Here is a 115,000-nt window from a genome sequence, read left to right as displayed (position 1 = left end):
TCTCAATGCGGCTAGGCTAATGTATTTTTCAATGTGGCAAGGCTAGGGTATACTAGCTGAACAAGCCAGTGGTTCACATGACCTCTTTCAGCTAAGCTACGCTAAGCTGAACATGGGACACGGACACAAAAACATGGATCTGTGCTAGAGCATTCATCTCCTATGTACCATGGATGTGCGTTAGCATCCCAGCTAGGACCACACTTGCTTGCAGTCTGAACCCAGTCCAAGGGACCCCCCTCCCCTCGGTGACCCCCCACATCCCCCCCAGTGACTCAAATGTGAGGAGCGATGAAGGTCTGTGGTTGACTCCGATTGTACGACTGATTGTGAACGCCAATCTTTTGGTTTTATGTGGAACCAGGGCGGGGTTGAGGGGGCCGGAGGGGGGTCGGTGGAACCGGTACCGGAGGGGAACCTGGTCCAGACCCCACACCCCCCGCCCTCCCCTCCCCGGTCCCGGCTGGTGGCACCGGGTGAGTCCGTGGTTTCAAGCCCCGCCCCTTTTTGCACAAAGCTTCACTGATGTTTTGTAAAGAACCTGTTTCTTTATTCCGTGTCTCCAGAAACTAAGAATAAACAGATGGTTACCAAACCTCCTGCTCTTCATTCCCCCCCCCCCTTCATCCTGCACCACCTCGGGCGGAGGTGACATCCCGTCGGCAGCTTTTCCAGCTCCTTCTTCCAGAAGGTCCAGGCGGAGGAGCCCCACCTCTTTGCCGACCTCTTTGTCGCAGGCTCCGCCTCCTCTTTGGTTGGGTTAACGTTCCGAGCTGGACTGACGTCCATATCTGATGTAGGCTGGTGATCCAACTGCAGCTGTCAACTGGGAAAGGGGCCGGGTCTTCAATGAATCCAGGCTGGAGAACATGGAGGGAGCAGGAGAACATGGAGAGAACCCAAATGGAGGAACATGAAGTGAACCCAAGCAGGAGAACATCGAGTGGACCCAAGTGGAGGAACTTGGAGAGAACCCAACCAGGAGAACATGAAGTGAACCCAAGCAGGAGAACATGTAGAGAACCCAAGTGGAAGAACGTGGAGGGAGCAGGAGAACATGGAGAGAACCCAGAGATGACCAAATGACCAAGTCCACTACCACTACCTAATGCAAAGTACAGCCAAGTATATATGTGTGTGTGTGTGTGTGTGTGTGTGTGTGTGTGTGTGTGTGTGTGTGTGTGTGTGTGTGTGTGTGTGTGTGTGTGTGAGACAATTCCCTGCTGTTCCAGGCCTCCGTGCTCATTGTTTACTTCCTGTCGGCCATTTTTGTAGTCTTTCGGCGCATGCGTGCGACTACAGTCACTGGACACAATCAAAGAGGAATCACACACAGATGTTTATTTTGGCGGTCACGTGATTAAGGGCACCCTGGAGCGTTTGACTTGGGAACCCGGGGTCGTCATAGCGACGGGCTGAACAGGCGAATGGGCGCGGCGTTCTTCCCGTCGTCGGTGTCGCACGGGTTGTAGAAGGGGAACAGCGGGACCAGCACGGTCCCCATGGTGAAGGTGTAGATGGGCGCCATGGTGACGGCGTTGTAGAAGGAGACCTCCTCCCGCTCGCAGTCCAGGAACACCCCGACCCGGACCAGGCGGACCGACACGGGCACCTGGGTGGGCTTGGGGTCGGTGCAAACCATGTAGGCGCCGCCCTTCAGCGCCAGGGTCCAGAGGCCGCCGGAGGTACCCGTCGCCGCCGTCTCCCCTCTGCAGACGTCGGCGCGCGCCACGCCCAGCCGCCACGCCGTCTTGCGCTCGACCTCCACCTCCCAGTAGTGGCGGCCCGAGGTGAAGCCCTGGAGGCCCAGGACGCAGTAGTAGTAGTGGAAACGGCGCGGGCCCGGCTCGCCGTCCGGCTTGTCCTTCTCCTCGTCGAACCACACCGACGTAAGGGTCGGCGACAGGGACAGGCTCGGGTGGGCCGTCTCGGGGTCGAAGGTCACGGGGGTGAGGTCTGCGAGCACAAACACATCGTCATCTCAGCAGGGTTCACGCCTCCAGAGAGGAGAGCGCCGCGTCGACGTACTCGGGTAGAGGCAGCTCTTCATATGCTTCCAGACCCGGTACTGGATCGGACCCACGAACTGACCCGAGCGGACCTCGGTGTCCACGTCCGCCGGGGGGGTGAAGACCACGTGAGACCTGCATGGAGGAGGAGGGGTGGGGTGATGGAGGACAGGAGGAGGTGAGGAGGAAGAGGAGGAGGGAGGTGGAGGTGAAGGTCCAGACTTGCCTTTTGACCAGATCTTGAATTTCCTGGAGGGAAAAAAGAAGAAGAAGAAGTTTAGGTTTTCAGGGTTTGAATGAACAGAACCACCAGAACTGGTCTGGATCCTCAGAGCAGGTCTGGATCACCATGACTGGTCCGGACCCTCGGAATCCTGTCTGGACCCCGAGGACCAGGGTGGAACCCCCCAGAACAGGTTTGGACCCTCAGGACTTGTCTGGATCCCCAGTACCGGTCCAGACTGCCAGAACTGGTCCGGGAATCCAGAATAAGTCAGGATCTCCAGGACCAGGCTGGGACCACCAGAGCTGGTCCACTCTTCCAGAACCAGTCTGGATCCACAGATATGGTCCAGACTCCTCAAACCAGTCCGGATCCCCAGGACTTGTCTAGACCCCCAGAACCAGTCTGGATTCACAACACTTTTCTGGACCGCCAGGTCCCCAGAACCAGTGCGGCCCTCCAGAACAGGTGTGGACCCTCTGAACCGATCTGGATCCCCGGAGCTGCTCTGAACTCCCATTGATAACTCCAGATCCGAAGAACAGGTCTGGACACCAAGGTTTTTTTCTGGACCCCCAGACCCAGTTGGGACCGTCGCCGAGGCGTGTTCTGACCCGCAGCAGCTGAGGACTGTCCTCCTCGGCCAGCTTGGCGTTGAGCACCCCGATGACCTTCTCCAGGTTCCTCCCCTGGTCCACCAGCTTCTTCTCGCGTTCCTTCAGCTGCCTCAGCTGCTTCTGCCTCTCCCGCCGCAGGCGCTCCACGTCCTTCAGCTCCTCCTCGTCCAGGAAGCGGTGCAGGTTCCGAAACTCGGCGCCGATCTCACGCTCCAGGACCTCGAACCTGTGCTGATGATGAGGACGGGGGTGGAAAGAGCTCAGAACGTCTGATAACCACCACTGGCGTTTCATCAGAGATAATCCATTGATTGATTGCTCTGATCAGAACCACAGTCTAGACGTAGTTCTAATGATGGACTGGTGGGTTAGAGCAGCCTGGTGCGCGTGTGTGTGTGTGTGTGTGTGTGTGTGTGTGTGCACCCGGAATCAATAATTCAGCAGCACCTCCACTTCCACGGCGTCGGCGCACGTCTCCCGCTCCGCCTCCCTGCACTCGTCCACCTCGTGCTTGATTCTTTTAATAGCCTGGATCAGCTTGTCCTGCAACACGGAGGGCAGGGTTGGAGAAGGAGAGCAGAGCAGAGGAGAAACATGACGGCGCCTGATGTCCCGCCGCGGGGGGGGGGGAGCGATCTGATTGGTTCTGGCAGACCCGGGCGGCGCTTTCACCTTCTGTTGCGGGAGGAGGCTCGGGCCGCGGAGGCTGTTGGCGTCTCGGCTTCGGTTGGGGTTCATTCCTGGAGGACGGAGAGCAAAAGGGCTCCTGACAGAAGTGCAGGGACGCTGACGGAGGGGAAAAGGGGGGGGGGGGGGTCGGGGTGGATGGAGGAGGGGCGTGGGTGGAGGCGGGGGTGGCGAGACAAGGGCACGAGCCGGCGGAGACACAATGACGTGGGTTCAGGAGGCAGGATGTGTGAACGCGGTGTGAGGGTGGAGCTGGGGAGTGGGTGGGGGAAATTTATGGCAGTAGATACAGAGGCGTCTATTTTGGTCGTCGAACACAAAAGGAATCTGCTGGGGGCTGATATTGTGTTTCAGGGGTTGGGATGGGGGGGGGGGTTGGCTTTGTGTTTTTTTTTTTTTTTTGTTGGTTTTTTTTTTGCAGACGTCAAAAACACCAGAGAAGCTTCCCCCATGTGGATAGGGGTCATGATGTTCGGGGTAAACTTTGCCCTCCGTCTCGTCTGAGGGCAGATCACTGTCACCGTCAAGCTCTTCCTCTGCTCCTTCCTCCTCTCCTCCCCGGATGCAGCCGAGCTGAAACGCGGCTCATCTATAATTCATTTCCCCGGAATCACGACACGATGCGGCAGGTGGGGTGCCATCCTGGACGCCGTGATGGCGGCCGACATTCCAGGGACACTGGGCATGTGTGGTGACCCCGGGGCTGCAGTAAACAAACATTCACTTTCATGGTGGTTTGGCTATTTGGTTTCAAAGCTATTTCACAATAATAATAATAATAATAACATTGATAACAATAATAATAATAATAATTGTAATAATCCTTGTCGAAATCTTCTTGTCTTGGCAACAGGACTTTAATTTCTTCCATGTCTTCTTCATGTCCAGTTGCAAGACAAGTATTCACAAGTATGATGGATGACTGAGAACCTCCACAGAAAAATAGAAATAATAATGAAAGTAATAAGAATAATCTTCCCCAGTAACAGCTGGGATCGGCTGCAGCAGTAGGATAAGGGGAAGATATTGGATGGATAATAGTAATTCATAATAATACTAATAATGATAAGAAGAAGAACAACAACATACAAGAATGACAACAACAACAATAACAATAATTGTATTTTTATAATTATTAGTATTATTATGACTAGAAGTAGGAGGAGTAGTACTGCCACCTACAATGAAGAGGTCTGAAAGGTTGCTAAATTATTTTTCTATTGTTGTTGTTTCTGTTGATAATAATGATAATAATAATAATAATAATAATAATAAGATGAAGAAGAAGAAAAAGAGGGAAAAAAAGTATCTTCCATCTAAATCGATCGATAAACAAGAACCTGATTTATTTATCTAATTCCGTAAACAATTTAAGTTTTTACATTCAAAATTATCGAAATTAAGCTGAAATCTCAAAACAAAGGGGCGGCGCCTCTGCTTATATAAACCAACGAAGAAGAAGAAGAAGAAGACGCGCGCCATGACGTAGCGATGATGCACCGGAAGTAAACAAAAGTATGTCGCACAGACAGAGCCAAGCCAGAGGTACGGAAGGGGTTTTAAATATATTTTGTTTATATATTATATATTTTTATTTCCGTATTTTGCAAATAATTTCCAAATACTTGAAAAAATAGAGACGTGAACGCGTTACGTCACGGGCTCGTGGGACCGGAAGCAACAGGAGCGCGCTAGCTTGCTGTTTTTAGCATAATCTCGGTTAGCATCCCGGTCCTGCACCGCAGCCCCGCAGCCCCAATACGGTTTAAACATCCCGGCGCGGGTGTTTGTGTCGTTCCAGAGATGAACGGGACGCCGGACGTGGATGTGGACTACAAAAGAAAGTATAAGAACCTCAAGCGGAAGCTCAAGTTTCTCGTTTACGTGAGTGAAAGCGGAATAGGTATTTGTTGTCATTACGCGACGTCACTTTACTCTGTAAGATGCTAGGTGTGAAGACTACATAATATTTCTTATACATATGTAGACATTCAGTCTTATACATTCTATATAATAGGTAGAATGGCTCAGATGTCTAAATATAAAAATGAATATAGACAGAGAGTGATAGTGATGACTTGAGTATACAGATGATGTTTTGTTTACAGAGCGTCCGCCATTTTGCTTCCGCCATCTTGGTCTCGCTATATTTACCCTGGATGCTGAAGACAGGTGGTTGTGATGATGATGATGATGATGATGATGATGGCGGTGGTGGTGGGTTAGTTTGTGATTGCGTGAACCCAGGGGTGGTGATGTGGTGGTGAGGGTGCTGGAACCCTGTCTGCTCTCCCTCCAGGAGCAGGAGTGTTTCCAGGAGGAACTCCGGCGAGCTCAGAGGAAACTGCTCAAAGTCTCAAGGGACAAAAGGTGAGATCCTCTCCCCCCCCCTTATCTTGTTTCCATGGAAACAGGCAGCAGGACCAACCGTTTACACCGGTGTCTTCCAGCTTCCTCCTGGACCGGCTGCTTCAGTACGAGAGGATCGATGACGACTCTTCAGGTGAGAAACACCCTCAAGCTTCCTGCAGGTTGATTTGATTTTTAGTTTTTTTTTTTAATCCCTTGTATTTAATTAGACAGGGTATTGATGAGATACTGAGCAAACGGGCAAAATATAACCAGCAGGGAATTTATTCAGGCAGCATTTCCTGATTCATTTTATTAAAGCTGAAAGACAGATAATTCAAACAGCATTTGAAGATCAGAGAGAAAAGGCCGCAGCACGTTATTCCATTTCGCATGACACCAAAACATGTTATCACGTGTCATGTCTCACCATGGCACACTACTCAATACCACGTCATGTCCTGTCTCATCACGTCCCGTTAGGTTTCGTCATGTCACATGACATTACTACTCACCACGCCACATCAAGACATACCATATCGTGTCACACCCAACACGTCATGTCACACCACCTCATGTTGTGCCACGTCAAATCATATTACACCATGTCACGCCATGTGGTGTGTCAGGTCATCCCTGAGCGTTCCCAGCGTCCCCCTAGCATTGACAAGGTCTCCCTGCGGTTCCCCAGATTCTGAGGCCACCGTGTCGTCGGACAACAGCGAAGCCGAAGGTCCGAGGGAACGGGAACGAGACGTCGTGAAGAAGTACGTCGTCATCGTCGCAGTAACGACTCCCGTCCGCCTCCGCACGCGAAGTCCGAGCCCGGCTGAGCGGAGGAGCCCCCTGTGCTCCGGGTTGTGAGGTTGTGTCTGGATCGTGTGTTGTCTCTGACCCGTCTCAGGAGGAGAAGCAGCCCGGGAGCCTGCCTCCCCTCCTCCTCCTCCCCGCACCTGGCCCTGCTGGCCCGTCCGGGCGTGTCCCCGCTGCCCTCGTCGGGGCCGTTCCTCAACGCGGTGAGTGGCTCCTCGGTGCCTGTCCGAAGCCCATGCCGCCGCAACGCGGACCTTTTTCTATCAGTTCAGCTTTTCCTCATTTTTATTCATCCGTTGTTTTGTTTTTTTTCCCTCCTTTGTTTTTCTGTTTCGCCCCATTTTCACCATCGTGGCATCTTCATCCTGCTGTGCCTGGGGCTGTGTGTGTGTGTGTGTGTGTGTGTGTGTGTGTGTGTGTGTGTGTGTGTGTGTGTGTGTGTGTGTGTGTGTGTGTGTGTGTGTGTGTGTGGTCACAATGTACACTGGTGCGTATGTGTGCGTATGTCTGTTGGCGCTGTGTGTCTGTGTGCGCGCGTGTTTGTGAATGTCTGTCTGTCTTTGTGTGTGTGTGTTTTCACTGTGAACACGTGTGTGTGTGCTTGGTCACTGGACACACTGGTGTGTGTATTTGTGTATGAATGCTTGTCTGTCTGTGTGTGTGTGTGTGTGTGTGTGTGGGGCAGATGCCCTTCCCCCCAGAGTATTTGGCTCCACCTGCTGAACGAGGGAAGAGAGAGAGAAAAACAAAGACGCCAAAAAACAAGAAAGAGGCTCCGGGGAAGGTGAGAGAGGAAAGGGTTAAGTGTGTGTGAGTGTGTGTGTGTGTGTGCGTGCGTGCGTGCACACGTGCCATGTAAACACCAGGGAGTTACGCACATGATTGGTAGCTGTGCCTTTTTCATCCTTACGCGGCGACAGATGACATCTGTTCATGTGGCGTGTGAGCTGAAGCTCCGCCTCCGGCTAGTTAGCTTAGCATGACAATGGTCCGAGGCCTTTTGGTGTCGCCAGGCAACATATCCAGAGCAAATCGGCGAACAGAAGCCCAGGGGACCTCCCCAGTCCTCCGCCCCGTTGACCACCCCTCCTTCTCCCCCGTCAGGTCGTCGCCCCGATGTCGGCCAACTACCCGTCAGCCCCCGGTGCCGCCAGCGCCGCCGCCACCTCGGCGTCTGGCGGCCCCTTCAGCTGGGTCCCTCGCCAGATGCTGAGCGGAGACGCGGCGGAGGAGGACGGGGACAGCGATGGGGACAGCGAGCGAGGGGACGAGGATCGGGGGGAGGCGGACGAGGCCGAGCTGGTCATCGACATCCCTAACGAGTGAACCGTATGTGTGTGTGTGTTAGTGTGTGTGTGAGATGCTGCCCTGCTCAGCGGCTCCTTGATAAAGAGCTCCCTCGTGTGGACGGTTCCTGAACTGCAGCATCACCCTCAGGATGCTGGGACTCCTCTTTGTCAACCCAGAAGATCAACCAGAACACTGCCTTCCTGGGAGGGCAGGCGTACCACAACAGTCAACCTATGTTCAGTGTCTAGAATATATCACCACAAATTGTGTGTGTGGGTGCAAGTGTGTGTGTGTGTGTGTGTGTGTGTGTGTGTGTGTGTGGTCCGTTTTCACGTTTTTATATGATATAAAAGTTATTTGCCACGGAATCCAACGCCCCTGTTTTCATTCCCCAGCGCTAAGAGACTGTGAAAGAGTTAAATGGGTGAGGAACTGAAAAGCCGCGCCCTAGACATCACACCCAGAAACTCATTCCACACACACACACACTCCTGAGGTGTGTTTTCAATGACTACAACAACCATCCATTTAGAGCACCTGAGAAAAAGCTGTGTGTGTGTGTGTGTGTGTGTGTGTGTGTGGGTTTGTCTGCAGGCTGCAGACCCTATTCCAGTGTCGTGTACTGACAGGCAGGTTTTATTTATTAAAGACTGCAGGAGTGGAGGTCAGAATTCCAGATGCACCGGATTCACGTGTCCCATCAGAAATCAGAAAGCCGTGATTTGTCTTTTGGGCGACAGCAGGTCAGAAGAAGAAGCTGCTGCAGGACCGGACCTACAAGTACCAGCTGCCTGAGGGGGGCGTGCCTGCACCCCCCCCCCCCCCCCCCCCCCCTCGCAGCACAGGCATTTAAAGGCGTAGCCCTCAAGAGAGAGAGAGAGTGAGAGGGGTGGAGGCTGTCCAGGAAATGAGGAGCTGAGATCGACTGCAGCAGGAGTGGAACGCGGTGGAGGACAGGAGGTCTGTGAGGCCGTTAGACCTCGGCCTTCATCCATGTGGAGCAGCTTCTGGTAACCCCGGCAGTGAGTGTGTATGTGTGTGTGTGAGTGAGGTGATCATGCTGCTTCCTGTGGCCCTGGGCCTGTTGGCCTCCCTGGCCCGGTGGTCCTGGGCCCTCAGTGACGGAGAACCCGGCTTTGGCCACTGCGGCCACTCCTTCTACGCCCAGACGCCCCCCCGCTGGGGGGACCCGGGGGGGTCGCTGCAGCCGGGTTGTCACCGGTCCCCTGGGGGGCCCGGGTTCGCCTCCCTCCGCAGGGCGGGCTGCGACACCGCCGTATACACCGCCTTCCACCTGGAGCCCGGGTGGAGCAAACCAACGGGGGGCACGGAGGTGAGAAGGGGAACCGACCAATAAGATTCATCGATATTTATACATCACAACTTCAAAAATGTCAGGGTATTCACCTTTCACCTTCCTATTGTTAGTGCTAGGTTGTTACTAGATTATTGTTTATTGTTGTTAATAGATTACTGATATTACTCGATGTTACAAGATTATTACTGTGATAAGAAAGATGTGCAGAACTGCGGTTACTATAGAGGGATAAAGTTGATGAGATGTACAATGCAATGAAGGGAAAGAGTATTGGAAACTAGACAGAGCAGAAGCCAGAATTTGTGAACAGCATTATGGTTTCATGCCTGGAAAGGGTACTTTAGATGCAGTATTTGCTTTGAGAATGCTGGTAGAGAAGAACAGAGAATGTCAGGGGGAGCTACAGTGTGCCTTTGTAGGCCGAGAAAAAGCATACGACTGGGCACAGAGAGAGGAGCTATGGTATTGTATGACGTCTGAAGTGGCAGAGAATTATGTTAGACTGGTGCAGGACATGTATGCTAGATGTTTGACAATGGTGAGGAGTGTTGTAGGTGTGATAGAGAGGTTCAAGGTGGAGGTGGGACTACATCAGGGAGCAGCTCTGAGCCTCTTCTTGTTTGCAGTGGTGATGGACAGGCTGACAGATGAGGTTAGACAGGAATCTCCATGGACCATGATGTTTGTAGATGACATTGTGATCTGTAGTGAGAGTAGGGAACGGGTGGCGGAACATCAAGAGAGGTGGAGGTATGCACTGGAAAGGAGAGAAATGAACGTTTGTCATAGCAAGACAGAATATATGTGTGTGAATGAGAGGAAACTGGGTGGAACAGAGTGGAGATCAAGTTGAAGTACTTAGGGTCAAAAGTCCACAGCGGTGGAGCGTGTGGAGAAGAGATGGGTTCAAGCAGGTTGGAAAGGGTGGAGAAAAGTATCAGCGGTACTATGTGATAGAAGACTCAGCCAGAATGAAAGGAAAGAGGTAAAAGAAGGTGGTGAGACCAGAGATGCTGTATGGTTTGGAGACTGTGGTGTTGAAGAGAAGGTGTTGAGGTTCTCTTTGGGAGTGACCGGGAAAGAGAGGAACAGGAATGAGTCTATCAGAGGAATAGCACATGTTAGATGTTTTGGGAAAAAGGTCAGAGAAGCCTGACTGTCACGTACAGAGGAGGGATAGTGAATATATTGGTAGAAGAATGCTGGGATTGGAGCAGGAAGTCAAGAGGAAGACCAAAGACGAGATTTATGGAAGGGGTGAAAAAGGACATGTAGATAGTTGGTGTGAGAGAAGGGGATCCAGAGAACAGGGTTAGATGGAAGAGGTTGATTCGCTAAGGTAGCAGCCCAAGGGAGAAGAAGAGGACGACTTTTAATAATAGTAGTAGTAAGTAGTAGTAGTGTTAAATGAGCCATGATTGTTGTCTCCTCCTGAGCTAAAGGATGGTGATGGAGGTTATCCCCACTTCTTGGATGTTCTTGAATCCGCCTTGTGATGTTTCCAGGCAGAAGAAGAAGAAGGAGCCACTCAGGTTGAAAGTCCCGCCCTCCTCCGAGCAGAAGCAGATCCATCACCCCCCGACTCTCCTCTTCATCGCTGGGACAGCAAGGTCTCCTCCCTGGTCCAGACCAGCGCCCTGCCCCAGTGCAGCGCCCTTGAGGGGGGGCTGTACGTCGTGATGGGGGCCGGCGGGCCGGGCGACGCCTGTCAGGAGGAGCCCCTGTGGGCCGCCCTGTGCTGCTCGGCCCCAGGGGGGGCCAGGGGTTTCAGCCTGGGCTTCATCGGCCAGGAGGAGGACCAGGAGAAGCAGGTGACCGTGGAGGAGCTGGAGGAGCGGCTGGGGTTGGAGCAGATGTTCGTCGAAGGCTGCAGGGCAGGGACGGCGGCGGACGCTCAAACCGCTGATGTCGCCGGAGGCGAGGAAACCCTGGCCGCGGTTGATTCTGAAGACGCAGAAGCAGCACCGGGCTTGGAGGAGGAGGAGGAGGAGGAGACGATTCGCGCCGATGATTCGCAGGAAGTCGCAGTGGCGTCGGAGAGCGGTGAGGAAGAGCAGGCCGGTGTGGCGTCGGAGAGCGAGATGGACGTGCAGGGAGGAAACACCAACTCCAGCAGCATCGTGGTCTACGTCCTCTCCACCGTGGCCTCCATCATGACGGCTCCACTGCGGCCAATCGTCTCCAGAGTCACCCAGCTGCCTGGACAGGTGGGTCACATGACTGGGTTTGGAGGCAGCTCTTAGACGGTGCCTCAGCTGGAGATCCTGGTGGTGTCAGACCACCTGGGCGGTGATCCTACCTGAACCCCCTCTCTGCCCTTGTTCCCCCAGGTGACCTACGTCCTTCAGCAGGACCTGGATGTTCTCACGGCTCTTCCAGGAGACACCGTGTCCGTGCTGCACCTGCTGATATCCGACCTCCTGTCCGGGGGGATGTCGGCGGTGGAGATGGCGGCGGGGGTCGGGGAGTCCTTCCTGTCTGGTGCCTACTACTGTGGCTCCTCCCTGACGGCGGCGCTGGTGGGCAGCTGCCACGCAGGGGTTGCCGGCATGGGGACGTTGGCAGGGGACACGGCGGGGCTGGTGGGGGACACCCTGGGGGGCGCCTGGGGGGTCACCAGGTTCTTCGGAGGGCGTCTGCTGGGGCAGAGCGAGGGATACGTGGGGACCGTGGCGACGGAGATGGGGTGGCAGGCCAAGGCAGTGGGCAGGGGTCTGGGGAGGCTGGCGTGGAGGAGCGGGAACGGCGTGGGCAACGTGTTCAGACTGGGAGGGGGGCTAGTGGCGGGGGCGGTGGACGTCCTGCTCAGTATGCTCGCGGATGAAAAGGAAGCACGTCAGTGAAATGGGAAATCCCAGGTCGACCTCGAACCACCCCTCGCAGGATGCTTCTGTCTGGATGAAACCAAAGCAGGAGACACCTGATGGATCTTCTGAAATGTTCTGTCATGTCTTTAAACCGGACTTGTGCATCTCTGAACGCCAGATTCCATGACAGCTGGTGCATTTTAGCTGGGAATCCCTGCACTGTATCAGGATATTGTTCGCCTCCATCTTGATTCTAATAAAGGTTTCTCTGCATGGCGGCTCTTTGTGCTGGGATGTATTTTGATGCCACCAAACGGCACGAGAAGAGTTTTTGCTTGTCCAAATCTACAATAGCTAGAGGGAAACAAAATGCAGTGGTGCTTTAACAGCCTTGCACACACAGATCGTGGCTCAACATGTGACACCAAACAGAGTATAACCCCTCCACAATGTTTTATTTATCATTTCTATTTACAGCAGTTCTTTTCTACAGAAGCACTTCTTCTCACACAGTTGAGATAAAAGAACCCTCACACACATTTTACAACTTCTATTACAGCATGTTGCAGTTAAAAGGTATGTTACATGTCTGAGCGTGTTGTCTATTTTTAAAAAAATATTTATAATAGTAAAACTAAAGGTAAAAATAAAAATAATAGTTGTTTTAATTATCTATTACTATTATACATGTGTTACTGATATTATTATTTTTTCTATTATTACTATCACCAATTATTGAAATATATAGAAAATTCAACATATTAGCATAACATGTGCTTCCGTATTGTTGTTTTGAGACTTCCGCTGTGCGGCGGAAGTTCCGCCTGAAAACCCGGAAGTGTTTATCCTTGCATCAGACGGCCGGTGAGCGGCGAGGACTCATGTGTTTCTAAGCGTCAGCGAGCGGCAGACGTCTCTCCCTGCCTCATACAAAGGTTTGTTCCGCGTCGAAGCGACCTTTCGAAGTAAAGAACCTGCACCTGTCGTACACGAACATTCAGGAAACGAGCGCAAATCCCCAAGTCGTCGTCGTCGTCGGAAGTTCTTTTTAGAGTTTAGCTAATGCTAGCTAGCTCCCACTCTTGGCAGCTGACATGCGTTATTAGTGAGAAACACCAACTTCTGGGCGCCCAACCGAACCCCAACAATGTTTTCACCCTTTAGGGTTTGAAAGGCTGTGCTTGTTTTGGGGTGTTTTGGTGTTTACTTCATTTTCGAATACAACAAGACACCCATGTTTCACAGGACACGCATACAGCAACACGTCACCCGTGGATGACGGGGAAGTTTGGCTCGACTCAGGGTCATTTAAAACCCCGACATTATTGTTAAACGTCCAAAATACTTATTTCTAAGGGCTAAATCGAATAATTTTCAGAAGCTGGTGAATTACTATTTGTTTTCTGCTGTTTCTGACAACGTTAAACGTCTTTCGGGGCCCCGGGTAAACATTTACAGGGGGACCCTTGTTCATCAGCATTCAATAACAAGGAATAAGAAATGCCAACATCCCAAAACAAAGTGCATGTTAGTATCAAAATAAGACCATAAGCATGAACTTGCAATTAAAAGTAGAACTCTAAATAAACAACAAAACAGCTCCCAAATCAGAGCAACTTTATTTATCCCAAAGGGGAAATTGTTCTCTTAAAAGGGTACAAGATTAAGATATATATATATATATATATATATACACACAATGAACGGTTATATGTACAAAAAATATATAGTTGATTGCAGGTAAGTTCACTGTGACCTGAAGATTTCAATCACGGTCCTGTTAGACCAGTAGGACCGGCTCCGCCGCAACCGACACCGTCTCTATCACTTTTGTTTTGTCTGGAATTTGAACTCTGCACTGGACATGCAGGTCAAGAACATAGTATCTGCAAATTATAATAAAGCCCCCTCCCTTCCAGGGATGGCCACGCTTTACGTGTCCCCCCACCCTGATGACTTCAGGAGCCTCCTGGTCCTCATTGCAGCACAGACATGCCCCTCCTTGCGCCTGAAGACCCTCTTCGAGGACCCTCCTCTGTCCACCGGCGCGCGTTCCAGACCGGCGCTGGTGCTCGGCGCCAGGCCGGACGACGTTCTGAGCGGGGCCGCCGCTGTGTCCTGGTTCCTGGCCAGCCGTGGGAAGAAGGTGGGCGCTGATGCCAAGCAGAAGAGCCAGGTGTGGCAGTGGCTGAGCTTTGCTGACAACGAGCTGACGCCCGTGTCCTGCGCCGTGGCCTTCCCTCTCCTGGGCATGATGGCGCTGGACAAGAAGGTGGGCCTGCAGAGAAGAAGCAGAGAAGAAACAGCTGCTCCGTGGATCTAATGTCCTGCCGTATTGTCGTCCCACAGCTGCAGCAGAGCTCCCGGGCGGAACTGCTGCGCGTCCTGAAGGTCCTGGACGGGATGCTGGAGCCCAGGACCTTCCTGGTGGGGGAGGGCATCACCCTGGCCGACATGGCCGTTGCCATCGCCGCCCTCCTACCTTTCAAATATGTGAGTGCCACCGATGTGCCACAACCGTCTGATCTTTGGCCACCATCTTCAACGTCGAAAGCACAGAACCCGTGAAACTGGTGGAATGCAGTAGTTTCAGTTGCCAGTTGATAAAAGTAATCAGCCAGGAATCATTTCCCGTCCAGGTACTTGAGCCCTCGGATCGGAAGGTTCTGACCAATTTGACCCGCTGGTTCACAACCTGCATCCACCAACCCGCGTTCCTGAAGGTTCTGGGGAAGGTCTCCTTGTGCGAGAAGATGGAACCCGTCGCTCCGAAAAATGAAGCCGCTCCGGATACCGCTCCGGACGCCGTACCTCCGACGGGGGACGCCGTCAACGGTGAGCAAGTCACTGCCTCTTTACTGTCGCTCCTTCTCAGCAGTTAAGGAATATTCCTCCTCAGAAAGTCTTTTTCCTGAAACTGAAAGGGTTCTGCTGCTCCCTAAACGGAAACAATCCCAGTTTAACCAGATTAAGAGCAAACCCAGATTAAGACTCTGCCATTTTTAACTGCATCTCCCCGTCAGCTGAAGGTGAATTAGGTCACAGCTGGAGACGATGGAATTAAGGCTTGTGTCTCTGCCTCGAGATCCGAGGTAACACCTGCTGAATGCCCCGGAATTAGCACTTGCAAGATTTAGCTGGAATAGGTAAATATGTGTCAATATTAGAATGAGCCCCTTTGGAGTTGGCAAAATATGAGCATGTTTTTATGGAATTGGTTCAATTTCAGCACGAGGTGCCTATGATTCTGTGAATATTAGCATTATTTAACAGAAATTAGGTAAATATTAGCATTATTTAAGTGGAATTAGGTAAATATTAGTATAATTTACCTGGAATTTTGTAAATATTAGCACAATTTAATTGGTATTATTTAAATATAAGCATGATTTACCTGGACTTAGGTCAGTATTAACATGATCTACCTGGGATTAGCAAAACTTTAGCTTTTTTTTTCCCGGAATTCAGTAAACATTAGCACAGTTTTCTGGGATCAGGTAAATATTAGCCAGAAGTTGACTGGAGCTAGCTGAGAGTTAGCATGGACCGCTCAAAATAAATTGAATGAGAGAAAAGTGTGAAGGGGTCTTAGTTCTCTGGTTCTTTTAGCAACATTCAAACACGACGTTCTCCATGTTCTGACCAGTGTTGTCGAGAGCGTTTGTTCAGTCTGAGTCTGAAAAAGGATTTCCTTTGTCTCCAAACGAGGCTGTATCTTCTCGCCCAATCAGAAGTCTTCCCAGCTTTAAGCCCCTCCCCCGAAAGCCAGGATTTTTTTTTTTTTTTAGGGTGGTGGCCGGGTAGACCAGTAACCATGTTGGTCCTTGTTCTCCATCTCTAGGCCCCCCCAAGACGGAGGCCCAGCTGAAGAAGGAGGCCAAGAAGCGCGAGAAGCTGGAGAAGTTCCAGCAGAAGAAGGCGATGGAGGCTCAGAAGAAGACGCAGCCTTCTGCAGAGGTACGCACACACACACACACACACACACACACACACACACACACCTGCACAAGGACCTACTTGGATTCTTCTCCTCCTCCAGAAAAAAGCCAAACCGGAGAAGAAGGAGCTGGGGGTGATCACCTACAACCAATCCACCCCCCCCGGCGAAAAGAAAGGTATATGCACACACACACACACACACTCTTCCCATCTGTTGTTGTGAAGTGTGTCTGTGTGTGTGTGATGCTAAAGTGAGGTTCTGCCCCTCCCTCAGACGTGGTCAGCCCCCTTCCAGACTCCTACAGCCCCCAGTACGTGGAGGCGGCCTGGTACCCCTGGTGGGAGGCTCAGGGCTTCTTCAAGCCGGAATACGGCGTGAGTCATCTCCACCTCCACGTCGGTCACGTGACCACGCCGCCACGCTAACCGTCTCCTCCCCCCTCCCCGCAGAGGAAGAGCATCAGCGAGCTCAACCCCCGCGGCATCTTCATGATGTGCATCCCCCCGCCCAACGTGACGGGGTCGCTCCACCTGGGCCACGCCCTCACCAACGCCATCCAGGACTGCCTGACGAGATGGTAGCAACCGTCTGCTTGCCGCAACACACACACACACAAACGCAAACGCCACCTAACGATTGCAACTTCCTGTCAGGCACAGAATGCGCGGCGAGACCACCCTGTGGAACCCGGGCTGCGACCACGCCGGCATCGCCACGCAGGTGGTGGTGGAGAAGAAGCTGATGAGGGAGCGCGGCGTGAGCCGCCACGACCTCGGCAGGGAAAACTTCATCCAGGAAGTGTGGAAGTGGAAGAACGAGTGAGGCACACACACACACACACACACACACACACACACACACACACACACACCCTAACAAGACAGCTGTTCAGCCTTCCTATTTTTGGGTGTAGATATGAACAATAGTAATCACACTGTGATAACCGGTTTTAGTCAAAACATTTTTTTTTTGTGTTGTTTTTGTTTTTTAAAGTTTATTTATTAAAGAAGAAAAAGAAGAAGTCGTCCTGGGAAGACAATCTTCTTCCTCTTTCGGCTTTTCCCGTCAGGGGTCGCCACAGCGAGTTAACTTTCTCCATCTAACCCTATTCTCTGTATCCTCCTCTCTCACACCAACTACCTTCATATCCTCTCTCACTACGTCCATAAATCTTCTCTTTGGTCTTCCTCCAGACCTCTTGCCTGGCAGCTCCAATTCCAGCATCTGTCTACCAATATATTCTCTATCCCTCCTCTGTATGTGACCGAACCATCTCAGTCTGGCTTCTTTAACCTTCTCTCCAAAACATCTAACATGTGCTGTTCCTCTGATAGACTCATTCCTGATCCTATCCATCCTGGTCACTCCCAAAGAGAACCTCAACATCTTCATCTCTGCAACCTCGAGTTCTGCCTGCTGTCTTTTGGTCATTGTAAAAGTTTCTAGTCCATACATCATCGCTGGTCTCACCACTGTCTTGTACACCTTTCCTTTTATTCTGGCCGATAGTCTTCTATCACATAGTACCCCTGACACTTTTCTCCACCCATTCCAACCTGCTTGGACCCGTCTCTTCACCTCTTTTCCACACTCTCCGTTGCTCTGGACTGTTGACCCTAAGTACCTGAAATCCTCCAGCTTCTTGATCTCCACTCCCTGTAGCCTCACCGCTCCACCCGAGTTCCCCTCATTCACACACATATATTCTGTCTTGCTGCGACTAACTTTCATTCCTCTCCTTTCCAGTGCATACCTCCACCTCTCTAGATGTTCCTCTACCTGTTTTCTGCTCTCACTACAGATCACAATGTCATCCGCAAACATCATGGTCCATGGGGATTCCTGTCTAACCTCATCTGTCAGCCTATCCATCACCATTGCGAACAAGAAGGGGCTCAGAGCTGATCCTTGATGGAGTCCCACCTCCACCTTGAACTTCTCTGTTACCCCGACAGCACACCGTACCAGTGTCTCACAGCTAGCATACATGTCCTGCACCAGTCTAACATACTTCTGTGCCACTCCAGACTTCCTCTTACAATACCAGAGCTCCTCTCTTGGCACCCTGTCATATGCTTTTTCTAGGTCTACAGAAACGCAATGCAACTCCCTCTGACCTTCCCTGTACTTTTCTATTAGCATTCTCAACGCAAATACTGCATCTGCAGTACTCTTCCTAGGCATGAAGCCATACTGCTGTTCACAAATGCTGACTTCTGCTCTCAGTCTAGTTTCCACTACTCTTTCCCATAACTTCATTGTATGGCTCATCAACTTCATCGCTCTATAGTTGCCACAATTCTGCACATCCCCTTTATTCTTAAAAATAGGCACCATCACACTTTGTCTCCATTCTTCAGGCATCTTCTCACTCTCTAAGATCCTGTTGAACAATCTAGTCAGAAAATCTACGGCTGCCTCTCCTAGACAATTTCACACCTCCATAGGTATACCATCAGGACCAACTGCTTTTCCACTCATCATCCTCTTCAATGCCTTCCTCACTTCATTTTTACTAATTTGTGCTCCTTTGTGGTCTACAATAGTCCCCTCTTCTACCCTTGCCTCTCTTTCATTTTCCACATTCATCAGCTCTTCAAAGTACTCTTTCCATCTTCCCATCACTCTTCTAGCATCTGTCAATACATTTCCCTCTCTGTCCTTTATCACCCGGACCTGTTATACATTCTTTCCATCTTTATCTCTCTGTTTCGCCAACCTGTATAGATCATTCTCACCCTCCTTACTATCCAACCGAGCATACAAGTCATCATAAGCCCTTTGTTTTGCCTTTGCTACCTCTATCTTTACCTTTTGCCGCATCTCCCTGAACTCCTGTCTGTTCTCTTCAGTCCTCTCAGTATCCCACGTCTTCTTTACTAACCTCTTTCTCTGTATACACTCCTGCACTTCCTCATTCCACCACCAAGTCTCCTTATCTACTTTCCTTACAGATGACACACCAAGTACTCTTCTACCTGTCTCCCTGATAACACTAGCTGTAGTTGTCCAATCATCTGGAAGCTCACCCTGACCACCCAGACCCTTTCTCAACTCCTTCCTGAAAACCATGCAACATTCCTCCCTTTTCAGCTTCCACCATTTTGTCCTCTGCTCTGCCTTTGTCCTCTTCATCTTCCTTGTCACCAGAGTCATCCTGTAAACCACCATCCTATGCTGTCTGGCTACACTCTCACCTATAACTACTTTGCAGACACTGATCTCTTTCAGGTTACCTCGTCTAGACAAGATGTAGTCTACCTGCGTGCTCCTACCTCCGCTCTTATAAGTTACCCTATGTTCCTGTTTTTTCTGGAAAAAAGTGTTCACTACAGCCATTTCCATCCTTTTTGCAAAATCTACCACCATCTGTCCCTCTGCATTCCTATCCTGGATACCAAATCTGCCCATCACTTCTTCATCCCCTCTATTGCCTTCACCAACATGTCCATTGAAGTCTGCACCAATGACCACTCTCTTATTTCTGGGAATATTCTGCATCACTTCATCTAACTCATTCCAGAACTTCTCCTTCTCTTCAGATTCACATCCCACCTGAGGGGCATAGCCGCTAACAACATTGAGCATCACACCTTCAATTTCCAATTTCAGACTCATAAGTCTATCTGACATTCTTTTCACCTCTAGGACGTTGCTTATGAACTCCTCCTTCAAGATAACTCCTCCATTTATCTTCTTGTCAGTACCATAATAGTACAACTTAAAGCCTGCTCCTAAGCTTCTAGCCTTACTACCTTTCCACCTGGTCTCCTGGACACACAGTATATCCACCTTCCTTCTCTGCATCATGTCCACCAACTCTCTACCTTTTCCTGTCATAGTCCCAACATTCAAAGTCCCTACTCTCAGTCCCAGGCTCTTTCCTTTCCTCCTCTCTCTCTGCTTCCGAACACGACCTCCTCCTCTTCTTCTTCTTCTTGTTCTCCGACCCACAGTAGCCCAATTTCCATTAGTACCCTGTAGGTCAGTACCCATCAGTACCAATGGCGGTCGTTGTTAACCCGGTCCGCGACCGATCCGGTATGGTATAGTTATAGTTGACTCGCATGTTTGTTTGGCAAAAGTTTTATGCCGGATGTCCTTCCTGACGCAACCCTCTGCATTTATCCGGGCTTGGGACCGGCACAGGGAGACACTGCTCCGAGCCTCCCAAGGCAGGCTTGGAGAGACACGGGCCAGTGTCGCCCTGAGGCTGCATTAGTCCTGGGAAGACAATACAAATATAAAACTGTACAACTTGACAATATGTATAAAATATACAAATAAGCAATAAAATATATATAAAATATACAAATAGTTTATTACAATACCATTATCGAGTGATAATGCTGTCATAACGACTTTGTGATGAATGACCACTTTGTCACTTTTTTTTTTTTTTTTTTTTTTAATCTGTCTTTTTGTGTATGTATATGCCTTTGCGTTGTATTAGACCAGCTAATAGCACAGTAATAACTAACTTATTAGTAATAAGTAACTGATAACTGTTTTATTAGTATATTGGTAATAACTGTTCTCAGGCCCAAGTAAAACTATATATTAGTAATCATGTTTTTAGTTAAAAAAAAAAATCAACTTAGGATGCTATTATGTTGTTATTATCCAGTAATAGAGCAGAGCTGAAGCTCCCCATGTGTCTTTGCAGGAAGGGAGATCGTATCTACAACCAGCTGAAGTGGCTGGGCTCGTCGCTGGACTGGGACCGAGCCTGCTTCACCATGGACCCCGTGAGTAGCCCGGCCGTGAGCTTCTCCCACGTTCCCCCTCCTCTTCGTCATCCTCGCCATCTCTCGCCTCGTCTCGCAGAAACTGTCCTACGCGGTGCAGGAGGCCTTCATCCGAATGCACGACGAGGGCGTGATCTACAGGAGCGATAAGCTGGTCAACTGGTCCTGCACCCTTAACTCGGCCATCTCTGACATCGAGGTAGGCTTCAACTCCACACAGGCATACAAGTGCTGTTCCATCTAGTGCTATTATGCGAACCTGGTTAGCATCACACCTGTATAACTCGATGGTAGAACGTCACAACGTTCTGGTAGTAGGACCTGGTTTTGCTTCGCGTGGTTGGTCTGGCATGATGTGCGTGAATGTTCTGACCTGGTTCGCAGGTGGACAAGAAGGAGCTGAACGGTAGGACGCTGCTGCCTGTCCCCGGCTACAAGGACAAGGTGGAGTTTGGAGTGTTGGTGACCTTCGCCTACAAGGTGGACGGGTCAGGTGGGTGAAGGTCCGCCGCCGGTTGATGGTCCCTCTCCCCTCCCGGAGGGTAAAGCTCTGAGTTGGTTCCTCCAGACGAGGAGGTCGTGGTGGCCACGACTCGTGTCGAGACCATGCTGGGTGACTCGGCGGTGGCGGTCCACCCAGAAGACTCCAGGTACAAGCACCTGAAGGGGAAGTTGGTGATCCACCCCTTCTGTGAGCGCAAGTTCCCCGTGGTGTTCGACGACTACGTGGACATGAGCTTCGGGACAGGTGAGCTGCTGCGTGCAAGGACGCTCCACGCCACGGCATCCCCTCAATTGACCTTTGACCCCCCCCCCCCCCCCACACACACACACACACACATCCCTATCCCTCCAGGCGCGGTGAAGATCACGCCGGCTCACGACCCCAATGACTATGAATTGGGCAGGAGACACCAGCTGGAATTCATCAACATCATGGACGAGAATGGCCTCCTCATCAATGTCCCCCCGCCCTTCCTGGTACGCCCGCACTCCCCAGCATCTGTGTGTGTGTGTGTGTGTGTGTGTGTGTGTGTGTGTGTGACGAGGATTCGCCCCCGCTCTGCAGGGAATGAAGCGATTCGAGGCGAGGACGGCTGTCCTTCAGGCGCTGAAGGACAAAGGACTCTTCAGAGATATTAAAGACCACCCCATGGTCATCCCCATCTGCAGGTGAGACCCCTCCCACTGACCCTCCACACACACACACACTCACACACACACCCATATTGTAACCCCCGGTGTGTGTGTGTGTTTCAGCCGCTCCAAGGATATCGTGGAGCCCATGCTGAAGCCCCAGTGGTACGTGAACTGCAAAGACATGGGCCGCGAGGCCGCCGCCGTCGTCCGAGAAGGACGTCTGAAGATCATCCCGGACCACCACCTCAAGACCTGGTTCAACTGGATGGACAACATCAAGTGCGTGCGTGTGTTTGGGATCTACATCGGAGGTCCTCCAGAGGTGTGACGTATCTCTGCGCCCCCCCAGGGACTGGTGCATCTCCCGGCAGCTGTGGTGGGGTCACCGCATCCCCGCCTACTTCGTCACCGTGGACGACCCCTCGGTGCCCCCGGGAAAGGTAGGTGACCTCCAGCTCCCGCCGTGTGTGCTGACCAGGTGCTCCATGATGTCGTCCTCTCGGCCTCCAGGACGTGGACGGGCATTACTGGGTGAGCGGGCGAACGGAGGCCGAGGCCAAGGAGAAGGCGGCTCGTCGCTTCAACGTCTCCGCGGACAAAGTGTCCCTCCGACAAGGTGACCGCCACGCTAATGGGCCAACCGGTTGATGGGCCAATCGCGCGGCTCGAAGCCTCAACGAGCATCTTGTCTTCCAGACGAGGATGTCCTGGACACGTGGTTCTCCTCCGGGATCTTCCCCTTCTCCATCTTCGGCTGGCCGCACGAGGTGACGCGCCGTCACGTGACCCCCGCGAGGGGTAGCTTGTTCCTGATTGGCTGATGTGTCGCGGCCTCACGTGTGTGTGTGTGTGTGTGTGTGCGTGCAGAGCGAGGACCTGAGCGTCTTCTACCCGGGGACCCTGCTGGAGACGGGCCACGACATCATCTTCTTCTGGGTGGCCCGGATGGTGATGATGGGCCTCAAGCTGACCGGGAAGCTTCCCTTCAAAGAGGCGAGGAGCCGCGGGCCGCCGTCGCCACGGAAACACATCGCTTTACATTACATTACATTACATTACATCTGGCAGACGCTTTTATCCAAAGCGACTTACAATAGAGGACATAAGGACTGCAAATCCATGGTAACCGCGCCGTCCTCCGTCCCTCAGGTGTACCTGCACGCCGTGGTGAGGGACGCCCACGGCAGAAAGATGAGCAAGTCCCTGGGGAACGTCATCGATCCCGTGGACGTCATCAAGGGGATCACCTTGGCGGTAAAGTTGGAGATCACTCATCACCGGCTGCGGACCTTCTGGTTGACCACCAGAGGGCGGTGAAGAACCTCCACTGGGGATCAGGTGGATCATGAGACCTTCTACTTTACCTCCGCAGGGTCTCCAAGCCCAGCTGATGGACAGCAACCTGGACCCCCGGGAGGTGGAGAAGGCCATGGAGGGCCAGAAGTCGGATTACCCCTGCGGCATCCCCGAGTGCGGCACCGACGCCCTGCGCTTCGCCCTGTGCGCCTACACCAGCCAGGGTGGGAGCCAGAGCCTCAGAATAGAGAACTAGAGCAGACAGAACCATCAGAAGGAGAACGAGCAATGTGTGTGTGTGTGTGTGTGTGTGTGTGTGTGTGTGTGTGTGTGTGTGTGTGTGTGTGTGTGTGTGTGTGTGTGTGTCGCCTAGGGAGGGACATCAACCTGGACGTGAACCGTATCCTCGGTTACCGCCACTTCTGCAACAAGCTGTGGAACGCCGTCCGGTTCGCCATCAAGGCGCTGGGCGACGCCTTCGTCCCGTCAGAGCGAGCCCAGGTGAGGCGGGTCAAAGGGGGCGGGGCTTATCACGACCTCGGACGTCCTAATGGTTTCCCTCTCCCTTCCCCCGAGCAGCTGAGCGGGGACGAGGGCGTGGCCGACCGCTGGATCCTGTCGCGTCTCTGCGCCGCCGTGGCCCAGTGCGACGCCGGCTTCAAGGCCTACGACTTCCCCGCCATCACCACCACCATCCACAGCTTCTGGCTCTACGAGCTGTGCGACGTCTACCTGGTGTGGAGCGCCGCCGCCGCCGCCGCCACACGGTCGCGCCCGCCGAGTGCCTTTTCAAGTGACCTTCGTTCTGTAACTTCGTTCCGCAGGAGAGCATCAAGCCGGTGCTGGCGGCCGCCGAGGAGACGGCGAGCAGCCGGAGCGCGGCGGCGGTCTGCAGGCAGACGCTCTACACCTGCCTGGACGCCGGGCTCCGCCTGCTCTCCCCCATCATGCCCTTCCTCACCGAGGAGCTCTACCAGAGGTTGCCACGACGACGGCCGCTGGAGGACCCCCCTAGCATCTGCGTGACTTCCTACCCCGAAGTGGAGGAGGTTTGTCAGAGTGCAGGTTGAGGGAATACTTTGTTGCCACGGTGATGTCATACTCCCGCGTACATATATGTGTGTGTGTGTGTGTGTGTGTGTGTGACCGAACAGTTCTGCTGGAGCAGCGTGCAGTTGGACCGGGACATGGAGTTCGTGATGACCATCGTCAAGACGATTCGCTCGCTGAGGGCCGACTACAGCCTGACCAAGATCAGAGCCGACTGTAAGACCCTCCCCCACACACACACACACATACACACACACTTATTTGATTCTCACATGATGTGTGTGTGTGGCCCAGGTTACCTGCAGTGTGTGGACGCCGCCACCAAAGCGCTGCTGCAGAGGTTCCAGTTGCTGCTCCAGACACTGTCCTCGTCCCAGACTGTGGTGCTGCTGTGCGGCGGCGAGCCTGCGCCCGCCGGCTGCGCCGTTGCCATCGCCTCCGACCGCTGCACTGTCTGCCTCATGCTCAAGGTGGCGCCCCCACACACACACACACACACACACACACAGGATAGTACATACTCCGAACTGCACAATACTTCTAGAAGGAAAGTCGCAACACTTTCCTGCTTCATGACAAGTAATCTCGAGTGAAATATTGAGATATTTACACAAAACTACAACCTTTTTTTTTCAAACTTTTAATTAAATACACACCGGTAACATCCACAAATACATACTGTAAATGCTTTTCCCCCCAAACAGAGCCTGTAACACAGCTGATGAAAAAGAATAATAATAAATAATGCAAGGAAAAGTCCATCCATCCCTCCTGCGCGCTAAAACCGTTTAAAGTCGTCTTCTTCGATGTCGTAATTGAACGGCCTCGGAATTTCATGTTCCGATGTGACGAGGGTAAATGTTTGGGCGGCGTGAAGCTCGTCAGCCCCCCCAAAAAAAAATCCATAAATGAGCCGCATCGTCGTTTAAGCCGCCGCGTTCGAAGCGTGTGAAAAAGTAGCGTCTTGTAGTCCGGAAAGTACAGTGCTCTATACTGAGTGGGCGGAGCTTATGGTGTTGCGGTCGTCCCAGGGGCTGATCGACGTGGAGAAGGAAATGGCCAAGCTGATGGCCAAGCGGGCCGACCTCGTGAAGCAGACGCTGAAGCTGAGGGAGAAGATGGAGAAGAACGACTACAAGGAGAAGGTGCCGGAGAGGGTGCAGGAGCAGGACGCCGAGAAGGTGAGGAGTGGCGGGACGGGGCGGGGCGGGTAACCCTCCGAAGGCTAACGGCTAACGGCGCCGCGGGGCTCTCGTTTCAGCTGCGACAGAATCAGGTGGAGCTGGAGAAGGTGGAGGCCGCCATGGACAACTTCAGGAAGATGATCTGACCCGCCCTCAAAAGCCCTTCACCCCCGTTTTGTGTTGGAATAAAGAGGCGGAGCAGCGCTCGGATCCACCGACCCTCTCGGGCCTGATTTTATTCAACGGAGGGGGAGGGAATGTCATCTGGTGGCGGGTGGAAAGGAAAAGGGCGAGCGAGGGAAGACGCCATCTTCACTAACGAAAAAACAGAAGTGCGCTTTTATTTATCTTTTTCCTCCAGAGGAGTATTCACAGTCTCCAGGGTGGGGGGAACTCGGAGGCCGGCAGGGGGGTGCAGTGGGTCGTTTCCAGGTTCCTCATGTATTTGCGGGCCTGAGGGAGGAGGGAAAGAGGCGGTGATTGACGGCGCCGGCGAGATGCTATAAACCCGTCCGGGAGCACAGGTGAGCCGTCGCCGTGGCAATGAGGTGTGTGCACGTGGGTGCGTGCGGGCTCACCAGGAATACGGCGAGCTGCCGGCGGCCCTCGGAGGTCATGTCCTCACCTGCGGGGAGGGGGAGGGGTCAGGCTGAGCTCGCTCGGCGTGCGCGGAGACCTGCCACGCGGCGGTTAGCTTACCGACGGTCCAGGGGAAGGACACCTGCCTGTCGGCCTGGTAAGACTGCAGGACGGACACACACCAGTCGTCGTCCACCTCATAGCGACTGTACACGGAGGCTGCACACACACACACACACACACACCTGGGTGAGTTGTCTCAACATGGTGACATGCCCTGGAGGCGACGTGCACACTGACCCTCCTGAATGTGGCTGGAAGCCCCCAGCCAGTCTTGGACCGCCTCGAATCCCTCCTTCGTCATCACCTGGGGGTACCTGCCGCCGTCACACACAATCAGCCGTCTTGACCCGAAAGTCCACGGCGGCGAAGAGAAGGAGCATGAACTGACCTGAACTGCAGGAGCTTCAGCAGGAGGTCGTTTCCCCTGTTGGACAGCACGTCCTCCGGACCCCTGGGGGGGAAATAGCGGGGTGGGGGTTGAGTGTGGCTAACCGCACCTTGGTAAAGCAGGGAGCGGCGAGGAGAACTCACGAGGTGGTGATGATCTCGTCTCTGGTTCTCCTGATCAGCAGGACGGGACCCTGGTACCTGAAGAGGACACACACACACACAGGCATGCATGGGTTGTCACACACTCAAGGGGAACATGAAGATTGGAGGTCACTCACTTGATTAGCTGCTCTGCGTTGTTGAGGTTCATGTACTGACGCACTGTGTGCTGCACCAGCGGCCCTGAGACACACACACACAGACACACACACACACACACACCGTTAGAGGCCGTTGGGGGCAGTGGGGTCCCAACCCCCTCCAGACTCACTCCAACTGTCAGGCATGACCTTCAGGGCCAGAGGGAGGAGGTCGTCGAAGGAGGCGTCCAGAACCACCGCCTGGATCTCCGGGTAGGACATCACAAGACACCAGCTTGTTCCTCTGGCCCTTGAACTGAGAGCAGACCATGGAACCTCCACGGGACTCTGAAGGCGGTCAAAGTGTGTGTGTGTGTGTGTGTGAATACCTCCTCGATGAGCTTGGCTTGGCCCTGCTGCAACATCGGCCTCATGGCTCTTTGCAGCAAACCCACGGAGCCCGGGTACAGCATCCTCCGGCCGAAAGAGTGGGCGATGAGGAAGCGATGAGGAGAAGTTAGAAGGTCACGCAAGGAGGCGGAGGAGGAGGAACAAGAGAAGAAGTGCGGGTACCTGACGATGTGGCAGGGCAGGGTCCGGACCGAGCGCAGGACGCCGTCTGTCGCTCCTCTCAGCCGAGGCTCCGGCTTCAGCAGGGACACGCCGGCCTTGGAGCCCTTCCTGTGGAACAAGAACTCCGGTCAGCGAGCAGAGCCGAGGTACAGCAGAACCGGGGAGGGCGGCCCACCACGACTTACGGGCTGCTGACTTCAGACCAGCTGAAATCCGAGGGCCAGTGTGAGAAGTCAAAGTCGTAACATCTCAGCTTCTTCTGCAGGAGACAAGACAGGCGGAGTCAGGTCAGGTGATCAGAACAGAACTTCACATCTCCGGGCCGGGTCCGGACCTTGTTCGTCGCTGTGTGGTCCCTCTTGGTGTCCTCCAGGATGGAGATAAATTGCTGGTACTCCAAGTTCTTCCATCTCCCCCAGCCTGAGGAGGAACAGGGTTTCATCTCGTCATCGCCTCCATCGGTGTGAAACGTAACGACAGAGTGTGTGTGTGTGTGTCAGTCACCTCTGAGACAAGCCACACCCAGAAGACACACCAGCACCGCGCCCAGGACAGATACCAGAGGGCTGTTGCCTATGGACACACACACACAAACAGCTGTTCTGAACCCGGAAGTTATGTGTGCGGCATCTCTTGACGTCACACCGATATAAAGATATAAAACATATATACACAATTGTCAGGGTTTACACCTGATCCCCATTGTAATCGGCACCAGCTGCAGCAGATGCCGCTAATTAAGATCCCTATAAAGGGCAGCGGCACGCTCTGCCTGGCGCCAGGGGATTGTGGCCCTCACAGACCACTGTGAAGCCCTGCCAGGACCCCAGGTGTGACCTCTGTCCCTTCCCTCGTCACGACCGGACCCAGTCGGCCGGTGTGACCTCTGTCCCCTCCCGCAACCCGTCCAGTCTGCCATCCTGCCTGGGGCCCGCCCCGTCTGCAACCACCGTCTGCAACCCGTCCTGGTGAGACCCTGCAACCCGTCCCGTCTGCAACCTGTCCCGGTGAGACCCAGTCTCTGCAGTCCCGCCTGCAACCCACCCTGCCATGTCAATCCAAATAAAAGCGCTTTCAACCACCCATCTCTGCTCTGAAGTGTGGTTCCCTGCTCGAGTCCGCCCCTGCCATTCGTGACAACAATGAACAATTATATGTACAAAAAATATATCGTTGATTGCAGGTAACCTCACTGTGACCTGAAGATTTCAATCACGGTCCTGTTAGACCAGTAGGACCGGCTCCGCCGCAACCGACACCGATTCTATCGCTTTTGTTTTATCTGGAACTTGAACTCTGCACTGGACATGCAGGTCAAGAACATTGTATCTGCAGATTATAATAAAGCCCCTTCCCTTCCAGGGATTTACGTGTCCCCCCACCCTGATGACTTCAGGAGCCTCCTGGTCCTCATTGCGCCTGAAGACCCTCTTCGAGGACCCTCCTCCGTCCGCCGGCGCGCGTTCCAGACCGGCGCTGGTGCTCGGCGCCGGGCCGGACGACGTTCTGAGCGGGGCCGCCGCTGTGTCCTGGTTCCCGGCCAGCCGCGGGAAGAAGGTGGGCGCTGATGCCAAGCAGAAGAGCCAGGTGTGGCAGTGGCTGAGCTTTGCTGACAATGAGCTGACGCCCGTGTCCTGCGCCGTGGCCTTCCCTCTCCTGGGCATGATGGCGCTGGACAAGAAGGTGGGCCTGCAGAGAAGAAACAGCTGCTCCGTGGATCTAATGTCCTGCCATATTGTCGTCCCACAGCTGCAGCAGAGCTCCCGGGCGGAACTGCTGCGCGTCCTGAAGGTCCTGGACGGGATGCTGGAGCCCAGGACCTTCCTGGTGGGGGAGGGCATCACCCTGGCCGACATGGCCGTTGCCATCGCCGCCTTCCTACCTTTCAAATATGTGAGTGCCACCGATGTGCCACACCCGTCTAATCTTTGGCCACCATCTTCAACGTCGAAAGCACAGAACCCGTGAATCTGCTGGAATGCAGTAGTTTCAGTTGCCAGTTGATAAAAGTAATCAGCAAGGAGTCATTTCCCATCTAGGTGCTTGAGCCCTCGGATCGGAAGGTTCTGACCAATTTGACCCGCTGGTTCACAACCTGCATCCACCAACCCGCGTTCCTGAAGGTTCTGGGGAAGGTCTCCTTGTGCGAGAAGATGGAACCCGTCGCTCCGAAAAATGAAGCCGCTCCGGACGCCGTACCTCCGACGGGGGACGCCGTCAACGGTGAGCAAGTCACTGCCTCTTTACTGTCGCTCCTTCTCAGCAGTTAAGGAATATTCCCTCTCAGAAAGTCTTTTTCCTGAAACTGAAAGGGTTCTGCTGCTCCCTAAACGACAACAATCCCAGTTTAACCAGATTAAGAGCAAACCCAGATTAAGACTCTACCATTTTTAACTGCATCTCCCCGTCAGCTGAAGGTGAATTAGTTCACAGTTGGAGACGATGGAATTAAGGTTTGTGTCTCTGCCTCGAGATCCGAGGTAACACCTGCTGAATGCCCCGGAATTAGCAAAACACTTGCAAGATTTAGCTGGAATAGGTAAATATGTGTCAATATTAGAATGAGCCCCTTGGAGTTGGCAAAATATGAGCATGTTTTTATGGAATTGGGTCAATTTCAGCATGAGGTGCCTATGATTCTGTGAATATTAGCATTATTTAACAGAAATTAGGTAAATATTAGTAATATTAGGTAAATATTTACCTAGAATTAGGTATATATGGGTGCTATTTAACTGGAAGTAGGTAAATATTAGCATTAGTTAAGTGGAATTAGGTAAATATTAGTATAATTTACCTGGAATTTTGCAAATATTAGCACAATTCAATTGGTATTATTTAAATATATGCATGATTTACCTGGGATTAGGGTCAGTATTAACATGATCTACCTGGGATTAGCAAAACTTTAGCTTTTTTTTTTTCCTGGAATTCAGTAAACATTTGCACAGTTTTCTGGGATCAGGTAAATATTAGCCAGAAGTTGACTGGAGCTAGCAGAGAGTTAGCATGGACCGCTCAAAATAAATTGAATGAGAGAAAAGTGTGAAGGGGTCTTAGTTCTCTGGTTCTTTTAGCAACATTCAAACACGACGTTCTCCAAGTTCTGACCAGTGTTGTCGAGAGCGTTTGTTCAGTCTGAGTCTGAAAAAGGATTTCCTTTGTCTCCGAACGAGGCTGTATCTTCTCGCCCAATCAGAAGTCTTCCCAGCTTTAAGCCCCTCCCCCGAAAGCCAGGAATTTTTTTCCAGGGTGGTGGCCGGGTAGACCAGTAACCATGTTGGTCCTTGTTCTCCATCTCTAGGGCCCCCCAAGACGGAGGCCCAGCTGAAGAAGGAGGCCAAGAAGCGCGAGAAGCTGGAGAAGTTCCAGCAGAAGAAGGCGATGGAGGCTCAGAAGAAGACACAGCCTTCTGCAGAGGTACGCACACACACACACACACACACACAAAAACACACACACCTGCACAAGGACCTACTTGGATTCTTCTCCTCCTCCAGAAAAAAGCCAAACCGGAGAAGAAGGAGCTGGGGGTGATCACCTACAACCAACCCACCCCCCACGGCGAAAAGAAAGGTATATGCACACACACACACACACACACACACACACTCTTCCCATCTGTTGGTGTGAAGTGTGTGTGATGCTAAGGTGAGGTTCTGCCCCTCCCTCAGACGTGGTCAGCCCCCTTCCAGACTCCTACAGCCCCCAGTACGTGGAGGCGGCCTGGTACCCCTGGTGGGAGGCTCAGGGCTTCTTCAAGCCGGAATACGGCGTGAGTCATCTCCACCTCCGCGTCGGTCACGTGACCACGCCGCCACGCTAACCGTCTCCTCCCCCCTCCCCGCAGAGGAAGAGCATCAGCGAGCCCAACCCCCGCGGCATCTTCATGATGTGCATCCCCCCGCCCAACGTGACCGGGTCGCTCCACCTGGGCCACGCCCTCACCAACGCCATCCAGGACTGCCTGACTAGATGGTAGCAACCGTCTGCTTGCCGCCACACACACACACACACACACACACACACAAACGCCACCTAACAATTGCAACTTCCTGTCAGGCACAGGATGCGCGGCGAGACCACCCTGTGGAACCCGGGCTGCGACCACGCCGGCATCGCCACGCAGGTGGTGGTGGAGAAGAAGCTGATGAGGGAGCGCGGCATGAGCCGCCACGACCTCGGCAGGGAAAACTTCATCGAGGAAGTGTGGAAGTGGAAGGACGAGTGAGGCGCACGCACACACACACACACACACACACACACACACACACACACACACACACACACACACACACACACACACACACACACACACCCTAACAAGACAGCTGTTCAGCCTTCCTACTTCTGGGTGTAGATATGAACAATAGTAATCACACTGTGATAACCGGTTTTAGTCAAAACATTTTTTTTTTTGTTTTTCATAGTTTATTTGGACAGTGTGGAACTACATTAAGCACAGAGGCAGAGATGTTTGTACCAGATTTTAGCTCATAGCTCATTTCCATCTGTAGTCTTGCTAAGACAATACAAATATAAAACTGTACAACGTGAGAATATATATAAAATATACAAATAAGCAATAATATATATAAATACTATGTATCAGTAATCATGTTTTTAGTTAAAAAAAAATCAACTTAGGATGCTATTATGTTGTTATTATCCAGTAATAGAGCAGAGCTGAAGCTCCCCATGTGTCTTTGCAGGAAGGGAGATCGTATCTACAACCAGCTGAAGTGGCTGGGCTCGTCGCTGGACTGGGACCGAGCCTGCTTCACCATGGACCCCGTGAGTAGCCCGGCCGTGAGCTTCTCCCACGTTCCCCCTCCTCTTCGTCATCCTCGCCATCTCTCGCCTCGTCTCGCAGAAACTGTCCTACGCGGTGCAGGAGGCCTTCATCCGAATGCACGACGAGGGCGTGATCTTCAGGAGCGATAAGCTGGTCAACTGGTCCTGCACCCTTAACTCGGCCATCTCTGACATCGAGGTAGGCTTCAACTCCACACAAGCATACGAGTGCTGTTCCATCTAGTGCTATTATGCTAACTTGGTTAGCCATCACACCTGTATGACTCGATGGTGGGACGTCACAACGTTCTGGTTGTAGGACCTGGTATTGCTTCGCGTGGTTGGTCTGGCGCGATGAGCGTGATTGTGCTGACCTGGTTCGCAGGTGGACAAGAAGGAGCTGCACGGTAGGACGCTGCTGCCTGTCCCCGGCTACAAGGACAAGGTGGAGTTTGGAGTGTTGGTGACCTTCGCCTACAAGGTGGACGGGTCAGGTGGGTGAAGGTCCGCCGCCGGTTGATGGTCCCTCTCCCCTCCCGGAGGGTAAAGCTCTGAGTTGGTTCCTCCAGACGAGGAGGTTGTGGTGGCCACGACTCGTGTCGAGACCATGCTGGGTGACACGGCGGTGGCGGTCCACCCAGAAGACTCCAGGTACAAGCACCTGAAGGGGAAGTATGTGATCCACCCCTTCCGGAAGTGCACGTTGCCCGTGGTGTTCGACGACTACGTGGACATGAATCTCGGGACAGGTGAGCTGCTGCGTGCAAGGACGCTTCCGCGCCACAGCATCCCCTCGATTGACCTTTGACCCCCCCCCCCCACACACATCCCTATCCCTCCAGGCGTGCTGAAGGTCACGCCGGCTCACGACCCCCATGACTACGAATTGGGCAGGAAACATGACCTGGAATTCATCAACATCATGGACGAGAATGGCCTCCTCATCAACGTCCCCCCGGCCTTCCTGGTACGCCCGCACTCCCCAGCATCTGTGTGTGTGTGTGTGTGTGTGTGTGTGTGTGTGTGTGTGTGTGTGTGTGTGTGTGTGTGTGTGTGTGTGTGTGTGTGTGTGTGTGTGTGACGAGGATTCGCCCCCGCTCCACAGGGAATGAAGCGATTCGAGGCGAGGACGGCTGTCCTTCAGGTGCTGAAGGACAAAGGACACTTCAGAGGAATTAAAGACCACCCCATGGTCATCCCCATCTGCAGGTGAGACCCCTCCCACTGACCCTCCACACACACACACACACACACACCCATCTATAACCCCCAGTGTGTGTGTGTTTCAGCCGCTCCAAGGATATCGTGGAGCCCATGCTGAAGCCCCAGTGGTACGTGAACTGCAAAGACATGGGCCGCGAGGCCGCCGACGTCGTCCGAGACGGACGTCTGAAGATCATCCCGGACCACCACCTCAAGACCTGGTTCAACTGGATGGACAACATCAAGTGCGTGCGTGTGTTTGGGATCTACATCGGAGGTCCTCCAGAGGTGTGACGTATCTCTGCACCCCCCCAGGGACTGGTGCATCTCCCGGCAGCTGTGGTGGGGTCACCGCATCCCCGCCTACTTCGTCACCGTGGACGACCCCTCGGTGCCCCCGGGAAAGGTAGGTGACCTCCAGCTCCCGCCGTGTGTGCTGACCAGGTGCTCCATGATGTCGTCCTCTCGGCCTCCAGGACGTGGACGGGCATTACTGGGTGAGCGGGCGAACGGAGGCCGAGGCCAAGGAGAAGGCGGCTCGTCGCTTCAACGTCTCCGCGGACAAAGTGTCCCTCCGACAAGGTGACCGCCACGCTAATGGGCCAACCGGTCGATGGGCCAATCGCGCGGCTCGAAGCCTCAACGAGCATCTTGTCTTCCAGACGAGGATGTCCTGGACACGTGGTTCTCCTCCGGGATCTTCCCCTTCTCCATCTTCGGCTGGCCGCACGAGGTGACGCGCCGTGAACCGGTCACGTGACCCCCGCGAGGGGTAGCTTGTTCCTGATTGGCTGATGTGTCGCGGCCTCACGTGTGTGTGTGTGTGTGTGTGTGTTTGTGTGTGTGTATGGGCGTGCAGAGCGAGGACCTGAGCGTCTTCTACCCGGGGACCCTGCTGGAGACAGGCCACGACATCATCTTCTTCTGGGTGGCCCGGATGGTGATGATGGGCCTCAAGCTGACCGGGAAGCTTCCCTTCAAAGAGGCGAGGAGCCGCGGGCCGCTGTCGCCACGGAAACACATTACATTACATTACATTACATTACATCTGGCAGACGCTTTTATCCAAAGCGACTTACAATAGAGGACATAAGGACTGCAAATCCATGGTAACCGCGCCGTCCTCCGTCCCTCAGGTGTACCTGCACGCCGTGGTGAGGGACGCCCACGGCAGAAAGATGAGCAAGTCCCTGGGGAACGTCATCGATCCCGTGGACGTCATCAAGGGGATCACCTTGGCGGTAAAGTTGGAGATCACTCATCACCGGCTGCGGACCTTCTGATTGACCACCAGGGGGCGGTGAAGAACCTACTCTCGGGATCAGGTGGATCACGAGACCTTCTACTTTACCTCCGCAGGGTCTCCAAGCCCAGCTGATGGACAGCAACCTGGACCCCCGGGAGGTGGAGAAGGCCATGGAGGGCCAGAAGTCGGATTACCCCTGCGGCATCCCCGAGTGCGGCACCGACGCCCTGCGCTTCGCCCTGTGCGCCTACACCAGCCAGGGTGGGAGCTAGAGCCTCAGAATAGAGAACTAGAGCAGACAGAACCATCAGAAGGAGAACAAGCAATGTGTGTGTGTGTGTGTGTGTGTGTGTGTGTGTGTGTGTGTGTGTGTGTGTGTGTGTGTGTGTGTGGCCTAGGGAGGGACATCAACCTGGACGTGAGCCGTATCCTCGGTTACCGCCACTTCTGCAACAAGCTGTGGAACGCCGTCCGGTTCGCCATCAAGGCGCTGGGCGACGCCTTCGTCCCGTCAGAGCGAGCCCAGGTGAGGCGGGTCAAAGGGGGCGGGGCTTATCGCGACCTCGGACGTCCTAATGGTTTCCCTCTCCCTTCCCCCGAGCAGCTGAGCGGGGACGAGGGCGTGGCCGACCGCTGGATCCTGTCGCGTCTCTGCGCCGCCGTGGCCCAGTGCGACGCCGGCTTCAAGGCCTACGACTTCCCCGCCATCACCACCACCATCCACAGCTTCTGGCTCTACGAGCTGTGCGACGTCTACCTGGTGTGGAGCGCCGCCGCCACCGCCGCCGCCACACGGTCGCGCCCGCCGAGCGTCTTTTCAAGTGACCTTCGTTCCGCAGGAGAGCATCAAGCCGGTGCTGGCGGCCGCCGAGGAGACGGCGAGCAGCCGGAGCGCGGCGGCGGTCTGCAGGCAGACGCTCTACACCTGCCTGGACGCCGGGCTCCGCCTGCTCTCCCCCATCATGCCCTTCCTCACCGAGGAGCTCTACCAGAGGTTGCCACGACGACGGCCGCTGGAGGACCCCCCTAGCATCTGCGTGACTTCCTACCCCGAAGTGGAGGAGGTTTGTCAGACTGCAGGTTGAGGAAATACTTTGTTGCCACGGTGATGTCATACTCCCGCGTACATATATGTGTGTGTGTGTGTGTGTGTGTGACCGAACAGTTCTGCTGGAGCAGCGTGCAGTTGGACCGGGACATGGAGTTCGTGATGACCATCGTCAAGACGATTCGCTCGCTGAGGGCCGACTACAGCCTGACCAAGATCAGAGCCGACTGTAAGACCCCCCCCCACACACACACACATACACACACACTTATTGGATTCTCACATGATGTGTGTGTGTGGCCCAGGTTACCTGCAGTGTGTGGACGCCGCCACCAAAGCGCTGCTGCAGAGGTTCCAGTTGCTGCTCCAGACACTGTCCTCGTCCCAGACTGTGGTGCTGCTGTGCGGCGGCGAGCCTGCGCCCGCCGGCTGCGCCGTTGCCATCGCCTCCGACCGCTGCACTGTCTGCCTCATGCTCAAGGTGGCGCCCCCACACACACACACACACACACACACACACAGGATACTACACACTCCGAACTGCACAATACTTCTAGAAGGAAAGTCAACACATTCCTGCATTTTGACGCTTCATGACAAGTAATCTTGAGTGAAATATTGGAGAGAAAATTCTTGTTCTGCCTTTCACTGCGTCCACACAGACGTACGAGGACACATTATTTGCGTTGAATAAATAATTTTTGGACCAATCAGGTGAAAGTGGGATGATCTCTCACGGCACACAGTTGAGAATCACTGGTTTAAAGTACTATCAGTGTATTTATTTTTTCAAATCTTCTGAAAATACTTTATAAAAATGAACTCAAATACAACATATTTTAATAAATACACTTTAATTATTTGCAAAAGCCACGGCGAGTCAAAGATGTTGCCCACCCCTGACCTACAGCATATTATATACCCTGTAGTAGTACTGAGTAGTCGGGGCTTGTGTACGCTTCACTACAAGTACTCTGATTCCAAATACTCCATTACAATCCAGAAGTATTGTAGGGACAAAATATTTCAGTACACTGCAGTATAATGTGACGGGAAGTAGCTCCGTGTACACACCTCTTCCATTTACTCCTCAAAGTTCCAATTGAGTGTTTTTAAAATTGTTCATGCAGAGACCAGATTCTGTAATAGTAAAAGTACTGCATTTCCCTCATCAAATACTTCTTTATACTCACAAATCCTGTACAAGATGCTCAGTGATGGTTGATGTGGTGAATCGGACTATTTCTGGACTATTGAGCGCACCTGAATATGAGCAACAACCAAAAATAACTAAATATATGGGTGTACATATTTAGGCTGCACTTGTTTATGTCATAACATGAGATATTTACACAAAATTACAACCTTTTTTTTTCAAACTTTTAATTAAATACACACCGGTAACATCCACAAATACATACTGTAAATGCTTTTTCCCCCCAAACAGAGCCTGTAACACAGCTGATGAAAAAGAATAATAATAAATAATGCAAGGAAAAGTCCATCCATCCCTCCTGCGCGCTAATTGAACGGCCTCGGAATTTCATGTTCCGATGTGACGAGGGTAAATGTTTGGGCGGCGTGAAGCTCGTCAGCCCCCCAAAAAAATCCATAAATGAGCCGCATCGTCGTTTAAGCCGCCGCGTTCGAAGCGTGTGAAAAAAGTAGCGCCTTGTAGTCCGGAAAGTACAGTGCTCTATAGTGAGTGGGCGGAGCTTATGGTGTTGCGGTCGTCCCAGGGGCTGATCGACGTGGAGAAGGAAATGGCCAAGCTGATGGCCAAGCGGGCCGACCTCGTGAAGCAGACGCTGAAGCTGAGGGAGAAGATGGAGAAGAACGACTACAAGGAGAAGGTGCCGGAGAGGGTGCAGGAGCAGGACGCCGAGAAGGTGAGGAGCGGCGGGACAGGGCGGGGCGGGTAACCCTCCGAAGGCTAACGGCTAACGGCGCCGCGGGGCTCTCGTTTCAGCTGCGACAGAATCAGGTGGAGCTGGAGAAGGTGGAGGCCGCCATGGACAACTTCAGGAAGATGATCTGACCCGCCCTCAAAAACCCTTCACCCCGTTTTGTGTTGGAATAAAGAGGCGGAGCAGCGCTCGGATCCACCGACCCTCTCGGGCCTCTTTTTATTCAACGGAGGGGGAGGGAATGTCATCTGGTGGCGGGTGGAAAGGAAAAGGGCGAGCGAGGGAAGACGCCATCTTCACTAACGAAAAACCAGAAGTGCGCTTTTATTTATCTTTTTCCTCCAGAGGAGTATTCACAGTCTCCAGGGTGGGGGGAACTCGGAGGCCGGCAGGGGGGTGCAGTGGGTCGTTTCCAGGTTCCTCATGTATTTGCGGGCCTGAGGGAGGAGGGAAAGAGGCGGTGATTGACGGCGCCGGCGAGATGCTATAAACCCGTCCGGGAGCACAGGTGAGCCGTCGCCGTGGCAATGAGGTGTGTGCGGGCTCACCAGGAATACGGCGAGCTGCCGGCGGCCCTCGGAGGTCATGTCCTCACCTGCGGGGAGGGGGAGGGGTCAGGCTGAGCTCGCTCGGCGTGCGCGGAGACCTGCCACGCGGCGGTTAGCTTACCGACGGTCCAGGGGAAGGACACCTGCCTGTCGGCCTGGTAAGACTGCAGGACGGACACACACCAGTCGTCGTCCACCTCATAGCGACTGTACACGGAGGCTGCGCACACACACACACACACACACCTGGGTGAGTTGTCTCAACATGGTGACATGCCCTGGAGGCGACGTGCACACTGACCCTCCTGAATGTGGCTGGAGGCCCCCAGCCAGTCTTGGACCGCCTCGAATCCCTCCTTCGTCATCACCTGGGGGTACCTGCCGCCGTCACACACAATCAGCCGTCTGAGTCTTGACCCGAAAGTCCACGGCGGCGAAGAGAAGGAGCAGGAACTGACCTGAACTGCAGGAGCTTCAGCAGGAGGTCGTTTCCCCTGTTGGACAGCACGTCCTCCGGACCCCTGGGGGGGAAATAGCGGGGTGGGGGTTGAGTGTGGCTAACCGCACCTTGGTAAAGCAGGGAGCGGCGAGGAGAACTCACGAGGTGGTGATGATCTCGTCTCTGGTTCTTCTGATCAGCAGGACGGGACCCTGGTACCTGAAGAGGACACACACACACACACAGGCATGCATGGGTTGTCACACACTCAAGGGGAACATGAAGATTGGAGGTCACTCACTTGATGAGCTGCTCTGCGTTGTTGAGGTTCATGTACTGACGCACTGTGTGCTGCACCAGCGGCCCTGAGACACACACACACACACACACACACACACACACACACACACACACACACACACACCGTTAGAGGCCGTTGAGAGCAGTGGGGTCCCAACCCCCTCCAGACTCACTCCAACTGTCAGGCATGACCTTCAGGGCCAGAGGGAGGAGGTCGTCGAAGGAGGCGTCCAGAACCACCGCCTGGATCTCCGGGTAGGACATCACAAGACACCAGCTTGTTCCTCTGGCCCTTGAACTGAGAGCAGACCATGGAACCTCCACGGGACTCTGAAGGCGGTCAAAGTGTGTGTGTGTGTGTGTGTGAATACCTCCTCGATGAGCTTGGCTTGGCCCTGCTGCAACATCGGCCTCATGGCTCTTTGCAGCAAACCCACGGAGCCCGGGTACAGCATCCTCCGGCCGAAAGAGTGGGCGATGAGGAAGCGATGAGGAGAAGTTAGAAGGTCACGCAAGGAGGCGGAGGAGGAGGAACAAGAGAAGAAGTGCGGGTACCTGACGATGTGGCAGGGCAGGGTCCGGACCGAGCGCAGGACGCCGTCTGTCGCTCCTCTCAGCCGAGGCTCCGGCTTCAGCAGGGACACGCCGGCCTTGGAGCCCTTCCTGTGGAACAAGAACCCCGGTCAGCGAGCAGAGCCGAGGTACAGCAGAACCGGGGAGGGCGGCCCACCACGACTTACGGGCTGCTGACTTCAGACCAGCTGAAATCCGAGGGCCAGTGTGAGAAGTCAAAGTCGTAACATCTCAGCTTCTTCTGCAGGAGACAAGACAGGCGGAGTCAGGTCAGGTGATCAAAACAGAACTTCACATCTCCGGGCCGGGTCCGGACCTTGTTCGCCGCTGTGTGGTCCCTCTTGGTGTCCTCCAGGATGGAGATAAATTGCCGGTACTCCAAGTTCTTCCATCTCCCCCAGCCTGAGGAGGAACAGGGTTTCATCTCGTCATCGCCTCCATCGGTGTGAAACGTAACGACAGAGTGTGTGTGTGTGTGTGTCAGTCACCTCTGAGACAAGCCACACCCAGAAGACACACCAGCACCGCGCCCAGGACAGATACCAGAGGGCTGTTGCCTATGGACACACACACACAAACAGCTGTTCTGAACCCGGAAGTTATGTGTGCGGCATCTCTTGACGTCACACCGATATAAAGATATAAAACATATATACACAATTGTCAGGGTTTACACCTGATCCCCATTGTAATCGGCACCAGCTGCAGCAGATGCCGCTAATTAAGATCCCTATAAAGGGCAGCGGCACGCTCTGCCTGGCCCCAGGGGATTGTGGCCCTCACAGACCACTGTGAAGCCCTGCCAGGACCCCAGGTGTGACCTCTGTCCCTTCCCTCGTCACGACCGGACCCAGTCGGCCGGTGTGACCTCTGTCCCCTCCCGCAACCCGTCCAGTCTGCCATCCTGCCTGGGGCCCGCCCCGTCTGCAACCACCGTCTGCAACCCGTCCTGGTGAGACCCAGTCTCTGCAGTCCCGCCTGCAACCCACCCTGCCATGTCAATCCAAATAAAAGCGCTTTCAACCACCCATCTCTGCTCTGAAGTGTGGTTCCCTGCTCGAGTCCGCCCCTGCCATTCGTGACAACAATGAACAATTATATGTACAAAAAATATGTCGTTGATTGCAGGTAACCTCACTGTGACCTGAAGATTTCAATCACGGTCCTGTTAGACCAGTAGGACCGGCTCCGCCGCAACCGACACCGATTCTATCGCTTTTGCTTTGTCTGGAACTTGAACTCTGCACTGGACATGCAGGTCAAGAACATTGTATCTGCAGATTATAATAAAGCCCCCTCCCTTCCAGGGATTTACGTGTCCCCCCACCCTGATGACTTCAGGAGCCTCCTGGTCCTCATTGCGCCTGAAGACCCTCTTCGAGGACCCTCCTCCGTCCGCCGGCGCGCGTTCCAGACCGGCGCTGGTGCTCGGCGCCGGGCCGGACGACGTTCTGTGCGGGGCCGCCGCTGTGTCCTGGTTCCTGGCCAGCCGGGGGAAGAAGGTGGGCGCTGATGCCAAGCAGAAGAGCCAGGTGTGGCAGTGGCTGATCTTTGCTGACAATGAGCTGACGCCCGTGTCCTGCGCCGTGGCCTTCCCTCTCCTGGGCATGATGGCGCTGGACAAGAAGGCGGGCCTGCAGAGAAGAAGCAGAGAAGAAACAGCTGCTCCGTGGATCTAAAGTCCTGCCGTATTGTCGTCCCACAGCTGCAGCAGAGCTCCCGGGCGGAACTGCTGCGCGTCCTGAAGGTCCCGGACGGGATGCTGGAGCCCAGGACCTTCCTGGTGGGGGAGGGCATCACCCTGGCCGACATGGCCGTTGCCATCGCCGCCTTCCTACCTTTCAAATATGTGAGTGCCACCGATGTGCCACACCCGTCTAATCTTTGGCCACCATCTTCAACGTCGAAAGCACAGAACCCGTGAATCTGCTGGAATGCAGTAGTTTCAGTTGCCAGTTGATAAAAGTAATCAGCAAGGAGTCATTTCCCATCTAGGTACTTGAGCCCTCGGATCGGAAGGTTCTGACCAATTTGACCCGCTGGTTCACAACCTGCATCCACCAACCCGCGTTCCTGAAGGTTCTGGGGAAGGTCTCCTTGTGCGAGAAGATGGAACCCGTCGCTCCGAAAAATGAAGCCGCTCCGGACGCCGTACCTCCGACGGGGGACGCCGTCAACGGTGAGCAAGTCACTGCCTCTTTACTGTCGCTCCTTCTCAGCAGTTAAGGAATATTCCTACTCAGAAAGTCTTTTTCCTGAAACTGAAAGGGTTCTGCTGCTCCCTAAACGACAACAATCCCAGTTTAACCAGATTAAGAGCAAACCCAGATTAAGACTCTACCATTTTTAACTGCATCTCCCCGTCAGCTGAAGGTGAATTAGTTCACAGTTGGAGACGATGGAATTAAGGTTTATGTCTCTGCCTCGAGATCCGAGGTAACACCTGCTGAATGCCCAGGAATTAGCAAAACACTTGCGTGATTTAGCTGGAATAGGTAAATATGTGTCAATATTAGAATGAGCCCCTTTGGAGTTGGCAAAATATGAGCATGTTTTTATGGAATTGGGTCAATTTCAGCATGAGGTGCCTATGATTCTGTGAATATTAGCATTATTTAACAGAAATTAGGTAAATATTAGTAATATTCGGTAAATATTTACCTAGAATTAGGTATATATGGGTGCTATTTAACTGGAAGTAGGTAAATATTAGCATTATTTAAGTGGAATTAGGTAAATATTAGCATTATTTAAGTGGAATTAGGTAAATATTAGTATAATTTACCTGGAATTTTGCAAATATTAGCACAATTCAATTGGTATTATTTAAATATAAGCATGATTTACCTGGGATTAGGGTCAGTATTAACATGATCTACCTGGGATTAGCAAAACTTTAGCTTTTTTTTTTCCCGGAATTCAGTAAACATTAGCACAGTTTTCTGGGATTAGGTAAATATTAGCCAGAAGTTGACTGGAGCTAGCTGAGAGTTAGCATGGACCGCTCAAAATAAATTGAATGAGAGAAAAGTGTGAAGGGGTCTTAGTTCTCTGGTTCTTTCGGCAACATTCAAACACGACGTTCTCCACGTTCTGACCAGTGTTGTCGAGAGCGTTTGTTCAGTCTGAGTCTGAAAAAGGATTTCCTTTGTCTCTGAACAAGGCTGTATCTTCTCGCCCAATCAGAAGTTGTCCCAGCTTTAAGCCCCTCCCCCGAAAGCCAGGAATTTTTTTCCAGGGTGGTGGCCGGGTAGACCAGTAACCATGTTGGTCCTTGTTCTCCATCTCTAGGGCCCCCCAAGACGGAGGCCCAGCTGAAGAAGGAGGCCAAGAAGCGCGAGAAGCTGGAGAAGTTCCAGCAGAAGAAGGCGATGGAGGCTCAGAAGAAGACGCAGCCTTCTGCAGAGGTACGCACACACACACACACACACACACACCTGCACAAGGACCTACTTGGATTCTTCTCCTCCTCCAGAAAAAAGCCAAACCGGAGAAGAAGGAGCTGGGGGTGATCACCTACAACCAACCCACCCCCCCCGGCGAAAAGAAAGGTATATGCACACACACACACACACACACACACACACTCTTCCCATCTGTTGGTGTGAAGTGTGTGTGTGTGATGCTAAGGTGAGGTTCTGCCCCTCCCTCAGACGTGGTCAGCCCCCTTCCAGACTCCTACAGCCCCCAGTACGTGGAGGCGGCCTGGTACCCCTGGTGGGAGGCTCAGGGCTTCTTCAAGCCGGAATACGGCGTGAGTCATCTCCACCTCCACGTCGGTCACGTGACCACGCCGCCACGCTAACCGTCTCCTCCCCCCTCCCCGCAGAGGAAGAGCATCAGCGAGCTCAACCCCCGCGGCATCTTCATGATGTGCATCCCCCCGCCCAACGTGACGGGGTCGCTCCACCTGGGCCACGCCCTCACCAACGCCATCCAGGACTGCCTGACTAGATGGTAGCAACCGTCTGCTTGCCGCCACACACACACACACACACACACACACACACACACACACACACACAAACGCCACCTAACGATTGCAACTTCCTGTCAGGCACAGAATGCGCGGCGAGACCACCCTGTGGAACCCGGGCTGCGACCACGCCGGCATCGCCACGCAGGTGGTGGTGGAGAAGAAGCTGATGAGGGAGCGCGGCATGAGCCGCCACGACCTCGGCAGGGAAAACTTCATCGAGGAAGTGTGGAAGTGGAAGGACGAGTGAGGCGCACGCACACACACACACACACACACACACACACACAAACACACACACACACCCTAACAAGACAGCTGTTCAGCCTTCCTACTTCTGGGTGTAGATATGAACAATAGTAATCACACTGTGATAACCGGTTTTAGTCAAAACATTTTTTTTTTTGTTTTTGTTTTTTATAGTTTATTTGGACAGTGTGGAACTACATTAAGCACAGAGGCAGAGATGTTTGTACCAGATTTTAGCTCATAGCTCATTTCCATCTGTAGTCTTGCTAAGACAATACAAATATAAAACTGTACGTGACAATATATATAAAATATACAAATAAGCAATAAAATATATATAGAATATACTAATAGGCAATAAAATATATATAAAATATACAAATAGTTTATTACAATAACATTATCGAGTGATAATGCTGTCATAACCACTTTGTGATGACTGACCACTTTGTCACTTTTGTTTTTTTTGTTTCTTTTTAAATCTGTCCTTTTGTGTATGTATATTCCTTTGCGTTGTATTTGACCAGCTAATAGCACAGTAATAACTAACTTATTAGTAATAAGGAACTGATAACTGATTGATAACTGATTTATCAGTATATTGGTAATACCTGTTCTCAGGCCCAAGTATGAGATGAGATGAGAACAACTTTATTTATCATTCATTTATTTATGATAGTCATAGTATAGTAATACTATGTATCAGTAATCATGTTTTTAGTTAAAAAAAATCAACTTAGGATGCTATAATGTTGTTATTATCCAGTAATACAGCAGAGCTGAAGCTCCCCATGTGTCTTTGCAGGAAGGGAGATCGTATCTACAACCAGCTGAAGTGGCTGGGCTCGTCGCTGGACTGGGACCGAGCCTGCTTCACCATGGACCCCGTGAGTAGCCCGGCCGTGAGCTTCTCCCACGTTCCCCCTCCTCTTCGTCATCCTCGCCATCTCTCGCCTCGTCTCGCAGAAACTGTCCTACGCGGTGCAGGAGGCCTTCATCCGAATGCACGACGAGGGCGTGATCTTCAGGAGCGATAAGCTGGTCAACTGGTCCTGCACCCTTAACTCGGCCATCTCTGACATCGAGGTAGGCTTCAACTCCACACAAGCATACGAGTGCTGTTCCATCTAGTGCCATTATGCTAACCTGGTTAGCATCACACCTGTATGACTCGATGGTGGGACGTCACAACGTTCTGGTTGTAGGACCTGGTATTGCTTCGCGTGGTTGGTCCGGCGTGATGAGCGTGATTGTGCTGACCTGGTTCTCAGGTGGACAAGAAGGAGCTGCACGGCAGGACGCTGCTGCCTGTCCCCGGCCACAAGGACAAGGTGGAGTTTGGAGTGTTGGTGACCTTCGCCTACAAGGTGGACGGGTCAGGTGGGTGAAGGTCCGCCGCCGGTTGATGGTCCCTCTCCCCTCCCGAAGGGTAAAGCTCTGAGTTGGTTCCTCCAGACGAGGAGGTCGTGGTGGCCACGACTCGTGTCGAGACCATGCTGGGTGACACGGCGGTGGCGGTCCACCCAGAAGACTCCAGGTACAAGCACCTGAAGGGGAAGTATGTGATCCACCCCTTCCGGAAGTGCACGTTGCCCGTGGTGTTCGACGACTACGTGGACATGAATCTTGGGACAGGTGAGCTGCTGCGTGCAAGGACGCTTCCGCGCCACAGCATCCCCTCGATTGACCTTTGACCCCCCCCCCCCCCCACACACACACACATCCCTATCCCTCCAGGTGTGCTGAAGGTCACGCCGGCTCACGACCCCCATGACTACGAATTGGGCAGGAAACATGACCTGGAATTCATCAACATCATGGACGAGAATGGCCTCCTCATCAATGTCCCCCCGGCCTTCCTGGTACGCCCGCACTCCCCAGCATCTGTGTGTGTGTGTGTGTGTGTGTGTGTGTGTGTGTGTGTGTGTGTGTGTGTGTGTGTGTGTGTGTGTGTGTGTGTGTGTGTGTGTGTGTGTGACGAGGATTCGCCCCCGCTCCACAGGGAATGAAGCGATTCGAGGCGAGGACGGCTGTCCTTCAGGCGCTGAAGGACAAAGGACACTTCAGAGGAATTGAAGACCACCCCATGGTCATCCCCATCTGCAGGTGAGACCCCTCCCACTGACCCTCCACACACACACACACACACACGCACACCCATCTATAACCCCCAGTGTGTGTGTGTTTCAGCCGCTCCAAGGATATCGTGGAGCCCATGCTGAAGCCCCAGTGGTACGTGAACTGCAAAGACATGGGCCGCGAGGCCGCCGACGTCGTCCGAGACGGACGTCTGAAGATCATCCCGGACCACCACCTCAAGACCTGGTTCAACTGGATGGACAACATCAAGTGCGTGCGTGTGTTTGGGATCTACATCGGAGGTCCTCCAGAGGTGTGACGTATCTCTGCACCCCCCCAGGGACTGGTGCATCTCCCGGCAGCTGTGGTGGGGTCACCGCATCCCCGCCTACTTCGTCACCGTGGACGACCCCTCGGTGCCCCCGGGAAAGGTAGGTGACCTCCAGCTCCCGCCGTGTGTGCTGACCAGGTGCTCCATGATGTCGTCCTCTCGGCCTCCAGGACGTGGACGGGCATTACTGGGTGAGCGGGCGAACGGAGGCCGAGGCCAAGGAGAAGGCGGCTCGTCGCTTCAACGTCTCCGCGGACAAAGTGTCCCTCCGACAAGGTGACCGCCACGCTAATGGGCCAACCGGTCGATGGGCCAATCGCGCGGCTCGAAGCCTCAACGAGCATCTTGTCTTCCAGACGAGGATGTCCTGGACACGTGGTTCTCCTCCGGGATCTTCCCCTTCTCCATCTTCGGCTGGCCGCACGAGGTGACGCGCCGTCACGTGACCCCCGCGAGGGGTAGCTTGTTCCTGATTGGCTGATGTGTCGCGGCCTCACGTGTGTGTGTGTGTGTGTGTGTGCGTGCAGAGCGAGGACCTGAGCGTCTTCTACCCGGGGACCCTGCTGGAGACGGGCCACGACATCATCTTCTTCTGGGTGGCCCGGATGGTGATGATGGGCCTCAAGCTGACCGGGAAGCTTCCCTTCAAAGAGGCGAGGAGCCGCGGGCCGCCGTTGCCACGGAAACACATGGCTTTACATTACATTACATTACATTACATCTGGCAGACGCTTTTATCCAAAGCGACTTACAATAGAGGACATAAGGACTGCAAATCCATGGTAACCGCGCCGTCCTCCGTCCCTCAGGTGTACCTGCACGCCGTGGTGAGGGACGCCCACGGCAGAAAGATGAGCAAGTCCCTGGGGAACGTCATCGATCCCGTGGACGTCATCAAGGGGATCACCTTGGCGGTAAAGTTGGAGATCACTCATCACCGGCTGCGGACCTTCTGATTGACCACCAGGGGGCGGTGAAGAACCTACTCTCGGGATCAGGTGGATCACGAGACCTTCTACTTTACCTCCGCAGGGTCTCCAAGCCCAGCTGATGGACAGCAACCTGGACCCCCGGGAGGTGGAGAAGGCCATGGAGGGCCAGAAGTCGGATTACCCCTGCGGCATCCCCGAGTGCGGCACCGACGCCCTGCGCTTCGCCCTGTGCGCCTACACCAGCCAGGGTGGGAGCCAGAGCCTCAGAATAGAGAACTAGAGCAGACAGAACCATCAGAAGGAGAACGAGCAATGTGTGTGTGTGTGTGTGTGTGTGTGTGTGTCGCCTAGGGAGGGACATCAACCTGGACGTGAGCCGTATCCTCGGTTACCGCCACTTCTGCAACAAGCTGTGGAACGCCGTCCGGTTCGCCATCAAGGCGCTGGGCGACGCCTTCGTCCCGTCAGAGCGAGCCCAGGTGAGGCGGGTCAAAGGGGGCGGGGCTTATCGCGACCTCGGACGTCCTAATGGTTTCCCTCTCCCTTCCCCCGAGCAGCTGAGCGGGGACGAGGGCGTGGCCGACCGCTGGATCCTGTCGCGTCTCTGCGCCGCCGTGGCCCAGTGCGACGCCGGCTTCAAGGCCTACGACTTCCCCGCCATCACCACCACCATCCACAGCTTCTGGCTCTACGAGCTGTGCGACGTCTACCTGGTGTGGAGCGCCGCCGCCGCCGCCGCCGCCACACGGTCGCGCCCGCCGAGCGTCTTTTCAAGTGACCTTCGTTCCCCAGGAGAGCATCAAGCCGGTGCTGGCGGCCGCCGAGGAGACGGCGAGCAGCCGGAGCGCGGCGGCGGTCTGCAGGCAGACGCTCTACACCTGCCTGGACGCCGGGCTCCGCCTGCTCTCCCCCATCATGCCCTTCCTCACCGAGGAGCTCTACCAGAGGTTGCCACGACGACGGCCGCTGGAGGACCCCCCTAGCATCTGCGTGACTTCCTACCCCGAAGTGGAGGAGGTTTGTCAGAGTGCAGGTTGAGGGAATACTTTGTTGCCACGGTGATGTCATACTCCCGCGTGTGTGTGTGTGTGTGTGTGTGTGTGTGACGTCACAGTTCTGCTGGAGCAGCGTGCAGTTGGACCGGGACATGGAGTTCGTGATGACCATCGTCAAGACGATTCGCTCGCTGAGGGCCGACTACAGCCTGACCAAGATCAGAGCCGACTGTAAGACCCCCCCCCCATACACACACACACACATACACACACACTTATTTGATTCTCACATGATGTGTGTGTGTGGCCCAGGTTACCTGCAGTGTGTGGACGCCGCCACCAAAGCGCTGCTGCAGAGGTTCCAGTTGCTGCTCCAGACACTGTCCTCGTCCCAGACTGTGGTGCTGCTGTGCGGCGGCGAGCCTGCGCCCGCCGGCTGCGCCGTTGCCATCGCCTCCGACCGCTGCACTGTCTGCCTCATGCTCAAGGTGGCGCCCCCACACACACACACACACACACACACACAATACTACACACTCTGAACTGCACAATACTTCTAGAAGGAAAGTCGCAACACTTTCCTGCTTCATGACAAGTAATCTCGAGTGAAATACTGGAGAGAAAATTCTTGTTCTGCCTTTCACTGCGTCCACACAGACGTACGAGGACACATTATTTGCGTTGAATAAATAGTTTTTGGACCAATCAGGTGAAAGTGGGATGATCTCTCACGGCACACAGTTGAGAATCACTGGTTTAAAGTACTATCAGTGTATTTATTTTTTCAAATCTTCTGAAAATACTTTATAAAAATGAACTAAAATAAAACACATTTTGATTAAATACTCTTTAATTATTTGCAAAAGCCACGGCGAGTCAAAGATGTTGCCCACCCCTGACCTACAGTATATTATATACCCTGTAGTAGTACTGAGTAGTCGGGGCTTGTGTACGCTTCACTACAAGTACTCTGATTCCAAATACTACATTACAATCCAGAAGTATTGTAGGGACAAAATATTTCAGTACACTGCAGTATAATGTGATGGGAAGTAGCTCCGTGTACACACCTCTTCCATTTACTCCTCAAAGTTCCAATTGAGTGTTTTTAAAATTGTTCATGCAGAGAACAGATTCTGTAATAGTAAAAGTACTGCATTTCCCTCATCAAATACTTCTTTATACTCACAAACCCTGTACAAGATGCTCAGTGATGGTTGATGTGGTGAATCGGACTATTTCTGGACTATTGAACGCACCTGAATATAAGCAACGGCCAAAAATAACTAAATATATGGGTGTACATATTTAGGCCGCACTTGTTTACGTCATAACATGAGATATTTACACAAAACTACAACCTTTTTTTTTCAAACTTTTAATTAAATACACACCGGTAACATCCACAAATACATACTGGAAATGCTTTTTCCCCCCAAACAGAGCCTGTAACACAGCTGATGAAAAAGAATAATAATAAATAATGCAAGGAAAAGTCCATCCATCCCTCCTGCGCGCTAATTGAACAGCCTCGGAATTTCATGTTCCGATGTGACGAGGGTAAATGTTTGGGCGGCGTGAAGCTCGTCAGCCCCCCAAAAAATCCATAAATGAGCCGCATCGTCGTTTAAGCCGCCGTGTTCGAAGCGTATGAAAAAAGTAGCGCCTTGTAGTCCGGAAAGTACAGTGCTCTATACTGAGTGGGCGGAGCTTATGGTGTTGCGGTCGTCCCAGGGGCTGATCGACGTGGAGAAGGAAATGGCCAAGCTGATGGCCAAGCGGGCCGACCTCGTGAAGCAGACGCTGAAGCTGAGGGAGAAGATGGAGAAGAACGACTACAAGGAGAAGGTGCCGGAGAGGGTGCAGGAGCAGGACGCCGAGAAGGTGAGGAGCGGCGGGACGGGGCGGGGCGGGTAACCCTCCGAAGGCTAACGGCTAACGGCTAATGTTGCCGCGGGGCTCTCGTTTCAGCTGCGACAGAATCAGGTGGAGCTGGAGAAGGTGGAGGCCGCCATGGACAACTTCAGGAAGATGATCTGACCCGCCCTCAAAAACCCTTCACCCCCGTTTTGTGTTGGAATAAAGAGGCGGAGCAGCGCTCGGATCCACCGACCCTCTCGGGCCTGATTTTATTCAACGGAGGGGGAGGGAATGTCATCTGGTGGCGGGTGGAAAGGAAAAGGGCGAGCGAGGGAAGACGCCATCTTCACTAACGAAAAACCAGAAGTGCGCGTTTAATTTTTCTTTTCCTCCAGAGGAGTATTCACAGTCTCCAGGGTGGGGGGAACTCGGAGGCCGGCAGGGGGGTGCAGTGGGTCGTTTCCAGGTTCCTCATGTATTTGCGGGCCTGAGGGAGGAGGGAAAGAGGCGGTGATTGACGGCGCCGGCGAGATGCTATAAACCCGTCCGGGAGCACAGGTGAGCCGTCGCCGTGGCAATGAGGTGTGTGCACGTGGGTGCGTGCGGGCTCACCAGGAATACGGCGAGCTGCCGGCGGCCCTCGGAGGTCATGTCCTCACCTGCGGGGAGGGGGAGGGGTCAGGCTGAGCTCGCTCGGCGTGCGCGGAGACCTGCCACGCGGCGGTTAGCTTACCGACGGTCCAGGGGAAGGACACCTGCCTGTCGGCCTGGTAAGACTGCAGGACGGACACACACCAGTCGTCGTCCACCTCATAGCGACTGTACACGGAGGCTGCACGCACACACACACACACACACACACACACCTGGGTGAGTTGTCTCAACATGGTGACATGCCCTGGAGGCGACGTGCACACTGACCCTCCTGAATGTGGCTGGAGGCCCCCAGCCAGTCTTGGACCGCCTCGAATCCCTCCTTCGTCATCACCTGGGGGTACCTGCCGCCGTCACACACAATCAGCCGTCTGAGTCTTGACCCCAAAGTCCACGGCGGCGAAGAGAAGGAGCAGGAACTGACCTGAACTGCAGGAGCTTCAGCAGGAGGTCGTTTCCCCTGTTGGACAGCACGTCCTCCGGACCCCTGGGGGGGAAATAGCGGGGTGGGGGTTCAGTGTGGCTAACCGCACCTTGGTAAAGCAGGGAGCGGCGAGGAGAACTCACGAGGTGGTGATGATCTCGTCTCTGGTTCTTCTGATCAGCAGGACGGGACCCTGGTACCTGAAGAGGACACACACACACACACACACACACACAGGCATGCATGGGTTGTCACACACTCCAGGGGAACACGAAGATTGGAGGTCACTCACTTGATTAGCTGCTCTGCGTTGTTGAGGTTCATGTACTGACGCACTGTGTGCTGCACCAGCGGCCCTGAGACACACACACACACACACACACCGTTAGAGGCCGTTCAGAGCAGTGAGGTCCCAACCCCCTCCAGACTCACTCCAACTGTCAGGCATGACCTTCAGGGCCAGAGGGAGGAGGTCGTCGAAGGAGGCGTCCAGAACCACCGCCTGGATCTCCGGGTAGGACATCACCGCCCAGCTGGCTGGTGGAGGCAGGGAGAAAGTGTGGATGAGATGGAGATGGAGGTAGAGGGGCAGAGAGGAGGAGGAGGTCCTCACCCGTGAAGCCACCGATGGACCAGGCGTAGACCACCACGTCGCTCAGCTGGAAGCCCAGCCTGTGCACGGCGAACTGGATGACCACGTCCATGGCGTTGGCTTCGTTCTGCGGGAAGGGGACGCCCTGGAGGAGAAACCAGAACCCGGTGTGAAAGCTTGATCTGCAGGGTCTCACAATGGAAGACCAGAGAAGGGCGGGTTCTCTACCGTGCTGCCGCCGAAGCCCGGGTGGTTCCAGCCCAGGACCGAGTATCCTCCTGCGGGAGCCGAGGAACATTCACACACATGCGGATGCGATGTGGGCTGTTAGCGGTTAGCAGGCGCTTACCATCCAGGGGGGTGTTCATGCAGCCCACCTCGTAGAACCCTGCGTTCCCCTCGCAGCAGATCACCTGAGGGCACAAGCGGACCATCACAGAGGGCTCGGCTGGGCTTCGGAGAAGAACCCCGGTCTGAGCGGGACCTACCAGCGTCTGGCCTTTCAAGTCGCCGTCCTGCCGCCGGTCCACGAACATGGTATCGATGTGGTTTCCGTCACAAGACACCAGCTTGTTCCTCTGGCCCTTGAACTGAGAGCAGACCATCGAACCTCCACGGGACTCTGAAGGCGGTCAAAGTGTGTGTGTGTGTGTGTGTGTGAATACCTCCTCGATGAGCTTGGCTTGGCCCTGCTGCAACATCGGCCTCATGGCTCTTTGCAGCAAACCCACGGAGCCCGGGTACAGCATCCTCCGGCCGAAAGAGTGGGCGATGAGGAAGCTGGGGAGAAGTTAAAAGGTCACGCAAGGAGGCGGAGGAGGAGGAACAAGAGAAGAAGTGCGGGTACCTGACGATGTGGCAAGGCAGGGTCCGGACCGAGCGCAGGACGCCGTCTGTTGCTCCTCTCAGCCGAGGCTCCGGCTTCAGCAGGGACACGCCGGCCTTGGAGCCCTTCCTGTGGAACAAGAACTCCGGTCAGCGAGCAGAGCCGAGGCTCGACAGAACCGGGGAGGGGGGCCCACCACGACTTACGGGCTGCTGACTTCAGACCAGCTGAAATCCGAGGGCCAGTGTGAGAAGTCAAAGTCGTAACATCTCAGCTTCTTCTGCAGGAGACAAGACAGGCGGAGTTAGGTCAGGTGATCAGAACAGAACTTCACATCTCCGGGCCGGGTCCGGACCTTGTTCGTCGCTGTGTGGTCCCTCTTGGTGTCCTCCAGGATGGAGATAAATTGCTGGTACTCCAAGTTCTTCCATCTCCCCCAGCCTGAGGAGGAACAGGGTTTCATCTCGTCATCGCCTCCATCGGTGTGAAACGTAATGACAGAGTGTGTGTGTGTGTATATGTCAGTCACCTCTGAGACAAGCCACACCCAGAAGACACACCAGCACCGTGCCCACGTACTGACTCACCGGCATCAGCTTGCTGCTGCATATGAAACCTGGGAACACAACTTGTCAACGCTCTACCTCCACACGCACATATTGGTTCTGTCTACATACTGACATCTGCCTACCTTTCCTGTACAAGTAGCAGAGCAGCAGCGGGGAACTGTAGTAGGACAGATACCAGAGGGCTGTAGCCTATGGACACACACACAAACAGCTGTTCTGAACCCGGAAGTCATGTGTGCGGCATCTCTGACGTCACACCGTGTACATTTGTGTCACCGCGCTAGCTTCTCCGTGGGAGCTAGCATCGGGAGCGTACTGACCCAGCCCAGGATGCTGTCGGTGTGCTTCTCCAGGCCCCCTGGCTGGTAGCTCCATCCCTGCTGTGAGGGGCGGAGAGGAATACGGCGTTAATCGTGAGGAAGATAACTGGGCCAGAAATCACTTTGTTTTGAATTGACAGCTTCCGGTCACAGCTCCGCCCTCTCGCCGAGCTAAAGTTAGCTAGCGTCAGCACAGCGGCGGTTAGCGGCGCTAACCCCCCCCCGCCGGGTGGAAACACGTCATAATAAACGTCCGCGAATCTTCTGGTTAATCTGCGTGTGCGTGGATTCACCCACGCACAGGCTACGGACACTCAATCACAAACACCTGACACTTCCGGGCTGCGGGCAGAGCTGCGCGCCGTCGCCTCCCGGTGACCGAAAAAAAACGGCGTCATTTACCGGACAAACCGGCCTGGGAACGAACCGGAGAGAGACCCGCGACCCCTTACCCTCCTTCCCGCCCTGGCATCGGGCCGTCCCGGTTCCGGTGTCCGGTGAATTCTGTGCAGGTGAGGCCCGAAGACACAGCGCAGCCACAGCCAGCCGGCCATTTCTTCCACCGAACGACGGAAGCCCCGGAAGTCCAAACCTCACGCGAGCCGCTCCGCGGTCCCGATTGGTCACGTGAACGGAAGTGACGTATGACGTCAGCGTAAGTGAAACGCACATTCTTCCGTGTTTACTTCGCACTCATGACATAATGGTGCATTTTGTCAGCAGACAAAAACCACTTTAAGGTCATTGAAACCGTTTTTGAGCCGGTGCTACGAGTGAGAGGTGATGAAGGCCGACCCCCCGGCAGCCTCCTCGTCTTCTGGTAGCTCTTCCCGCCAACCATTCCTTGTGCGTTCCCGTAGCTACAGGCTAATAGTGCTAGCTTCCTCCTTAGTGCGCTTGATGGTGGCATTTTTGAAAATGTCAGGTAGGAAAGACGGCAAATTCAGAAAAATAAACATGACAGGAAATTTTTATTGAATAAATAGACAAAAATAACCTTGTTTTTTTAAGTATCTTATCTCCTTTTTTTATAAAAATGTGATGGCGTGATGGAAGATGTGGAGATGGGCTGCAGACAGCTGAGAAGATGAGGCATCTCCACTTTCGCAGATGACATTGTGGTCTGTGGTGACAGCGTGGAGCACGTGGAGGAACATCTAGAGCATGACAATACATATGCGGGACTGAAGAATGGGAGCTGACGAAGAAGGTGGATGAGTTCAAGTACAAAGCGGTCCGGAGGGGGGAGGAAGGTTGGGACGGGTGTAGAAATGTGTCATGAACGAAAGGAAAGGTGGAGAAGATGGAGATGGTGAGAGCAGCCTTGGCGTCTGGTTTGGTAACACTGTGGAGAAGCTCGGAGGCAGCAGAGATGAAGATGTGGTGGTTCAGGAAGGAAGGAGTCCGTCAGAGGGACAGCACATGGTAGATGATCTGGAGATAATGTCACGCTGAGATGGTTTGGGATGGTGAGGGAATGCTGAAACTGGAGGTTCATGGATGGATGAGGAGAGGGTGAGAAGAAGAAGAAGAAGAAGAGAGAAGCTCTTCCTTCCTCAAGCTGGAGGCCACGGCAGAGAGATCCAGGTGATCAGCTGTGACGCGCCTCTACCTGGAAACAAACACACACACACACTTGTCAAAGCATGAAAACACACCAAGAAGATGATACAGCGCTGTGTCACACCAATGTCCAGGGCCCGGTGATCAATGAGCGTGAGGAAACACACACACACACACACACACACACACACATACTGGGTACTTACCGCTCCAGTTCCTTGTAGACATCATCCGCTTCTCTTGGCTTCAAGTCCTAGCATGGACAAGGGTGGGGAGGGTGAGGACATCTCTCTCTCACACACACACACACACACACACACACACACTTCTGTGACCTCACCATGTAGATGTCCTGTCGGTAGACGGGGGAGAGGTCAGTGAGATGAAGGTGAAGAGGAGGAGGAGGAGGAGGAGAAGGTGTCTCACCTGTCTTAAGTCCTCCGGGTTCTCGTAGATGTTCTCCACTTCTCCAGAAGGGATGGTCAGAGACTGGGGTCCACCTGCGGGGGAGGGGATTCATGACCGCGAAGGAACAGGGAACTGTCAGAAGACTTGAGATGAATGGGGGGGGGGGACTCACCGCGATCGGAATTGTGTTTCCGTCGCCATAGCAACACGCCGACAGCCCCGGCGGCCAGGGGCACCAGGAGCAGCAGCGCAGAGAGGGAGGGGTGCAGGGAGGTGGCGGGGGGGGACTCTGCACACACACACACACACACATGTGCACACACACACACACACACACACACACACACACACACACACATGCACACACGCTAGTTACAGGCATTTGCATCATGCAGTTGTCAGTCACGGTCGAGTCGCCCCCGTCACTTTACCGCACATGCGTGGACGCTCCGCCCGGACACACCACCTCCACCTGCATCCATCATCCATCCCTTTTTCCCTCCATCCATCCCTCCTTTTCATCATTCATCCATCCATCTGTCCTTCATCCATCCACCCTTCCATCCATCCTTTATTTCTCCATTCATCCCTCGTCCTTTCCTCATTTGTCCATCTGCCCTTCAGTCCTTCATCCCTAATTCTATCCATCATCCCCCATCATCCCTCATCCATCCCTCTGTCCACTCCATCGTCCTTCATCCATTCCTCCATCCATCCACCCTTCCACTCATCCTTAATCCATCCATCCTTCATCCCTAATTCCACCCTTTATCCCTCCATCCATTCCTCCTTTCCCCATCCGTCCCTCATCAGTTCATCCCTCCATCCATCATTCACATATCTTTATCCATCCATCCCTCCATTAGCCATCCTTCATCTCTATTCGTCCCTCCATCCATCCATCCATCCATCCATCCATCCATCCATCCATCCATCCATCCATATTTCATCCCTCATCCATCCACCCTTCCTGTATCTCTCCATTCATTCCTCCTTTTCATCATCCACCTGACCCTCCATCCTTCATTCCCCCATCCATTTTTCACCCCTCCACCCATCCTTAATCCCTCCATCCCTTATTATATCCTTCATCCATCCATCTTTCATCCCTTCCAACATCCACCCTTCCATTCTTCCTACCTCCACCTGTGCTTCCATCCTTCATCCCTCTACCTCTCCTTCATCCCTTCACCCGTCCTTCATTTGTCCATTGATGCCAACCTCCATCCATCCATTATCCATCATTTTTCCATCATCCCTCATTTCACCGTTCATCCCTCCAATTGCCCTTCCATACCAACATCCACCCTTCCCACCTCCACCCATGCTTTTTTATCCTTCATCCCTCCATCCAAGCAAACGTCCATCCACCCACCCATCCCTCCATCCCTCCTTCCATCCTACCTGTCTTTGGCGGCCTGACAGTAATGGATGAGGAGACCCTCACCCCGTTCTTCAGCACCAGGGTGCAGGTGTAGTTCCCGTTTATGTCCTGCCCTGTGATTGGCTGCAGGACGAGGGTGATGGCGCCGGGGCCGTTGCTGTAGACGCGCAGGCGCCGCTCGGGGTCCTCGTGGGTCCACCTGACGGACCGGACCTGGGACTTCTCAGAGTAGTAGCACACAAGCTCCTTCTTCAGGGGCAGCTGACGGAGCTTCACTGAGAGGGTGGAGGGTGATGGGTGGAGGAGAGAAGAATTGATAATAGATATTCATTAGATGATCATCGGTTGATGGGGCTGGAGTCATATCCATCTGCTGTAATCAACCCCCCCCCCACACACACACACAGACACACAAGAACCCACACACACCATTTCAGGTTTGATTAGTGTGATCAGTTGGGGCCCCCACAGCCTCAGCAGGGAGGGGAGCAGGTATAATCATACATAATGAATACTTATAATGAGCAGCAAAGATGTGTGTGTCACATGTTCGGTGTGTGTGTGTGTGTGTGTGTGTGTGTGTGTGTGTGCGGGCGTGTGCGTGTGCGTGTGTGTATGTATGAAGCAAAGTGACAGTGACTGATAGGCTGCTGTAATAGATGCCACCAGGACTGCGATTAGTAAATCCTTCCAAGGCCACCATGACAGGTGTGTGTGTGTGTGTGTGTGTGTGTGTGTGTGTGTGTGTGAGTGTGGAGATGCCGCTCCGCTCGCTTCTTTGCCCCCTGATCTGTCCGCCGTTCCGCCATGCTAATGTTAGCGGCTGGTCGTCAGAGGCGTTCACCGGTTCACACCTTCTTCCCTCCTGCGGTTCACGAGCCCGTTGCCGCGGTGCCGGGTGCGGTCGCTAGGCAACCACCGGAGGTGAGACACGAAGGGGATGTAGTGGGAGAAGGGATTCTGTGGAAATCGGAAGCTGGATGATTTAAAGAGGACCATCAGAAAGTTGCGATATGCTGGGCTGAGGAACATCTCAACGTTCCCGCCACGGCGTCAGCAGTTGTTCTGCTAAGATGGTCCGAAGGTGATTGAAGAGCCTTCTAAGGAACATCAGCGCTTTAAGGAGATTCTTGGTAGCTTGGTGCCCACCTAGGTCCACCCCTGCCCCCAATTTCCAGATACCCCCAAAATTCAGAGCAGGGTTGGGTGTTCTACCACCCTCTCTTGTCTGACTGCTCCTGTTTTGGCAGTTCATGGTTCATCCATGAGGTGGCAGCATTTGCCAAACATCTCAATGAGGTCCTCATGAAGCTGCAGGTCTTCTACCCCCGCCCCCCCTACCTTTTATCACGGTGAGCACCGTCCTCTGGATGAAGGCGTGGTCGTCGAGGAAGACCTCGCAGGTGTACATGCCGGCGTAAGTGCGGTTGGTGGTGAGCAGGAAGGCGAAGCGACCCTCCTCGTGGTTGTGGGGGGGGCCGGCCAACTTCAGCCGGTGGCTCTTTGAGGTCACCAGGGTGAAGTCCTTCCAGCGGTCGTAGAGGTACACCGTCATCTGCAGCTTGGTGTCGGGGGGCTTCCAGGACAGCCTGACGTAGTCCCCCTGCATACGAGGGCAGCGCAGAAGGAAGTCCGTCTGGGCCGCGGCGGCGGCGGAGATCTCTTCACCTGCAGGGGGCAGCGTTGAAGTATTGAAAAGGTGGGGGTGGGGGTGGGCAACTGGAAGAGAGTGTGTGGGTGTGGGTGAGTGTGTGTGTGTGTGTGTGTGTGTGTGTGTGTGTGTGGTTCTGCGACAACAATAGGGATTACGTTCTCATGCACAGCATGCCATTCCGCTAGTCCTGATTGTCGGAGCTGCTGACGTAGGACTTTGGCTCACCATATATGACGTCCCTGAAGGAGGCCACGGTGCCGTCTAAGGGGAGGGGTTGAGATGGAGGTGGAGGTGGGGGTGGGGGTGGGGGTAGGGTGGGGGCGGCAGAGAGAGACATACCGATATGAAATTCACAAGAATCTGGGTCAGTCGAGGAGGCGGGGAACGAGGGCTCCTCTGATCTTGTTTCCGCCTCAATCCCCGATTTCGCTCCGCCTGAATCGGATCTGCGGAACCGACTGAGAAACCGCGGCGGAACCCTCCCCCCCCCCTCCACCCCCGCCTCCCACGGACTCACCGGCGACCAACACCTCCACCTTGAAGCTGTACAGCGGGGCGGTCCACCCGCGCTGGTGCACCCTGCACACGTAGGTACCGTGGTCACTTCTGTCCACCCGCGGTACCTTGGCCTCCGTGCAGTTGTCATTCCGTTCTGTCCTTATGGGGAACCCGGCCGGGCCCGTCCACGCCACGGAGAGCTCCGCCATGGACGGGCTCAGACGGGAGGTCAGGCACAGGGTGCTGTGCTCGGGGAGTGGACCCGACGGCCTCAGGGACACTGGGAACACAGCAGGGACAAGCACTGGCAACAAGTACTCTTGGGGTACCCTTGGAGTACTCTCTGAGTACCCTTGGAGTACTCTCTGAGAGGTCCTGGAGTGCTCTCCCAGTACTCTCGGAGTACTGGAGTACTCACCACACAGTGACCAAGTCAGACTGAGAGGGTGAGTGAATGGATACATGAGGAGGTAGCCCTGTCAGTAAGAGCACAAGGGCAAGTTGAAGGAAGTGATGAAGTTACTTGTCAAGAAGCTGGTGAGTAATGGTCAGAAGTAGGTTCATTCATTCATTCATTCATCCATCTATAAACTGTTTTGCTGATGGTGGTTTTTCAGGTGGCCAGTAGATTACGGAAGGAAAATCAGAGAACCCAGAAAGGGAGAACATGGAGAGAACAAAAGGGAGAAGCTGGTCGTCCTCGAACAGGGACGTCCTAGCTGTGAGCTTGGAGAACAGCTGCGTGGAGAACATGAAACAGATGAGGAACCAGAAGTGGAGAATCTTCTGAAGATCCTTTCAACATCAAGCCCACAAAGAAAGAGCCATCACATGGAGATCTACAGACGGCCTTCAGGACTCTCTGTGGGTTCTACCTGTGAGCACCACCAGGAGGATCACCCTCTGCATCAAGGGCCTCTGGTTCTCCTGGACCATGCAGATGTAGAGGCCCCCGTCTTCGGCCCGCGGATGGAAGAGCAGCGAGAAGTTCCCGCTGTCCCGGTAGAGATGGTCCACCAGACGCATCGGCGGCTTGGATGAGCTCGCGGACACCTCCATCCTCTCGTTAGAGGAGAGCACCAGCTTCAAGTTGTCCTCCTGCAGCGGGCGGGACGTCCAGACCACGCCCACTGGCCCCCGGGTGGTGCTGTGGTTGCAGGGCAGGGTGACGGGGGCGTCCTCCTGGCCCACCACTATCTCGTCCCAGCCTGGTGGAGAAAGAATGGGCTTCCAGTCAGAAGGCCTGGGAGGGTTCCTGCAGCGATACGTTAAAGAACGCGCTCCGCCGGGAGGAACACGGGAGGAACCAAGGAGGAACATGGAGGGAACTCAAAAGGCACACTGGAGACACATTGGAGGAACTTGTTAAGAACATCGGAGGAATCCAGGAGGAACCCAGGAAGAAAATTGGAAGAACCCAGAGGCGCATGGGAGGAGCCCAGGAAGAACATGGGATGAATATGGGAGGGATGTTGGAGGAACATGGGAGGAACATGGGAGGAACATGGGAGGAACATGAGGCGAGCCTGGGACGAATCCAGGGAGAACTCAGGAGGACTATTGGAGGAACAGGAGAGGAACCCAGCATGAACACGAGGATTCCAGGCAGAACATGGGAGTATCCCTGGAAGAACGTGGGAGGACAACAGGAGGAACCCACTTCTTTAAATGTTCAAAATGCTCTAAATGTTTTCACTTTTCACAATGCTCTTCGAGTCTGAAATGATCTCAAAGTTCTGAATGTCCTCAAGGCGATCGTCACCAGGAAATGTCCCTTCATCTCCGTCTTTAGCTCCATATTTGGAGAAAAGCTGTGATAACGTTGCTGCAGAACCTGCGAGGAACAACCTGGAGAACCAAGAGAACCTGCCACTGACTTCTACCTTCTGCTCCACGATGCCCTGCTCCGTGTCCGCCTGCAACTTAGAACCTGAGAGACGTTCTGCGGGAACTTCCGTTCCCCTCCCAGGTTCCCCAGAACCGAAGACCTCCTCCCCTCTACGGACCGGGTTCCTTACCTGCTGAAGAGACACTGGAGATGCAAACCAGAACCAGAGTCAGGAGCCTTGGTTCCATCCTGAGGTTCTCCGGACCGCAAAGGAGACGCCGCTCCTTCAATGCTGAGCCGTCGCTGCCGAACTGATGGCACGTCAAGACTGCAGAGCCGCTTCCTGCCTGACAGGAAGTCCCTCCACCAGCCGGAGACAATTTGCAGGAAACCACTGCTCATGGAGAACCTCTGGACCACAACTGATAACGGACGGCGGCCAGGGACCGAGGGACGGCTGGAGGTGGAGAACGTAAGTAAGGGATGGATGCAGGACAGCGGGCAGTAAACAAGGGATGGGCAGAGGTGGAGAACGGAAGGGATGGATGGAGGACAGCGGGCAGTAAACAAGGGATGGGTGGAGGTAGAGAACAGAAGCGGAGGTTGGATGGAGGTGGAGAAAAGCGGACAGGAAACAAGGGGTGGGCAGAGGTGGAGAACGGAAGCAAGGGACGGGTGGAGGTGGAGAACGGAAGCAAGGGACAGGTGGAGGTGAAGAGCAGGAAGCGAGGGAAGGGTAGAGAGTGGAGGCGAGGTAAAGGTGGATAGTGTGAAGTCAAGGGTGGTTTGGGGTGGAGTAAGGAAACAAGAGATGGGTGGAGGTAGAGAATGGAAGTGGAGGACAGGAAGGGAACGGAAACTGGATGGGTGGAGGTGGAGTGCAGAATCAAGGGACATTTGGAGGTGGAGTGCAGAGAAGATGGACGGATGGAGGTGGAAGCGGGGAATGGGTGGAGGTGGAGTACAAAAGCGAGGGATGGGTGGAGGTGCGGAGCTGCACTCATCTCTCCAACCCATTAATGTCTGTAATTAAACCAAAGGTCTTATCGGTTCCTTGGAGCTCCATCACTGTGTCCCTCCATTATCACCACCGTGGGGCAGGAGGGGGCGGTTGTCCAATCACAGTATGGGGGGGGAGAGGTTGTCCAATCACAGGGCGGAGGTGCTGGAGGAGGAGGAAGAAGGGGGAGATGCTTTTAAGAGTCGAGGGGTAAATTATCAGCGGCGGCTAATGAGTGGCTAACGGGCTGAAGGACCGGGGAGGAGGAGGGGTGGTGCAGGAGGACTTGGAGAAGATGCAGGGAGGAGGAGTGAAGGTGCTGGTGGGAGGGGGGGAGGTGGTTTGGAGCTGCTGGAGGAGGTGTGAAGGTGATGCAGGAGGACTTGTTTCAGATGGTACAGGTAGGAGGTGTGAAGGTGGTGTTGGAGGAGGCGTGGAGATGCTGCAGGTAGAAGGTGTGAAGATGGTGTGGAGGTGATGCAGGACGACTTGTTTCAGATGGTGAAGGAAGGAGGTGTGAAGGTGGTATGAAGGTTGTGCAGGTAGAAGGTGTGAAGATGGTGCAGGTAGGAGGTGTCATGGTGGTGTTGGAGGAGGTGTGAAGGTGGGGTTGGATGAAGTGTAGAGATGCTGCAGGTAGAAGGTGTGAAGGTGGTGTTGGAGGAGGTGTGAAGGTGGTATGAAGGTTGTGCAAGTAGGAGGTGTGAAGGTGGTGTTGGAGGTGTGGAGATGCTGCAGGAAGGAGTTGTGAAGGTGGTATGAAGGTTGTGCAGGTAGGAGGTGTGAAGGTGGTGCAGGTGGTTTTGGAGGAGCTGTGATTGTGGTTTTGGAAGAGGCTTTTGAGAAGGTGCAGGGAGGAGGTGTGAAGGTAGTGTTGGAGGTGTGAAGGTGATACAGGAGAAGGTGTGAAGGTGTGAAAGATCTCTTGATCTCCTCCTAATCTTCTGGAACCTGCAGATCTTCTGGGTTCTCTGCTTCTCAAAACTCAAGAACAACTTTCACACCTGGCACGCGCACAAACAAGCACCCCCCCCACAATACATAAAGTTAAGCTGCGCATGCGCGGGCCACCGCCAGAGGGCGCTGCGCACCTCCACTTCCCGCTCCGTCGGAATTCACTTTTTTTTTTTTTTCCCAAAATTGTATTTATTTTATTTATTATCTGTGAAAGTCACGTCTTTTCCACGGAAGACACGCGCACGCATCGCGACACCGGCGTCCACTTTTCCGCTCCCCAGCGGAGGGACACATTTACCAAGGGGTACAACCAGTGTTTTCAGGGTAAACACACTTCCGGGCGATGTCAACAAGTGCACACACACACACACACACACACACACACGCGTAATTGGTTCGTGGGCGCGCCCCCCCCCCCCCTCCCGCCTGATGACGTCACCCCGCCCGCTCACTCAGGCAGAGGAACTATTTGTCTGGGCGGACCGAGCGGAGCGGCACTCCTCCTCCGCCGGCGTGGGGGGGCGGGGAAAGAAAGAGAGGGAGGGAAAGAGGGAGAGAGAGAGGGAGAGAGAGAGAGAGAGAGGACGTCCACCTGAGCGAGTCCCGCGGATAACAACCGGATACCGGCGGTTCGGGACACTCGGAGCCCCGCAAGTTTCTGTTCCCGCCTCGGCGGAGGTTTTTTTTTTTTTCCTCCCCACCGGAGCGGCTTTCCCAGCTTCCAGAACAACCTTCCTTCCTGTCCTGGTTCCTCGGAGAACCTCGGAGAACCTTCCCCCCCCTTTCCTTTCCCTGGTTCCCTCCCTCCCTCCTCTTCCCTCCGACACACGTCCCGCGGTCATGGCGAGATTCGACGGCCGGAAGTGGCTCGGCGGCTCCGGGCGGCTCCCGGCGCTCCTCCTGCTGGCGGCGGTTCTGACCCACGGTAAGGAAAAACACTTCTTCCAGGAACTCCACCTGCCGACAGGTGCGCCTCTCACCCTGCCAATCGAAACCTGGGTGTGTGTGTGTGTGTGTGTGTGTGTGTGTGTGTGTGTGTGTGTGTGTGTGTGTGTGTGTGTGTGTGTGTGTGTGTGTGTGTGTGTGTGCGCGCGCGCGCCTCTGCTCTTTGACCGGAGTTTCGGTCGCTGATTCACCGCCATGTTTGGTGTTTTTCAAGGTGTGGCCCCTCAGGTGCCTCCTCCACCTTCTCCTCTGGTTTCTGTCCAGCTGAGAGGAGACTGGTCTCCTGCTGGTTCTCCTCAGAGTTCCTGACTGGAGAACCCCCCCTTCCCCTTAAAGATATTCTCCTTTTTAACTTCCTACACACCCTGGAGGTTCTCCTGCGGAGGCGGAGGTCACCAACCTCCACCTCCTGGAAGATCTCCGACCCGTGTGTTGGGGGTTGGAGGGGTCAGGTGTTTCCCATCCCTGCTCGGATCACCTCCTAAACATGGGAGAAAACACTCATCACGTTCTCCACCTCATTTCCATAAGAATGTGTGTGTGTGTGTGTGTGTGTGTGTGTGTGTGTGTGCTGTAATTGGGGCGAGAATGTGGGTCTGGACTCGTGACGTCCTCGCCAGAGGACGACGGAGGTGCCCTCTGACTTTTTCATGCCTCCGACCTGCTGGTTTCGTCTTCAATTGTGTGTGTGTGTGTGTGTGTGTGTGTGGGTGGAGTTGGTAGATACGAAACGAGAAGGTGGTTTGACCAGCAGGAGCAGAAACTCAACCTGTTCCTCTGCATTTTTTGTCCCCCAGTCTCCATCCTTCTCCTCCAACCTCCTCCACCCGCTCGCTTTGAGAGCAGATTAAGTCGTAACGTTGAAATTCAATAAGATGGATTTCTAATTAAGAGGCGCTGCTGTAGTTAAACCCTTCAGCTGGTGTGTGTGTGTGTGTGTGTGTGTGTGCGCCCCCCCCCCTGTTCTGAAATTGCGCTCCCCACTAACCCCTGCGACAGGTCGAGTTAGCGTGGGACCGCGGATGTGGGTCAGGAGCGCTTGGCCCGTTACCATGGAGATGTTTTCATAGGGCGGAGGGTGGAGGTGGGGGTGGGGGGTCACAAAGGGGGGGTAGATGTCGCTGCATTGTGTTTATGGCTGAGTAAGCCGTGGGGGGGTCTGAGAAACTTCTGGGCATGCGTGGAGGAGGTGGAGGTTCCCAACTGTGTGTGGAGCTCCTCCACCCAAACTCTGGATGTTTTATTTTTCTTTCTTTGAGTTGAGATTGTAAGGAAGCGAGCCCCCTCTTCATGGCGGGATGCAGCTGAGCTTCCTGATTGGCCGATAACCAGCCAGCGATTAGCACAGGAAACCCCCCTCCGCCCTCCACCCTTCTTCTCATCTCTATTTATTCCCAGAGCTTTTGTTTGACTGCCCCCCCCACCGGCTCAAGGCCAGTCTGTTTATGACGGCGTGCAGCCAGACAGGGAAAATAAACCCACGTGACCTCGCTCAGGTCCGCAGGTGGGTGGAGTTTGTGTGTGTGTGTGTTTGTGTGTTTGTGTAACCCACAGGTGTGTGTTGGTGCATTGCATTGTGGGAACAGTGAACAGAAGTGAAGTGTCTTTACCGTCAGATGTTTGGAATTAGACCCCCCTCACCCGTGTTATCTCTCCTGGCTGACAATGTAGCTACGCACACACACACACACACACACACATATACACACACACATGCTTCGTCGACTCAGAGGAATGTAATTGGCGGATCGCGGGTTTTTTTTTTTTCCTTCGGCGCTGTAATAGGACGGAGAAGTGAGTCCTCGCCGTGTCGACCCCCCCCCCCGCCCCCCAGGGGGTCCGGGGTGGGGGTGGGGGGGGTCCGGATTGGGGAGTTTGGGGGGGTCGGTGGGGGGGGGGGGGGGTCTCTCTGTTTCTGTTAATGGCTGTTGTGCGGCGGGTCTTATCACTGAGACCATGTAAATGAGCTGTCCTCCTCCCCCGAAGCACCGGCTCTGTAAATGTCAGGGTTCTGAAAAGGTTAGGGGTGTGTGTGTGTGTGTGTGTGTGTGTGTGTGTGTGTGTGTGTGTGTGTCTATTAACACATGCGCACGCACGCACACACACACACATGTCGATAACAGTTCCCTTCCGTAACCCTTCTCGTTTAATCGATGTTAAGTTTTTCTTACTCTGTCATAATGTGTGTGTGTGTGTGTGTGTGTGTCTGGGTCTGTGTGTGTGTGTGTGTGTGTGTGTGTGTGTGTGTTGTGGCTCCACTTGAGTATGTGAGGGTGGGGGGTTGATATCACGCATCTGGTAGGCAAGGAGGTAGAAGAAGCTGCTTTATCTCTTGTGATGGAAGTGTTTGTCGTCTGCTCTTCGTCATTGGATACGAAGCTCTGCTGAAGAGGAGGAGGAGGAGGAGGAGGAGGAGGAGGAGGAAGAAGAAGAAGAAGAAGAAGGAGAAGAAGGAGAGGGGGAGGAGGAAGAAGAAGTAGAAGAAGAGGGGGAGGCAGAAGAAGTAGAAGAGGGGGAGGAGAAGGAGGAGGGAGGGCCTGACATGGTTTATTTATTTTGCTTTGGTCCGAATGAGTGCGCAGTCAGATTTATCATCAGCAGTGACGGGAAACGCTAAGCATCCATCAGGATCATTGTTGACTTTCATATTATGGGATGGAGGTGGCGGAGCGGCGCTCCTCCTCCTCTTCTTCTTTTAATTAAAAAAAAAAAAATGTTTGCGGTCTGTAGCACATTCTCTGCCGCTGAAGAATCAGAGAAGTGGAAGGGAGACGGGGCTGGAAGTCCAACTGCATTCCAATAGAAGGGTGGAGTGTGCGTGTGTGTGTGTGTGTGTGTGTGTGTTGGCCTCATCAGCAGCCTGTTATCTCCGGCAGACATCACATCTCTTAGCCCCCCCCCCCGACTCTTTAAGGACACTTTTCCTGCAGCTTGTTAGTAATGATGGAGGTTCTTCCTGCCCCCCCAGCTGGAGGACCAGGATGTTCACGTCTAATTTGTAGAAGATGGAGATAATCAATAGCCAAAGCTGATCAGATCAGTCACAAGCGGATGCGCTCATGTGACCTTGGTCTGTGTTGACAAACTGGGAGTGGTGGGAAGAATCCGGTGCTTTGCCCCCCCCCCCCCGTTACCTGGACGACGGCGGCGGCTGACGTTGTTTACTTCCTTGTTCACTTCGCTTCCACTTCCCTTCCATTTCGTTTGCGTGTGAGGCCTCCAGACTGAACTCAGCACTTTGCAGCCGAGCCAGGCTGAGCTTACACACACACACACACACACACACACACACACACATATATACATATACACACACGAATAGATGTGCAAATGTATGGACACACACACACACACATGGGGAGCCAATTGGCATACACTCACTCACACACACATACACAAATATATACACATGGACAGATGCACAAATGTATGGACACATCGGTGCGCACACACACACACACACACACACACACGGACAGATACACACACCTGTATGGATCCATAGGCATACACACGCTCTGTAGACCCATAAGCATGCACACAAAGACACACACACTTAAACACAGGGACGGATATACACAAGGATGGACACACACCTGCACGGACACATAGGCATGCACACACACACACACACGCACACACATGGATAGGTGCACAAACTTATGGACACAGGGACGTACAGACACACACCTGCATGAATCCATAGGCAAACACACTCACTCACATACACACACACGTAAAGATGTACACAAGGTTGGACAAACACACACACACACACACATAGATAGCTGCACAAACGTATGGACACGTAGGCACAAACACACACCTTCACATACACACACCTGCATGGATCCATAGGCAAACACACACGCATGGATACATACATACACATTGTGTGGAGACACACACACAGAAAAAGGAGCACATATGCACGCACACACACACACACCCCACCCCCGTGCACGCCCCTGCTCATTAGCAGTCACCTTAATGTGTCTAAATGTGGTTTGCGTTATTGATCTGCGATCGGTTGCCGGGTGATGCAGTGTCCTCATGTGATATTGAAAACACACGGCAGTGTGAAGTATCCGCCCCCCCCGTGTCCTCTGGGGGGGGCGGATACCGGGGTTCCTCCTCTGCACCCCGAGTGTGAAGAAGAAGGCAAAGCAGGATGGCGGGTTCCTCCGTCCCGGCCGCAGATATGTGGACCAGAACCAGTTCCACATCTTTTTATTTTTAGCTTCTCCATTTCCTGCCACATCCTCTTTTTGCAACGTGTTATTACTCAGGAACAAACTCGCGACGAACGGACAAGTGACCGAGCGGGAAGCGGCGTCGGGGAAAAGGGGGCGGGGCTTCTGCCGCGACCTTCTCAGAGTCATAGCTGTTGGGGTGTCGGTTCAGGAGAAAGCGGAACCTCCCTCCGCTAGCGCTCGCGGATCCTCAGAGGAGATGATCTGGTCTCCTCAATGAGGTTCTGCGTCCTCGATTCTGGCAGGTCGGCGGTTCCGCCACGGAGATCAGCTCCGTGTCTGAGCATGTTAGCAGGAGAACCGGGAAACCGTGCACGTTCCTGCATGTTCAGGCAGCAGAGCTGAGCTGCAGTCGGCTGAGTGGTGGTGGATGTTGGACAGGTTTCTGCTGCAGGAAGTGTGTGTGTGTGTTTTATTGACCAGTGGAGACCATGACCAACCTTGACCCCCAACACACATGCATCATGTGTACACACACACACACAGCATACACGGAGTCAAGCATGCATGCAAACACACACATGGCGTCAGCACTGTCAAGCGCAATTGCACACACACACACACACACACATGCAAAGTCATGCTCACCCACATAACCAAACATTGAGCCAAGCACGCACACACACACACACACACACACAGAGTCAGGTAAACACACACACACACACATAGGGAGTCAGGTATGCATGCAAACACATGGAGTTAGACACACACACACACACACACACACACAATCAAGCATGCTTGCAAACACACATTGAGTCAGAGAGACACACACACACAGACATAGTCAGTCGGACACACAAACAGGTATGCACACACGCACATATGCGGAATCATGCATACAAACACACACACACACATGGAGTCAGGCGTGCTGCAGCCTCTGACTTTGACAAGGTCGAGGCAGATTCTTTCCCGCTCCAGGCCCGAACAGCTGACTGGAGGAGGAAATTGAATTCGGTGTGACGGGTTCTGGTCGTGGTCCGGGGGGGCGGGGGGGGGGGGGGGCAGGCAGGTACCCCCACTTCCGGAGCGAAGAAACCCTGTGATGTCATAGAAACGGTTTCCCACGCACCTTTCTGTGGTCAGAACCCGTGGACGGGGGCGGAGCTCCAGATGAGGGGGAGGGGTTAGTTAGGCTCCGCCTTCTCCGTTTAGCCCCCGACTCTCCGCCCTTTGATTGGCCGCCGTCTCCCATAGACTTCCCGGTCAGAGAGTGAACATCCTACGCTTTCTGTTCTCTCCGTTTGCTCCCGCCCTCCATCCTCCTCCGCCTCGCTCCCTCCATCCACCTCTCCAAGTCCAAACTCCGACTCTAATTTGCCTCCTTGCTCTACTTTCCTCTCATATTTCTTTAACGCCAGCCCTCCTCCTCCTCCTCCTCCTCCTCCTCCCTGCAGACATTTATTTTGCAGCTCTTCCTCCCTCTCCTAACGAGGTCCTCTGCTCCTCTTCATCCACACATCAATCACCCCCCCGTCTCCTCACGGTGAGGAACACCACCCACTCCGAGCCCGGTGGGCTTCTTCTCCATTTTTCTTTTTTTTTGTTGTTTGAAGGTTGAGTTGCAGTGACACTCTTCCTCCCTCCTCTTCCTCTCTCCGTCGCCGGTCCGGGCAGCAGAGCGGCTCCCTCGTCACCGTCACCTCCCTGCACGAAGCGGCGGCGGCGGCGGCGGCACACGTCCGGCGTGCTGCTGGCGGGGACGGGGGATCTGAGGCTTAAATGGCTTCATTATAGCGCGACGATGAAGGGGAGGGGGAGGTGACAGCAATGTCAAGTCACCGTGTGTGTGTGTGTGTGTGTGTGTGTGTGTGTGTGTGTTCCTCACCGGTTGGCTGGAGGTTTGTCCACGACGGGTGGGGTTTCCCTGTTGGAGTGTTTTGATAGTTAGCATCTTTGAGAATTAGCATCTGAGATGAGGCAAGGAAGAAGGTGGAGCACGCACGTGAGCTATTTCCTCATGCCTTCGATTTGTGGAGAAGGAAGGAACAGAGTGGTCGTGCACGACCTCATCCACGTCCTCCAATCGTACAACTTCTGCGGTTGTCCAGGTGGTCCAGATTGGAACCAACCAACCAACCGTGAGGTTGTTTCTCCACCCGGATGTGAGCGTATCTGCAGGAGGCCCTGGACTGGATCGTACCATTCAGTCTAAAAGTGGTCAGACCTCATGAACCAAAACCAGGTGTAAACTAAGCCCACCCCCGTCCTGCGTGACAGTTGGTTCGGTCCGGCAGGCGACACGGGTCAGTCAGCTTCCTACTTCCTCCGACAAAGTCACTAAAGATGCCATCAAGATTCGGGATCCAGCGCTTGTTTTAAGTGGGTGGAGGACGAGGGGGGGCTATCTTCTCATCTGACAAGTACTTGCCCCCCCCACCCCCCCTCCAACTGCCACCCCGCTGTGGTTGTTTGCTCACTCTCCCCCAGGTGGCCGCGAGCGCCTCCTGATTCCTCCTCCTTTTTAAGAGCTCTGAAAGAAAACGCTTTAAACAGCCCTCCACCGCCTCCACCCTCCTCCACCCCTTCTCCTAACAAGCTCGCGGCTGATTTGTGCACCAGTGATTCATGAATTTATCTCTGACACGGCACAGTCATGCCTCGTGCGTGTGTGTGTGTGTGTGTGTGTGTGTGTTGTCTGAGCAGCAGGAGAAGGCTGGAGGGTGGAGGAGAGAATGGGGGTGAAGGTAGAAGCGGGGGAATGTGCCGCGATGCCAGCCGTGATTACAGCTATAGCACTCCGGGTTTAAACACACATTTAAATAGACGTCGCCCCAGGTGTGTGTGTGTGTGTGTGTGTGTGTGTGTGTGTGTGTGTGTGTGTGTTTAATAGGAGCCCCAGAGGCGCCACCTTCCAACTTTTCCCGGGTTTGTTTATCTCTGCTCCCCATCCTCCAACCGCCCCCCCACCTTTCATTCTCTACTTCTTGACACTTAATTGGTTCTTCTGGCAGGGATCACGGTTCCTCCACCTCCACCTGAGCCTCACATGGCCTCCACTCTTGCAGGATGAGCACGGGGGAGGACGGGTGGCGGCGGCGGTGATGGTGGTGGTGGCTGTCAGAGCAGAGTGATGGATGGCAGGAGGCCACGGATGAGGAGATCTGGGAGTTTGATGGACACCCTCCTCCTCCGCTCCCCCCTGGTCTTTAGGAGATTAAAGAAACCTCCACCCCCGCCGCCGCCATTTCCATATTCCTGCCTCAAAGGTCTGAAACTAGAACCTTCAGAAGATCTTCCATCGTTTCACCGGATGACATCATCCCCCCCCCCCCCCCCCCCCCCGGGGTTCTCCGGGAACCTCATCCAATCAGGTGACAGGATGAGTGACACGTCTCCAGGAGGTTCAGCATCTCCCTGGATTGGTTCTGTTCCTCATCTCTCACACTCCTGGGTGTGTGTGTGTGTGTGTGTGTGTGTGTGCTGCGCCCCCGTTGTTTGGATGCAGCCCACGTTCTCCATCAGAACCGCCACCGTTCCCTCGTCTCCATTTTTTCGGCGGCGTGATGAAGGACTGGGTGCGTCCAGTGGAGGTCACCCGTTGACCTTCGTCCACCGCCACGCTGGATGCGATGAGGTCACATCCTGTCCTTCAATAAACCCATCCGTCCCAATTATTGCGTGTCACTTCCTACCTGCAGTTGCACCAAATACTTCCTGAGCCAAGATGGCGGCGCCACCTTGGCAGTTTCCTTTAGATGACCTCCCGCATGGAAGCTCTTTGCCTGACGTTAGCTTCGATTGGTTGAGTGCTAGTCACATGGGTTGGTCACATGACTCGCAGATGAAGAAACTCGTGATGGGAGAAGGTGAAGGTGTCCATGAAGGTCATGGAGGACCGATGAAGGTGTTCTAGACAAGTGTGTGTCTGTCAACGAACGCAGTGAAGAGCGCACGTAAACCCCCATTGTGTTGTGGTAAAATGGGTCGAGTGGAGGCGGAGCCAACCTGCTTCAGGTTAGCCGAACCGTAGTCATGTGACCGGCATGTGCCGTCTGTTAGAAAATGGCGGCGACCGCCGTTGTTCCATTTCATGTAGTGAAGGAGGCGGAGCTTAGAAAAAAAAAAACCAACACCGCCAATTGTTTTTTCAAACGCGTGTACATGAAGGTGGCGCCCAGGTGTGTATGTATATGTGTGTGTGTGTGTGTGTGTGCGCGTGCACGGATGGTCTGCGCACACGGCAGCCGCCGCAGGTGACAACTGTTGCCGCTCTAGCTGTTTCCACTAGTTCCATGTCCAGATGGATGGAGGGCCTACAGCAGGCTGCAGGAATTCCCACAGTAGCTGTGTGTGTGTGTATGTGTGTGTGTGTGTGTGTGTGTGTGTGTGGGGTGTAATCCAGAGCAGGTGCAGCCTCCGAGGGCATTTGTGCGGTTGGTTGAAACGTGAGGCGCCAGCCTTTGTGCTTGGGTCAAGGCTCTGGGAGGAGATGTTTGTGGAGGAGGGTGGAGGTGGAAGGTGGAGGTGGGCGGAGGAAGCCGGAGACGGCGTCGGCGAGGACACAGTGCGAGGTTTGTCCACGTCTCCGTGCCGCCGCTCCGCTCTTCCCCTTCATTTGCTGCCAGGCTACGCCGACGACCCGACCTCCACCCTCCCTCCTCCTCCACCTCCTGTGAACATCTCCTCCGGGGAGGTGTCCTTCACCGGGCGGCGGCGGCGGTAACCGCCATGTTTGACGCAACCCTGTGTAAACACACCGAGTGCACGTAAAGTGTGTCTTTTCCCCCCATTGTGTTGCGGCAGGATGGGTCGGGTGGAGGCGGGGAGGGGGCCGTCGGGTGGAGGCGAGGGATAAGAGGGTCATTCATCCACCTCCCCACCTCCCTCGCAGGCCTTTCATCTTCACACAGGCCTCTCTTGTTCGGCAGGGCTCTCCGAGGAGGCAGGAGGTGAGGGGGTGGAGGAGGAGGTGTTAGTGAAGGAACCAGGAGAGGGATTCAAAGTCTTTGTCGTCATACCCAGCGTACAATGAAATTGTCCTTTTTAGTTCGCCGTGAATGTCTACTAGTATCGCTAACGTGGTAATTACATGGTAATTACATAGTAATAAATGTTAGCAGTATAGTAATAACACAAGTGTGTTGGTTCCAAACCCCCCCTGACGGCGATGAGCGACAATGAGTTCTTCAGTCTGGAGGTTGTACATTTCGTTCTTCTGCGCCTCCGGCCTGAGTGTAGAGGCGTTGAAGTTGTATGCTCGAACGTGGGGGTGAGATTTGATGGTGGAGCCAGCTCTCCTGTGGACTGTGCAGGGAAGGCGGTGGAGTTCTGTTGATCTCCTTCGCAATCCTCGATGCTCGTTTTCAGTGCAAAGCGGCGACACGACCGGCTCAAATGCTCTCGTCCATGTGGCTGAAGGAGCTGCCGAGGATCTTCTGCGACTACGGCCTCCTCAAGTGTTGTCGGCCCTTCTGTCAGGTGTTGAGGGACCAGATGGGGTCTTCGCAAAGGTGGACGCGCAGGTGTTCAACATTGCTCACCCTCTCCACTTCAAGCCCCTGGATGAACAGTGGCCCTCCTGATGTCAACTATTATCTCCTTCATCATGTCTACCTTCATGGTGGTCCAGTGGCCTCCTCCATCCTGTAGGCCGTGGCGACCTATCTCGCATGGAGATAACGTTGTCCATGTGGAAGGAGACAATGTCTAGGGTGAAGAGGGTGCAGAGAATGGGGTTGGGGACGGCATCCCTGGGGAATACCTGTGGTTGAAGTCCTATCAGATTGGGGTTTGTTGGTCAGGATGTCTAGGATCACAGATGGTGCTGGATGATGGTGTTGAAGCTGGAGGCGTAGTCCACAAAAAGGATCATGACGGAGGAGCCTTTGTCTTCTCGGTGGAGTGTGAGGACTTTGGTGTCAGAGATGGACCTCCTGCGCCAGAAGGCAAACCTCAAAGGGTCCGGTATGCTTCTGAATGTTGGTCAGCACCACTCCTTCCAAACTCTCCACGATGATCGGAGTGGGTGCTACTCAGTCGGGCAGGTGGGCGGAGTCTTCCTGGGAAGGGGGATGATGGTTGTGGTGGAGGTGAGAACATCAGCCAGCCTATTGGCTCTGAGGGCTTGTCCAGGGCGGTTGTCCGGTTCTACTGCCTTGCAGGGGGGGTTGATCCGTGAGATCCGGTTGGAGGTCTCAAAGCGGGCGTCGAAGGTGTCCAGATCGTTCGGCGGGCTCTCTGCTCTCAGCCGGTGATGCCGGTGGAGGTCGGAGGTGTGCTGAAGACCTCGCCTCATCCAACATACCATGAGGTTGATCGTGAAGGACACGTGGAAGGATGGCGAGCCACAGGTTTCAGCTCCGCCTGCAGCTTCAGATCCCCCACATCTCATTTCATCTCCTTCATCCTCTGCCCGAGCGCGCACACACACACACACACACACACACACACACACACACCATCTCCCAGGCGGAGGAGGTTCCAGTCTGTCTGTTTGCTGATGACTCCAACCGGAGCAGATGTGATGCTCGGCAGCTGTTGCTCATCACCCCCCTCTGCTTCCCCTCTGCTTCCCCCTCAGCATCTCTCCAGTACTTTCTTCTCCATCTCCTGGGTTTGAGGGGGGTTTGGTTCATGTGCGTTTCTCCGGGGAACGTCTGGCTGGAGCTCCAGCCCTCGGGGCTCCTGAGCTCGATGGCCTGTCAGCGTCCTGCCAGGTGTGTGTGTGTGTGTGTGTGTGTGTGTGTGTGTTTCACTTTCCAAGAAGCCGGTGTGCCTGGATGTGCAAGTGACGCTCCCCATTGGGAACATCAGCGGATCCAACTGCTAATGATTCTAGAAATCTCTTAATAGTGTGTGTGTGTGTGTGTGTGTGTGTGTGTGTTACTGAAACTCTGATAAGAGATATTGACCCCCCCCTCCCCCCCATCCCGGATGATAAGATTACATCAAGGCCAGATCGTTGCTGCTTTCCTATTCACTTTATCTCCCTCCCCCTCGCCGCCGCCATGATGGCGAGCGGCGTCTCGGTGGATCCGGCGAGGAAACTCTGCCCCCCCCCCATTTTGAGGACGCCACTAATTAGCCCGCGTCTCTGATTAGCTGGCGTGTGTTTGATCAGCGCCCTCCACCCCGAAGCTCTCCTCCCTCTGTGGAGATGGTGCCATCATTCGGTGAGGAACTTCTGAACACACACACACACACACACACACACACACACACACATACATGCGCGCACGCAGCCGGCAGCCTCTTTCCTCGGCCTCCCGGAGACGTGGCAGGTGGTCGCTGCCGGCGCAGTCGTTTGAAACCCCCCCCCCCCCCACACACACACCTTCATTGAAGTTTCCTGCAAAATAAGAGCTTTAGATGTGTTGTTTAAGCGTCCTGCAAAATAAAAGCTTTCAGAAGTTATTTGACTTCCTACAAAATATAATCTTTTTTTTTTTTTTTTTTTTGAACATTTATTAGAACAGGTTCTTTAACAGAGTCATACACATTCTTACAAAACCTCATAACAAGATACACATTATACAATATTCTTTATAGGTCACTCATTTCCTCAATTGCAAGCAAAAAATAAAATAAAACAAAAAAAATAAAAACAAACAAAAAAACATCTAACTCAGTCAAATAGAGATAACATTTTTTAATGGGTGCCCATTTGTCAAGATATAGGTCTGTCTGAAAAATATAAGCTTTTTAAAGGTGTTTCAAAATAAAGGCTTTCAGAAGCGTCATTTAAGTTTATTACCAAATAAAAGCTTTAAGAAGCCCACGAAGTTTCCTACAAAATAAGAGCCTGGATCAGGTTTCAAACACAACCGTTTCACTTGATGCGGTTTGAGAAGGTCTGATTATCTTAAAAATAAACAAGTCAAACGCACGCATTGACTTATTAACTATATTTTCCAACAATTCATGCCATTTTCAACAAGTGGAACTGAGAAATACAAGTCGCTGCAGATGGAAGCTGTTTGGAGAAAGACGGGATTTTGGATTTGAATGATCAGTGTCGGTGCTCATCACTGCACGCTTTTATTTTGCAGCAAACTTAAATGACAGAGCCGTCAGTGTTCCTCAGATCACTCAAATGTAATCCGACTACTTTTTATGTTCCAATTAAACCCCCCCCCCGAGTTAATCAGCCTCTCCGACGCTGGTATTTCCCGCGGGCCGGAGAGAACCTGAAGCAGACGTGACAGCGTTTGACTTCTGAGTCCAACAACAGCCGGAACGTCCGAGTCTTGTTCCTGGTGGCGCGTTCTCCGTGTTCCGGATTAAGCCCCGCCCCCTCGCTGCCGGGATTGGCTGCGGAGGCGTTCCCGTGTGTGAGGCTTTATAGGTTCTGCCGGCCACAAAGTGTGTCCTCCGGGCTGGTTGTCACGGTGACCGTTGATCTGAACCTGTTAGCTGGTGTCGGTGTCAGGGAAGCCCCCCCACCCTGGGGTCACCTTTCACCCCCCCATGAAGGAGACAGGTTATCTTACCTTCCTGGTGTGTGTGTGTGTGTGTGTGTGTGTGTGTGTGTGTGTGTGTGTGTGTGTGTGTGTGTGTGTGTGTGTGTGTGTGTGTGTGTGTGTGTGATTTGGACCAATCAGCTGCTCTCCATGGCTGCCCCCCCCTCCCTCCTGATCTTTGATTGTGTTTTTTGTTCATGACCTCGCCATAACCCCCCCCTCCACACACACACACACACACACACACACACACACACACACACACACACACTGCAAAGAGGCAGAGTCAGGCTGGGGCAGAACAACAACCAGGAAGTGCATACAAATACTATGATAACACACTCCGCCCTGTAGCAACCAGCTAGGTTGAATTACTAGTAGTGTGTGTGTGTGTGTGTGTGTGTGTGTTTGGGGGGCGCTCAGGGCGTCATGTGACAGGTTAAAAATGGCTGATGTGCTGACAGCCGTCTCGACCAATGGGCTTGTCAGTGAGTGAGTGAGTGGCACCTCTGACGCCGCGAGAGGTAGCAGCTGGGGGGGGGTGCGCGCGCACACACACACACACACACACACACACACACACACCTCTTCTATCCGCCTGTCACTCAAGGTGAAGTCAAGGTGAGAAACGCAGCTCTGAATCCTGGATGCTCTCAGCCGAACAGGTGGTTATTACCATGTTGGAGACATGGATGCATACTTTTGTGTGTGTGTGTGTGTGTGTGTGTGTGTGTGTGTGTGTGTGTGACCTGGAGTTAACGTGAGCAGAAGTGGACCCTGGTGTTTTTGACCGTTCCTCATTAGCCGTTGCCTGAGGTTCGCCGTGGGAGAGGCGACCAAACACCAAACCAGAAAGAAATGACCTTTCATGGGGTTGAAAAGACAAAAAAAAAAAACCAAAGGTCGGGCTCAGGCTGGTCGTTTAGTGAATTAACTAACTAGTGGGTTGGGGGTGACCTTTGACCCCTCAAAACCACCTGCACGTCCGCTCACCTGCTTTCCTGGGTTCTTCTGTTCGGCAGCCATTTTTAATTTGAGGAGGATCGACCTCCCCAGCTTCCACATCCTTGTTAGGGATGCGAAAAATAGGATGAACAATCACCTCACGCTAACAAGCAGCACACACACACACACACACACACTCCTCGGCAGTAGACTTTCCTCCAGCGGAGCCTGTCAGAGTCTGACGTGCACACACACACACACACACACACACACACACTCTCACTCCCAGAGATTCATGTGTGAAAGATCAGCTTCGTTGCCAGGCGTTCCGCTGGTGCTTCTGACGGCGCGGCGTGCATAACGGCGAGCAGATCAAGATCTCATCTCAGAGATACCCGACCCCTGCACACACACACACACACACGAAAAACACCACCTTCATCCCCTGCAGGTTCTAGTCTCCTTCAGTCACCAGCAGCATAAACACCCTCCTTTTTCTGCACGGGGTTACGATAACACGGCGAGGAGCCATGGAGGGATGGAGATGGCGGGGGGGGGAGAATGAGCCGTAGGGATAAAAAGGATTTATTCCAAAATGAAAAGACAGGACAGCAGGGCAAGGAGGGCACGGGGGGGGGGGGTGGACTGATGTGTGTGTGTGTGGGGGGGGGGGTCTGTCAGCCAGCCAGTAAGTTATTCAGCCACTTATTCAACGGGTTGAAGCGGCGTCCATTTTTTTTTTTTTTTTTTTTTTGCCCGTGCTCCTCCCCTTGCATTGCATTGTACACTTGTGTTTGCACCGGTGCTTGGTCGCCATTGGTTACCACCCCCTCCCACCCCCGCCGGGTCAGGTACAGTGTAGATGTTGGTGTTTATCAATAATGAAGAGATGAGAGGTGGAGGAGGAACCGGAGGAGAGAGAGAGCGCTGCCTTCTTTCTCGCCCGAGGATGAATTATTTACCCGGTGAAGACGAGAAGAGTGCCTCTTCAGCCTGTGTGTGTGTGTGTGTGTGTGTGTGTGTGTTCGCATCTTACCTTGCAGCCGCTCACGTGGCAGGTGTGTGTGTGTGTGTGTGTGTCCTGTATCGTCCTCGCAGAGCTCCGTCAATGATTAAGTGTGCTCTGTATACTAGCGGCCGAGGGGGGGGCAGCGGGAAGGGACACACACACACACACACACACACACACACACACCGGTGTATTTGGTGCAGTGGATAGATGAGCTGCGCGCTGTGCAGGAAAAACAAATGTCAGGGAAATTAAACAGCAATAAAATAAAACTTTAATTAGTCAGACAGGAGTTCCTGTTCCACAGTAATAACGCATTCATTGTGGTAATAACGCAGTAATAAGTCACAATATTAAAAATATTTTCTCCAAACTCCATTTAACTTTAACCCCCTCCTTTGATAGACGGCCAGAGTGTTGTTGTTTGTTATAAGAATATTTTTCCCATTTTTGGGGCGGTGTTTATTTTTGAAACCAATATCACTTGTTCCTGGAGCAGCCTGTATGCGTGCATGCCTGCGTGTCTGTGTGTGTGTGTGTGTGTGTGTGTGTGTGTGTGTGTGTGTGTGTGTGTGTGTGTGTGTGTGTGTGTCTCCACCCTGTGCAGACGTTCCTCCAGCTGTTCATTCCTCCCTGGCACTTTGAAGCCCCCACTCACTTTCACTTCAGTGGTTTGCACCTCCTCTCCCTCTCTCTCTCTCTCCCACCAGTCAAACTCACTTATCTAATATTTCATCATGTCACTGTGAACAAAGTGCAATGCAGTTGTCACACACACACACACACACACACACACACACACAGCTTCCTGTTGCATCATGGGTGGAGGTGGATGGGGGTGTTGGTTCCCCGCTGCACCTCCGGGCCCAAGTGTTGCGGTTCATCTCCTTCTGCAGTCCCTTGGAAATAAACCTCGGCATCAAACCCCGTCGACCAATCAGAGCACGGCGCCGTCACACACGCCACCCCCCCCCCCCCCACCCACCACCACCACCTTCTAAATTCCACCCACGAACAATTGATTGAGTCAAGTCTTCATCTTTCACTTTTACTCTGGGCTTAGTCAAGCTATGTGTGTGTATGTGTGTGTGTGTGTGTGTGTGTGTGTGTGTGTGTGTGTGTGTGTGTGTGTGTGTGTGTGTGTGTGTGTGTGTGTGTGTGTGTGTGTGTGTGTGAAGGTCATCCAGGGGGGCAGGGCTTCAGCAGGACCGGTCCAGCAGGTTCAGGTCCAGCTGATAAGGACTCTTTCAGGAGCAGTGGGAAATCAAATTCAGCCCAGTCCGTCAATATTGACTCAGTCTTAAAAAGGGCACATGTACTGCAGTATAAGTACCTGTACTGCAGTATAAGTACCTATACTGCAGTATAAGTACCTGTACTGCAGTACAAGTATCTACTACAGTATAAGTGTCCGTACTGCGACTATCTGGGGAACTTTGACCGTCGTCCATTTTTTTCCCCTGTGTGTTCTGGAGTGACCTGGTGGCGCCAAGCTGGCGTGAGAACTTTGCCTCATCTGAAGCGGGCATGCTGGTGGTGTGTGTGTGTGTGTGTTTGTGTGTGTTTGTGTGTGTGTGTGCACAGGGACGTGATTGGCAGCTGAGGACGCTTTTAGTGACATCACAGTTTGGCTCCGGTCTCGCCTTCTGTTAAAGCTCCCCCCTCAAAGATCACTTTCGCGTGTGTGTGTGTGTGTGTGTGTGTGTGTGTGTGTGTGTGTGTGTGTGTGTGTGTGTGTGTGTGTGTGTGTGTGTGTGTGTGTGTGTGTGTGAGGTCAGGCAGGCGGACGACGCCTGACTCAACAGGAAGTCAGCCAATTAAAGAATCCCCCCCTCCCTCAACTCCTCTGCTCCTCCTTGTTTATGTCACATCTTCTCCTCCTCTTCTATCACTCCATTCCTGTCACAGTTTTGTCTTCACACCCGTCACACACACACACACACACACACACACACACACACACACACACACACACACACATACACACACTGATTCATCCCCCCCTCGCAGACCGACGGCAGGAAATATGGAAATGTCAGGGCTACCAGGCGGGGGGGGGGGCACGTTAACATTGTTGGGCTGCCATCGGAGAATGTGTGTGTGTGTGTGTGTGTGTGTGTGTGTGTGTGTGTGTGTGTGAGGACGGGCATCATGTGGGTGTTAAAGACATAATGACGGGTGACATTTGGCTTCTTGTACAGGGCAACGTGTGTGTGTGTGTGTGTGTGTGTGTGTGTGTGTGTGTGTGTGTGTGTGTGTGTGTGTGTGTGAGACTGGTGACGTTGTGTTTACCTGCGGCTGTTAAGTGGTGACACAAGTCTCTCACCCCCCCCACGCCTCCTCGGTTCTCCTTTACCCTTGAACTGTCGCTCCCCCTCTTCCTCACTAAATATTTATTGTCACAATTATTACTCTGAAACTGCAGCGTCTACACACACACACACACACACACACACACACACACACACACACACACACTTTGCAATAACACCTAGCCCTGCCTCCCGTCCTCCCCGCAGCGACCTGCAGTCCTAGTCAGAAAGTCTTCATTCTGCATGTCAAGAGGTTTGTGTGTGTGTGCGCGTGCGTGCGTGTGTGTGTGTGTGTGTGTGTGTGTCTCAGTGGGTTTAGCTCAGTCCGGTTCTAGCAGGTTCTCCGGAGGTTCTCCTGCGGCTACAAGGGGGTTGTTTTGTGGCTGCAAATTGGGCCGGTCCTGGGAGAGCGTTATTTCGGGAGAATGCTCGCTCCCCCTTCCTCCTCCTCTTCCTTCTTCTCCTCCTCCTTCTTCTTCTTCTTCTCCTCCTCTTCCTCCTTCTTCTCCTCCTTCTTCTCCTCCTCTTGCTCTTCCTCCTCTCGCTCCTCCCTCGCTTTCGCCTCCTGGCTCTCCTCTTCCCACGGCAACCAAGTTTCCGCCTCCCCTGAGAGAAGAAGGTGCGGTGCTGCTTTTCAAAACAGGACAATACTGCCCCGCTGCCCAGCCCCCGCTGCCTGTGCACACGCACGTGTGTGTGTGTGTGTGTGTGTGTGTGTGTGTGTGTGTGTGTGTGTGTGTGTGTGTGTGTGTGTGTGTGTGTGTGTGTGTGTGTGTGTGTGTGTTAGCCCTCAAGATAATATTAGTTTCAACACAGCAGCTTTGGCTCAGCACAAACTGGTTGAACTAGATCCGCGAGTAATTGTTTGTCCTCAGGGGGAAATTGTGTCTGTGTGTGTGTGTGTGTGTGTGTGTGTGTGTGTGTGTGTGTGTGTGTGTGTGTGTTTGTGTGTGTGCGTGTGCACGCACATTTGAAGTTGTGTCTCCGCAGGTAATCCACTCTTACTTGAAACAGGTGCCATCTTGCTGACATCCACTAATGCCAGATTACTCATACAAGTAATTACATTTTCACAGAGACCTGGATTATACACACACACACACACACACACGCGGCTGTACATTTGGCCTGGTGTTTGGCAGAAATGTGTCGCTGCAGAAAAGCATCCGGATGATTTGCTGCCAACAAGCGGCGTCGAGCCGACTTCCCCTCCCTCCTCTTCATCTGCCTCCTCTGGTAAAGTGAACCTAAAGTTAACCTTCTGTTTCTTCCTCCAGGGGTCAAAGGTCAGCGGGTGAAGGTGGAGCCGGAGGTCCTGTCGTACCCGGGTCAGACGCTCCAACTCCGCTGCGCCTTCTCCGACTCCACATCGACGCAGCTCACCATGGTGAGGAGCCCCCCGCCTTAGCCCGTTTGGGTCGTACCATTTTTCCGGCCTGGCGGAAGTGTTTGGTTTACCCTTCCCTTCTGTCCGCAGTTGACGTGGATCTACGAGGCTAAGGATGGTGATAGGGTCAACGTCGCGGTGCTCCACCCGACATTCGGCCCCAGCTACCCGGAATCGCCCCTCAAAGGGCGGGTGAGCTTCATGCAGACCCCCCCCGAAATGGCTAACCCCTCCATCCAGATCAGCAGCGTCAGAATGTCGGATGAGGGAAGGTACATCTGCGACTTCGCCACCTACCCCCAGGGCAACGAGCAAGGCATCACCGAGCTGATCATGCTGGGTACGTCTCGACTTCCTGTCAAGATGGCGCGTCCGGATCGGGATTTTTTTTTCGTTTCGGAGGCCTGGTATCAACATACTAATACCGCTCAGCAGAGCAAAGGCAATAAAGGTGGCGCTGACATGTAGCCTATTTGCATCTCTCACTGTGACAATGCTGGTGGTGGAGCTGCCGACCTAAATGGCTGGGCATTGCCTTCAGGTGCTACACCCTAAGGACTTCTGTTGTTTGCTGTAAACACCACCCGCCACTGTGAGGTGCCATTTTAGTTCTGCCCCGAAATGTCAGAATCCATTTGAATTCTTGAAGTCTAAAACAGCCTCTGACCCCTCCGCCCATTAACGAGAGGTAAGCGGCAGGTTAAAAGCTTGCCTGGTGCTACCTTACGGCCACCATAATGCTTACTTCCACATCAATTCTGCCCTTGTTAATGGAACCATCTCTGCAAGCTTAGCCCAAATGCTCCATCCAACACTTCCTCCTCCTGCTCCAACCCCCTTTGCCCCTCCCCTTGCCCCGGGCAATGTATTGATCCTGCATCTTTTTATGCTTCGTGTCACCTTCTGTCCGGGCATCGGGAGCTGGGGGTGGCTTGGATGGTGTCTGCTCCATCGACGCTCTTCACGGTTCCCTCAGTTGATGTATTTCCTCCTCCACCAGCCAAACCTCGGAACTCCGCCTCCATCGTGGCGGTTGAGGCGGGCCCCAAGCCAGTGGTGGTGGCCCGCTGCGAGTCCGCCGATGGCCGCCCAGCCGCCCAGATCTCCTGGGTGACCAAGGCCAAGGGGAACGCCTCCACCTCGTCCAAGACCAACGCCAACAACACGGTGACGGTGTTGAGCGAGTACCGGCTGGCACCCGCCGCCAACAATGATGGCGAGGACCTCACGTGCCTGGTGGCCCACAGGACCCAGACCAAGCAGGAGAGCTTCCCCCTCAAGCTGGTTGTCCAATGTAAGGACTGTTTGGACATTGGTTGACTTCCTGTTGAGCTCCATCATGACGGCCTCAAATGAACCTCTGTCCTCTCCGTCTGTGTGTCCTCCATCAGATCCCCCTCAGGTGACAATCATGGGTTATGACAACAACTGGTACATAGGTCGTACGAACGTGGTCCTCACCTGCCAGGCGACAGGGAACCCCTTTCCGGTGTCCGTCTTGTGGAAGGCGTAAGTTCTTCCAACGTTCCCCAACGTGTTCCTTCTCTCTCTTTGGTCTTGTAACATTAAAAAAAGCTGTAGAAAGTCAAATCTGATGACACAGCCTCCACCTGCGCCTCTCCTCCAGAATGTCCGGAGCGATGCCAGAAAGCGTCCAGATCAAGGACAACCAGCTCAAGGTGCTGCGGGTGGACGAGACGGTCAACACCACCTTCGTGTGCGAGGTGAAGAATCGTATCGGCCTGGGGAAGGACCAGGTGACGGTGCTGGTCAGAGGTGAGTCTCGGAGAACCCCCTCCCGCCCTCTGCCCGTTCGCTTCGGATCGTGAGAACCTCCCGGCATCGGGGCAGAGAAAGTCCCTGGGTCAGAGAACCTACAGAATGACAGAAATCAAACTCCTGGGAATGTTTTCGTTTCTCAAGTACTACAGTACACCAGGTCGTAACCGTCCAGTTCGCCGGTCTGACTGGAACAAATCTGGGTTCTAACAGGGTTCTATCTGTGAAAATATCTGTGAAAAGAGGTGAACAGTTCCTCTTAGATCCGCAGAAGGTTCCTTCAGTTGCTGTTTGAAGCAAAGTGTCTGTTTATTCCATGATGAATTGTTTGTTTGTGGATGAATCATTTGTTTGTTGATGAATCATCTTATTCGTGGGTGAATCATTTTGTTTATGGCTAAATCGTTTAATCCTGGATGAATCGTTTCTACAAGGGTAACTAGTTTTTTTATCTGGGTGAGTTGTTTAATCCTGGATGAATCGTTTGAGGCTGGGTGAATCGTTTCTACCCGGGTAAATGGTTTTTTTATCTGGGTGAGTTGTTTAATCCTGGATGAATCGTTTGTAGCTGGGTAAATCGTTTCTACCTGGGTAAATAGTTTATTACCCGGCTGAATCGTTTGTACCCGGGTAAGTACTTTCTTACTCGGGTGAATCATTTCGTTGATGGCTGAATCGTTTACTCCTGGATGAATCATTTCTACCTAGATGAATCATTTGTACCAAGGTGAATTGTTTACCTGTGTGAATCATTTGTACTGTGGTGAATTGTTTGTACCTGGGTGAATCATTTGGCTTTAGATGAATTTTCTGATTTGTTCGGAAGTCGATCAACCATCGCCGTGTGTGTGTGTGTATTCATGCCATTGAACCGAACTTCTTGGCATTGACCTCCCATCTTCTCTGGGTTCAAACGAAGGTCATTGAGTGAAAAGGTGAATCTCAGAAGTGTAAGACCGAGAAAAGGCGAGGGTGGTGGCGTCGTCCCGATCTGACGCAGCGTCTCGCCGGGATGCAAAGCAGGCGGAGGCTTTTTTAACCGAATCTACGACTCCGATGAAGACGGAGATGACGATTCGCTCCGACAGAAGATTCACTCTTGACTGGAAGTGAAGCGAGATTCGGTGACGCCTCCGGTTCCGCCGGCTCCCGGGCGGCGCGTGCGCGCGCACGCGTATCTGCTTGTGTCCGCGCATGTGAGCGTGTGCGTTGCGTGCATCCCGCCGTAGCTCCTCCACGAGATCGATCGCCTCCCTCCGGTTCCTGCCGCACCTCCTCCCACGTCCCGCCTCATACAAAATAGATGGCGCTCTGCTCCCGCACTTTCACTGGGACTTATTTTCTCCTGGGGGAGAAAAAGTGCATCTGATTGGTCGTGACCTTCTGAGAACCTCCACGCTCCTCCTTTTCCTCCATGCGGCGTCGCCGGCGTCTCCTCCCGCGACTTGCATGCGAAGCTAGCGAAGAAGATCTGAGCAGCAGAGCGAGGAAGATGGAGGGACGTGCACGAGGAGAAATCAGTGCCGGCGTGCGACCCCCCCCCCCCCCCCCCCCAAACCCCGGCGCCGGGCGGAGGTGGGGGCGGGTGCCGCCGCCGCCGGCGTTAGCTGTCCCTCGGGAACCCGAGGCGATGGCGTCCATCTCCTCCGCTGCGCCGCCTGCCGTGTTGTTTCCTCTCGTGTCTGCAGGCGGATCAGTCACACACACACGCGCACACACACACACACTTTCATCCCCCCCATGTGCTTCATCCTCCTCTTCCTCTCGCTGACTGACTCACTGACGGAGGAGGATGAAGATGTGGCTGAGGCAACCTTCTAGGGAGAGGAGATGGAGAAGGAGAGGAGGGAGGCTCCTTTTCTTTGCAGTTCGCGCTTCCTCCTCTTCCTCTTCATCATCTCCTCCAGCAGTCTTCTGCTGACCCCCCCCACCATCCCTCCATCCACCCCTCCGCCCTCCCACCTTCATCTCTCACTCTCTCCGGGCTTCACTCTTATATACATGCAGCTCTTCTTTAATCACCGCTTAGGCGCCTCCATCCCTTCCAGGCTCCCGGGGGAGCGAGAAGGTGGAGGTTCTCCTGTGACAAGAAGCCCACCACACACACACACACACACACACATACATTGGAATGAGACTAGACTGGGAGGAAACCTATTTTCAGTCAGGTGTGTGTGTGTGTGTGTGATGCCGTGCATGTGGGGATTCAAGGATTCAAGGGTTTTTCTTGCCGTTCCACTGTGGGAGAATGGAGGCCTGGCAGCAGCAGCAGCGTTGCAGATGTGTGTATGATATGCACTGGAGACGGATAGTAAATGAAAAGTAATGTAATAATGAAAAGAAGATAAGGTGAAATAAGAATGGGGGAAAGAAAATCCTCTGTGTAGAAGACGGGTTGGGATGCATCAATGAAGGTATTTGAAAGTTGCAGGATGGGCGGGGCTGGGATGGGGTCGACTGTAGTGTGTGTGTGTGTGTGTGTGTTCTCTGGTACCGCTGTTCACACTGCATGCAGATATAGACCCACTCGAGTCATTCCCACTCTAGAAAACCCCTCTCCAGACAACCCCAGTCTAGATCAACCCCCTCCAGACAACCCCTCTCCACATAGCCCCCCCTCCAAAAAGCACTCTCAAGACAACCTTTCTCCAGACACCCCTTCTCCAAACACCCACTCTAGACAACCCCACTCTAGAAAACCCCCTCTCCAGACAACAGCACTCCAGATGGACTCATTCCAGACGATTCTCTCCAGACAACCCCTCTCTAGACATCCTCTTTCCAGACAATTCCTCTCTCGATCGACCCCCTCCAGACATGCCCACTGTAGACTCCCCCTTGCCAGACAACCCCTTTCCAGACAACTCCGCTCTAGACAAACCCGCCTTCAGATGAACCTGCTCTAGACACCCCCTCTCCAGATAACCTCACTCAAGTTCGACCAACTCCAGACATGCCCACTATAGATTCCCCCACTCCAGACAACCCCTCTCCAGATGGACCCACTCTAGATACCTGCTCTTGACAAACCCCCCTCCAGACAACATCACTCTAGATGGAACCACTCTAGACATTCGCACTGTACACACCCCCTCTCCAGACGGACCCACTCTAGATATCCCCTTGCTAGACAACCTCTTTCCAGACAACCCCACTCTAGATCCACTCACTCCAGACATGTCCACTATAGACACCCCCACTCCAGACGACCTCACTTTAGATAACCCCACTCCAGAAACCCCCTACTCCAGACGAACTGCCCGTGGGCGCCACCTGTAGCTTCTGGAGTCTTTCCCATTGGACTCCCAGAGGAGAATAAAAGATCAACCGCCAACCACAAAGACCCGTGGGAGGGAAGGGGGAGAAGGGGAGGTGTTGCTTCACTCAGGCTTTTCCTTAAATAACTGTGCAGCCTCAAAGTCCCTCTCCCTCCTTTGAGAACCGTACGTGCACGGCTCAGCAACATAGTGCACGTGGAGCGAGGCGATAATGCACTTGTCGTGTTCCCGCGGGCTGACAAACAGCCCGGCCCGGCTGTGTGAAGGGGAACGTTTAGCGGGAGAACCGGGGGAACGGTGAACATGAGAGCGTGAGTGACGGCTGGAGCCGCGACCAGGCGGTAGTTTTATTTTGGAAGTTCAGTCAGGATGCGGTTCCAGCCAGAACGTGATGCTAGAACCTCCCGAATCCGAGGAGGAACCGATGTTCCGTGCGTCTGAACTCGCGGTTCCGTCGGTTCCGGTCCATGAATGAGAGCGTCCGTCCTCCCTTTCGAAAGAAAGCACTCTTCAATCCACATCGTAGAACAATCTCTTTTGGAGACTGAAGCGGAGAGAACCTGAAAGACGATCCCTCAGAAACGTCTCTCGCACGGAACCCTCTGGAACCCGACTGGAACCCACTGCTGCAGAACCGGCAGGAGACCGGGGGTTCTGAGGAGCACATCTAGCTCCTGCTGGACATCGGCGGGTCTCCAGGAGGAGTCGCCGTCCCGCCACCCGTCACCGGCTAGCTCGCACCTTCACCTCCTCCTCCTCCTCCTCCTCCTCTGCTTCCACCTGCTTCTTCTGGTTTCCTCCCTCTCCACCTCCTCATTCATCATTTTCTCAGCATGGCTTCCACTTGCTCTACTTACGCCACTGTGTGTGTGCATGCGTGTGCGTGTGTTTGTGTGTGTGTGTGTGCATGCATGCATGCATGTGTGTGTGTGTGTGCATGCGTGTGTGTGTGTGTGTGCGTGTGCATGCGTGTGTGTGTGTGTGTGTGCGTGTGCACCTCCTGCTTGGTGACTGGTGGCTGGTAGACAGTTTTGGACAGATAATGGGGTGTGGCTAAGATGTGGGCGGGGCTTAGACAGTTCACCCCCCATGGGTGGGCGGGGCTTAGTAGGGTACCCTCTGGGGGCGGGGCTTGGCAGGTTCCCCCCTGTGCTCAAGTGGTTCCCATCTAGAACCGTAGTAGCGACAAGATCCCGAGCTAAACTGCCGTGGAACGTCTGGCTCGGTTCTCCGTAAACCCGCCGGAACAAATAATGTGTCGGGAACCTTCTGAATCCTCCTGCAGGGTTCTCCGGAGGCCCGGCGTGCTTCGGCGCGACGACCCGACATCCCAGACGTTCTGTTACCCAGAACCATCTGGAAGGGGGAGAAAACTTGTTCTTGGCGGCGCAGGGTTTTTTCTAGATTTTTCCCCCCATAGAAGCCGTCGTTCCGTGACCCGGGTCCCCCTCGGCCCCCCAACTCTCTCCACTCTGGTGGTTCTACGTTCCCTCCTTTTTCCTCCTGGCACATTTTCACTCTGTTTTCTTTTTCCTCCGTATCCTTTCCTTCCTGCCCCCTCCCTCCTCCACCCTCCTGCAGAGCCTCCGGAGCACCCGTCCAACGCCGGCGTGGTGGCGGGGGTCGTGATCGGCTCTCTGCTGGCGCTCCTCCTGGTCGCCGCCCTGGTGACCGTCCTGGTGACCCGCAGCCGCCGACACCAGCAGGGCTACCGGGGCAACGGCGCCGCCGACATGAAGACGCGCATATTCGGCGGCGGCAAGAAGTCCAGCAAGAACGGCACGGGCGGAGGCGGCAACGGCGTCGGGAACAACAACGGCCCCGTCTACGTCTATGACGACGGCTCCTCCCACCAGGCGCTGGCGGAGAAGAACAACCACCTCGCCGTCGGCGGCCGGCCCGACGTGGTCGCCGTGGCGCCCACCGCCCAGGACATCCTGCTGAGCAGCGAGCTGGACGACGCCGAGAGGAGGAAGTTCGACGAGCTGGAGGAGGAGGAGGAACGCTACGACCACTTCGCCGGCGGCGCCCCCATCCTGCAGCTCCGCCCGCCCCACGACCCGGACGATATGATCGGAGATTACCTGGACGACGACATGGAGTCCCAGCGGGACGGCTCGGTCATCTCGCGAACTGCGGTCTACGTATAAAGGGGCGGAGCCAGGGAGAACCACGCCCCCTGGTCTCCTGGTTCCCCCGGCGGAAGAACAAAAAAAAAAAAAAAAACACCCTCTCCTTCCCCACGACCGGCTTCCCCCTCAAAGTTGCCGGTTTCTGGTTCCAAATTGAAGGTAGAACATCACCGAAGGGGAGGACGTGCGAGAAGGTCTGTGGAGGATGAAGCTCCACCACTCACTCACCTCTGGAGCGGAAGGCGGCGCCGGACTGTCCTGGAAACCCTTTGTTGTTGCTAATGTTGCTAATGCGCTTTGTTGCTAGCTTAGCCATTAGCGAAGTGACGTTATTGTTTTGTCTGCACGCCGGTGTGTGTGCGTGCGTGTGTGCGTGCGTGTGTGTGTGTGTGTGTGTGTGTTGGGGGAGGTGCATTCCCACTTTGGGGCGCTCTCTCTGGATGCATGGCGAAGATAGCGGTCAACCTATAGCAGATACCAGAAGGAGCTCCTGGTCCTCGGGTGGTGTGTGCTTCCTCCTCCATGCCGGAGAGATGAAGTAAATGTCCAAGAAGCACAAACCAAACCTCCTCAGAGCGGCAGAACGTTCTCCGGTGGGTTGGAAGGTTCTGGAAGAACCCCCCCCGTTCTTCACCGTCACGCTCGGAGATGTCAATCAAACTTCTTCCCCGGGTTCCAACGCCTCCGTGACCCGGGGCGACCGGACATCAGCTTCCCGTCGCCACGCCGACGTTATCATCCGCATCGGCCAATCACAGAGCGACTCTTACGGACACAAGCCCCGATTGGCCGCTGCTCCGGTTTGCCTCCGACCGGCTCGTAACGCCGCACCTGGAGGCCCCGGAGACGGCGAACCAGGGAGGAGATGAGGTGGAGCTGAGCTGACAGCGGGATGGAGGGAGGTGGAGGAGAAGTTGAGGGTGGCGGCGATAACGTCTCCTCTCCTCCTCCTCCTCCTCCTCTTCATCCACGTCTCTCAGAGCCGTCCTGACAGGAGGACCCTGATTGCTAATGAGCCGTGAAGCCGGCGCGTTCAGCGCAGATTGGCGCCGCTTATCGTTCGTGACGCCGAGCCTCCATCTCCGTCACCCTCCTCCACCCTGCGCTTTATGGGTGCGTGTGATTTAGCGGGGCGGCGTGGAGGTCGGGGGGTTTTTACCCCCTCTGATGTGGCGAAGCGTCCCCACTTCCTCCATTATGGGACACCAACAAGGTCTTTGCCGCTTTTCTCCACAGGAAGCCATGTAACAGATAGTTAGCGGATGTTGGCTAACAGATGTGAATCGATCTGGGGACATGAAACGCCTTCACACACACACACACACACACACACACACACACACACCATGCACCTTGGATTAATCCGGAACAAGAAGGGACTTGAATTGGACTGATAAACTGTGACTCGTCCTCACCCAGATTGGGTGGGATTATAATCCCACAGCCTTAGTCCACACACACACTCTCACACACACACACACACACACACACACTGATTGGTCAGGACGCCTCTGTGCACGTGTCGGTGTGACGTGTCTGTGAAACCTGTTTGTGAGCATCTATATTTTTATTGTGAAAATGTGGATATTTATTAAATGTGAATATCAGATGGAGCAGAGGGACCCCCCCCCCACACACACACTTATATTTTGTGTTTGTGTGTGTGTGTGTGTGTGCGTGTGTGTGTCTCTCTGACTCAGCGCTGTGGGCTCTTCAGGACAATTTGGGGCCCAACTCCCTCCAAGTCTGGCAGGAAGGAGATTTGATTGTGCGAAGGATGACACACACACACACACACACACACACACAGGATGTAGACACACACACACTCACACAAACACACACACACACCTCTCATCCCCATCTCCCTCCCATAGCTGAGGACGCCTCATACCTGACAGCTCTGCCACCCTGACATAATCCCACACAAATACCACTGCGCACACACACCCACACACACCCACACACACACACACACACACACACACACTCGTTCATTGTCCTGGCAGGAATGAATCATTGACCGGCGTCACGGTCAAATGAACGCACCTTGTTACCTGCCGTCAGGTACACAAGCTTCACAGGGGTGTGCATGTGACACGTGCACGGGCCCCACTAGGATTGCCTTCAGAGCCCCCCCCCCATTCCCCTCGTCAGCCGCCTCCACCGCAGCTGCCTCTGCACACACACACACACACACACACACACACACACACACACACACACACACACACACACACACACACACCTGGCCTGGCTTTGGATCCAGGCTCACTCTGAGGAGGCGCCTCCTGTAAATAGCAAATAGTATAAATATATAAATATGTAGCGGAGAGAAGGAGCTTTCGGGTTCCTCGCTGCTCTCCCTCCTTTTCTTCTCCATCCTTCACGCCGCGGCTCCTCTGGCTTAGCCCTCCTCTGATTGGCCGCGAGGCCCGAACCCTCCCGTCTCCTCCGCCGGGGCGTGCGTGTCGTTCCGTGTGAGAGTTTCTGCCGTCGTCGTTTTTTTGTACTTCAGTTTCTGGTCCCCTGAAAAAAGGCGCGGAGTGAGACCTCGCCTCGGCCTCGCCACGTCTTAATATCCTGTTTGTCATTAAAACTGTTGATTTTTGAAAAAATGGCGTCTTCCTGCCCGCCGCCACCGCCGCCATCCTGGACATCAATGTAATTTGATGAATGTGTGTGTGTGTGTGTTTGCACGTCAATAGAGATCTGATCAGGGCCTTCTGGGAAACAGTGCCGAAGAAGGGGAGGCCATTTTGTCGCTTATTGTTCTCACACACACACGCACGCACGCACACGCCACACTCTGTGAGGAAGTTAACTTGCTGCCTTGGTAACAGGTGGCGAGGAGATTTCACCTGAGAACGCCGCGCACGTGCAAGCTTGTGATTGGAAGTCTGGAGATGTGGGTGGAAGCGGCGGCGGCGGCGGGGGCGTTTGAGCTGGAATGTGTAGGACAAACTCAAAGGTTGCATTGTTTAACCTAACTAAACTGGTTTACTTAACACGACGTGTGTGTGTGTGTGTGTGTGTATCTGATTTTGTTCCCACACATAAAGCCCTCTGTGTTTTGCAGCTCTGGTGCTAACATTACTGCAATGGTTGACAGTTGGTGTGTGTGTGTGTGTGTGCTTGCCACTGCGCCATCCACAGCGTTTGATGGAGTCATGAATGTGTGTGTTTGTGTGTGTGTTTCATCCTGGCTTCTTGTCACAGTTCATTTTTTGTTGCAGGCTTCCTCTGTCGATGCGCAGCTATTTACTGCGAGTCCAGCCCACCATCTGGCCTCTCTAATTGCTTTGGATTGGAGGCTGGCGAGATAGAAAGAGCGCACACACACACACACACACAAACGCGCTCTCACACACACACACACACGCACATACACACACACAGAGTTCCGACTCCTTCCCTGTCCTCACTGAAAGCAACACTCTCGGTGGTTGCAGGGATGCTTTTAAGCCCCGGTAAGGCATAAAAGCTCCCGCGACGCTGCTGTTTCTCCCTCTTTTGTTGCAGACAAAAGGGACGCCGCTCCCGTGACGGTAGCGACCCCGTGACCCCATGACCCCCCCGGCCCCTGGCCCCCCTCCCCCACCGCCGCTGAGGACCCCTTCTGGCAAATAACCTGGATCTGAAACAAAAGTCTCGCTGTCTTCAATAGTAATAAGGTCATAGCTCGTGTGTGTATGTGTGTGTGTGTGTGTGTCTGTGTGTGTGTGAGAGAGACAGTGGACGCAACCTGACCCACTACGCCTGATGGTTATGACACATTTATTGCCGTGTAGTTAATTAATCACGATCAAGGTGTGTTTCCACCGGAGTTATTGATTGGTGCTAACGCGACCGTGATTGATCACCCGGCTGTTTGACTTCCAGCCGTGTGAGTGTGTGTGTGTGTGGAAGCGGAAGGAGCACGCGAGCTAACATGACGGCAAATACACTTCGTGAAAACTGTCGGAAGGTCCCTCGCGATCACGACCTTCTCGGATGATGGCGATGACTTTGGATGGCGGTGCGTTCAATGTCTCCTGTGAACGTGGGAATTTTGACCGCTGTCAAGAAGGGAGCCCGCGAAGAGCCGACGGCTAATCCGTAATCCACCGTGTTCCGGGGGGTGGTTTTGGTTTTGGGGGGTGATGTAACCGAACGCGCTGCCTTATTAGCACATTAGCACGTTAGCTTTTTCTGGCGGCATCCTGTAACACAGGACTGGTACTCGATTACTTCTGGAGAACCTCAAACTCCTTATTTTATGACATTTATTAAGTGAAATAATTAGATTTAAGTGAACAGCAGCAGTTAGTTCTCTCTGGGTTCAAGAACATGCATGAGGTTCATTGGAGACCCTGAATTTTGCGGATGTTTGAATGCGTGACTAAACGGTCGTGTCTTCTTTCTTGCGCCTGCCGTGGTTCCAACACATCCTGGCAGGGGGCGGAGCTTGGGAGGGGGCGGAGCTTGCGAGGGGAACACAAACAGGAAGTTCCATCTGTGAAGAATCACAGGAAACAGGAAACGGGATCCCTGTTCCTGGAGGACCGTGGTCTGTCGCAGGTGCGCACACACACACACACACATGCATGGACACATGTACAACCACGCACATATGTGACAATGTGCACATTTACATGAACATGCATATACAAGTGCAGTCAAGTGCGCGCACACACACACACACACACACACACTGATTTTGGAGGCCTGTTGGACGGGGAGGAAGTAGATGCTCCGCCTGGAGGCGGCCGGCTGTTTGGACTTCCTGTCCAGTTCTGACAGGGTTACAGCAGAGCGCCGCAGCTGGGGGGGGGGGGACTGTCTGAGTGTGTGTGTGTGTGTGTGTGTGTGTGTGTGTGTGTGTGTGCGCACAGATTAAAGAAGAGACAGAGACGGACTTCTGTTTTTTTCAAGAAGTTACAGAGAACAAGCATGAAAGATTCACAGTGTCTCAATGAAAGATTGAGTAAAAGAGGGGAAGTTAAAGTGAGGGGGAGGGAGGAGGAGAAGTGCTGTTGCAGCTCTTTACATTTTAGCTGCTGCGTTATGGTGTGTGTGCGTGTGTGTGTGTGTGTGTACACGCACGCACGCACACACACATGCAGGTGACTGCAAACCTCACCTGTCAATAGGCGCACGTGCGCCGCCACCACAGCACCCACCCTGCTCTCGAAAGATGAAAAAACATTATGTGAAAGTCAGTATGGCCATCAGGGATCGTGTGTGCGTGTGTGCGTGTGTGCGTGTGTGTGTGTGTGTGTGTGAAGATGAATAAAAAAAAAAGAGATTCAAATCACGGAAAGAAGGGTTTTGTTGCTCCTAAGAATAGACTGTGTGACGGAAATGATTTTGATGCATGTGCACGCCCCCCCGTGCACGTGCCTCATTTGGTGTGTGTTCGCCCCCGAGTGCTTCGCAGATCAAAATGCACTTGCTGTTTAATTCACCGTCTACACACACACACACACACGCACACACACACACACAGAGCTGATGTGAACGTGGAGATAAAAGATGAAATAAGTCTCGGGATGTTTGTAGCCGTGCCCAATGCAAATGTGTGTGTGTGTGTGTGTGTGTGTGTGTGTGTGTGTGCGCGTGTGCGCGTGTGTGCGTGTGTGTGTGTTTGTGAGAGTGTGTGTGTGCTGCTCACATGCAGCAGGATGGAACCATGTGCAGCTGCAGGTGGAGCAGCAGGTCTGCAGTTGCTTTTTTAGGGGGCTTGTGTGTGTGTGTGTGTGTGTTCTCCTCGGGTTCCCCGTCCCGGTGTGTGTGTGTGTGTTCCCCTCCCCACCTGCTATCTCACCCGGAAATAGATTGACGGTAATCCGCCGTGGGATGAGAGGGGTCTGGATTACGGACGGAGATCATCCGAATGATCAGCTCCAAGAGGCGAAGGGTTGAAATCCAGCTGGGAATATTTCCTCCGTTAACACCAGTAATTGCTAATTTCCCAGCGCACGTTTGGACAGGAGGTTAATCCCCGGGCGGGAAATTAGGATTATTGATGTAACAGCGCCTAAATGACGGGATTAGGGATGTGACCGTAATCTGAGATTAAGATGGCTGGATTGATAATCCCGTGAAGGTTCGGGGGGGGTCAGTTCAGACAATCAGGCTCCTTTAATTAACCTTTAACAAGCGCTTGTGTGTGTGTGTGTGTGTGTGTGTGTGTGTGTGTGTGTGTGTGTGTGTGTGTGTGTGAGAGCTTCCAGTTCCCTCTGCTTGTTCAGTTTGATGTGAAGTAGCAGGCGCGGCGACGAGGCGACTGTCAGAACTCGGCAGAGTTCTGCAGAGTGTGTGTGTTTCTGTGTGACACACATGCACACACACACACACACACACACGCAGCCACACACACACACACACACACGCACCCACACACACAGGGCCTCCATTCACGTGTCTGTCATCTTATCGCCACTTCTCCTTTTCTTCTCTTCTTTTTTCCCGACTCGTCTTGTCGACACTGGCAGACCGACTCCTCCAGCAGTGTGTGTGTGTGTGTGTGTGTGTGTGTGTGTGTGTGTGTGTGTGTGTGCTCTCAGTGGAAGAACCTCCTCCTCCTCCTCCTCCTGCTGCTTCTTCAGACCAACAGTTAATCCATGAGCTATTTTCCACACAACCCAAATTGTATCGACGATATTGATCAGATTGATATTGATCTGGACATCCTGACCCAACCGCTGATCAATCAGAAGACCCTGGAGTCAGAGGTGACATTTGGTGTGTGTGTGTGTGTGTGTGTGTGGCCCCTCATTAATCCCTCGTCTCCTTCAGCCCCTCCCCTTCCTGTTTCAGGAGTGTGAGCATGAGGTGGAGATGTTTGGTGAAGGTGTTGCGGTTGGGGTGCCTTTGCCATGCTGATCTCTCTCACACACACACACACACACACACACACACACACACACACACAGTCCGCCGCCGTGTGAAGGATAGCTGCGACATGAGAATCTGCTGCGGGTCGGACAAAAGGCTAATCTGAGAGGAGGAAATTGGATGTTGCGCACACACACACACACACACACACACACACACACACACACACACAGAGGTGGCATGGAAGGAGGAACTCATCCTCTATCTGTTTTAATTGGACCAATCAGAAGGGGGGGTTAAAGAGCTCCGTCCCCCCCCCCCCCCCACCACAAGTCAGACAGGAAACAGGAAGTGGAGGGTCAGTAGTGGGATGGATGGAGGGAGATGTGTGTGTGTGTGTGTGTGTGTGTGTGTGTGTGTGTGTGTGTGTGTGTGTGTGTGTGTGTGTGTGTGTGTGTGTGTGTGTGTGTGTGTGTGATCCTGCGACGGGCCCTGTATCAGGCAGGTTGAGCTCCGGGGAGAATTCTGTAACACTTGACCTGTTTTACTGAGTCACTTATGTGGACGGAGAAAGCGAGGGATGAGGAGGAGGAGAAGGAGGAGGGATGGAGAGGAGGAGAGGATGGGGGGATGAGGAGGAGAGGGTGGGGGGGCAGAAGGATGAGTGACAGCGACGGGGGGGCAACAGCTGGGACGGCCGGAGGGGGACGGAGAGAACGGCGCCTTCAGATTACTACTCCTTTAACTACTCCCTCCATCTCTTCTCTTTTCTGTCATCCATCCCTCCATCTCGCCTCCTGTTCCTCCACGTGGAACCTTAGAGGTCACGACCTTGATCCCACATCCTGTGTGTGTGTGTGTGTGTGTGTGCTGGCTGACAAATATCGGAACGTATTTGATAACCATCAGATTATCTGGGATTATCCAGCCTGTCGGACACACACTCTATTCATCCCCTTAATCCCGTTGTATTGATCCCTAATTATTGATCGGCACATGCCTGGAAATGAGCGGGCAAGCAGGAAGTGAGCGGGCAAACAGGAAGTGAGCGGGTAAACAGGAAGTGAGCGGGTAAACAGGAAGTGAGCGGGTAAACCGGAAGTGAGCGGGCAAACAGGAAGTAAGCAGGCAAACAGGAAGTGAGCGTGGAAAACAGGAAGTGAGTGTGGAAAACAGGAAGTGAGCGGGCAAGCAGGAAGTGAGGCCATGTTAGATATTAGATCATGTGACCCTCCTTCTTTCCAGTGATCTGAGTGATTGGAAGGGGGGCGGAGCTTAAATTGTTAGCTTTTCTTATGCTAATTTGCAAGAAGGCCGTCATAACCTTCATTTGACAACAGTCACTGTGCCTGCCGAGCCCTCTTGTCCTACACACACACACACACACACACACACACACACACTTGTAGCTTCTGACCCATGATGTGCTGTCCAGCCCTGGCTCCACCCCCGGTCATGTGACCCCCCCCCCTGTCAGCAGGCATCCTCTGGTCATGTGACCTCCCCTCTAAAACACACACACACACCCATCAGCCATGACCCGCTCCCTGTTTGGTGACATTTTGCTCTTTGCTTCAGAAATTATGCATCAATGTTGACATTCAGCCTTATGAATAAAATTCATGATGTTTGTGGCACTTCCTGTAGGCACTGCGTGTCACCGCCGACACACACACACTCACACACACACACATCATTGAAACGTCAATGTCAAACTTGGTGAATATATTTGAAAATCTTCACTTCTTTCAGTTCCCGTCTTCATTATGGATTCAGGGAGGGAACACACACACACACACACACACACACACACACACACACACACACACCCACAGTGACCCCCGCAGTACTTAACTTTATCCATTCTCAGTAGATAAATGTCGGAATGATCTCTAGTGAATGTCGCCTCCCTCCTCCTCCTCCAAACAATGGGTCGCCGTGGCGACGGGCCTGACAGCCTTCTAGAAGACGAGGGAGAAAAATGGCGACAGGGCCGTGCGGGCGACGTCCCGGTGTGACGAAGAACGGCGGAGGAGGTTTGGGTGTCTGAGCTTCTCAGCTCCTCCTCCTCCGGCGGCGGCAGCTGAGTCAGCTGGCGGTTGGCGAGCGGCTCGGTCAGCCCCGTCAGGTGGCGTGACCGGGTCACCGCAGCTCGGCGGTGACACACACACACACACACACACTCACTACCTGGAGCCAGAGGTGTGTGTTTGTGAGCACACAGCATGGTCAAAGGATTCAGGCTGACGCTGATGAGGAATCACAGGGAACCCCCCCCGCCCCCGTGTCATAATGGTACGGTCCAGCTGCTCAGGGAGGAACCCCTTCACCGCCATGCCAGGTGGTGCAGGACTGAGCGCTCTGCGGGGAAGGGTCGCAAGATCACCCCCTTTTATAGGCTCCAGAAAGGGGCGTGGCCTCCAGAAAGGGGGCGTGTCCTTCCAAAAGGGGGCGGAGCCTCCAGCTGGGGCCGGGCCTCAGTTTAGAGGGATCTGGTATGTTCTCCAAATTTGGTTCTGACCCCTTGGCCTCAACCCGCCCGGATCAAGGTGTTCTATCAGACCCGCCCCCATCCCAGCGTGCTGTCAGTGCACATGCGCGCACGTGCGCACGCCGTTGTGATCCGTAACCAGATCTGACACATTGGTGGCTTTTCCAGGAGAAGCGGAGTCCATGCCAAAACTGCCGAGAAATCAATGCAGCAGACTCTCCGTGCTCCTCTTCCTCCTCCTCCTCCTCCTCCTCCCATCTCGCTCCGAGCCTTATTAAAAATGGAGATTGTGTGTGTGTGTATGTGTGTGTGTGTGTGTGTTTGCGCGTATGTGTGTGTGTGTGTGCATGCGTGTGCTGCATATTCAAAGCAGTCATGGACGGATTTAAACGGCTGATGGTATTTAGCGCCGCCTCAGGGGAGCAGTCGACCGGAGCGCGGCTGGCTGGTGAGCGTGCACGTATACACACACACACACACACACACACACACACACACACACATACACGCACATATGCACGTACGCACACAATCATATTACAGAACACCGTGCTTTGCCCTGAGATTGTGTGGGATTGATGGATTGTGTGTGTACATGTGTACGCGTGTGTGTGTGTGTGTGTGTGTGTGTGTGTATGTATGCCTGTGTGTGTGTGGGTGCCTGTGTGTGTGTGTGTTTGTGCGTGTGCGTGCGCGCGTGTGGAGGCTCTCCGGTCAATAACTCATTAGCAGCATCTGTGATGTAGCGGTGTGTGAGACTTATTTCTAAACTGTATCTGAACACACTCCTGTGGTTTCACAGGGTTGTTAAATGGTGTGTGTGTGTGTGTGTGTGTGTGTGTGTGTGTGTGTGTGTGTGTGTGTGTGTGTGTGTCACCATCGCCGTCATGTCGTCTTTCATGCCGCCATGGATTTGCGCTCCAATCTTCTCAGCGTCCTTCGGTGAAACACTATTGATTAGCTCAACATAAATACTACCGTCCGACACACACACACACACACACACACACACACACGTGCGCGCTGACAGGCAGGCGTGCGGCAGGAGAGCAGGGTGATGAACGAGCAGGGAAAATAAAGGAGCAGTTCCAGGAGGTCTGCTGGGGAGCCGGTGATGGAGCCGACTGTGTTGACACGCGGTGAAGATGAGGATGAAGGTCGATCCATTATTGATGCGTGGAGGTTTGCCTTCCTCTCTGTTTGAGAAGCTGTTTGATGTCTCTCCTTCTGACACGCCAATCTGTAGATACGTTGGCATTGAGCTACAAGTGTGTGTGTGTGTGTGTGTGTGTGTTCCGCTGCTGAGAATCTGACAGTTGCAGGAATCAAAGCAGATCTTTTTTTTTCTGTTTTCTCTTGTGTAAAATATCCACTCTACTTGTGGTATATGAAGTACTTGAAGTACTTGTAGTACATGCAGGAGAGGAGTGTATTGATGGTGGTGGTGGGGGGCGGCGGCAGGTACACACACACACACACAACACGCACACACACGCACATACACAAGTAAACACACACAGTGTCAACAAGCCCAGAACCCAGTTTGCCATTGTTACTTCCTGTTATCACTCCGCTAGGACCTTCTTCACACCTTCTTCTCCACCTCCTCCTCTTCCTCTTCTTCATCTTCCTCCTCTTCCACCTCTTCCACCTCCTCCTCCTCTTTTTCTTCTTCGTCTTCCTCCTCCTCCACCTCCTCCTCCTCCTCCTCCTCCTCCTCTTCTTCTTCCTCCTCCAGTTGAAGGTGGAGGAACCTCATGAACAAGTGACGCTCCATGTTTCTACTCCCTCTCATTAGATCTTCACATGCACACTGTAGGCGTGGCATCCTGCTATGTGCATGCCTGTGTGTGTGTGTGTGTGTGTGTGCGTGTGTGTGTATGTGCTGGGTAATGAGGTGAGAGTCCCTTCTAGCGGGAGGTTAGTGCTGGTTAGAAGGGCAGGTAAACAAACCAGCTGCTGCTAGCCGCTGGCTGGTGACTCTTGGTGTGTGTGCGTGTGCGTGTGCGTGTGCGTGTGCGTGTGTGTGTGTGTGTGTGTGTGGAGGAGGCGAAACAGCTGGATGTTCTCAGATGCAACAGTTGTGCGGTGATTTGCGTCTCAGGAACCTGATCCCCGGCCCAGGAAGCGTGACCCAGGGAGGGGGCGGGGCCACGAGCCGGGCCGATGACATCATCGACGCCGGGGGTCGATGACATCACCGCGCAGGGAAGGAGATCCCGTGTCAGGTGTTAGCATCGCCGTTAGCTCTTAGAATGCTGTGTAGGCCGGGAGAGACCTTCTCTCTGGAGAACCTGCAGGAGAACGAAGGTCCCTGGTGTCTTAGAGGTTCTTCTTCCTCCTCCATCACCCTCCCTACTACTTCTCTTCCTCCTTTTCTTCCTCCTCTTAATCCTCCTCTTCCTCCTCCTTCATTCCACCTCCTCTTCTCCCTCCTTCTCCTTCTTCTCTTCCTCATCCATCATCCCCCTCCTTTTCTCCCTCCTCTTCTTGTTCCTCTTCTTCGTTTTCTTCGTCCTTTTCATCCTCCTCCCCCTCTTTTTCCTCCTCCTCCTCTTCCTTTTCTTCCTCCTCCATCATCCCTCCTTCATCTCCTCCCACATCGAGGTCTCCTCCATCTGGTCGTTCCTCCTCCGCCGCCGAAAATGGACTGTAAATATTGACGGGGGGGTGAGACGCGACCTTGTCTGAGGCGGGGGGGGGGGGGGGGGGGGGGCAAGTGGGAGGGGGTGGTAAGTGTGTGTGTGTGTGTGTGTGTGGGGGGGGGGGGGGGGGTCTGGCTTCTCCCAAGGCAACTGAGTGTGCTTTGATGCACTGTGGCAGGGAACACACTGTCTCCAGAGACACACACACACACACACACACACACACACACACACACATGCGTACGCACACTATGCAGAGTTTTCAAATTACCACCGCATAGCTTTTGGAAAATGTCAAAACGTACACACCAACACATGCTCAGACACACACACACACACACACACACACACAAAATCACGCACAGTGTCAACAACATGGACTTAATCCCAACTAGTTGAAATAGATGAGATGAAGCCTCCGGAATCAAGGCAGATTATGGAACGACCGGCATCACTGATGAGCCCCAATCAATGTGCATGCACACCCACATGCGCGCACACACACACACACACACACACACACACACACACAAACGCAGCGCCCCCGCCCCATTGCTTTCCACCAACAATCAATTTAATGTCATTTTGTTTTTTTGTTTTTTTACTGAGCTGCCTCGGATGCATCACGGCAAGCAGAAAGACAAGGAGTATGTGTGTGTTTGTGTGTGTGTGTGTGTGTGTGTGTGTGTGTGTGTCTGGGATGTCTCCCCTCTGAATGAGCAGCGGGATTACAGGCCCGCTCTTTGTCTTAATCTCAGTCCATCCATCAATCATTCCCAGCCTAATCTCAGCTCCGGCCGCTCCGCGCTTTTCTCCGGCCCCCCGGCGGGTGGTACGTGCACGCACTTGTGTGTGTGAGTGTGTGTGGGTGTGTGTGGGGAGATGGTTCTCATGCACGTCATTGATCTGCTCGGGGAGGACGGACATTTGACCTTTAACCACTTCCTCATCGGGGGAGGAAGAACTCCTTCTGATTTGGACAAAGTCTGCTCCGCCCCTAGTGTGTGTGTGTGTGTGTGTGTGTGTGTGTGTGTGTGTGTGTGTGTGTGAGCGTGTGCGTGGAGAGGAAGCAGCAGGGCGAAGGGGACGAGGCAGACGAGTTCGTTTGTGTAAACATGTCAGAGTTTGTGTCGGCAATACGATATAGGAAACCAGCTGCCTCCTAACACACACACACACACACAAACACACACATACACGCACACACACGTCACGGCTATCTGGGATATTTCATTAGCGGGAAACATGGCCGGAGTCCAGGGCCGACACCGAGGCCACGCTCTCCAGCCCAGTCCTTCACACTGACACGAGCCTCCCTGATACTTGCACCCCCCTCTGCCTCCCCCTTCCCTAAGCCCCGCCCCCTCCCCCGTTACCAGGGAGAGGAGGTTATCTGCAAGGAAGGAAGAGCGTTCTGCCAGAAAGACGCTGTGGAGAATGACATTGGTTAGATAATGAGGCTGTAAGATAACGCCGAAGTGTGTGTGTGTGTGTGTGTGTAGGGGGGGGTCATATAGCTTCACCAACCCTCAGCAGAGGAAGCTCCCAGATCCACCCGTTCAGAAGCACCGCAGCGCCCCCTTGTGGCCGGATCCCCTCATTGCACCCTGCCTCCGGCCCGCTCCAGGACTGGGCTTCGTTGTCATGGCAACGGCACAGCTCCACGATGGTTTGCCCCCCCCCAAACCTCCAAAACCTGTGTTCAGATGTGGTATAAAGATGTAATTACTGGAGAACTAGCCGCCATGTTTGTTCCTTAGCGAGGTGGGAAACCGCCGAGTCGGGTTTCACCGGGCGGACGGACCCGCGTCGGCACGGCAACCGGAGCGACCGTCCACCCGCGCCCACCGCATGTAACGGTCTGGTAATTGATGTGTAATAAGTGCTAACCGTGGTCGAGGTCTGCAGGAGATGGAGATCACGCCGGTTCAACAGGATGGAAGTTACTCACAGGAGCCAATCAAAGGGCTTATTATTAGATGGTGGGGCGATCACTCAATCATGACCCGTCCAATTACTAGAACCCGAGTTTGTCCTCATCAAACGAGCTTCAGATCCTCTGGGCCTTTTTTTTATTTTAACCACCTCCTCATTTACATAATTCCCCAGGGAACCCTGGGAGATAATGAGCCAGGTCGCTCCTTCCTCTATGTGTGTGTGTGTGTGTGTGTGTGTGTGTGTGTGTGTGTGTGTGTGTGTGTGTGTGTGTGTGTGTGTGTGTGTGTGTGTGTGTGTGTGTGTGTGGTCGCGGTTCATTAGCAGAGCCCCTGCATGATTCCTCTGGTTCTTTCTAATCATCCATGTGACTCGACACGGTAATCAAGTCTCCTCCGTTCGATAACACACACACTCTCACACACACACACACATGCACACACACACACACACACACACACATGCACACACTCCTGTGGATATGACATGTGTTTCCCGGTGAGGTCCCTTGAAGACCCTCTCCATCTTCGGAGGCCTGTTTTGGGGTTGATGGGGTTAAGTGTGTGTGTGTGTGTGTGTGTGTGTGTGTGTGTTTGTGTGTGTGTGTTCTTGTAGAGCGTCTGAAAAGAAATCAATGTGATGCAAGTCTCAGTTCTGAGCTGTTGCTAGGCAACCAGCCATGACTCCGGGAAGTTCTCCGATCAGAAGTTCCTGCAGAATATCTCCTCGCCGGCGCCCTCTAGCCGCCGCCGCCGCTGTCTGATGCCCCGCCTCCTCTCTGCTCCTCGTCCCGCAGACACCCGCCTCCCGGAGAAGGGCCCGACCACCGGCAGCATCATCGGCGCCATCATCGGCGTCATCATCCTGGTGGCCATCGTGGGCACTGGGATCGCCATGTACCGCAAGCATCGCAGCAACAAGCTAAACGGAGAGTGAGTGTTCTTCGTCGTCATGGCGCCGCTCCGCCGCCGTCCTCCTCACCAATGCTGTCCTGTGTTTCAGCGGTCCCCCAAAATACAAGCCGCCGCCTCCAAACAAGAACGGCAGCTCGGCCGGCAGGGTGAGTCTTCCTTCACGTCTGCGGCCGTGTAGCATTTAGCATTTAGCTGCAGGCGGAGCGCGTTAGCTGTTGACCTTACGTTTGTGTTTTCGTGCAGCCGAACGCGACCCCCGCCGCCACCGCCGCCCCCCCCTCCGGTACCCGAGACCCAGCCCCTCACCAACCTGGACTACAGGACCCTGGACGCCGAGCCCGTCACAGTAAGGGACACTCGTTAGCTTGTAGGTCACTGACAGCTGGGAGGACTTTGCCCCACCGATATTTACAGATATACAGCTGTAGCTACATCTACCTGTGTCGTCTTCTGCTTCTCCTTCGGGCTGCTCCCTTCAGGGGTTGCAGCAAATCAACCCCCTTCAACCAACCCGACTCTCTGGATCCTCCTCTGAACACCTAACATGTGCTGTCCCTCTGACGGACTTGTCCCTGATCCTTTCCATCCTGGTCACTCTCAAAGAGAACCTGAACCTCTTCACCCTCTGCTCCTTCCAGCTCTGCTTCTTATCTTCTCTTCAACACCACAGTCTCCAAACCATACGGCACCTCTGGTCTCACCACCTTCTTCTCCCCCTTTACTTTCATTCTGGCTGATAGTCTTTTACCATCCCTGATTCTTTTCTCCACCCTTTCCAACGTGCTTGAACCCGTTTCTTCATCTTTTCCCCACACTCTCCACTGTTCTGGACTGTTGACCCCAAGTACTTGAAATCCTCCACCTTCATGATCTCCACTCTGTTCCACCCTGGTCCCTCTCAATTCACAAACATATACTCTGTCTTGCTACGACTATCTTTCATTCCTCTCCTTTCCAGAGCATACCTCCACCTCTCTAGATTTTTCTCAGCCTGTTCCCTGCTCTCACTACAGATCACAATGTCCTCTGCAAACATCATGGTCCATGGAGATTCCTGTCTAACCTCATCTGTCAGCCTGTCCATTGCCACTGCAAACAAGAAGAGGCTCAGAGCTGATCCCCGATGGAGTCCCACTTCCACCTTGAACCTCTCTGTTTCCCCTATGGCACACCGCACCACTATCTCATGTCTAGCATACATGTCCTGCACCAGTCTATCATACTTCTCTGCCACTCCAGACTTCCTCATACAATACCAGAGCTCCTCTCTTGGCACCCTGTCATATGCTTTTTCTAGGTCTACAAAAACACAATGCAGCTCCCTCTGCCCTTCTCTGATCTTCTCCACCAGCATTCTCAAAGCAAATACTGCATCTGTAGTACTCTTTCTAGGCATAAAGCCATACTGCCGTTCACAAATGCTGACTTCTGCTCTCAGTCTAGTTTCCACTACTCTTTCCCATAACTTCATTGTATGGCTCATCAACTTTATCCCTCTATAGTTGCCGCAATTCTGCACATCCCCTTTATTCTTAAAAATGGGGACCATCACACTTCATTTCCATTCCTCAGGCATCTTCTCACTCTCTAAGATCCTGTTGAACAATATACCCAGAAACTCTACCACTGCCTCTCCTAGATTTCCATACCTCCACAGGTATATCATCAGGACCAACTCCCTTTCCACTCTTCATCCTCTTCAATGCCTTCCTCTCTTCACTTTTACTAATCTCTGCTACTTTGTGGTCTACAATAGTCCCCTCTTCTACCCTTGCCTATCTTTTGTTTCCACATTCATCAGCTCTTCAAAGTACTCTTTCAATCACCCCATCAGTCTTCCAGCATCTGTCAATACATTTCCCTCTCTATCCTAAATCACCCGGACCCGTTGTACATCCTTTCCACTGTTATCTCTATTTTGCAAACCTGTATAGATCATTCTCTCCCTGCTTACCGTCCAACCGAGCATACAAGTCATCGTACGCCCTTTGTTTTGCCTTTGCTACCTCTGTCTTTACCTTGCGCTCTCCCTGTACTCCTATCTGTTCTCTTCAGTCCTCTCGGTGTCCCACTTCTTTGCTAACCGCTTTACTCTCCTCTTCTACCCTTCCCTCCCTTTCATTTTCCACATTCATCAGCTCTTCCACATCCACCGATGCAATGACAGTGCTATTACACATGTAGCACCCAGCTGTCTTTTGATTGGACGCTGTTATCAATTATGTGGGCGACTGATTGGCAACGGATTGACAGTTGATGTCCCTTTGCAGGACCTGGACGCCTATCAGGACAATGAAGACGAGGAGGGTGAACACTACTACTCTGCTGCCCCGTCCGGCTGGGACGACCCCGGCAGCGGCGAGGCGCCGCCCTTCTACCGCCATGCCAACGGCGACCCGCAGGACCGCCCGGGCCCGACGGTGGGCCGCGAGGACAGCTTCGTGTCGCCCGCCATGTTCGTGTGAGCGCGACTCGGACTTCTGACTGTGATGAAGAACCATGACGGGTGAATGTGAGCAACCAATCAGGGGGTTGGAATATCCACCCTCGTCTTTTTAGCAGACTTTCTTTTTTTTAACCATGAAATCAACTTCCTGTCAATGCCTCGCTGCGTTTTTATCTCTACGTACGAGAACTTGAGCTCGTCGGCGCCTTTGGACTTATTCTGAGCTGAAGCCTCGGACCTGGACTCAGGATCCCGATTCCAGACCTGGAGCCTCAGACCTGGTGTCAGGATCTGGGGTTTTGGACCTGAAGCCCCAGACTTGGACCTGGTGTCCTTTCCGGCCTGGAGCCCAGACCTCAAGTCAGGATCTAGATTCCAGACCTGGAGTCTAAGACCTAGAGTCTTGGACCTGGAGTTTAGGACTTGAAGACCTGACCTGGAGCCTCAGAACTGGATTCTAGAGCTGGAGTCCAGAACTGGAGTCTGAAAGCCAGATTTCTCACCTGGAATCAAAGACCAAGGTTCTTGGACCCGGAGTCTTAGACCTGGACCTGGATTCAGAGCTGCAGGAACATTGGCTCTGACTGTGAGGTGACCCATTTGCTGACCCATCATCTCTTGCCTCATTCTGATTCGCCGCCGTCCTTTTCTTCTCCATTGCTCGCGTGTTTTTAAAATGTTTTTATTTCTATTTTTTTATGACTTTTTGGGATGGATTAGGATTAAATCTGGATTATGGCCATGAAACCTGCCCACAGACAGTGGGGTCAGACAGGGTTAGACCGGGTGGGCCAACCCCCCTCCCCCCGCCCCACCCAGCTGACGATGCAGGGGTCAAAGGTCAAAGGGAGTTTGTTGTGAGCGCCAATTGTTTTGATCCACTTCCTGTCCCCAGAATCGATGTTTCGCTGTGATTTGAACTCTGTCATTCAATAAAGCTTTGAAACGGGCCGGACGTGACTTCGTAGGTTGTTCTCCGCTCGCCGTTTTGATGGCGGCGTCCGGAAATCAGGTGATTCGGTCGTGGAGAGGGGGTTGCAGTCACGCCAGCGTCCACCGGGGGGCAGCATTGGGCACTGAGCCTCACACACCTGACACAGCGGCGTGCCATCTTCCTCCGCCGCCGCCGCCGCCACATCTCCTTGTCTGACTCATCTCTTTCTATCTTAAGCCGCACATCCTGCGGTGGCGTGCAGCAGCAGAGGAGGGACATTTTTAGATCCCTGAGGTTTTGTCGCACGTAGCCGAGGAGCCAAAATGTCCTCCTGTGCAAAACGTGGTGTCCCAATGAACCGGCGTGTTAGCAGCGTCCCGGCGCCGCGCAGGAAGACGGTCAGTCTGGCGGTTTGAACCGGAGAACGTGGCGGCGCAGACGGAACCTGGGATTATTTATTCACGGGGCCTTTCTAATTTTAGTCGGTCTCCAGAGGGAGGCTTTGGATTCGGGAGCCCATTAAAGATCCCGATCGATGGACGCCAGCGAGGGGGGGGGGGGGGTCTGACTCATGGCGGTTTCCCGGGAATCAGCAGCGGCGTCCGTTAATGAACCCGTCGTAACAATGTTTACCTCAGAGCGCTTTAAACGCCCTGATGTACGTTCAGTGACAGGGTCGTGGAAGAATCGTTCAAAGTCATTTTATGAGTAATGATTCCTCATCTCGTAATGAGGAGCGACCGCCCTGGTTTTATTGCTCCACGCTCACAAAATGAACGACTCGTTCAGGAACTCAACGGACAAGTTACCCCGTTGCTCTCAGTAGCCCCCTCCAAATGCAAAACTAATGATTCATTCAGTAACTTAAATGAATCACTAAGTTGCTCAGAGAAGCGCGGCTCACTCACAAAACGAACCATTCGGTACATCAACGAACGAAGCACTCAGTAGCGCAAATCAGCCTTTCCCACTCGCGAGACAAACGACTCACTTGATAGGTCAGTATTTTACCCCCAAAAATGAATGACTCTCTTAGTAACTTAACGAACAAATCACTTGGTAGCTTGGAGTAGCCCTTCCCACTAGCAAAATGAACGGCTCACTCAGTAACTTAACAAATGAATCACTCATTTTCAGAGTAGCCACCCCCACTGATAAAAGGAACGAATCACCCAGTCGCTCAGAGTAGTCTTTCCCACTCGCAAAACAAACGATTCACTTGATAGCTTAGCATAGCCGTTCCCATTCGCGAAATGAACCGTTCTCTTGGTGACGTTACGATTGAATCATTCAGTAGCTCAGAGTCGCCGCCCCTGCTCACAAAATGAATGATTTACTCGGTAACTTTGCGAACAAATCATTCAGTGGCTCATTTTAGCTCATTTTAGAAATGAACGAATCCCTCAGTAACTTGAGTATCCCTCCCCACGCATATAATGAACGGCTCAGTAACTCAACGAACGAATCATTCAGGAGCTCAGAGTAGCCCGGCCCGCTCACAAAACAAATGACTCACTCAGTAACTCAAGAAATGAATCACTCCGTATCTCAGAGCAGGCCCCCCAATTTAAAAAGAGGAACTTATACCATAACACAATGAACTTATCGCTCCGTAGGTCAAAATCGGCCTCTCCGCGAACCCGGCAAATGAGTCAGTGACGCAACGAACGAGTCGCTAAAGCCGCCTAGAAATCATGTGACTCACTGAGTGACTCAAATGATTCTCTTTGGCGAGTGACTCATAAACTCCAGTCAGTAAAAGGAATCAAGTTTCCCAATGCTAGTGGGCAGTAACCCCCCCCCCCCCCCCCCCCCTCCCCAGAGCAGTTACCGGTACGTTCGTGTCGTTATCGGATTAGCGGGTTTTGTGAATCGGCGCCCAGGTAACGAGCGAGGACGGGGGCGGAGAGTAAACCTCTCATGCCTTCGCCGGCGCTAAGCCGGTTTAAAAATAGAGGCAGGAGCGAGGGATTGAAGGAACGAGGGGAACGGAGGGGTGGAGGGGGTGGAAAAGATGTCAGACGCAGGAAGAGACTTGATTGCGAAGTCGCGGGATTTGTCAGGTGACCTTGACTATCACTCAAAATACACGAGACGCGTCCATGACGGACCGGCCACCGCCGCCGCGTCATGTGTTTGACCACGGCCAGCGTGATTGGCTGTCTTCTGCTGGCCTGGGCGGTGAGTATGGACACACACTGGGGGGAGGAGGGGGGGGTCCGATAGAGCTAGCGAGCTAGGTAGCTAGCAAGATAGCTAGCTTTAGCCATAGCGCCTCCTTAGGGAGGAAGGGTTTTAGCAGAACTTTCAGCTGGGTGTAAGAAGATAAACCCCAAGAACAGACCCCCTGTGGAGCCCTGTGTGTGTGTGTGTGTGTGTGTGTGTGTGTGTGTATTTGTGTGCCAAGAAAAAAAAACAAAGCAAACTGTTTAAGGGGATTATGAATTAGCAATTGGGCCGCAAGTTTCCAGACACTTTCAAGTCAAGCGAGCTAATTGGGGGATCTATGTCGCTCCCCTTGAGAATATTGGGACTTCCTTCAACAAACTAACCTAATGTGTTATAACGTGTTTATTACACTGATTTGTTTATAAGGTACTTAAAAACAACGGTAAAATATGGAACAAAACAGCGTTAGAATAATAAAGCTAGCTTAAAAAAAAAAGGTAACGTGAATGTCAAATGTGAGGTTTAAGCGAGGACGTTTGCTGTCTGGACACCGTGGGCGGGGTCAAAGGTCAGCCTTGAGGACCACCTCCCAGAGACTCAGCAGGTCCGGGCCTCAGATGTTTGGCTGGCCGATAGGGGAATGCAGTGCGTGTCAGCGGCCGGTCTGGAGGAGATAAAGGTCCTGGTGACCTTCTCCAACCCTCCCGCCCACCCCGGGGCTGCAGGACAAAGGAGCCAGCTGATTCGGGTCAGCTGTCTTCACTCGACTGTTTTGGCTTTGGTAACTCGAGAATTGAAGATAAGTCCGGGTCAAAAATAACCCCCGCGGATGCAAGCAGGTTTAGATAAGATATCCTGGCTGGAGATATGGGGAGGGGGGGGTGCGATCACTGTCGAACGTTTCACAACATCTGTAGAGCTTCATGAAGTTGACACATCACCTTTAGCATACAGCTAACCTGTGAAAAAGAGAGGGCCCGGGATCGAGCCCAGGGGGGCCCCCAGGCTCCAAATCAGAGGGGGGTTTGGGACTAGCCGTCCCCGCTAGCAAATGCACCGCAGAACACGCTAACTGACTCCTCATGGTACCTTGCCATCCTGTTAACGTGCGCTTTTCACATTAGCGACAAAAACACCCGATCACGGTGCGATGGTTGGAAGCAGCGCACCGTTGCATCCAAGGCTAGCAGCTAGCAGCTAGCATTCACGTTAGCCGTTTGTCGACATTTAGCAGTAGCTGGGTTCTTCTCGGACGACTACCGTCACTTAGCCTCATTGGCGTCGCTAGTATTCGGTTCTTGCTGCTCGCTAACGCTAACTAGCATTGAGCATCCATGGGGTTTTGACCACCGGAAATGCATCTTCTAGCCGTTCAGGTTCAGCAGCCAATCACAGCTCAGTATTCTAAACCTCGGATTTTATATGTCTGAATGTGGGTAAGTATAACCTCCAGCGGCGGCCATCTTTTTTGGATCCTGTTTTCGGCAAATCTTTGTTCTCCTCTCGTTTTCTTCTGTCACCATCATCTTCATCACCACCCTCCTCGTCCTCCTCCACGCCAGGCCAGAAGGACGCGCTGCATGAGGGCCGAGCGCGAGGACCTCGGAGGAACAGATCCCAGCGCCCCGGTGAGTCACGGCGCCGCAGTCTGGACAGGAAGTTGGAGGGGGGGGGGTTGTGATTGACAGCTCGCCTGGACGAATCGTAAACCGGCTTCGACTGATTCCTTTCACGTATTTTGCTGAGTCACCAAATAAAACAGGAAGTAGGGGGCGGAGCCTGTTCAGGTTCACGCGATGCAAAAAGCTGTAATTATTTTCCGCGGGGCGTCGGGTCTCAACCCGAACACGGCCTCAGCTGTTAACGTCTGGACCGCCGCTCGCCGCCGAACAGGTGTCCTCACACGGGGACGCTCCTGTTAGCAGGTGTTCACCAAGGCAGACGACACACACAGAGGGGGGGTGAGTGTGTTGGGTCAGTGGGGCTGACGGCTGTGGGATGACCACCACACCTGGTGCTTCCACTCCATCATCTCGGTTATTACACAGTTATAAATGATTTATACACCAGTTATTACACGGGAATAATTACCAGTAGCCATGTGTGTGTGTGTGTATGTGTGTGTGTGTTTGTGTTGCACTTGGCACTGCCGGTCAGCCAAAGTGGCACATTTGAATCCCATTTCCCGTACCCCCCCCCCCCCCCCCCCCCCCAAGACCACCAGTGCAATTCAACGCCGCATTCAGGGAGCATTCGAAAAACACGTGTCGTCAAGGGACTCATTTGATCATGGTTCCTGCAGCTAAGTGCTCGTTAACGTGTGATTTCCGTGTAATAAATAGATTATTACTATAAATGATAGCCAGGAGATGCTCTCTTCAGTGCGTGTGTGTGTGCATGTGTGATGTGCATGTGTGTGTTTTTGGTTGGAGAGGGCGCATTTCACGGCCGCCAGATGTTGCAGTTCTTGCTGACCCCGCTCCAGAAACTACGAGTTCATCCTGACTAGCGCCAGCTAATGCAGTATGCACACACACACACACACAAACACACACACACACACACACAGGTTGAGTGACAGCCTATCCAGGTTGAGTGTCCAGTTATCCTGCAGCAACAGGCTTTGATTCAGTGCAATTTGTTTGCAGAGACACACAATAATCGAATAAATCATGAGGTGTGTGTGTGTGTGAGGGTATGTGTGTGTGTGTGTTCCCGTCAGTTTGCGTGCCACGGTGCGTCCAGATGTTGCTTTCAATTAGATCAGCCCTCCAGCCGCACCGGATTGCCGTAATCCCCTGGATGCACCATCCTGACGACCTCTGTAATTTTATCAATGGCGTCCAGATGTTCCAGGTGGTCACCAGCACCACCGCCGCCCGGAGGAACCTGCATGGTTGTATGTCTCCATGATGCGGGAATGGTGATTTAAAGCTAAAACACATCTGAGCACTTTAAATGGAAATGTGTGTGTGTGTGTGTAAGTAACCTTGGGAGCTCTCCTCCCTCAAAGCATCATGGGATCGCTCGGAGGACGGGGGGGAATTAGCCAATCAGCCGTTAGGGTCACCCCTGTCAAATGACCTGCAGACACACTCCCTCCATCGCACTCATCACGTTACTCTCTCACACACACACACACACACACACACACACACACACACACACGCGCGCCAGATGTACAAAATACACATATAAGACGGAAATATCTGGGCCAATAAAGTTGAGAGCAACTGACGCGGCATTGAAGCTAAATTTAGAGGCACTGCCAGTGAGGAGTGTGTGTGTGTGTGTGTGTGTGTGTGTGTGTGCGTGTGCAACGCAAAGTTGCAATTCAAGCAGTTTCAATGCACTTTTTTGTTCAGTTGTTATTGCAAGGTTATAAACAAGTGCAGCATCTCACCTGAATCTGTCCGCCCTCTCGGAGGCGGCGCTGCACGGCCGCCGCCGTTGCCAATGGCAACAACACCCACAGTTTATGGGATGTTCCCACTCCAGGTAAATCTGGTGTATCACCAGCTTCTCGTTGAAGTTAAGAGGCCATGTGCGTGTGTGTGAGAGACATGGATGAGTAATGGCTACGGGCACATAGTTGCCACGGCGACCTCCTCCAGTCTGCAGGGGTCACGTGATGGGGTCAGTGTCCACTGTCATATCCCCCGATGTCCATCTGCGAGGATATGCTGTGTGTGTGAGTGACCGTGTGCATGTGAGAGCGCTTGAATACTGCATTTACACACACACACACACACACACACACACACACACACACACACACACACACACACACACTTGTGCCACCGCCTCTGAGCGAACGTCTGCAAGAGTCTTGCAGTAACGAGCGCGGCAGCCTCTTTCTGTCAGGGAAAGGGCATCAGTGCAAACCAGGGGGCTGAGAGGACATACACACACGCACACACACACACACACACACACACAGCCCATATAGACTCAAGAGACACACGTGCTGTGAAGTAGTAGCTAAGGGCTAAGAGGCTACACTCTTAGCTTAGCATTAGATTAGCTGTCCAGTAGCAAACATGAAGACACACGAATTAAGCTCACCAAACAGGAAGTGACACGCTAAAACACACACACACACACACACACACACACACACACACACACACACACAGAGGTGAAAGGGATGGTGATAGTGATGTGTGTGGGTTCTGACCGGGTTCTCCATGTTCTAAAGCTCCATGTTCTCCTGTGTTCCCTCCATGTCCTCCTTCATGGGTTCCTTCCATCTTCTCCTGCCTGGGTTTTCTCCATGTTCTCCTTCAGGTTCTCCGTCTTCCCCCCACATGGTCCAAAAACAGTCATCAGGTTCATTGAAGGCCCTAAATTGTCTGAAGGTGTAGAAGAGTGTGATTGGTTGGATGTCTGTGATTGACAGCTGAGCTGTCCAGGTTAAGCCCCGCCCCCTCTCCCGGATGGAGAGACCGAACGAATCATGTGATTTTATTCGGCTCATGAAGCTCCTGGCCTCCTGGGGGGTCACACAGTGCAGTGGTAGAAGATCCGGTGAAGGGTCCACCGGTCTTCTGGACTCAGACCCGGTTCCGGAACCACTCTACGTGGCGGATGTGGAGCCTCATCGCTCTCGCAGATCCAACACGGCGGACCAGGAGGTCCAGACATCAGGACCGTGATGCCGCGCCGTCACGCGGCTGACAGAAGGTGGCGTCCACCCCTCCACCCAACCTTCTCCTCCACCCTCTAATCTCACGTCTCTCTCATCCAGTTCAGAGGAATTCTTACGCAACGAGACGAGGACATGCAGTCGTTTTAATCTGGGCGGGATGACGCCCCACCCCGTCTGCCCGGGGGGGGGTGGAGGTGGTGCTGGTGGTGGAAGAGGAGGAGGAGGAGGAGGAGGAGGAGGAGGGAACAGATGAACTTTAAATCCTCTTAGTGTCCTCAACTATCACTCATTCATCTGCTGCATTTAACTACCTATCTAGCGTCTGCCTCCATCTGTCCGTCTGCCGTGGTGGTGGGAGGCCCTGTCTTACATCTCTCCCGCTGTGAGTGTCTCCATCCTTCACCTGCCTCCATCCTCCTCCTCCTCCTCCTCCTCCTCCTCCTTCGTCTTCTTCTTCCCCCAGCAAGGTCGTTCCCAAGGACGGCCCGCTCCCAGCATCCCGCCGCCTGATTGGCCGACAGCCATTAAAGGGCCCCCGGCCGAGTGCAAGGCCCGGCTTACACCCCCCCCCTTCCCTTTGCGTTCATGCGGGTACCCCGTCATCACTCCCATCGGTACACACACACACACACACACACACACACACACACACACACACACGGGCAGGGGATGCTGACACATGCACAGCGCGACTCTTAAATGGAGCTGCTGCGGGCAAATAACGGGCCACTTATCAGAATGACAGAAGACGTGTCCATGGAAAAAAACACCGGAACACACCCCCATCCCAACACACACACACACACGTCTGAACAGGCAAACGCTCACTTCCGTGATAAAGTGAGTCTGACACTGACACTCAAGGCAGGAAACAAATAGGCTGTCAATCAGACGATTGGTGAGGGAGGGAGAGGAGGAAGAGGAAGGATGGACACGGAGGACAGCCTGGGTGTCTACAACACGTTAGCGCAATATTTCCGAAAAGCTAATCTGCTGACTAATGTTCATTCCACCATCGCTTATTTCCAGACAGACGGATGGAGAAAGAGAGGCATAAAGGCGATCCGCAACAAAAAGTA

General features: G+C 53.5%; 9 protein-coding genes and 2 pseudogenes across 15 annotated transcripts; 6 read left to right on the top strand and 5 right to left on the bottom strand.

The window, feature by feature from the left end:
* Positions 1-1,317: 1,317 nt before the first annotated feature.
* LOC147229799 (zinc-binding protein A33) lies at positions 1,318-3,649 on the bottom strand. The gene is made up of 6 exons (XM_086155933.1): positions 3,522-3,649; positions 3,297-3,392; positions 2,847-3,080; positions 2,236-2,258; positions 2,029-2,144; positions 1,318-1,956 (listed from the first exon to the last, which is right to left on the bottom strand). Exons 1-6 carry the CDS (start codon positions 3,585-3,587, stop codon positions 1,403-1,405), a joined length of 1,089 nt encoding a protein of 362 aa, XP_086012059.1. The 5' UTR covers positions 3,588-3,649; the 3' UTR covers positions 1,318-1,402.
* Positions 3,650-4,960: 1,311 nt separating this feature from the next.
* Positions 4,961-8,356, top strand: ino80e (INO80 complex subunit E). Of its 2 annotated transcripts, XM_086155439.1 has the most exons (8): positions 4,961-5,081; positions 5,338-5,420; positions 5,836-5,906; positions 5,987-6,039; positions 6,577-6,652; positions 6,790-6,901; positions 7,384-7,482; positions 7,803-8,356. In XM_086155439.1, exons 1-8 carry the CDS (start codon positions 5,054-5,056, stop codon positions 8,022-8,024), a joined length of 744 nt encoding a protein of 247 aa, XP_086011565.1. In that variant the 5' UTR covers positions 4,961-5,053; the 3' UTR covers positions 8,025-8,356. The 2 variants fall into 2 exon arrangements, with proteins under 2 accessions (XP_086011565.1, XP_086011566.1); XM_086155440.1 differs by lacking the exon at positions 7,384-7,482.
* Positions 8,357-8,896: 540 nt separating this feature from the next.
* On the top strand, positions 8,897-12,391 carry LOC147229797 (uncharacterized). The gene is made up of 3 exons (XM_086155438.1): positions 8,897-9,321; positions 10,812-11,513; positions 11,637-12,391. Exons 1-3 carry the CDS (start codon positions 9,046-9,048, stop codon positions 12,147-12,149), a joined length of 1,491 nt encoding a protein of 496 aa, XP_086011564.1. The 5' UTR covers positions 8,897-9,045; the 3' UTR covers positions 12,150-12,391.
* A 560-nt stretch (positions 12,392-12,951) lies between these two features.
* Positions 12,952-25,686, top strand: LOC147229796 (valine--tRNA ligase-like). Its single transcript, XM_086155437.1, has 29 exons — positions 12,952-13,048; positions 14,033-14,385; positions 14,463-14,606; positions 14,753-14,948; positions 15,955-16,070; positions 16,153-16,228; positions 16,327-16,427; positions 16,503-16,630; positions 16,707-16,871; positions 20,720-20,801; positions 20,881-21,000; positions 21,186-21,294; positions 21,370-21,549; positions 21,658-21,782; positions 21,871-21,974; positions 22,062-22,220; positions 22,291-22,381; positions 22,452-22,557; positions 22,638-22,708; positions 22,809-22,934; positions 23,091-23,195; positions 23,314-23,461; positions 23,611-23,738; positions 23,817-23,972; positions 24,062-24,286; positions 24,392-24,503; positions 24,582-24,757; positions 25,319-25,468; positions 25,549-25,686. The coding sequence occupies exons 2-29, from the start codon at positions 14,035-14,037 to the stop codon at positions 25,615-25,617; spliced, it is 3,819 nt and encodes a 1,272-aa protein (XP_086011563.1). The 5' UTR covers positions 12,952-13,048; positions 14,033-14,034; the 3' UTR covers positions 25,618-25,686.
* LOC147229795 (phosphatidylserine lipase ABHD16A-like) lies at positions 25,677-28,018 on the bottom strand (annotated as a pseudogene). Its single transcript, XR_015106841.1, has 13 exons — positions 28,008-28,018; positions 27,820-27,947; positions 27,650-27,735; positions 27,501-27,574; positions 27,132-27,423; positions 26,934-27,058; positions 26,782-26,845; positions 26,645-26,701; positions 26,502-26,564; positions 26,351-26,427; positions 26,171-26,269; positions 26,050-26,096; positions 25,677-25,924 (listed from the first exon to the last, which is right to left on the bottom strand). The product of XR_015106841.1 is annotated as a phosphatidylserine lipase ABHD16A-like (transcript).
* Positions 28,019-29,347: 1,329 nt separating this feature from the next.
* LOC147229794 (valine--tRNA ligase-like) lies at positions 29,348-37,712 on the top strand. The gene is made up of 26 exons (XM_086155433.1): positions 29,348-29,538; positions 30,620-30,735; positions 30,816-30,891; positions 30,990-31,090; positions 31,166-31,293; positions 31,378-31,542; positions 32,028-32,109; positions 32,189-32,308; positions 32,495-32,603; positions 32,679-32,858; positions 32,952-33,076; positions 33,215-33,318; positions 33,399-33,557; positions 33,628-33,718; positions 33,789-33,894; positions 33,975-34,045; positions 34,172-34,297; positions 34,449-34,553; positions 34,672-34,819; positions 34,957-35,084; positions 35,163-35,318; positions 35,398-35,622; positions 35,724-35,835; positions 35,912-36,087; positions 37,346-37,495; positions 37,576-37,712. Exons 1-26 carry the CDS (start codon positions 29,469-29,471, stop codon positions 37,642-37,644), a joined length of 3,198 nt encoding a protein of 1,065 aa, XP_086011559.1. The 5' UTR covers positions 29,348-29,468; the 3' UTR covers positions 37,645-37,712.
* LOC147229793 (phosphatidylserine lipase ABHD16A-like) lies at positions 37,708-40,060 on the bottom strand (annotated as a pseudogene). Its single transcript, XR_015106840.1, has 13 exons — positions 40,048-40,060; positions 39,862-39,930; positions 39,690-39,775; positions 39,541-39,614; positions 39,172-39,463; positions 38,974-39,098; positions 38,802-38,865; positions 38,663-38,719; positions 38,520-38,582; positions 38,363-38,439; positions 38,183-38,281; positions 38,062-38,108; positions 37,708-37,950 (listed from the first exon to the last, which is right to left on the bottom strand). The product of XR_015106840.1 is annotated as a phosphatidylserine lipase ABHD16A-like (transcript).
* Positions 40,061-41,084: 1,024 nt separating this feature from the next.
* LOC147229792 (valine--tRNA ligase-like) lies at positions 41,085-50,044 on the top strand. The gene is made up of 27 exons (XM_086155432.1): positions 41,085-41,222; positions 41,369-41,552; positions 42,665-42,780; positions 42,849-42,924; positions 43,027-43,127; positions 43,203-43,330; positions 43,431-43,595; positions 44,404-44,485; positions 44,565-44,684; positions 44,870-44,978; positions 45,054-45,233; positions 45,336-45,460; positions 45,601-45,704; positions 45,789-45,947; positions 46,018-46,108; positions 46,179-46,284; positions 46,365-46,435; positions 46,536-46,661; positions 46,818-46,922; positions 47,041-47,188; positions 47,292-47,419; positions 47,498-47,653; positions 47,733-47,957; positions 48,055-48,166; positions 48,248-48,423; positions 49,670-49,819; positions 49,907-50,044. The coding sequence occupies exons 1-27, from the start codon at positions 41,133-41,135 to the stop codon at positions 49,973-49,975; spliced, it is 3,402 nt and encodes a 1,133-aa protein (XP_086011558.1). The 5' UTR covers positions 41,085-41,132; the 3' UTR covers positions 49,976-50,044.
* On the bottom strand, positions 50,035-53,782 carry abhd16a (abhydrolase domain containing 16A, phospholipase). Of its 2 annotated transcripts, none has more exons than XM_086155434.1 (20): positions 53,633-53,782; positions 53,181-53,240; positions 52,983-53,049; positions 52,821-52,907; positions 52,647-52,732; positions 52,498-52,571; positions 52,313-52,420; positions 52,131-52,245; positions 51,954-52,055; positions 51,815-51,878; positions 51,694-51,743; positions 51,487-51,610; positions 51,306-51,410; positions 51,166-51,229; positions 51,017-51,073; positions 50,874-50,936; positions 50,717-50,793; positions 50,529-50,627; positions 50,408-50,454; positions 50,035-50,282 (listed from the first exon to the last, which is right to left on the bottom strand). In XM_086155434.1, exons 1-20 carry the CDS (start codon positions 53,732-53,734, stop codon positions 50,199-50,201), a joined length of 1,635 nt encoding a protein of 544 aa, XP_086011560.1. In that variant the 5' UTR covers positions 53,735-53,782; the 3' UTR covers positions 50,035-50,198. The 2 variants fall into 2 exon arrangements, with proteins under 2 accessions (XP_086011560.1, XP_086011562.1); XM_086155436.1 differs by having other exon boundaries at positions 53,181-53,237; positions 53,633-53,776.
* A 350-nt stretch (positions 53,783-54,132) lies between these two features.
* On the bottom strand, positions 54,133-60,812 carry g6fl (g6f-like). 2 transcript variants are annotated; one of them, XR_015106854.1, is made up of 11 exons: positions 60,706-60,812; positions 59,563-59,895; positions 58,707-58,967; positions 58,415-58,450; positions 57,877-58,203; positions 56,599-56,810; positions 55,324-55,440; positions 55,170-55,243; positions 55,084-55,095; positions 54,950-54,996; positions 54,133-54,792 (listed from the first exon to the last, which is right to left on the bottom strand). XR_015106854.1 is itself a non-coding variant. In XM_086155932.1 (11 exons), the coding sequence occupies exons 1-11, from the start codon at positions 60,761-60,763 to the stop codon at positions 54,789-54,791; spliced, it is 1,524 nt and encodes a 507-aa protein (XP_086012058.1). In that variant the 5' UTR covers positions 60,764-60,812; the 3' UTR covers positions 54,133-54,788. The 2 variants fall into 2 exon arrangements, 1 of the variants encoding a protein (XP_086012058.1); XM_086155932.1 differs by having other exon boundaries at positions 56,556-56,810.
* A 2,200-nt stretch (positions 60,813-63,012) lies between these two features.
* LOC147229789 (nectin-2) lies at positions 63,013-107,120 on the top strand. Of its 2 annotated transcripts, XM_086155431.1 has the most exons (10): positions 63,025-63,397; positions 81,622-81,731; positions 81,822-82,071; positions 82,732-83,025; positions 83,123-83,240; positions 83,359-83,507; positions 103,607-103,742; positions 103,813-103,870; positions 103,968-104,070; positions 105,995-107,120. In XM_086155431.1, the coding sequence occupies exons 1-10, from the start codon at positions 63,313-63,315 to the stop codon at positions 106,018-106,020; spliced, it is 1,329 nt and encodes a 442-aa protein (XP_086011557.1). In that variant the 5' UTR covers positions 63,025-63,312; the 3' UTR covers positions 106,021-107,120. The 2 variants fall into 2 exon arrangements, with proteins under 2 accessions (XP_086011556.1, XP_086011557.1); XM_086155430.1 differs by lacking the exons at positions 103,607-103,742; positions 103,813-103,870; positions 103,968-104,070; positions 105,995-107,120 and adding an exon at positions 88,370-91,538 and having other exon boundaries at positions 63,013-63,397.
* The last annotated feature ends 7,880 nt before the right edge of the window (positions 107,121-115,000 follow it).

The sequence above is a fragment of the Fistularia commersonii genome, chromosome 11 (assembly GCF_037954325.1).
Source record: "Fistularia commersonii isolate RoL2024-O1a breed Wild chromosome 11, RoL_Fcom_v1.0, whole genome shotgun sequence".
In the NCBI taxonomy this organism is placed as follows: domain Eukaryota; kingdom Metazoa; phylum Chordata; class Actinopteri; order Syngnathiformes; family Fistulariidae; genus Fistularia; species Fistularia commersonii.
This window is presented reverse-complemented; position numbering and strand designations above follow the sequence as displayed.

Excerpts from the sequence above, each read along its gene's own strand:
- LOC147229799 (XM_086155933.1), bottom strand. The coding sequence starts at position 3,587 with ATGAACCCCAACCGAAGCCGAGACGCCAACAGCCTCCGCGGCCCGAGC. Across the intron at positions 3,393-3,521 it reads GCCTCCTCCCGCAACAGAAG|GACAAGCTGATCCAGGCTAT; the intron begins GTGAAAGCGCCG and ends TCCGTGTTGCAG. Across the intron at positions 2,259-2,846 it reads ACAGTCCTCAGCTGCTGCGG|GAAATTCAAGATCTGGTCAA; the intron begins GTCAGAACACGC and ends TTTTCCCTCCAG.
- ino80e (XM_086155439.1), top strand. The coding sequence starts at position 5,054 with ATGTCGCACAGACAGAGCCAAGCCAGAG. Across the intron at positions 5,421-5,835 it reads AGCTCAAGTTTCTCGTTTAC|GAGCAGGAGTGTTTCCAGGA; the intron begins GTGAGTGAAAGC and ends CTCTCCCTCCAG. Across the intron at positions 5,907-5,986 it reads AAAGTCTCAAGGGACAAAAG|CTTCCTCCTGGACCGGCTGC; the intron begins GTGAGATCCTCT and ends GGTGTCTTCCAG.
- LOC147229797 (XM_086155438.1), top strand. The coding sequence starts at position 9,046 with ATGCTGCTTCCTGTGGCCCTGGGCCTGTTGGCCTCCCTGGCCCGGTGG. Across the intron at positions 9,322-10,811 it reads AACCAACGGGGGGCACGGAG|GCAGAAGAAGAAGAAGGAGC; the intron begins GTGAGAAGGGGA and ends TGATGTTTCCAG. Across the intron at positions 11,514-11,636 it reads TCACCCAGCTGCCTGGACAG|GTGACCTACGTCCTTCAGCA; the intron begins GTGGGTCACATG and ends TTGTTCCCCCAG.
- LOC147229796 (XM_086155437.1), top strand. The coding sequence starts at position 14,035 with ATGGCCACGCTTTACGTGTCCCCCCACCCTGATGACTTCAGGAGCCTC. Across the intron at positions 14,386-14,462 it reads TGATGGCGCTGGACAAGAAG|CTGCAGCAGAGCTCCCGGGC; the intron begins GTGGGCCTGCAG and ends GTCGTCCCACAG. Across the intron at positions 21,783-21,870 it reads ATGTCCCCCCGCCCTTCCTG|GGAATGAAGCGATTCGAGGC; the intron begins GTACGCCCGCAC and ends CCCGCTCTGCAG.
- LOC147229794 (XM_086155433.1), top strand. The coding sequence starts at position 29,469 with ATGGAACCCGTCGCTCCGAAAAATGAAGCCGCTCCGGACGCCGTACCT. Across the intron at positions 32,110-32,188 it reads CCTGCTTCACCATGGACCCC|AAACTGTCCTACGCGGTGCA; the intron begins GTGAGTAGCCCG and ends CTCGTCTCGCAG. Across the intron at positions 33,895-33,974 it reads CAAAGTGTCCCTCCGACAAG|ACGAGGATGTCCTGGACACG; the intron begins GTGACCGCCACG and ends CTTGTCTTCCAG.
- LOC147229792 (XM_086155432.1), top strand. The coding sequence starts at position 41,133 with ATGCTGGAGCCCAGGACCTTCCTGGTGGGGGAGGGCATCACCCTGGCC. Across the intron at positions 44,685-44,869 it reads CGGCCATCTCTGACATCGAG|GTGGACAAGAAGGAGCTGCA; the intron begins GTAGGCTTCAAC and ends CCTGGTTCTCAG. Across the intron at positions 48,167-48,247 it reads GACCAAGATCAGAGCCGACT|GTTACCTGCAGTGTGTGGAC; the intron begins GTAAGACCCCCC and ends TGTGTGGCCCAG.
- abhd16a (XM_086155434.1), bottom strand. The coding sequence starts at position 53,734 with ATGGCCGGCTGGCTGTGGCTGCGCTGTGTCTTCGGGCCTCACCTGCAC. Across the intron at positions 52,246-52,312 it reads CTGCCTTGCCACATCGTCAG|CTTCCTCATCGCCCACTCTT; the intron begins GTACCCGCACTT and ends ACTTCTCCCCAG. Across the intron at positions 52,056-52,130 it reads AAGCCAAGCTCATCGAGGAG|TTCAAGGGCCAGAGGAACAA; the intron begins GTATTCACACAC and ends GTCTGCTCTCAG.
- g6fl (XM_086155932.1), bottom strand. The coding sequence starts at position 60,763 with ATGGAACCAAGGCTCCTGACTCTGGTTCTGGTTTGCATCTCCAGTGTC. Across the intron at positions 58,204-58,414 it reads CTTCAGGGACGTCATATATG|GTGAAGAGATCTCCGCCGCC; the intron begins GTGAGCCAAAGT and ends TGCCCCCTGCAG. Across the intron at positions 55,441-56,555 it reads TGTCAGGCCGCCAAAGACAG|AGTCCCCCCCCGCCACCTCC; the intron begins GTAGGATGGAAG and ends GTGTGTGTGCAG.
- LOC147229789 (XM_086155430.1), top strand. The coding sequence starts at position 63,313 with ATGGCGAGATTCGACGGCCGGAAGTGGCTCGGCGGCTCCGGGCGGCTC. Across the intron at positions 82,072-82,731 it reads CACCGAGCTGATCATGCTGG|CCAAACCTCGGAACTCCGCC; the intron begins GTACGTCTCGAC and ends CTCCTCCACCAG. Across the intron at positions 83,026-83,122 it reads CCTCAAGCTGGTTGTCCAAT|ATCCCCCTCAGGTGACAATC; the intron begins GTAAGGACTGTT and ends GTCCTCCATCAG.